Genomic DNA, 144,179 nt, shown 5'->3' with positions numbered 1-144,179 from the left:
CCCCCCTCCATCTTAATCCCCTTGTGCCATTATTTTCAGATATGGCAAAAGGGGATCAGAGGAAGGGGGAATAATGGCACAAGGCGATTAAGATGGAAGGGGAGAGGGATAATGGTGGAGGGGGGGTAATAAAGCACAAGGCATTACATTTTAATGCCTTTTGCTTTATTACTCCCCATCCCCCCTCCGCCATTATCCCTCTCCCCCTCCATCCTAATGCTTCTTCCCATACATCCCCCCTCCGCTCCATACAGTCCCCCTCCGTCCCATACAGTCCACCCTCCGTCCCATACAGTCCACCCTCCGTCCCATACAGTCCCCCCTCCGTCCCATACAGTTGTTTACCTGGCGTCCTGCGGTCCCATTGCCTGCTCCTTCACAAGATGTTCGGCAGGGCCGCACTGACATGTGACGTCCCCCTGCGCTGTGCGGCAACTCCTCGCAACGTCAGGGGAGGCCACACATCTCCCTTGCAACCACGCAGCTCACTTACTTAGCTATGCGCTATGCGCTGACAAATATTGGCCAATGCATGGCCGGTATTTGTCAGTGCTTTCGCGTACCCCCTGACAGCCCCTGGCGTACCCTAAGGGGTACGCGTACCCCAGATTGAGAACCCAGGCTCTAGATCGTCCTCACTAAATAGTGAAGCTGATTCTCCACAATATACTTCTGTTGGGGAGGGAGCAGCATAGGACAGAGGCAATGGAAAGATAAGAACTGCTCCTGGGCCATGCCAACTGAGGGTTGTGTCTGAGGAACCCACCGACTGTTGACTGTGGGTGTCAGGTGTCACTTGTGATGAAGTGGATGACCGTGTTAACCAATCGATGACAGCAGATGGGTTGCTGGTCGAGACACGACCGCTAGCTAGTACTGGGAGCTCAGGCCTCTCGCTGCAACTCCTGCTGCCACTCGCCCCTAGTCTGCTGCGACCTCTGACTGATGAATGTAGGCTTCTGCCACTCCTCTGTGCACGTCCTGGCACTTCTCTGCCTGACATACTTAGTGCGTATATGAGGGGAGTACTATACGCTGCACTAAGCTTAAAACAGTATTTGTCTACACCACAAGCAGATGTGTACTTTTGCCTGGACTTTCACAGTATATAGGCCCTTAAGACTTTAACAGGAACAAAATAGCACACCACTTAGATGTACATATGTGGTATGCACTTATGAGGGGAGGACAATGCGCTCCAGTATCTTTACAACAGTATTTGTCTACAACACCAGAGGGTGTGTAATTTTGTCTGGCCTTTCACAGTATTCAGACTCTTAAGACTTTAACAAGAACAAAATAGTACACCACTTAAATGTACATATGTGGTATGCACTTATGAGGGGAGGACAATGTGCTTCATTACGCTTAAAACAGTATTTATCTACAACACCTGCATGTGTGTACTTTTGGCTGGCCTTTCACAGTATCTAGGCCCCTAAGACTTCAACAGGAACAAAATAGTACACCACATAGATGTACGTAAGTGGTATGCACTTATGAGGGGAGGACAATGTGCTCCAGTATGCTTAAAACAATATTTGTCTACAACACCAGAAGGTGTGTACTTTTGACTGGCCTTTCATAGTATATAGGCCCTTAAGACTTTAACAGGAAGAAAATGATACACCACTTAGATGGACGTATGTGGTATGCACTTATGAGGGGAGGACAATGTGCTCTAGTTCCCTTAAAACAGTATTTGTCTACAACACCAGCAGCTGTGTACTTCTGGCTGGCCTTTCACAGTATCTAGGCACTTAAGACTTTAAACAATAACAAAACAGAAACAAAATTTCTTTAAACAGAAGCAAAATAGTACACCACTTAGATGTTCATATGTGGTATGTACTTATGAAGGGAGGACAATGTGCTCCAGTATGCTTAAAACAGTATTTGTCTACAACGCCCGCAGGTATATACTTTCTCCTGGCCTGACAATATGTTACACCACTTAGGTGTATGCTTTTAGTGCTCTGCTCACCCTGACTGGATGGCTACTATTAGCTTTTCAGTTGTTATACACACCAGTGCTGCAGCACACATTCACTGTGTACTACACCCAAAATTGCACTTTCTCTCTCAATCTCTTCCCTATCAGTGCTTCTAGGATGGATTTGGGCTTGAGGTGAATCACTGCTGTAAAAATGCTTTTCTGTGCAACACACACTGCTCTCTGTCCATCTCTCTCTGCAATAGCACACTGATGCAACTGGGATGTGAATCACTGCTGTAAAAATGCTTTTCTGTGCAACACACACTTCTTTCTGTTCCTCTCTCTTTCTCTGCAATAAAAGGCTGAAGTGACTGGCCTCAAGATTAGTGTTGCTCACGAATATTCGCAATTCGAATATTATTCGCGAATATCGCATATTCGCGAATTCGCGAATTTCGCGAATATAGCGCTATATATTCGTAATTACGAATATTCGTTTTTTTTTTTTTTTTTTTTTTTTTTCTTCACAGTACACATCACAGTGATCATCCCTCTCTGCTTCCAGCTTGTGTGGTGTAAAGAAGGCTCTAATACTACTGTGTGAGACTGGCGCGCGAAAATTCGCATATGCGAAAATTAACACATGCGAATTTTCACATATGCGAATTTTCGCGTATGTTAATTTTGTATATACTAATATGCACAAATGATAGTTTTCGCATACGCGAATGTTCGCATATGCGAAAATAAAACGGGAATATAACGAATATGCGAATATTCGTGAATATATGACGAATATTCGTCCATATATTCGCGAATATTCGCGAATTCGAATATGGCCTATGCCGCTCAACACTACTCAAGATGACTGTTGATTTCATAGGGCTATGACATCGCAGGGGTGGCTGGCTGCTGATAGGCTGCATGCTGCATGTGATTCTGGATCATCCCACCGACCCTTGTTCTCACCTTCCCAGGATTCCTTGCCCCATGTCCTCACATGTGGATCCGCCATTTTAGATTCCCTGGAGCCTGGACCGCACTAAATGGAGTTTAAGTAAACAATTCACGCAATCGAATCAAATTTTCCCTGAAATTCGTAACGAATTTGGATTCATCAGAAATGATTTGCTCCTCCATAACCATTATATTTCAACAGAAAAAATGTTGCGGCCCCAAAAAAAAGGGTGGCAAATCGCTGCGCCCTGAACCCCTAATAGGGCCCGGGTTATACAAAAAAATGGTTAGCGGACACTTGAGGACCTGTTAGGGTTTCGGGGGGGGGGGGGAGGATATTTTTTTTTTTACACCTTCACCTACCTTTCCCTCACTTTATCTGTCCCTGCACTAAGGGTGGCAGGAGGCCAATTTCCTGCCCTGAGGGACACAGATCTACACAGAGGGGGGCGGGGGGTCCCTGTCACTGTCTCAGCTCTGCCAGCCCACCGATCTCGGGACATTAACCCCTCCTCTGCCGGCTGCTATTGGTCGGATGATCGTCCAGCAACAGAAGGTGATTGGCGGGGTATAGTACACCACAGATCACCTTCTAATTCCCGGTCATCAGGTCACTTGTCATCCGTATGACCGGAATCACCACAGATCGCTGGTGTGAATTCACCGGTGATCTGCGGCAATCGCCGACATTGGGGGGTCTCAGGACCCCTCCAGGCGTTGTCACGGGATGCTTGCTGAATGATTTCAGATGCCATCCTGGTCCGGTCCCCACCTGGCAAGCGGAGGGGCCTGGAATTCCCACGGGCTCACAGGTATGCCCTGGGACCTTAAGTCCCAGGGAGTCAGGGCATACCTGTACGCCCTGTGTCCTTAAGTTGTTAAATTAAATTTGTGTTGGGCCATTTATATCTTTATAACATAACTTTTGTAATAATAAGGGACCTCATATGAATGTTGTTTCAAATAAAGTTAATTATTTTTATTTTTTTTGTTTTTTGCTATTTGTTGCCACTCCTTTTTACTGCTTTAAAGGCTCTCTTTATCATAACCTGTACAACACTGCTACTGGAAAAAAAAAATACATATTGATATTATGAAACTAAATGATATATTATGGAATTACTCGTTTTTGCTCTAGTAGTCACCTTTTACCTATCAATCATGTTAGCAGTGACAAACACAATTACATCCAAGTGCTAATAGAACAGAAGGGCAGAAATTCCCGACCCTACAATCTTAGGTTGATCTAAGTATTTGATGTCTCATTGAATTAGTATTGTAGTGTGAAAGACAAAGCTTGAACTAATGGAAATTGGTTTGGACATGCAATACTGCTGATTGGGCCAGTATAATTAAAATAATAATCTCACAGCTAATAACAGGAGCACGAGATAAATAACCATACAATAACTGCCCATGCCCTTATAGATTTTGCTGCAGTCAGCATGTTGTTTACTTAATCTCCTGAAGGGCTCCCAATGTACCAATATATTCCATCATGCTGTAAATTGTTGACATTAAAGGAAATAGAGTCACCCGTATTTTTTAATAATTAAAATCAGATACTGAGATATATTCTTCTTCTTCTTGTTTTATTAGAATTTGTTGGTTTTTGACCTTATTGGAGTTTTTTTATTGTTATATTTTCTAAACATAATTCTAGGGGTAGCTATTTTGTCTGAGCTGTTGTTTACAGTGTTTACAGATATGACTTCTATGGGAGAGTGTTCTTGGCATTCACTGTGACCTGTGCATATATCATTCTGTAGGGGAGGGAGAGGAGGTAAGCTATGACCATCACCTTTTGAGGATAGTGGATTCTGTGTTTACTATATTAAAAGGGTTACTCTGGTTAAAAACATCTTTTCCCCTATTCAAATGGCTGGGATTCCGTGTTTGTGATGCCATGCCCCCTCCATTCATGTCTATGGGAGGGGGTGTGACAGCTAGTACATACCCATCGCACCTCCTCCCATACACATAAATGGAGGGGGCGTGGGGGCTGTAGTCGCCAGTCATCCGGCGCGGAGAGGAGTTTGCTCTGTGCATGGATGACTGTGGTACCGCGCCGGAGATCGCAGGGTCCCTAGCGGTGATACCCCCGCGGACAGACATCTTATTTCCTATCCTTCTGATAGGGGATAAGATGTTTTTCGCCAGAATACCCCTTTAAGGATTATCTGTCACTGTAATCTGACTTGTAATGATAATGAGATGACTATTGATAAGGAATTTTAAGGAACAGGAAGTGACAGCTTATTATTTACTAAAACCACAAGGGTTTAGGATGTTTTTTTTAATATTGATATTGATGCGGTAAAAGAAAGTTTAACATGAAAACACAATGACAAAAAATGAATTAATCTTACAAATAATTATGATAGAAAAAAAATTGACTGAGACAAAAACTGCAAAATTTGCACATAGCAACCATTCACAGCTCAGGTTTCAATTCTCAGAATGCTCTGGTAAAACAAAAGTTGAACTGTGATTGGTTGCTATGGGCAACTTAGACAAATTTTGTCTTAGACAGTTTTAGTTAATCAGGGCCAAAGTATATACAGCACATGTGTAGGTCTTTTTGTCCCTATGGTTCAAAATGCAAAAGTTTTGTGTATATCCTTTCAGCCATTCATTACTCATGTCTTTCTGTCTTTTTTTATTGCTGTCCCATGGATGGCAGAAAAGGGCGCAAATGGAAAACAGAAAAGATTTGATGGCAAGATCAGTGTACACACAGGGCTGCTGAATATTCTCACAGCTACTGCTGTGTAGCATATCAATTTATAGCAAGCTGACAAGGAATAGCAGGATAAGAACAGGACTAGTGGATGACATGTTGATTATGTTTTATCAATGTTATGGAGTCTTATAACAAGTATAAAGATTGCTCCTCATCAGACAGGTAGCTGACCCAAGGTGAATAATTGGGCTTTCTAAGCAGATAATAAGAGTAATCCAAACTTGCGTAGTTAGCCATGCACATGCTGACACATGCAAGTGCATTTTTCAAGAGTATTTGAAGGTGTTATCCAGATACAGAAAAACAGATATGTTTTTTCCAAAACAGCACCACAGCTATCCTAAGGTTGTGTGTGGAATAGCAGCTCAGTTCCATTAAAGTGAATAGAGCCAAGTTGTAATAACACACACTACCTGAGGACAGGTGTGGTGCTGTTTTTGGAATAAATTTGCTCTGTTTTTCTATTCCTAGATAACCCCTTTAACATGTTAAGTTAAAGGGGTACTCGGGGGAACTAAACCCATAGCCCATCCTTTCCCTTTCACCAACTTATGTATTTGTCTAAATATCATCATCCATTAGTTATATAGAACAGTCTCCCTCTTTCAGCTGTCACTTACATGCAGTGAGTGAGAGAAAAACGTCATTCTCCACCTTGAGATCCCTCCCTTCAAGACAACACTACCTGATGATTTCTGTCTGGTCTAAAGCTCTGGCTGTACAGCCACACCTCCCCGCCCCTTCCAATCCATGTGTGAGGAGCTTGTGAGCAGTGAGAGGAAAGCAGTAAAGATTCTCAGTCACAACTGAGCACATAGCTGCTGTTTTTCCGCTGAAGATCTAATCACTGACTGCTGCCATTCAGAGCACAGCATGATGTATTGCTGGGGGAAGAATTATCTGAAAGAAAAGACCAGTACAGTGTGTGTGAGCTGCAGTGTAAGCATGCACACAAATAGTGAAAACAGTTGGCTGGCAGCTATTACACAGAGCTGCACTGACTTCTGGGTGTTGTAGTATGTGCTGCATAAAGGAAAAAGTATTTAGGAGATCTCTGGGGCCAAAGGAGCTGCCAAAACCACATGGGTAACTACAGGGGACACAGAACAGGTATTGTGTTGGCTTTGGGGCATTTTTAATTTTCTTAACTTCCCTGGAGTACCTCTTTAATCATAACCTATAAGCACCCATGTTAACCCATATAAGTTTTTGTCATGAAGCTTTTTCAAATACATGACAACACCAGCCAAGTCTGACAACATACAATCCACTTCCCAATGCCTAACCCCGTAACAACTGGGCTGTTTTTTTCCTCTTTGCCTTCCAGGAGCCAAAACTTTTGTTATTTATCCATAGACAGAGATGTATCATTTTATGATAAAGTGTCATAACAAAAAATAATTGTTGGATGAAATAGAAAACAAAATTATACATTTTGAGGGATCAGGGTTTTTTTAACAAGATTTTTTTTTAGAATTCTCCCTTACAACTGTCTCGTGGACAATAGGAAACTGTAGTCTGGAGCTGACTCATTGAATTCTGTGAGATAGTATTCTGAACATGGTATGTGTAACGGGTCACATATAGTGGTGGATCCTCTGGTCCTGTGTGGATGATGATGTGGGCTATGCCAGGGAGCGGAGTCTAAGGTGCCATTGGTTCTCACCACAGCTTGTCAAAAAGCGGGATGGTCTTGCTGCAGCAGGCGGCACCCAGGTCGCTACCCCGGCACAAAAGGAAACTGGCAAGACAAGGTCAGAGCAGGAGGCACAGGTGGAGGGTCAGGTAACGGAACAAGGATCAGGAACATGGATATCAGGAACACAGGAACAAAGTATGCTTTCACTAGGGCACAAGGCAACAAAGATCCGGCAGGGATAAAAGGGAGGAGCAAGTATTTAAAGACAAGGTGCAGGTAAAGACACTTAATTAAATGAGTGCTGGCCCATTAAATGTAAGAGCTCTGGTGCGCGCACGCCCTAGGAGGCGGGGGCACACGCGCTGGGGTTGCGGGAAATGAAAGACCAGGGAGGTGAGTGACGGCTGCGATTCGCATGCTGGCAAGTCCCGCAATGCAAATCTTAGCCGCGCCGGCAGCGGGGACATGACAAGAGAGCGCTCAAGGCCTGCAGATGTTACAGTACCCCCACCCCTTTGGTCTCCCCCTCTTCTTTGGAACTCAGAAAGTTCTACACTACATGAGACCAAGGGGCTTCTGGAATGGGCAAAGGCTGTAAAGGAATTGCAGGTTTCTGTCATGGAGTCTTCCATCTTCTAAGGTGACCAACTGGCAAAGAAGAATGTCCCCAATTCAAGACTTTACAGCTGAGTTTAACATGAACTGAAGTTTTCACAGGAGGAACAATATGCCTTGGCGTGGAGTCCAATCCTGCAACATCGGAGGATCTGGAAAGAGCGTCATCTCTGAAACTTTTATTAGCAGGCCTAAGAAGGAGGCACAAGACAGTGATCTTGGAAATATTGTCCCCTACAAGTGATTTCACCAGATTTGCATTCTAGTTGTGGAGAATGACGTTGAAGACAAGGAAGACCAAGAAGAAGCTCCGAAGTACAATGTGGTAGCAAATAAAACTCCATTTTTTCCTTATGCAAATCCCCTACTTGCATGACGAGGGGTTCAGTGCACAATTGCACCTTACAGTTCAGATTTTGTCCATTAACAGAAGAAATGAAGAAGGGCTTGACAAGACGTGTCACTGGAATACTGTGCTTATGGACCTTGGTGGCACCAATGAAGTTGACAGCAGAACCGGAATCCAAAAAAGCAGAAGCGATGAAAGAAGTTTTGGCAGAAGGAAAAACTTGAACCGGAGTGGTCAAGCAAGGAGAGGTAATGTTTACATCTAGGGATGCCACTCCTACTTGTTGAAGATGAGAGCGTTCTCCCTGACGTGGAGGACGTATAGAACAGTCTTTGAGAAAGTGCTCCGGACTGGCACAATATAGGCACAAATTCTCATTGCGTTAACTTCTATTAAAAAATCTTAATCCTTCCAGTACTTATTAGCTGCTGAATGCTACAGAGGAAATTATTTTCTTTTTGGAACACTGATAACATCACGACCACAGTGCTCTCTGCTGACATCTCTGTCCATTTTAGCAACCGTGCATAGCAGATGTATGTTAAGGGCAGCATGGTGGCTTAGTGGCTAGCACTGCTGCCTTGCAGTGCTGGGGCCTTGGGTTCAAATCCCACTAAGGAAAACATTAAATAAATCAAGACATTATTATTATATTAACGTCAGCAGAGAGCAGTTTGTTCGTGATGTCATCAGAGAGCATTCCAAAAAGAAAAGAATTTCCTCTGTAGTATTCAGCAGCTAATAAATACAGGAAGGATTAAGATTTTTTAATAGAAGTAATTTACAAATATGTTTATATGTTTACTTTCTGGCACCAGTTGATTTAAAAAAGAAAAAAAAATGTTTTTCCACCAGAGTACCCCTTTAAGTGAAAACGGCCCACTTCCATAGACTCTTTGGCAGGAGGCAAAAAGACAGTAGGGGTGGATGTTGGAACACGGGTGCAAGACGAGGTAATCGCCGTGTTGGGGCAGGTTCTTTTTCCAAAGGAAGTTCTTCCTGCCTCTCGGCAAAACGTACATCCTTTCGAGTGGCTAAATGGATACGTTCGCTCAGGTTAGTTGGATAATTTCGTGCTGTGAGAGCATCCTTGATTCGAGAGGAAAGTCCTTTTTTAAAGGTAGCACACAATGCCTCGTCGTTCCAAGCAAGTTCAGAGGCAAGAGTGCGGAACTAAACCGTTTTGTCGCTAACGGAGGAGTTCCCTTGGCAGAGGTTCAGAAGAACAGTCTCAGCAGATGAGGTTTGCGCAGGTTTTTCTAATGCATTGCGGAATTCCGCAAGGAAGGCCGACAGGTTTAAGGAAACCGGATCTCTGCAAGAGGAGTAGCCCAGACTAAAGCTTTTCCAGATAGTAGACTGACCACAAATGCCACTTTAGCACGCTCTGTCGGGAACAGATCCGCCATGAGTTCTAGATGGATAGAACAATGAGTCACAAAGCCTCTACACAGCTTGGGATCTCCGTCAAACTTAGAAGGCAAGGACAAACAAAGCTTGGTTCCGGGAGAAGCTGCACACACAGGAGGAGGCTCAGGAATAGGTGGCTGCTGCTGTTGCTGTTGTTGCTGCAGAGCGGCAAGAAGCTGTTGCCCCATGGCTGAGAGTTGATTCATTTGTTGCACCTGATAGGCTAACTGCTGCAACTGCTGATACACGATGGTGGAAAGATTTGAGACATCTGGCAAAGGCACCCCAGCAGGATCCATGGCCGGATCTTACTGTAACGGGTCACGGCAGGTGGTGGATCCTCTGGGCCTGTGTGGTGATGATGTGAGCCATGCCAGGGAGCGGAGTCTAAGGTGTAGATTGTTTTCACCAGAGCCTGCCGCAAAGTGGGAGGGTCTTGCTGCGGCAGACAGCACCCAGGTCACTACCCCCGGCACAACTCGTCGACAAAGGTTGCTAGGATGTGGCGTGGCACAAAAGGAAACTAGCAAGACGAGGTCAAGGTGGCAGTAGGTCAGAGTAGGTGGCACAGGTGCAGGGTCAGGTAATGGAACAAGGATCAGGAACACGGATATCAGAAACACAGGAACACAGTATGCTTTCACTAGGGCACAAGGCAACAAAGATCCGGCAGGGATACAAGGGAGGAGCAAGTACTTAAAGACAAGGTGCAGGTGAAGACACTTAATTAAATGAGTACTGGCCCTTTAAATGTAAGAGCTCTGGCACGTGAGCTCCCTAGGAGGCGGGGGCACACGCACTGAGGAACAGAAAGACCAGGGAGGTGAGTGACTGGCTGGGATTCGCATGCGAATACGAGCCCCTCCGGCAGTGGGGACATGACAAGAGAGTGCTCATGGCCAGCGTGTCTGGCCGGAGCGCAGATGTTACATTATGGATCTGTGCAGAGGTCAATGTACAGGGAGCTGAGGGGAGGTGGGCTGTGATTACAAATCCTATCCGGGATGGTACATAGATCTTTGTTTTAATGGTGATCTCTAGAGAATAGGAAGTTTTAAATTATCATTAGGCTTCATAGCCAAAGTGAAAACTGCAAAAAGTAATTTTTTTGTTTGCTTTTGTTTGTTTCTCTGTTTTATTTATTTTCTTTTTTTTTTTTTTTATAAATAGGTAGTGACATTGAAAATGTTAACACCAGCATTCTTTCAAAACATTTTTAACATTTAACCTCAATTAAAATAATACCTCTGATGATGTTCTAATGACATATTCTCTTTTAAGAGGTTTATCCTATATACACGTGCATGGAAGTAAATGATATATCCCTAGTGTTGTGATAATTCTATGCAATTACTGCTGAGCAATTGCAAGTGTATGATCAGAGACTAGAAAAATGGAAAATGTATGTTCAGAAAAATGTGTTGGATTTTTCTTGTTGGTTTCTATTATATATATTTAGCCTGGCTTTCTGAATTGATACAAACATTCTGATCATTATCTCCTACAAATTGCTATTCATATTTTACTACCTTAAATTGAGATACTTAAGGTTTCCAGTAATTTACATTATTTCACTTCATTAAGGCTTTGGAGTCTGCATCTAGTTTATTGCCAGTTTACACTTTTCGGCTAGCCCTGCTGAGCCAGCACACAGTACGTGTATAGTATATGGCCTTAAAATATTGCAGAATGAAGCTTACACATTAGTATGATAACCAGTTCAAGAGTGACCGTTTCAGCCCATGCATTTGCCATTTTGCTACATAGGTAGAATATAAAATGTCTCTATTAACTTGGTTAATAAAATTATTTACTGTTCTGTAATTGAGAGTTTCTACTTGGTTTGTTAATATAGTAGTGTATTTATAGTCGTATACCTCTCACACTTATAATAATAAAATCACCAGACCTGATGAATTAACACAACATAACCACTTGTTTTTTTGGGATCCAATGATCTTGTCTCTTTGTGTCTAAATAACAATAGTTTAACAGTATCAGATTGTGTGTTGATGTGTTGAAATTGTGTTTATTATTTAAATGGGCACTGTCAGATACAAAAACTTTTGATATGTTGTAAAGCATGCAAAACCAATAGGGATTGCAATTGCTTTCATTAGAAAATTTTCAGTATTTCATACTTTCATTCCATCATCTATGTCATGGACACACTTCCTTGATTGACAGCTGTGAGTGCAGGGCTCACAGCTGGAGGAAAAATCCTCCCACTGTCAGCTTGTGTCCCACTATTGTCAATGAGGACAAGCTGGGAGTTGTAGTTTTTCTAATTCTAGGGGAGATGCGAGCAGACAGCATATGGAGGGAGGGGGTGGAGACCTGCACAGTGAGGCCACACCCCCTCCATTTGAGAGGAATGAAGACTAGTGAGCTAAATTAAAAGTGTAATAAAAAAATGAAGGTGTTAGACACAAAAATTAGATGTACCTGGTCAGGATTAGGTACTTAGTGATATATTAAAAAAATGTTTTTTTGTAGTATCTGACGGGTACGTTTTAAGTACTATCCTTGATAATTTTGTTATTCAACTAATTTTGTTTAGTTTAACCCCCACCCCCTGTGCCATTTTAATTCCCCACACTCCTCTTCTTGCTCTGTTCTACTTTCTGTTTCCCACCTTCCTGTGTCCCTCCTAGGGGCTTTTGCATGCTTAGAGGTAGGATTTCGGCAGGCCCACTGTCCTCTGTGCTGCACTGATGAGTGAGGTCCTTCAGTATGACAGCATTGGTCCTGTGGGATCCCAATCCCAATGCAAGGCTCTAACTGGAATGCATCACCTATATTCCCAATACACCCTTGATTAATGTAAAGGGCTCTCTATGCCAATCAAGGAAGGGGTGGGGGGTAAGGGCAAGTGGGGAGTAGTGCCAGATTGTGGCACTTTAACAGCTTAGCATTACCTCTTGGATGTTATGGTCATGGCAGGTGGTTGATTCTCTGGGCCTGTGTGGATGATGACATGAGCCGTGCCAGGGGGCGGAGTCTAAGGTACCGCAGGTTTTCACCAGAGCCTGCCGCAAAGCGGGATGGCCTTGCTGCAGCAGGCGGCACCCAGGTCACTACCCCTGGCACGACTCGTCCACACAGGTAGCTAGGAGGTGGCATGGCACAGAAGGAGACTGGCAGGATGTGGCAAGATGGCAGTAGGTCAGGGCAGGAACACAGGTGCAGGGTAGGAAGGTAGCAAGGAACAGGTACACAGTAACAGAGACACAGAACTTTCACAATGGCAATAGACAACTAAAGATCCGTCCAGGAACCAAGGGAGGAGCTGATATTTAAGGACCAGAGTGCAGGTGTAGACACTTGACTAAATGAGCTCTGGCCCTTTAAGAGCGAGAGCTCCAGCACACTCGTCCTAGGGCACGCGCACTGGGGCTGCGAGGACAGAGAGGTGAGTGACGAGCTGGGATTCACATGCGGGCGCGTCCCGCGATGCGAATCCCAGCTCCGCCGGCAGCGGGGACATGATGGAAAGCTCATGGCCAGCGTGTCTGGCCGGAGCGCGGATGTTACACTGCACACTTTACTGAGGAATAAAACATTATTTTATAGGTATTTTATAGGTTTTCCGACCACCGTTCCAGTTGCTTTTATACCCTAACAGCTATTCAATGGTGTATGCAGCAAATACAGTTAACATATTCCCTTTAACACAAGTTTTCAGATGTGTGACTGAAGTTTGGTTCTTAAAGATTCTAGTTGTTGACTGTTATCTGTACTATAAAACAGAGGCGGCTGTAGACTCCACACTAGGACAACATATTACTCCTGCTGTTATTATTTAAAAAAAAACACTATACAGAGACCAATGACTTCACTTTTTAAGGGACAAATAATTGCACTGCAACATGACCACTACCATTACCACCATAGAGTGATGGGATAATACTACCATACTGATGCTGAATAAAGCCACTATATACAGACCAGTATCACCAAAAACACCACTATACAAGAGACAAATAATTCCACTACAACAGGACTACACATTACCCCCACATAGTGATGGGATAATATTACTAAACTGACACCAGTATCATCAATAACATCACACAACTATACTCAGACCAGTATAACCAACAACATCACTATACAAGGGTCAAATAATTATACCACACTATGACTACACATTACCCCCCAAATTGTAACAGTATAATACTAGCATACTTATACTGAATAAACCACTTTACACAGATGTTAGTGGCCTCAGCTCTACACAGGCTCTGCAGACCATATAAGTGATTACATACAGTAACATTAGGTGACTCGCTGGTGATGTCTTTTCTGATCTGTGTCAGTCAATTTCCTTTTTTTAGGCTGGGTTCACACCACGTTTTGTTAACTACGGTTCCCGTATACGGCTGGGAGGAGGGGGGCGGGGCTTAATCGCGGTGCCCGCACTCAGCCGTATTCGGGAACCGTATTAAATGCATGTCTATGAGCCGACCGGAGTGAACTGCAGCCTCCGGTCGGATTCGTTTTTGGCCATATGTTGTTTCCCGACTGCAGGCAAAAGCGTGGTCGACCGCGTTTTTGCCTGTGGTAGGGAAACCGCATACGGACGAAAACGAAGCCGACCGGAGGCTGCGGTTCACTCCGGTCGGCTCATAGGCATGCATTAAATACAGTTCCCGAATACGGCTGAGTGCGGGCGCCGCGATTAAGCCCCACCACCCCTCCTCCCAGCCGTATACGGGAACCGTAGTTAACAAAACGTGGTGTGAACCCAGCCTTATCCATCCGGCCCAGACCGTCATGATCATTTCTTCCAGCCACAAGTCATCTCCACAGAACCTTCCAGACAAACGTTAAAGACTCTGCACTTTTCCAGCACTTATAGCACTCTATACAGTAACAATAACCCCATGGGTGTCCCACACAGTAGAAAGGGTAGATAAGTTGGTTGGGGAAGAGTAGGTAGGTAGTAGTGATGAGCAGCATTGCCCATATTCGGATTTGTGATATTTCATGAATATATAGACGAATATTCATTTTATATTCGCGAATTTCGCGTATTCGTTATATTCAAATATTCGCATATGTGAATATCTGCATATGCGAATATTCGCATATCCATGTATTGGAGGGAGAAAACAGTGAGGGGGTGGACAACTTTATCATTGGTTGCTAGAGGTGTTGTTAATAACCTCTGAAAAGTGTATTTGCATCATTCTTATTGGCCCACAAGTGAAAAGAAGGAATATGCTAAAATTCACATATGCGTGTATGCGGAAAAAAACAAATATTTGCAAATTTGCGATATTTGCAATTAAAATTTGAAATGTGAATATTCGCGCCCAACACTAGTAGGGCCCCATTAGGTCGCTCAAGTGGGTAGACAGCTACCCCTGTAGTGGCAGCCCCTGTGCTGATTTTAATGCACCCCCAGCTCGTCTTGGCATCTAGATGAATAGGGGCACGGGAGGAGTGGGGGAGGGGGTTTAGGTGGGAGACCTGGGGTTAGGGGCTGGAAGCGAGATAGATAGATATGAGATAGATAGACAGATAGACGGACAGATAGATATGAGATAGATAGACAATGGGTTTGGTACTTTAAGACCGCTGAGAAAGGATGCTGATTATACTTGCATACTTGAATGTATAGCCCAGACTCCAGTGCTTAATATGGCGCTGCCGACACCCAGGATTGCAATACGCAGGGGCAGAACTAGCGTGCCTCTGAAGAATGGTTTGCCCTCATCCAAGATGGTACAGAATGTCAAAATCACTCAGTGGGCATGCACGAGCTTGCATTGCCAGTTCCGCCTGAACCAGAAGGATCTGTACACCCGCAAAAACGCCAAGACCTGCTTGTGTTTCTTTTTCTTATCTTATTTTTTCTTATTGTATGCACTGTGTGTTGTATCACATGTTTTATTTTTACAGTAAGGCTGGTCTCCGAAATGTATGCCATACTGAGTACCCCTGCTGTAATCTTCTGTCACTGTATTTATTTACATATGATAATTAAGTTGACACCCAACAGGATGTGATGTCACTATTTTTACCCTATTTAAGTTATTTTCTTTTGGAATTGTATTGCTTGATGAATGCCATGAGAGCTGGCCAAAACATCGCTGTAACACTTTGGTGATTTAATAAAGCCACTTCTTTAGACAGGAGTGCTGCTGTGTATCCATGTGCTGTATGAAGAGGGGCTTGTGACCAGAGCCTAACCACCGCCTGCACCCACCTACTTCTCCACTTGCTAGACGTAGATAGATATGAGATAAATAGACAGACAGACAGACAGATATGAGATAGAAAGATATGAGATAGATAGATGATAGATAGATATGAGATAAATAGATAGATTTGTAGTTGTAGTTTTGCAACAGCTGGATGCACCATGGTTGAGAAATAATGAGATGGAGGTTCATAGGCACTATCTCATTGTTTCTTAACCAGGGTGCCTCCAGCTGTGGCAAAACTACAACTCCCAGCATGCCCACGTTGTACTTACTCTAATGGGTGGCTCCAGCAGTCAGCATGGGAAGTCTTTTTTCCCGTGGCTGCTGTCAGGGTCTGTGGTGGAGCAGGAAATACAAAGCATGTGCTCCTGCTCCACCAATAGTGTGAGGGGCAGGGGAGGGGCGCCCCTCCTGGCTCTCCTCCTGTCAGAGTCACTGCAGCAGCCCCTGCGCTCATCTTAAAGGACCCATGGTAGGTTTCATAAAAGAAAAAGAAAAGTGTCGGCAGCAGCGGACCCCTCTAATGCTTCAGTCCGTCAGTTAAACAGCGGTCTCCTGTTTCTGTGCTGGGGCTGCAGAATGGCCATGCATTCATTGAACGTATGGCCACTCTGTTAGGAGGTTGAATTAGGCAGCTGCGAGGCCCTCCTCCAGTGTGAGGCCTTAGGCGGCCACCTAATTTGCCTAATACAAGAGCCACCTCTGCCATTAAAGTTTCTTTTACAGTCAGTCCACTCCATACTGGAAATGGTTCCTTACATTTATAAAGGCCTAGAGTTTTTAGAAACATACTTTCTTTGCATCCCAGGTAAGCATTGTTATAAATGTAAGTGATAAATTCCTTTTAACAGGAAAAAATATATAACTGATGTGTAGAAAACATAAGTTGTGGGCTATTCAAATCAGAACTGGGCACAAAGAAGGAAATTTATCAAAACCTGTCCAGAGGAAAAGTTGCTGAGTTGCCCATAGCAACCAATCGGATAACTTCTTTCCTTTTAACCCCTTCCCGACCTATGACATACCAGCATCCCGCAGCGCCCGGTAAAATGGTGGCTATCACTGATAGCCAGCCATCTTACCATGCAACCACAGGGGGTTTCATCCGCCACCCCCCCCTCCCCAACGATTGCTGCTATCAGCTAGTCAAATCTGACTAGCTGATAGCAGCGTTTCGCTATGAGAATACTTAGCAGCGCGGTGTGTGAGTCCCGATCACGGGGATCGGGACACCCACCGCTCTGCTAAGTGTCCCTTACCCATCCTCCGGCGTCACTTACCCGGCCATGCGGTGTCCCGAGCGGTCCCGGCGCAAGCGGCGTCCTCCAGGCGGTCCCGGCGGTGGTGCGTCCCAGCGGTGAGTTTCCAGCAGCAGAGCGGCATCTTCATTGGCAGCAGTGAGATCGCCGTAAAGCGATCTCACCTCTGCCTCTGGAAGTTTCAAAACTGCAACTCCCAGCGTGCCCAGACAGCCTTTGGCTTTCTGTGCATGCTGGGAGTTGTAGTTTTGCAACATCTAGAGGTCCACAGTTTGGAGACCACTGTATAATGGTCTCCAATCTGTGCTCTTCCAGATGTTGCAAAACTACAAATCTCAGCATGCTCAGTCTGTCCAGGCATGCTGGGAGTTGTAGTTCTGTAACATCTGGAAGAGCACAGATTGGAGACCATTATACAGTGGTCTCCAAACTGTGGACCTCCAGATGTTGCAAAACTACAACTCCTAGCATACCAGACTGGCCAAGCATGCTGGAAGTTGTAGTTCGGCAACATCTGATCCTTCAGATATTGCCGAACTACAACTTCCAGCATGCTTGGGCAGTCTGGGCATGCTGGGAGTTGTAGTTTTGCAACAACTGGAGGTACACTAGTTGGGAAACATTGTCCGTTTCCTAACTTAGTGATTCCCAACCCGTGTGCCTCCAGCTGTTGCAAAACTATAACTCCCAGCATGCACTGACAGACCATGCATGCTGGGAGTTGTAGTTTTGCAACAGCTGGAGGCACACTGGTTTGGAAACACTAAGTTAAGTAATAAACTTTCAAGTTTTTTGCAACCATTGTGCCTTCAGCTGTTGCATAACTACAAACCTAAGCATGCACGGACAGCCAAAGGGCATTCTGGGAGTTGTAGCAGTATGCCTCTTGCTGTTGCATAACTACAAGTCCCAGCATGCCCTTCTGCTGTCACTGCATGCTGAGATTTGTAGTTTTTGCAACAGCTGAAGGCACACTGGTTGAGAAACACCAGTTTGTTATCTAACTCCGTGTTTCGCAACCAGAGTGCCTCCAGCTGGTTACATAGTTACATAGTTACATAGTTAGTATGGTTGAAAAAAGACATACGTCCATCAAGTCCAACCAGGGGATTGAAGGGAAGGATGTAAGGGGATAAGGGGAAGAGATGTAGTTTTATAATTCTGCATAAGCTTTAATGTTATTTTGTTCCAGGAATGTATCTAACCCTGTTTTAAAGCTGTTAATTGTTCCTGCTGTGACCAGTTCCTGAGGTAGACCGTTCCATAAATTCACAGTCCTCACGGTAAAGAATGCGTGCCGCCCCTTTAGACTAAACCTTTTCTTCTCCAGACGGAGGGAGTGCCCCCTCGTCCTTTGGGGGGGTTTAACCTGGAACAGTTTTTCTCCATATTTTTTGTATGGGCCATTAATATACTTATATACGTTTATCATATCCCCCCTTAAACGTCTCTTCTCAAGACTAAACAATTGTAACTCCTTTAATCGCTCCTCATAGCTAAGATGTTCCATGCCCCATATTAGTTTAGTCGCGCGTCTCTGCACCCTTTCCAACTCTGCAGTGTCCCTTTTATGAACAGGCGACCAAAACTGAACAGCATATTCCAGGTGAGGCCGTACCAATGCTTTATAAAGGGGGAGTATTATGTCCCTGTCCCTTGAGTCCATGCCTCTTTTGATACATGACAATATCCTGCTGGCTTTGGAAGCAGCAGCCTGACAATGCATGCTATTTTGTAGTCTGTGATCTACAAGTACACCCAGATCCTTCTCTACCAGTGACTCTGCCAGTTTAATGCCCCCTAAGACATACGACGCATGCAGGTTATTAGTACCCAGATGCATAACTTTACATTTATCCACATTGAACCTCATTTGCCAAGTGGATGCCCAGACACTTAGTCTATCCAAGTCATCTTGTAACTTATGCACATCCTCTATAGACTGTACCGTGCTACAAAGCTTGGTGTCATCTGCAAAGATAGAAACAGAGCTGTTAATACCATCCTCTATATCATTGATAAATAAATTAAACAGCAGCGGGCCCAGTACTGAACCTTGGGGTACACCACTAATAACCGGGGACCAATCAGAGTACGAATCATTTACCACCACTCTCTGGGTACGATCCATGAGCCAGTGTTCAATCCAGTTACAAACTAAAGTTTCCAAGCCCAAGGACCTTAACTTACCTGTCAGACGTCTGTGAGGGACAGTATCAAACGCTTTGGCAAAATCCAGAAACACTATATCCACAGCCATTCCTCTGTCAAGGCTTCTACTCACCTCTTCATAAAAGCAAATTAGATTGGTTTGACAACTTCTATCCCTAGTAAACCCATGCTGGCTATCACTTATAATACTATTATCCCCTATGTATTCCTGTATGTAATCCCTTATAAGTCCTTCAAACAATTTACCCACAATGCACGTTAGACTTACCGGTCTATAATTGCCTGGCGAAGACCTAGAGCCCTTCTTGAAGATTGGTACCACATTAGCCTTGCGCCAGTCCCTTGGCACAATACCAGACACCAGAGAATCTCTAAATATCATGAACAAGGGTACAGATATTACTGAACTTACCTCTCTAAGAACTCTTGGGTGTAGTCCATCAGGCCCTGGAGATTTGCTTACATTTACTTTACTTAACTTACCTTGTACCATCTCTACATTAAGCCAGTTCAATACATTATATGATGTGTTACCAGCACTGACCTGGCCAATGTCAGCTCCTTCTTCCATAGTATATACAGAACTAAAGAACCCATTCAGTAGCTCCGCCTTCTCTTGATCGCCCGTGACAACCTCCCCATTATCATTATTAAGGGGTCCTACATGCTCTGTCCTTGGTTTTTTTGTATTTATATATCTAAAAAAATATTTAGGATTAGTTTTGCTTTCTTCGGCCACCTTTCTCTCATTTTGAATTTTTGCTGTTTTTATTACATTTTTACAGATTTTATTAAGCTCCTTGTACTGTTTAAATGTTATAGCTGACCCATCAGATTTGTATTTTTTGAAGGCTATTTTTTTGTTGTTTATTGCTCTTTTAACATCATGTGTCAGCCATGTAGGATTTAGTTTTAATCGTTTATATTTGTTCCCCTTTGGTATATATTTAGCTGTATAGTTATTTAGAGTTGATTTAAAGATGTCCCATTTACCTTCTGTATCAGTATTTGAGAACACCTCCCCCCAGTCTATGTCCTGTAGTGCAGCCCTCAACCCAGGGAAGTTTGCCTTTTTAAAGTTATATGTTTTTGCTTTCCCCGTCTGTCTTTATTTTCTACATTTTAAGTCAAAAGTAACTATATTGTGGTCGCTATTACCAAGGTTTTCCCTCACAGTTACATTACCAACCAGCTCTGCGTTGTTGGAAATGATCAGATCCAACAAGGCATCACTTCTTGTTGGGTCCTCCACAAACTGGCCCATAAAATTATCCTGCAATAAATTTAGGAATTTTCTCCCCTTTGTAGTTTTAGCCAACCCCCGGCCCCAATCTATATCTGGATAGTTAAAATCTCCCATTATTACCACTGTACCTGCCCGGGCGGCCCTCTCTATTTGTTTATACAGCCGACCTTCTATCTCTTCAGTGATATTAGGGGGTCTGTAGATTACACCAAATATTATTTTTTCAGTATTTCCCTCCTTTTGTAATTCTACCCACAGTGATTCCACCTCCTCAGAATCATCACACACTATGGCATCGTTCACATTGACTTTCATACCACTTCTTACATACAGACAGACTCCACCACCTTTTCTGTTCATTCTATCCTTGCGAAACAATGTAAACCCCTGCAGATTAACAGCCCAGTCATGCGAGGAGTCCAGCCATGTCTCAGTGACCCCAACTATATCAATATGTTCCTCCAGTATCAAGGCCTCAAGCTCCCCCATTTTATTTGCTAGGCTTCTGGCATTTGTGAACATACACTTTACATTTCCATTAAGTTTTACACATATAGTCTCACTAATGGGATTTTCAGAGTTATTGGGGTTAATGTCATTTTTTGACTTATAAGGGCTAATTGTACTATTTAAGTTATTGGGGCTAATGGTATTTTTTGAGTTATTGGGTCTAACGTTATTATTTAAGTTATTGGGGCTAATGGGATTTTTTGCGTTATTGCGTCTAACGTTGTTATTTAAGTTATTGGGGCTAACGGTATTTTTTGAGTTAATGGGGCTTATTGTAGTTATTGAGTTATTGGGGCTAATGGAATTTTTTGAATTATTGGGATTACAATTTTTCGGGCTACATTTATTTTTACAGCTGGTTTGTAACGCATGAATCTCCTTGTACACTGCTCTTAACCTCCCCCCACAGGACTCCTCTCCACCCGCCATTATGTCCTGACCCCTCTCTAACCTATCCATCCCACTGTCTGCTTTCTTTGCTTTATTATCCTCCCCCCACTCACCTAGTTTAAATACTCAGCCACCCCTTCTAGGATTCTCTCCCCCAGCACAGCAGACCCCCTTCCATTCAGGTGCAAATTATCCGTAGAATAGAGTTTGTACCCCAATGAAAAGTCAGCCCAGTGCTCTAAAAACCCAAACCCTTCCCCCTCACACCACGACTTAAGCCATGCATTTAACTCCCTAAGCTCCCGCTGTCTTTCCTGCGATGCGCATGGCACAGGAAGTATTCCAGAGAACACAACCTTAGAGGTCCTTCCCTTCAGCTTGGCACCTAGTTCCTTGTAATTATTCTTCAAGGACCTCCACCTACCATGTATTCTGTCGTTGGTTCCCACATGGACCACGACAGCTGGGTCATCCCCAGCCCCCCCTAGTAATTTGTTCACCCTTTCCACCACATGCCGAACCCTGGCACCAGGGAGACAGCAAACCATTCGGTTGAGGTGGTCTTGGCGACAAATTATTCTATCCGTCTTCCTGATTATAGAGTCCCCTACCACAACTAACTGTCTTGGCCTACCTGCGTTACCATCCCCCACACTACTAGTTGAGCTGTTCCCCCGGCTGTTAGGGAGAACAGTATCCACTAGGGTTGCCATCTCTGATACTGAGGCCCTCGCATCATCGCCCAACTTGGCAATTTTACTTGGGAGATCAGAAGCAGAAGTGACCTTCCTTTTCCTTGCCCCCTTTCCAGTCCCTCTAACTACATTAACCCAGCTCCCTACTTGGGCCTCCTGGCTAGTTTCTCCAACCTCCATTTCTACCCCACTAACTGCTTGCTCTGTAAGATTGTCAATCGCCCTCAATGTTGCATTTTGCTCCTCTAGATCTCTAATACGAGCTTCCAGGTGGGCAACATGCTCACATTTGTCACAGCGGTATTCAGCTGGTTTATTTTCACAAGAGGTAAAAGGGAAAAAAGACCCTCGAAATTTGTAATGCAATTTCTCCCGTGTACGGAGATACCCCATATGTGGGTGCAAAGTGCTCTGGGGGCGCACAACAAAGCTCAGAAGGGAGAGTGCACCATGTACATTTGAGGTGATTTGCACAGGGGTGGCTGATTGTTACAGCGGTTCTGACATAAACGCAAAACAATAAATATCTATATGTGACCCCATTTTGGAAACTACACCCCTCATGGAATTTAATAAGGGGTGCAGTGAGCATTTACACCCCACAGGTGTCTGACAGATTTTTGGAACAGTGGTCTGTGAAAATGAAAAATAAAATTTTTCATTTGCACAGTCCACTGTTTCAAATATCTGTCAAACGCCAGTGGGGTGTAAATGCTCACTGCACCCCTTATTTAATTCCATGAGGGGTGTAGTTTCCAAAATGGGGTCACATGTGGGGGGGGGGGGGTCCACTGTTCTGGCACCATAGAGGCTTCCTAAATGGGACATGCCCCCCAAAAACCCTTTCAGAAAAACTCACTCTCCAAAATCCCATTGTCGCTCCTTCTGTTCTGAGCCTTCTACTGCGCCCGCTGAACACTTTACATACACACATGAGGTATTTCCTTACTCAAGAGAAATTGGGTTACAAATTTTAGGGTGATTTCTCTCCTTTTACCCCTTGTAAAAATTCAAAAATTGGGTCTACAAGAACATGCGAGTGTAAAAAATGAAGATTTTGAATTTTCTCCTTCACTTTGCTGCTATTCCTGTGAAACATCTAAAGGGTTAAAACACTTACTGAATGTCATTTTGAATACTTTGGGGGGGGGTGCAGTTTTTATAATAGGGTCATTTATGGGGTATTTCTAATATGAAGACCCTTAAAATCCACTTCCAACCTGAACTGGTCCCTGAAAAAGTACGATTTTGAAAATCTTGAGAAAAATTGGAAAATTGCTGCTGAACTTTGAAGCCCTCTGGTGTCTTCCAAAAGTAAAAACACATCAATTTTTTTATGCAAACACAAAGAAGATATATTTTATATGTGAATCAATATGTCATTTATTTGGAATATCCATTTTCCTTAAAAGCAGAGAGTTTCAAAGTTAGAAAAATGCTAAATTTTCAAAGTTTTCATGAAATTTTTTGATTTTTTACCAAGAAAGTACGCAAATATCAGTGAAATTTTACCAATAACATAAAGTAGAATATGTCTCGAAAAAACAATCTCAGAATCAGAATGAAAACTAACTAAAAGCATTCCAGAGTTATTAATGTTTAAAGTAACAGTGTTCAGATGTTCAAAAAATGCCCAGGTCCTGAAGGTGAAAATGGGCTGGGTTGTGAAGGGGTTAAATTTTAAAGATTAAAGGTTAAAATTAAAGAAGCAATCTGATTGGTTGCTATGGGCAACTCAGCAATTTTTCCTCTGCATTGATTTTGATAAATCTCCCCCAAAATGTCTAACTAATAGAAATTGACTGTTATTCAAGGCACAAAATGAGATAACTGAAAAAATCACGACATGTATTTAAAATAAAGGGTTGTTCAAATTAGACTTTAGATACATTTAACGGAAAAAAATGTATAACTGATGTGTAGATAAAATAAATTGTTGGTTAGTCTGGGTGCAAAAGGGACCTGTTTAAAAATGAAATGACTAATGTGTAATTGATATGATTTGTTGATTTTTCTATTAATTTGCTATGACAAAACCCAATGAAGAATAATGATGCTAAATGTTTATTATTGTGCATCAACCCAGACTTACTCCAGTACAACATGTACTATCAGCAATAACAGACTGTTGGAAAAGGTCAAGGTGGTAAAAATGTCTGGTATCAGTCTAGCTAGCTTTACAAATAATAATCTTGAACCTGCAGAGAAATGTGAGCTAAATATTTAGTTTCATAATTCTTTATTGGGTTTTGTAGTAGATTTCTTGTGGTAAATCTCTTTGCCCTCTTTGATGGTAACATGGCTGCCCGGTTTCTTTCCCTTCTCATTTATGGTGTTCTGTCTCATCTTTTCCAATGTGCATCCTGTCTCCATAAAGGTGGGATACTGGGCTAGACAAAGATGGTCAGTATATGTGCCTTTATTTTATTAAGGGAAAATGCTAGGAAGATCCAGGGGTAAATGAAGGGTGTGAAGGGTTCAAGTCAAGCTAACTATAAAATCTATCACTGGAGATGGGGGCAGTGGATACAATGATAGAACTACAATAATAAATTACTGTTCCTCTTGCTCTTCATTATACAGTTGTGCCCTTCCTTACCTCTCCACATGGTGCACTATATCCCAATGTTTTGTTGCAAGATGACTAGTTTAGAAAAAAATATATGATTTTGCAATGTTGTGTCAGCTGACATTTGATGTGTGTCTATGAGTGGCCTCCTGTGATTGTGATGTGAATTGAAGAGAAAAATAAGTACCATGGTGGTGCATCCTGACTCCATTACACCCCTCTTCTACAAAGTCCTACTGTAACTCCTTTACACAGATGACAGTAAATGTAAAAATAACATACCAGTGCCGCAGACAGTAGTGAAAGTGTCAGTTTTAAAATCCCTATTTTCTGAGCTGTATAAGTGTCCAGAAGGTGGGGCCAAGCTGCCTAATAGGGTTTCCAAAGAAACAGAAAAGGTATTACGTGCTCCACTTCCACCCTGGTCAACTATAGAATCCTGAAATTCAGTGCATAGTAATAGATAACATTTAAATAAACTCTTTACTTTCCTTCCCAAAGAGATAAAAGAAATAGTATTAATAGAATTCTCCTCCACTGCAACTAAAAATCGGCAAGGATAAAATATTGTTTATAATGTGATAAGCATTTCTCTTAAAAGGTGCTGCTTACTTTGCTTAAGTAATGTTCAAAGAAATCCAACTAAACATTAAATCCATATTGCTTTTTTTTTTTAATATGAAGAAGTCTTAATATTCATAGCTGCTTTGTTTACTCCTTGTTTTCAACACCTTCTGTTTCATCAAGCAATACTTCTAATAATTGCTTAAGGACCCCAAACTTTAGCAAATGTTGGTTCCTTTTTAAAAAGCTTGCTAACCCAGTGAACTCAAAAATACAGGAACAAAGAACAACTTCTGATGAATTTTTGATTTTCCTTCATGACAAAGGAATGTCTGCAATTCAAAGCGATAGCTTAAAGTGATATTATAAAAAAGGTTCTCGTTTCAATAACTACTCTCTTTTAATGTGCGAGAGAACATTTGTCTGGGCTTTTTTGATTAGATGACTAGAATTTTCTTGATCTAAAGACTGTAAGGGAGTTTTTATTCCTTCAATTTGAATATGCTGTTGTATCTATTTGCTGCACTGTGCTACTGAAAAGCAGTAATGCCTAAAGGCGGCACCTGTATCTGCAGGTCAATGCCATTCTCCTTCAGATAGCTGCTGTGCCACTGCTGGTTGTTACTTTATTAGATATAATTAGGTACGCTGTCACTTCTGTAGGTGACAGGAGGAACGTATTAAGGAGAATGCATGTATCTTCACTTTTCTTGGACACATCTTACAAAAAAGTAAAGTTATTGCTGTAGGCAAAACCACATTGTGGAACATACATTACCTTTAGTTTGTTATTTCTAAAGCAACTGTGCTTCTAAACCTGACACCGTTTCTAAAGAATCAAGAATAGAAGCACAGCATTATTGGTTGCAAGCTATTCACTTTTTACATTAGAAGCACAAGCTAAACATTTTTGCCATTGTGGTCTACTTTTTAACTGCGTATCTCATTTTTGAGCAATACTTTGAATGAACAGTCAAGTGGGCTTTTTAGAGACAACATGCTAGTAAAATATTTGTTATTAAACCAAAATCTTGTAATTTCTTCAATTAAACAAGATTTCTTTTGTTTTCTACTTCTTGTTTTCCATAGTACCAACATATTCCGGAGTGCTGTTCACCAGTTCAAACTTCCAGACAATTTTATGGGAGGCAAGTTGCTCTGTTAGCCAGAGAAAAACCCACAAAAAACAGAGGGAAAATACACAAAATTTATGCCTCTGCTTCCAATGATCAGATTTTTTTATTTTTTTTTAAGTTTATTCAAGAGGTTTTCCTTCAAGGTACTTTTATTTGTAAATGTGGCCAAGCTGGACTAAAAGAATAATAAAAAATAAAAAAGTAGTATTAACCAGCCCTAATTTCCTTTCACTGCCGTTCTAATGGTGCCTAGTGCCCACTGCTCATTGCTTCCTGTTCTCCTCTTGACACAAGGAAGTGCCAATCACTGCCTTCATCAGTGACCCACCTCAGCCAGTGATTGGCTGAAGGGACATTTCCTTGTGTGAAGAGGTGAGCAGGAATTTGTAAGCTACATGGGCTAGGCACTGTTGGAAAGGCAGCGGTGGGGAGTACGCCTTCATTTTATTTAGCCCAGCATGGGGACATTTAAAAGGAAAAATAATTCACTGGACATCCCATTTTTTATTTACACTTATATTAAGAAGAAAAATATCTTTAAATTTTTGTAGCAACAGGAGAATACAGCAGCACACTGCTAGCACAAATATATAGATAAAACATGAGTATATAGATAAAACATGAGTATATAGATAGAACATGAAAAGCTATACAGCTGTAGTGCAATAAACGAAAATATGAATCTATGAAATTATGAGGTACTTAGCTTGCGAATTTGGCGGCCAAATAGCATGGACCATCCCACCACGGTAAGTGCTAGCAGTGTGCTGCTGTATTCTCCTGTTGCTGTATATTTAGCCCAGCAGCCTGCACCTGTGAGCCAGGTCTATACAATAGTTTGGAATCAAATAGTGCTGGCCAACTTCTTCTTTGATTGTATTACACATACGGGGGAGTGGCTACCTCCATGTTGGCTCCTGCACCCCACCCACCTCTATTAGGTGTATATAAGGTGCCTTGGATGTTTCAGACCTTGCAATGCCTGTTGAACTGTTCACACAGAGGCATATTCATAGTGTAGGGTCCGTCCAAGAATGAGGTCACCTTACTGTGGTGGGACGGTCCACGGTATTTGGTCGCCAAATTTGCAAGCTAAGTGCCTCATAATTTCATAGATTCATATTTTCATTTATTGCACTACAGCTGTATAGCTTTTCATGTTCTATCTATATACTCATGTTTTATCTATATACTCATGTTTTATCTATATCTTTGTGCTAGCAGTGTGCTGCTGTATTCTCCTGTTGCTGTATATTTAGCCCAGCAGCCTGCATCTGTGAGCCAGGTCTATACAATAGTTTGGAATCAAATAGTGCTGGCCAACTTATTCTTTGGTTGTATTAAACTTTTTGTAGTGTTTTATAAATTCACATTACTCTTCCTTAGACTTTCCCCACCAAATGTATCTGTGTAACTGTTAAAGTTGAGTCATCGGAATCATTGCACTTCCTAAGGTTTTGTTAAATATCTATTTTAGGATCTGATTAAATCAAGTTCAGATTATATCTAACACTCCCTAAAGTTCTGTTCACACAAAGTTTTTTAATTGCAATCATTGAATAGTAACAGATCATGAATTAGAGAACAATTATAAGGGGAAGACTGCAGAAAACGTCTCCATTTTTCAGATCCGTTTCTGGCTTTGTAATTAATTTCAATATAAAATGTGAACATGTCTGCGTCGACTTCTGTTGGCTACAAATTTGGCAAATAGTGTCCTATCTTGGTAGACTTTTTATACATCTGGGGAATACATGCAACAGAACTGTTAAAACGGGCAAAGCAAACATAAAGTCCAAATGAAATGTGAACAATATCTTACAATAAGCTCCTGAAGGTTTGTACCATTATGCAGCATTGTGAGAGTGATTATTTAAGGTTAATAAATCACCATGAAATGTGGAACCCAAAGCTGCCATGTAAATGAATATCACAATGTTATGAATTACAGTTAAGATAGTTGATTTTATATTATGCTAAACACCAAGCAAGAATTATAAGTGAAACCCAAATAAGTTTAGGAGTTTCTGTATACATTAAAAAGATATAACAATGCTAACAATGCTTAAGGGGAAATCATTTGTGTTTTGCTAATTGAATTGTAGCAACACGGTTTATTGTTTATGAAGAGAGCCTCGAGTGTTTGTTGTTGTTGAAATATTGTACCCAGGGGAGTACTGGAGATGTCATCACTTTATTAGAGTAAATTGCTTAAAAATATTAGCCAGTTTAATATTAGCATATCGAAGCCATGAATAAATCTGTTTTACCATCACACTCCCTCTTCTGTGAAAAATGACTCAATGTAGTTTAAACTGCTTTAACCACAGCCACGGTTAATATGTTACATAATAAACTGCTGCAATTGATATGAATACTGGTATATCGCTATGCTGCATAGCTGCAAATTGTATATTATCTATGTGTTTTATTAAGGTTAAAAGTAATACAATTATTATTATTTTTTTTATAATACTTTTACCAAATAAATTCTTATAAAAATGTTTGTTTTTTTTCCCGCCTGGTTTAGGTTTTTGCAATACAGTTCCCGTATCCTCAAAACTGGACTAAACTGTATCAAAACGTGTGTACAAATTTTAACCCGTATATGGTTAGACGGTTTGAAAAATGATCTCTGGTTGCATCCGTTTTTTAAGAAAAGACCATATACGTTTTTAACTTTTCACTCCATTATAAATAAACTTTCACTTGTGTGATTGAAATTCCAAGAAAAAAACTGCAAAGTCAAAAACCGTATGGTGCAAACTGGATGGAACCGTATGCACATACGTTTCTGTACGGTTCCCATTGACTCCCATGAAAAAAAAAAAAAAAAAAACTTATAAGGTTTAATACGGTTTTTCACCAGGAACAAAATCCATGGTAGGCTACAGTTTTGGGTATGGGCAAAAAAAAACTGACAAAACCGTACAATACCGTGGCATATGGTTTTCAATGAAGAGTCAATGCATACAGTTTTCAATACGGTTCCATATAGTTTTCACATTGAAAACGTATATGGGAACTGTATTGCAAAAGCGTGCTGTGAATGCACCCTTAGATACAGTTTGTACATTGATCAGTCATAGCATTAAAATCAATGAATGATTAGGTAAATAACATTGATTATATTATCACAATTGCTATTGTCAAGGGGTGAGATCAGTGAGTCAGTTTCTGAAGTTAATGTGATAGAAATGGACAATATGTGATTGCTAGATGACAAGTGCAGAGCCTCTCCAAAATTACAGATCTTGTGGGGTGTTCCATGTATGCAGTGGTTAGTACCTTCCAAAAAGTAGGGAAGAAAAAAAGTAAATCAAGTGAACCTGCCATAAGTTTAGGGGCATCCAAGGTTCACTGATGCATGTGGGAAGCAAGGGCTAGTCCTGACAGATCTGATTCCACAGTGGAGCTACAGATGTAATTCAGATTGTTGTGGTACTTCAACTCACTTCCAAAGTGCACATTCCTCCTAAATTAGTGCAGCGGGCCAGTGTCTCCCAAATTTGGCCCACTATTTTACTGTACACTGGATAGTGTTCTGTACATATGCTGCATAATAAAGCACTGTAGTGACAGTATATTGCCTGACATCAAGAAATCAACCCCGGTATCCAGAGGCCCAGCCCACTGGTTACAAATGGCCACTGCCTTCAGTCACACCGCCTATCAATTCTGAGATAACAGCAATGTGGGATGAAGGTGGTGCAGCAGGAGACAGTGGTGTGACACTGTTGTACCAGACATCAAGAGGCCCTGCCACTGCCTGAATCCTTTGCCATGGTTCAGCAGTAGGACAGAGTGGCAGCAGTGTGGCTTACTTCCTACAGATACTAGAGATAAGCGAATTTTAGAAAAATTAGATTTGGTGAATTTTCCCAAAAAAATTGGTTTGGTCCGATTTTATTTGCGGCGAATCTCTATTAAAAATGCCTATTTCTGGGCTACAGAGAGCCTCAATGGGGGTGTAGAACACTTTGTCGTAACACGCATAGGGAGTGTGCTGTTTTAGTGAAATAATACTGTAATTCAGTATGACATGCAGATTATAGGCATCACTATTAGAATCACTGCAGCAGGGCGTCTGAATGTGGCAGAAGGGTGGGAGAGGTGGCGTCACAATTGAAGAGATTAAAGAGATTTTTTAATGTCATTTTTATTTTATTTTAATTTATTTAAATGTTTTTAAATCCTTTTTTGAGGACCCATTCTGGTGAGCATCAAATTGGCAGTCTGCCGAGAGGCGAGCTACCACCTGTTCAAGACCCTGCCTATCAGCGACCCCGCCCATCCCCCTACGCAAAATTTATACTACAAACAGTATAAGGCTCCAAAAACAATTGTGTAGCTTTGGCTGGCCTTTCATAGTAACTAGGCCCAAATGAGTTTTTCAGGAAAAAAAAAACATACACCATGTAGGTGTACGTACAGTTTACACTTATGAGAGGTGGACAATACGCTCCGCGTAAAACTGCAGTAGGCTACAGAAACAAGGGTGAAGCTTTGGCTGGCCTTTCACAATAACTAGGTTCAAATTAGGTTTACAGGACAAAAAAATGTATACCACCTATGTACGCACAGGTTACACTTATGAAAGGACAATATGCTCCATTACAAAACCTATATTAGGCACTCACTGTAATCAAGTGACTTTGGCTTTTCGTGCTCACCCTAACTGGCCCCTATTAGCTTTAGAGTTGTTGTACACTCAACTGCAGCAGTGCAGAATTGCTGTGTAGTAGAGCCCAGTACAGTATTATTAAGCACTAATAGAAGGTGACAATGGCTTTTAGTGCTCAGCCTAATTGGCCCTTATAAGCTTTAGAGTTGCTTTACACCACTGCAGCAGTACAGAATCGATGTGTAGTAGAGTCCAGTACAGTATTATTATGCACTAATAACAGGTGACAATGCCTTTTAGTACTTAGCCTAACTGGTCTCTATAAGCTTTAGAGTTGCTGTACACCACTGCAGCAGTACAGAATCACTGTGTAGTAGAGCCCAGTACAGTATTATTAGGCACTAATAGCAGGTGACTATGGCTTTTAGTGCTCACCCCAACTGGCCGCTATAAGCTTTAGAGTTGCTGCACATCACTGCAGCAGTACCGAATTGCTGTGTAGTAGAGCCCAGTACAGTATTATGCCCTAATAGCAGGTGACAATGGCTTTTAGTGCTTAGCCTAACCGGCCCCTATAAGCTTTAGAGTTGCTGAACACCCCACTGCAGCAGTAGAGTCGCTGTGTATTACACCCAAAAGTTTACTTTCTCTCTCTCTCCCTTCCCTTTCAGTGTTTTTCTGCAGTGATTTTGGCTGGTGCTGAACCGCTGCTGTCAAGCAGTTTTTCTGTGCAACACACCCACTGCCCCATCTATGAAATGCTCTCTTTGAAATAAGATGCTGGAATGGCTGGCCGCAAGATGACTGCCGATTATATTGGGTTGGGACATCACAGGGGTGGCTGGCTGCTGAAAGGCTGCATGTGATTCAGGGTCATCCCGCCTACCCGTCTTCCTGCCTTCCCAGAGCTCTTTTCTCCATATCCTCAAATGTGGATCCACCATTTTACAGTAGATGCCCTGGAGCCTGGACCGCACTAAATTGAGTTTAATGAAGTGATTCGTGCGATCGAATCGCGGCAATATTTGGATTAGTTGCAAAGCAAATTTTTACTGAAACAAATTCGGATTCGTCAGATTCGATTTGCTCATTCTTAACAGATACCATATACTGTAGTACTCTTCCATCACACCTTACAGTACAGCCAACAGCCCAGAAAGTTGGCAGCCACTACATCTGTACTGTAGCACAAATTGCTCAGAATTAATTCTGGCTTTGAAAGAAAAGTGTCAGAACAGATAGTCCCTCTTGTGTGCTTTATGGCAAAAAAAGCTTATTGTTGCTGTCAAAACATACAGTTAATTACGTCTCTTTTTGCCTTTGAAAATACCTAGCCATAAACTGGTCAGAATGCCCATACTGACCCCTGTATACAGCTGAAAATGCAAAAGATAGACACATGAGCATTACAACTGGACCATAAATCAATGGTGGACGTGGATGGCCACGTGAGTGTGTGTCACTTACCCTGGAAAGAGTTGACACCAGGATGCACTATGGGCAATGTTCTGATGGTAAACCTTCGGTCCTGAAATTCAAATGCAAAGCCCAAATAAAGAAGAATACAAAATGAAAAACAGTAAATGTGAAAGGGGTGCACAATAATAATAATATTAACCTCTTCAGGATGCAGGGTGAACCTGTATGCCCTGGGACGGCTTCTGTGCTATGACGGTGGGTCACGAGCTGACCCCGCATCATAGCGGGGTGTTCCCGGCAGCTATCAACGGCCGGGACCCGTGTCTAATGCCGGACATCACCGATCTCGGCGATGCCCTGCATTTACCCCTTAGACGGGGCGTTCAAAGTTGATCGCCACGTCTAAAATGAAAAAAGAAAGCATTCCCGGCAGCTCAGTCGCCCTGCCACGGAGTCCTGATCAGCTTAGAGGATGGCAGGAGGGCCCTTACCTGCCTCCTTGCCGTCCGATCTCTTCTGCGATGCACAGATACCTCTGATCAATGCTATGCTATGGCATAGCATTGAACAGTGTATGCAATCAGAAGATTGCATGTAATAGTCCCCTATGGGGACAAAAAAATTGTGTAAGAAAGTAAAGCAAAAAGTTAATAAATGTGAATTAACCCCTTCCCTACTAAAAGTTTGAATCAACCCCCTTTTTCCAAATTCCATATAAAAAAATATGTAAACATAATAAAAATAAACATATGTGGTATTGCCGCATGCATAAATGTCAGAAATATAATGTTAATTAAACTGCATGGTCAATGGCACATACGTAAAAAAAAATTGTAAAGTCCAAAATTGCGTATTTTTGGTAATTTTGTATACCCTAAAAAAAAGTATAAAAAGTGATGAAAAAGTCCCATCAAAACAAAAACTGCAGACCACGGCGCAAAAAAAGAGTCCTTATGTAGCCCCGTATGTGGAAAAATTGAAAAGTTATAGGGGTCAGAAGATGACAATTGTAAACATAAAAATTTTGGTTTTCATGCGTAAACAAAGAAGAAGGATCGCACTTACCAGGAATTCAACTCTTTATTCTGTCACCAGTACACCAGGCGAAAACATGAGTGGAGGCGGGGGGGACAGGAGCTCTGGAACAAGTTGTTTCACGCCTGTTTGGCGCTTCCTCAAGCCGGTGAATGACTTCCGTCTCCGGGCGACACCTAAAATAGGCGTCACATCCGGAGACGTCACTCATCACGTGGTACATGTAAACAGAGGATATCATGTGACTCCCGAACGTAAGTCCTGGCTCCGCTCATAAAACAAGCTAAAATATACATTAAACATCAATTTGTAGACCATCACAGAATCATATAAAAACATAAATGATCTACACTAGCATTGAATAATAGCAAAATATTACTAATAATGATACATTATAACAAAGGTGCTAATTCTAACCGGTCATTGAAGCCCAAACTACCCGTAGCTTCCAATTTAAGGATCCAGTGAGCCTCGCGACGTAAAAGGTAAGTCTGACGATCGCCACCTCCTGGGAGATCTCTTACTCTTTCTATACCCGCAAACTTAAGGACACTTTGATCCTTTTGGTGGGATTCTTCCATGTGGGCAACTAACTTGGGGACACCAACTCCGGTCCGTATAGAACGTAGGTGTTCACGGAATCTCACATGGAGGGGTCGAATGGTTTTGCCCACATAGAAGAAGCCACAGGCTTCTTTGTTATAATGTATCATTATTTGTAATATTTTGCTATTATTCAATGCTAGTGTAGATCATTTATGTTTTTATATGATTCTGTGATGGTCTACAAATTGATGTTTAATGTATATTTTAGCTTGTTTTATGAGCGGAGCCAGGACTTACGTTCGGGAGTCACATGATATCCTCTGTTTACATGTACCACGTGATGAGTGACGTCTCCGGATGTGACGCCTATTTTAGGTGTCGTCCGGAGACGGAAGTCATTCACCGGCTTGAGGAAGCGCCAAACAGGCGTGAAACAACTTGTTCCGGAGCTCTTGTCCCCCCTGCCTCCACTCATATTTTCGCCTGGTGTACTGGTGACAGAATAAAGAGTTGAATTCCTGGTGAGTGCGATCCTTCTTCTTTGTTTACGCATGAACTCTCTTCTTCTTGTATATGGAGACACACCGCTACAGGCAACCCTCTAGCTAGCCCCGCAGCCCCTTTGGATGCTATAAGTGCCAGTAGCCCATTATTCTGGTAGTGCCGGATCCGTGTTCTTCTCACATTGAATAAAAATTTTGGTTCATGTAGTTATAATTTTTTTAAAGTCATACAATAAAACCTACATAAATTTTACCGAAAAGTGCACTGCATAAAAATGAAAGCTGCCAAAAATTACAAATTGTTTTTTTTTTTTTTTCAGTTTTGTCCCACAAAAAAGTTTTTTTTGTTTCGCCATAGATTTTGTGGTGAAATGACTTATGTCATTACAAAGTAAAATTGGTAGCGCATAAAACAAGCCCTCAAAAGGTCTGTAGGTGGAAAACTGAAAGCATTATGATGTTTAGTAGGTGAGGAGGAAAAAACGAAAGTGCAAAAACTGAAAAACCCTGAGTCCTTAAAGGGTTAATGATATTAATAATAATAAAAAAAACAATAGATACAAAGCCCATAAATAATGCATATGAACAAGAAGTGCTTACTGAATAATATATAGACAGGCCTAGATAGCTACCTAGCGATATACTTGGCAACTAGGCGTCCAGGCTAATATATTGTGATGACATAATCCAGTGAGGAAATATCTGCATGCAGGGCATTTGTAATGTTCTTTGTGTAAAGTATGCAGCCACTATGCAGTTTAGTTTTTGGGAATTTGAAAAGAATGAAACAAGGAATAAAGAAAAACTAGGCCAGTTTTATTGCAGACCCTAAAGCACATACTCTTGATCTAGATCACATAAATCTGGCTTTAACATCTGTTTACTGTAGCTTTTTATCGATTAATTTTATTAGAACAAGGTAAGTGGGAACTCACATTTATTATGATAATGATGATAAAATGATTTGCTCATATGGCACCCACATATTACATAACTTTGTACAACAGGGGGAAAAACAACGAGGAGGTGACGTAATATTGCCAATGACATTCCCTGACATTATATTATAATACATTACTGAGAAATGTGTTTCTGTGGATTCAAAGAGCCATAACTTTTTATTTTGTTTCTCAATATAGCTGTGAGTGGGCTGCTATCATATTTTTAATAGAAGCATTTTGAATACAACTAAATTATTGTTTTATAATATTTTTGGAGGGGGGTCATTTAAAATAGAGGGGGTCATTGGTAGAGTTAAAATAATGTGTTAACTTAAAATTTCACGTTGTGACAATTGGGACCGGTTGCCTTTGCCCATCTACACCCTACCTTTCAGAGTGCCAATCGAGTGACAGAGGGGGCCAATTATCTTCATTACTGCCTTAATTCCATGATCGATAGAGATATCATGGCATCTAAAGGGTTAAACAGTCAGGATTGTCTCTAATCTTGACCATTGCTGTTGGATGTTGTCTGCCTATGCTCATGCCATCCACCGAATGCCCCTTTGAAGTAGCTAATTGCAAAAATGGAAATGCAGTCATGTTCATACAGGTTCCAGGTCCTTTGACAGGAGAACCTGCATCAGAATTAATCTAAATCAAATCCTCCTAAAATTAATATCAGGAGATTTGCTCAACACTAATAGAGAAGCCCCCAACCCTTAAAAAAATTTAAATGTTACTTTATTGTATCTCCTGAAGAGCTGTAAAGATGTGTAGTAGTGACAGTAAAAATTTCTTTCAGAAATAATCTTTTATCTAGACCATATTTACAGGGGAAGATATTAAAGAGTACCTGTCATGATTTTATAATCTTCCCAGCCCCCCTCAATGCAAGTGGGAGGGGGCATGATGGCTGTCATGCACCCTCCCATATATTTGCATTGAGGGGGCGGGGTGTAACATCATGAGGGGGCTGGCTATGATGTCACAAGCTCTCGACGCTGGCTCCAGCGTTCAGAACAATTTGTCCCAAATGCTGAGAAGCGGAGTACCCCTTTAAGGAGTCCAACCTTCCCAGTCCAGGTTTTCGGTTTGGTTCAAGTCAACACAGGTGCTGAAGCTGATTATTGCTGCGCTCAGGTGTTGCTTAGACACCACTGAAAGGAATCTGGAGTACTGCTAGTAGCTTGAATCCTGAAATTTGCATCCTCAAAGGGACACTTGTGTGAGTAACACATTGGATGTGTTTTTGGTAGAGTGACTGGTATAGTTACAGAATACTGTTAAGTGAGCACTTTCACAGCTATCAACAGTTGCACGCACAATGATTGACCATCAGGGATCACATTGATGTCGATCATTAACCTCTTAAGCAGACCGGCAACCTCACAATGTGACTACAGGGGTAAAAACAGTTTCCATGCCAGCTGGAGCCATCTTGAATTTCCTTGTTTTCGGCAGAAAACTGCACTATTTTCAGGAATTTGGCAGCTGATTTCATCATAGGTGCAATTTTGAAAATAACGTACACTTTAGTAATTGTTTATATAAAACATGGATTCACGCTTTCAGCATACTTTTTTGTTAACAAATTTTTGTTTCAGTAGTACAATAATACAAAAACTATGTAAATATGGGTATCACTGTAATATTAATTAACAGAATAAAGAGAACATGTCAGTTTTAACGTTAAGTGCAATGGGGGAGATTTATCAAAACCTGTCCAGAGGAAGAGTTGCTGAGTTGCCCATAGCAACCAATCAGATTGCTTCTTTCATTTCCACAGGTCTGATTGATTGCCATGGGAAACTCAGCAACTTTTCCTCTTGACAGGTTTTGGTAAATCTCCCCCAATGAGTAAAGAGGAACCCTTAAATAATGGTGGCTTTGCAAAATTTGATTGGTGCCCCTTAAAATAAGCACTAAGATGGCTCTGTGGATGAAACAATAAAAGAGTTATGTCTCTTTAAAGGGGTACTCCGCCCCTGGCATCTCATCCCCTATCCAAAGAATAGGGGATAAGGTGCCAGATCGCCGGGGTCCCGCTGCTGGGGACCCCGGGGATCACCGCTGCGGCACCCCGCCATCATTACTGCACATAGCGAGTTCGCTCTGTGCGTAATGACGGGCGATACAGGGGTCGGAACAGCATGGTGTCATGGCTCCACCCCTCATGACATCACGGCCCGTCCCCTTAATGCAAGTCTTTGGCAGGGGGCGTGACAACCACCACGCCCCCTCCCATAGACTTGTATTGACGGGGGCGGGTTGTGACGTCACGAGGGGCGGAGCCGTGACGTAACGATGCTCCGGCCCCTGTATTGCCCGTCATTACGTGCAGAGCGATCTCGCTCTGCGCAATAATGATAGCGGGGTGCTACAGCAGCGATCGCCGGGGTCCCCAGCAGAGGGACCCCGGCGATCTGACATCTTATCCCCTATCCTTTGGATAGGGGATAAGATGTCTAGGGGCGGAGTACCCCTTTAAAGGTGAGGAGGAGGAAACAAAAACGCTACGTGAGAACATACCCTTAGTGTTATTACAAGTTGCACTTATTATCCATTATTTTTATCTAGATAAGTGTGACAATCATGACTCATTTTATGACATTTTCTGTGATTTATGGGTAGAAAATAAATGGAAACAAGGGAAAAATAACAATGCAACTTGTAAACTCTATATACTGTAGGTTAATTGCAGGTGTTATAGTCCTATATAATATCTACAAGCGAATGCTGTCTTGAGCTGACGCAGAATAAATCTACTGCTTCCATGGTTGTTTTTGCATAAATATATTTAATTTTGTACTTTAAATACATCATGAGGCTTCTTTGAAAATGTTTTGGAGATTACTGGATGTCTCCAGTTGTGTGCCATCTTTAGCTTAGTTACATTTCATCATGTATCAACAACATCTTAAAGTTATCATTTCCAGAAGTTTAAACAGTTTCCACAATGCCTCCAATGTGACAATTGTGCTCAGTGTCCTCTCCAGGGCTGTGCTGAACTTCCTGCTTACAATTACTTTGGCGCTAGACGCAGCGTTGCTTTTAGATGTGTCAGTTGTCATCCAAGACTAATGATAGATTTTGGTTCCAGACTCGACTTCCATTATTAATGATTAGCATTGTATCACCTAAGGCTAAGCCACTGTTGCCTTGTATTTACAAGCCTTTGGCATCTAACTGTATCTATGCTGACTTATACAGCATTTGAGGAAAAAAAAAAGAAAAGAAAAAAAACACTTCTCCTACTTTTTCCCTGAAGAAAAATACTTGGATGAGGATCCCGCAAGATTATCCCGAATGATATTTGACTGCATTGTACTGCCATAAATAAAAGTATATTCCGTTTTGTTCTGTGCTGCATGGAGATTAATGCATCAGTTGCTGGATATGGTAGAGATTTAGACATGGGTTAATTAAACATTTACATATATGTATGCAACAATATATTGTATGCTACAATAATATGCACTTTAATCAGAAACTGTAGGTGTTGTGTGTTTGCTTCTTCCATGTTAATTGGCACCACGCTGGCTTGTAGCCTAGGTATTTGGCTAGATTGAGCAGAATAGACATGGTGTTTTAAATATTTTAATTAGGACCAGCAGTTCCCGGCTCAGTCATTTTTCATTGGATTGTTTTTCATGCATGAATAAATTAGCTAGCACGGAGGTGTTCTGCAGAAAGTAGTTGCCCTCTAGTCATAAAATGAGTCCTGCTCATTAATACTTTAATGAAATTAGCTGTGAGCAAAATATTATTCCTTTTAACTATGCTCTAATTTCTTAATTTTAATTAGGCACATAATTGCAATATGCTGGAATTATCGTAATGCAAGGAATGCTGCCGTTCTGTCATTGAGTATGCGAGCGGATCTCGGTTATCCTGCTGTCGGTACACATCACTATATAAACTGCTCAATGTTTTCCTTTCTTTCTGCACCTCAACACAGGACCTTTGTCGATAGTAAAAAAGATGTCATGGTAGACAGAAATCATGTATCTCTAAAATACATATAACCTGATCTGATCTGTGGCTGATGCAAATATACTTGTATATACATTACCATAAAGTCAGTTATAGTCACATGATCGTACAGTCAATATCAGGCAATAAATGGAACCATAGCATGCATAAACTTGGAACTCTGATGAGCTACTGGCAGCTGTGTAGTGCGAGTTACCCTGCTGTGTGTGCAATTAAACAGTGTACCAAGGGTGGCAGCATTTGTGAATAAAGCTACTGTATTTACTGTATATTGAGTTAAAATATATAATTTTTTTAGACCCTGGAGTCACAGACATGGACAAACTTATTTTATTTGCCAGTATCAACATTACAAGAACTCTACTATGAAAATTGAATTGATATAAGAGAAAAAAATTCAGCAAAGTCATATTACAATAAAAATTACAATGAACAAACTACAAACCATGTTACCCTAGGATAAGGTCAAAGCATCTATTACAATCTGCTTCTCTTTAGGGAGTGCAGTGTTACGGTCTATTAGGGCAAGTGTTGCAGTTCTTTATCCTGTTCCCACCCCTTTGTATTATACTTGCCTGTCCCTGTTTGCTAGGGGAAATGTTGTGGAGAGCACTAGAGGAAAATGATGAGGGTTATGCTGATTATAGTAGTCCCTGATGTACTAACCCAAAGTTCCTCTGTAACCACCTTGTCAATAAAGCAGTTCCCGTACACAAAGGGCAGGAGACCTTAGAACACTAGAATTCTGCAAACTACTGAAACATTTGGTGCAATTACAATACTACAGTTACTTTGGTATAGCATGGCAAGTTACATCTTGTTAGCCAGAAAAATTTATATTTGGTCACTGTCCCTTTATTTAATGCTTTAAAAGTAGATGTTTGTTTATGGTCTCTGTTTCTCTAGTTCTCAGTCCAAAATAACTGAAACTACTGTAGAGAATCTTCACAGGTTTGTTTACTGTGCTGCAAAGTGCAAAAGATAGACTTTCACTAGACCTTGGTGTATGCATTACATTGAGTCCAAAATACAATTACAAATCTCTCCAGTACCTGATACACATTTTGAGGGGAATTCATCAAGTTATTTAGAAACATTTTTTTAAATCTAAAATTGTCGCACAAAAATTCTCAGTCACTTCCCATGCAAATTTTGTGAGACTTTTGCTTTTATCATATTTGAAAGTTAACCACCAACTTTTCTGTTCTAAAATAGTACACATACTAGACAATAATTGATGAATTCCCATCTTTATGCTTAAAGCAAACTTTTAGACTTTCAGCCACCCGACAGCTTTCTTAGATGGTAGCTGGCGCAGACACTCTGGGAGCCTACAATGACATTAATAATTTGTTGCTGGCTTTGTAAAGTTTAGGAAAATGTAAGTGTCTGATTGCAGGGGGTCTGACTGCTAGGATCCTCCGGGATCTCCTGCAGCCAGGACCTGCAGCTAATGCCGAACACTGGTGATCGGGCCAATGTCTGACATTAACTCTTTAGATGCCACACTCAAAGTTGATTGCGGCATCGAAAATGCCAAAAAATCAATGCCGGCAGCTCATTGGAGCTGATCGGGATCATTGTGGAGAAATCACGATGTCCCGATCAGCTGAGAGGACGGCGGGAGGGCTCTTACCTACCCCCCGCTGTCCGATTAGGCTTCTTCTGCTACAGGAAGCTTCAACAGGCTGGAGCAGCAGAGCACCAATAACTGATTGATGCTATGCTATTGCATAGCATTGAACAGTGTAGAAAATCTTATGATTGTTTGTAATGCAGTAGTCCCCTGTGGGGACAAAAAAATTGTGTAAACATTTTTTATAAATGTGATTAAACCCCTTTCCCTTATAAAAGTTTGAATCACCTCCCATTTCCCATGAATTTTTTTTTTAAATATGTGGTATCGCCGCAGGCGTAAATGTACGAACTATAAAAATATGTAATTAATTAATTAAACTGCAAGGTCAATGGCTTATGCCTAAAAAAAAAAAAAACTAAAATCCAGATCTGTGCATTTTTGGTCACTTTGTATACCCTAAAAAATGTATAAAAAGCAATCAAAAAGTCCCATCAAAACACAAATGGTACAGATGAAAACTACAGACCATGGCGCAAAAAATGAGCCCTAATATAGCCCGTATATGGAAAAATAAAAAAAAAAGTTATAGGGGTCAGAAGAGGACATTTTTAAACATGCTAAGTTTCATACAAAAAGGTTATACTCTTAAAAAAAAGTAAAACAAAATAAAACCTATATAAGTTTGGTATAATTTTCATTGTATGGACCTACAGAATAAAGATAAGGTAACATTTTTACCGAAAAGAATCAGAAGCCCACAAATTTGCCCCACAAATATTTTTTTTTGTTTCGCCATAGATTTTGTGGTGAAATAATTGATGTCATTACAAAGTACAATTGGTGGCACAAAAAAAGCCCTCTAATAGGTCTGCAGGTGGAAAATTTTAAGTGTTATGATTTTTAGAATGTGAGGTGAAAAAAAAACAAAAGTGCAAAAAAACAAAAAAACAAAAAAAAAAAATGTGTCCTAAAAGTACACCCTACAGGGCACTTACAGTGCAGCTAAAAGTAAATATACCAACCAAATTGTTTAAGGCATTGACGTTTATTTGATTTGTTAAAAAGTCCACTCTTTGGTTTTAAATCGTTACTAGTCATTAGTAACATCATTTAAAAAGAGAATGCCAGTCAGTGTAGTAATGTGCCCTAACACATGTATGCATAATAATATGTATGTTTTTATATGTAAAGTACCTTTTCATCTATGAATTACTATGCTCACTCTGCTTGTAAACCTACTAAAAGCTGGGGGCATTTCTTCAGAACCATGACAAACTTTCTTCTTTCCTTCCCCTCCTTCTCCTCCTCCCCTGTCATGAGGTCTGCACAAACATTTTTACATTTGCAATGCTTTGTGCCCAAAGTGCATGCTTTTTATAACTCTAATGCAGCCATGTGAACCTACATGGTGCAAATACTATAGGGAAAAGTTGGGAAAATTTTCTGACCAGCTTTTTCAAGGTGGAAATTTCCAGCCATTTATCCACAGGATTTTCTGTGAATTTAATAGTAAATTGGTTGGGTAGTGAAACCACACCCTTTTTTGTGCTGACCACGCCTATTTTGTGATTTTGGTATTTTGTGCATCTCTACTTAACTCTTTTGCAAACAGACAGTAAACAGTGATCTATGCAGAGAAAAATAATATGCTTCATTTCTGACGGTACCTGACTGTTCTGAGTACCCCTGTTGGTGGGGGGTTCTGGGGTAATAATGTGGGGTTAGCGTTAGGATTGACCTTTTTATGAACTAATGATAAGCCCCAGCTTAGCACAGGATGCTATCTATCAATTTCAATATAACACCCCCACACCCCTTGTGAGATATTTTATTAACCCCTCTATGACCAAGGACGTATACTTACGTCCTTGGACGGCTCCCGCGATATAACGCGGGGTCACGCGGTGACCCCGCGTCATATCGGATCCGTCCCGGCATGTATCTGAAGCCGGGGCTAATAGCGCGCGGCAGCGATCGCAGTGCTGCGTGCTATTAACCCTTTAGACATGGCGTTCAAAGTTGAACGCCGCATCTAAAACGAAAGTGAAAGCTGCCCGGCTGCTCAGTGGAGCTGATCGGGACCACCGCAATGAAAATGGTGAAATGGCGGAGGTCCTCTTACCTTCCTCCTGTACCTTCGGCGATTGATTGCTCCAAGCCTGAGATGCAGGCTTGAGCAATCGTCTGCCGATAACACTAATCACTGCAAAGCTATGGCTTTGCAGCGAATAGTGCTTGCAATCAGTGTATGCAATGTTATAGCCCCCTATAGGAGCTGTAACACTGCAAAAAAAAAAAAAAAAGTTAAAAAAAAGTTAATAAATGTGATTTGTGATCGGGGCTCCATACGTGTACTAGTGACAGGAAAGATTGCCTACATACCTATACAAGATCTTACCCTAGCATAGCGGTCTGAGTTGTGCCATAACCGCGCAATGAGGGCACGCCTATAGAGGGCATGCACTATAGTGAAGGAATAAGATAAGGGAGGGTTGGGAGGGTTCCACAAATGACATGTGCTCCGCCCCTGTAGGAGAGGGGGAAGTTATATACACACGCCCCCACCTGTTCCCAATAAGCCCCACCTGGAAGTGTAGGGAGCGATAATTACTTCCGCCCCTCGCACAAACACAGCCCATCAGGCTTTCTACTTGTGATCGGGGCTCCATACGTGTACTAGTGACAGGAAAGATTGCCTACATACCTATACAAGATCTTACCCTAGCATAGCGGTCTGAGTTGTGCCATAACCGCGCAATGAGGGCACGCCTATAGAGGGCAAAAAGCAACCATGCTAGGATGAATACAATTCCTGAAATAAAACATCCTACATCCAGCATCAATCTTCACATACCTGAAGTAGACTATACCTAATGTGCTGAAAGAGTAGCCCTGACCAACTAGTGACTACTAGAGGTGGTAACCATACCTTTGAAACCGTGGTAGTAACGTCCATCTGTAAAGAATCAACCTGAGAATAACCTTCCCTGCCAAATACTAACTGAACTATACCTATCACCATCCCTACTTGTGACATTACTTCAAATGGACACGGAAAGGCTAACTTCATGGCAGGTCTGACAAGCACCAATCCCCTGCTATTTAAGAGGCAAAAACTAAACTGACAGGTAAATGACAAGAAATACCTATCTACCTGATAGATCGTGTGGGTCATGTCGCATGACAAGGTTCACGAAGGCACCTTACCTGATTGAGACTGTAACAGACATACCTAACTAGCCACTGTACTGACCCAACTGGACTTGGAAGTGATGACCCATTGCAGATGACAGCTCCCTGCGAGAGCAACGTATCTGTAGACGTGACCAGTGTTTAGATGAACCATCATGTCTGTAGACCTGACAGGTCTTTGTGACACCGTCGTGCCTGAACCCGTCACAGGTCCCCGCGGAACCATCGAGCCTGTAGACATGACAGGTCTTTGTGAAATCATTGTGCCTGTAAACGTCACAGGTCTTTGTAAACCACTTTTTTTTTTTTTTTCAAATACGTAAGTGTGAAATGCCATATTGAGATTGTATACTATCTGAAACGTGTCAGATTACCTACATAACCATGTAAAATCAATTGCTCTGAAATGAGACAGCAGCAACCATGATTCAATCCCCGATCCTAAAGAAATGAGTCATGAAACTGTGTATTAAATGCAGAATATATCTGCAACTAAATGCTGGCCCTCCTTAAAAGAGAACGTGCAATTATGCCAGATAGTTGAATCTGTGTACTATAACGAAATTATAACGTCATCGAGAAATACAACAGACGAGGTTGTATCTGACCTGAAAACGTGTCAGGTCATAACAAATATAACACACGACAAAATTGCTCTGAAAACGAGTCAGTAGCAACTGGCATTACCCCTTTTAACCTGAAGAGGAGTCAGGCAACAGGGTAACATCATGAGTATTCATGACAAGATACCTGTATGAAGCTGGCGTGTTGTTCTGAAGGCGTGTCAGTAACAAAAATGACCAATTGTGTCCAATACCCTAAGCAAAGGATCTACCTCCCCTGTGTGCACCACATGAAACATGTTAACCGTATGTGCGGCATAACCTGCTAACAGTATACCCAACTACAAGTCGCTACTCAATATGTTATTGCTCTGAGACATGTCTAACAATAACCTATGTGGTGCATCCCCCCCTGCAGACGTAGGAGGTTTAAGAATATGTGCTCGATATATCTGCAATGAATGTAAGCACCATATGAATACTGTAATCGTGTCTTGTAAATATATGTACAGCCAGAGGTGCAACTGCTATTCAACACTAGGAACGAATGCACATAACCTACCTGCATACAACTATGGTAGTATGCAACAAATGCTGTGTACTGGTGCATGTATCATACACAAGCTGGGAGCGTAAGTACCGTGAAAACATAAGGAACGTTATGAATTTATGCTCTAACATCATTATGAGTACCTCATACATGCCTAGAAAATAAAGTGTAAACATATATCTAAAAAAGATAGACAACGTGCAACTATGCCGGATAGTTGAATATGTCTACTATAAGTAACTGATAACGTGGTCATGAAATACCACGGAGGAGGCTGTATCTGTCCTGAGAACGTCTCAGGTCGTGACAATGAACCACAATGTAATTGCTCTGAAAATTTGTCGGTAGCAACTGACATTAACTCCTTAAGCTGAAGGAGTCAGGCAAATAGGGCAACATCCTAACAAAGCTGTATAACCTTTCCGTATAAACATTATGCACGAATATGCAGTATGAAAGCTATGAGCATGAGTACAGTAAAGCTACGGGAGCATATGTGTAGTGTAGACTCTAAGGATGGAAATGCAGAAAAACTATTACCCATGTGCAGTACAACAAAATAAAGCTATGAACGTCACCAGACTATGAGCGTAACGTGCAACTATGCCAGAGAGTTGAATCTGTGTACTATAACGAAATAACATAATCGAGAAATACAACAGACGAGGTTGTATCTGACCTGAAAACGTGTCAGGTCATAACAAATACACAAACGACAAAATTGCTCTGAATACGAGTCAGTAGCAACCGACATTACCCCTTAACCTGAAGAGGAGTCAGGCAACAGGTTAACATTGTGACTATTCCTGAAATTGGTTGCTCTGAATGTGAGTCAGTAACAACCGCGATTCAACCCCTGAAGGAACGAGTCAGGTGACCGGGTATTGCACAGCCGATTAGTGCCACTAAAATGATGACCACCCTTGAACGAGTACCTGTGCCGGATAGTTGAATATGTGTTCTATAACTAACTGATAACTTAGTCGTGAAATACAACAGAGGAGGTTGTATCTGACCTGAGAACTTGCAGGACATGACAATAAACAACAATGCGATTGCTCTGAACAAGTCAGTAGCAACCGACATTGACCCCTTAACCCCTTAAGGACGCAGGACGTAAATGTACGTCCTGGTGAGGTGGTACTTAACGCACCAGGACGTACATTTACGTCCTAAGCATAACCGCGGGCATCGGAGCGATGCCCGTGTCATGCGCGGCTGATCCCGGCTGCTAATCGCAGCCAGGGACCCGCCGGCAATGGCCGACGCCCGCGATCTCGCGGGCGTCCGCCATTAACCCCTCAGGTGCCGGGATCAATACAGATCCCGGCATCTGCGGGAGTTCGCGATTAAAATGAACGATCGGATCGCCCGCAGCGCTGCTGCGGGGATCCGATCATTCATAACGCCGCACGGAGGTCCCCTCACCTTCCTCCGTGCGGCTCCCGGCGTCTCCTGCTCTGGTCTGTGATCGAGCAGACCAGAGCAGGAGATGACCGATAATACTGATCTGTTCTATGTCCTATACATAGAACAGATCAGTATTAGCAATCATGGTATTGCTATGAATAGTCCCCTATGGGGACTATTCAAGTGTAAAAAAAAATGTAAAAAAATGTAAAAGTAAAAGTAAAAAAAAAGTGAAAAATCCCCTCCCCCAATAAAAAAGTAAAACGTCCGTTTTTTCCTATTTTACCCCCAAAAAGCGTAAAAAACATTTTTTATAGACATATTTGGTATCGCCGCGTGCGTAAATGTCCGAACTATTAAAATAAAATGTTAATGATCCCGTACGGTGAACGGCGTGAACGAAAAAAATTTTAAAAAGTCCAAAATTCCTACTTTTTTAATACATTTTATTAAAAAAAAAATTATAAAAAATGTATTAAAAGTTTTTTATATACAAATGTGGTATAAAAAAAAAGTACAGATCATGGCGCATAAAATGAGCCCCCATACCGCCGCTTATACGGAAAAATAAAAAAGTTATAGGTCATCAAAATAAAGGGATTATAAACGTACTAATTTGGTTAAAAAGTTTGTGATTTTTTTAAGCGCAACAATAATATAAAAGTATATAATAATGGGTATCATTTTAATCGTATTGACCCTCAGAATAAAGAACACACGTCATTTTTACCAGAAATTGTACGGCGTGAAAACAAAACCTTCCAAAATTAGCAAAATTGCGTTTTTCGTTTTAATTTCCCCACAAAAATAGTGTTTTTTGGTTGCGCCATACATTTTATGATATAATGAGTGATGTCATTACAAAGGACAACTGGTCACGCAAAAAATAAGCCCTCATACTAGTCTGTGGATGAAAATATAAAAGAGTTATGATTTTTAGAAGGCGAGGAGGAAAAAATGAAAACGTAAAAATTAAATTGTCTGAGTCCTTAAGGCCAAAATGGGCTGAGTCCTTAAGGGGTTAACCTGAAGAGGAGTCAGGCAATAGGGCTACATCCTGACAAACCTGAGTGAACTTTCCGTATAAAAGACTATGCACGAATACACAGAATGAATGCTATAAACATAGGTACAGTAAAAGCTACGGGAGCATGTGTGTAGTGTAGACGCTATGCATGAACATGCAGAATAAATACCATTACCCATGTACAGTAAACGCTATGGATGTTAGTGCAGATAACATAACAGAATGAATGCTATATGTACGCAGAATAAGTACTACAACGTGTCAGCATTATAATTACTACCATCGTATGTACAGAATGAATGCTACGAATGTCCGTGTAGTGTATTGCTACAATTCTATGTGCAATATACATTACGTGAACATGTCTGTGGTATGAATACAACGAGCGTGTATGTGGTATAAATGCTATGAGCGTATAGTGATATGATACTATGAGCAGTATAATGCTATGAGTATACTTGCGATATCAATGCTAAGAGCGTATGTGCCTGATGTAGGCCATGTGTATGTGCAGTATAAACGCTACAAGTACATGTGCAGTATAAGCGTCGAGCATATGTGCTACGAATTAATATGTGGTATGACGCTATGAGGTACGAGTACTATGAGCAGTATAATGCTGTGAATATGCTATGAGCGCGTGGCCACAACTGCCCGAAACAGCATGTCACTATGTGTGAGAACCATAGGAAACCTGCGTGTATGAATGCGGTGAACATGTGAACAACAAAACCATGACCGTGTAACCAATATAACTGCCATGAGTGTATGAACCCTGCATGTATGAATGCGGTGAACGTGTGAACAACAAAACAATGACCGTGTAACCAATATAACTGCCATGAGCGTATGAACCCTGCGTGTATGAATGCGATGAACATGTGAACAACTAAACCATAATCGTGTGACCGATGTAACTGCCATGAGCGTATGAAACCTGCGTGTATGAATGCGGTGAACGCGTGAACAACAAAACCATGACCGTGTAACCCATATAACTGCCATGAGGGTATGAACCCTGCGTGTATGAATGCGATGAACGTGTGAACAACAAAACCATAACCGTGTGACCAATGTAACTGCCATGAGCGTATAAAACCTGCGTGTATGAATGCGGTGAACGTGTGAACAACAAAACCATGACCGTGCAACCAATACAACCGCCATGAGCGTATGAACCGTATGAACCCTGCGGTGAACATGTGAACAACTTAAGAACCGTGAGAGTGTGACCACTATAACTGCCATGAGTGTATGAACCGTATAATTGCTATAGGCAGTATACTGCCGTAACCAGTATGAAATACCATTAACATATGAACCGAATGATACTTTGAGCGTATGAACCAGTGATAATTACGAGGTGTTTGATTGCCATGAACGTAACATGGTAGAAAGAACGTAAGACCGTGAACATGCCAAGAATATGTGAACAGCATTAATGCCAAGTTTGTGGACCGTGTAAAACACCAGTGAGTGAGAGAATAACCATGAGGTGAACAGCATAAACGAGTTTGCCCAGTATAAATGCTGTGAATGTATCGTCAGTAAGTATATGTACCGTATATAATGATATTAGCACATGAAACTGTATACATACTAAGCGCGTACGAGCAGTGTGCCATAAGCGTATGAATTAACCACGAGAGTAGGGACAATAAGAAACTCATGGAGTTATCAAACCGTGAAGATGCTCTACTCGTGTGCACCTTGTACCAGTAATGCGTGTATGCCCATAATAAACCAAGCGTATGAACCGTATGGATACCATGATCGTGCAAATAACACTGTATACTATGATTTATTTGGATGTAGCCTATGTTATATCTCTACAGAGCATTGCACCCTACTATATTGAAACAAGACAGTCTACAGAGCACTGTATCACCACACACAGCATATGCTTCCCTGTAACGTGATCCTCTGCAGAGTATTGCACCACACCAAACAGTAAATGCCACCCTGTGTTGCAACGAGACCCTTCGCAGAGTACTGCACCACACTGGACATGCTAACTGTAACGACCCTCTGCAGAGCATTGCACTATGCCCTATATAATATGTTGTATTGAAACCATCCCATCTGCAGAGCATTGCACTAACTGTATAAAGTTTGTTTATAATGAGACCATCTGCAGAGTATAGCACTATACTGTATATAGTATATATTATATTGTAACAAGACCATCTGCAGAGCATAGCACCATAGCTGTATATCATGAATACTATATTGTAATGAGACCATCTGCAGAGCATTGCACCTTAACTATATATCATGTATACTATATTGTAATGAGACCATCTGCAGAGCATTGCACCTTAACTGTATATCATGTATACTATATTGTAACGAGACCATCTGCAGATTATTGCACCATAACTGTATATCATGTATACTATATTGTAACGAGACCATCTGCAGAGCACTGCACTATACCGTTATACAGTACATGTTATATTGTAACGAGACCCTTTGCAGAGCATTACACTGTACCGTATACTGCAAGGGCACTGTATACCCCGCAGAGCACCGCACCACACAGCAAAAGTTATATTGAAACGACTCTTTGCAGAGCATTGCACCACACTGTATACAGCAAACTTTATATTGAAACAACCCTCTGCAGAGCATTACACTATACTTTAGATTAACGATAGCAGACAAGCTGACAGGACCGCCTAACGAGGACTGGGCAGCTGCCGCAACCTGTCCCAAGGGCATAGACAATTGTAGTTGTGTGGGTGGCGGGCGGTCCACATGTCGCCATGAGGCAGCTAGTGGGCTGCGCGAAATGCTGAGGCCGCACCACCCCCAGCACCGATTTAACTCACCTGCTTGCCGCTCCTGGCCCCCACTACCGCTGCGGGCAGAGCCAGCCAGAACCATACCTGCCCAATATTACCTTATAATCAGAGTGAGACAGCATCCCCAGATAAGACAGCCAGCGGAGCTGCCAGGATGCCGCGCCTGCACCACCCCAGACCCATGATCAGCGAGGCCTCCGCACCGTGAGCAGCAGCTCTGAAGATTTTTGTGGGAGATTCAAACACCAGCCTGCCACAGGAAGCAGAGATTCCACAAACGACATGTGCTCCGCCCCTGTAGGAGAGGGGGAAGTTATATACACACGCCCCCACCTGTTCCCAATAAGCCCCACCTGGAAGTGTAGGGAGCGATAATTACTTCCGCCCCTCGCACAAACACAGCCCATCAGGCTTTATACTTAACCTTTTCCTTAATAAAAGTTCAAATAACCCCCCTTTTCCCATAAAAAAACACCATGTAAATAAAAATAAATATAAACATATGTGGTATCGCCGCGTGCGTAAATGTCCAAACTATAAAAATACATAATTAATTAAACCACTCGATCAATGGCGTACGCGCAAAAAAAATAAAAAAGTTATAGGGGTCAGAAAATGATAATTTTAAACGTATACATTTCCGTGCATGTAGTTATGATTTTTTCCAGAAGTATGACAAAATCAAACCAATATACGTAGGGTATCATTTTAATCGTATGGACCTACAGAATAAAGATAAGGTGTCATTTTTACAGAAAAATGTGTAGAAATGGAAGCCCCCAAAAGTTACCAAATGGCGTTTTTTCTTCAATTTCGTTGCGCAATGATTTTTTTTTGGGTAAAATGACTGATGTCACTGCAAAGTAGAATTGGTGGCGCAAAAGATAAGCCATCATATGGCCATCAAAAGGTGAGGAGGAAAAAACGAAAGTGCAAAAACCGAAAAAGCCTGCATCATTAACCCCTTAAAGACTCAGTGTTTTTCCATTTTTGCATTTTCATTTTTCCTCATCACCTTCTAAAAATCATAATGCTTTCAATGTTGCACCTAAAAATCCATATGATGGCTTATCTTTTGCGCCACCAATTCTACTTTGCAGTGACATTAGTCATTTTACCAAAAAATTCACAGCGAAATGGAAAAAAAAAATCATTTTGCGACAAAATTGAAGAAAAAAATTCATTTTGTAACTTTTGGGGGATTCTGTTTCTACGCAGTACATTTTTTGGTAAAAATAACACCTTATCTTTATTCTGTAAGTCCATACGGTTAAAACGATACCCTACTTATATAGATTGGATATTGTCGTACTTCGGAAAAAAATCATAACTACATGCAGGAAAATTTATATGTTAAGCATTCTCATCTTCTAACCCCTATAACTTTTTTTTTTTCCGTGTACGGGCCGGTATGAGTACTCATTTGTTGCGCCGTGTTTTGAAGTTTTTATCGGTAGAATTTTTGTATTGATCGGACTTTTTGATCGCTTTTTATTCATTTTTTCATGATATAAAAAGGGACCAAAAATACACTATTTTGGACTTTGGAATTTTTTTGTGCGCACGCCATTGACCGTGCAATTTAATTAACAATATATTCGTATAGTTCGGACATTTTCGCACTTGGTGATACCACATATGTTTATTTTTATTTACACAGTTTTTTTTATGGGAAAAGGGGGGTGATTCAAACTTTTAATAGGGAAGGGGTTAAATGACCTTTGTTAACTTTTTTTTCACTTTTTTTTGCAGTGTTATAGCTCCCATAGGGACCTATAACACTGCACACACTGATCTCCTATGCTGATCCCTGCAAAGCCATAATATTGCACGGATCAGTCAGATAGGGGCTTGATTGCTCAAGCCTGTAGCTCAGACTTGGAGCAATCAATCGACGATCGGACGCCACGGAGAGAGATAAGGAGACCTCTGCCTGCGTCCCAGCTGATCGGAACATCGCGATTTTATCGCGATGTCCCGATCAGCCCGACTGAGCTGCCAGGAACCATTTACTTTCGATTTCAGATGCGGCGGTCAACTTTGATCGCCGAATCTGTGGGGTTAACAGTGTGCAGCACAACGATCGGTGCCGCATGCTGATAGCCCAGGGTCCTGGCTATCATTAGCAACCGGGACCGACCCGGTGTGATGCGGGGTCACGGTGTGACCCCATTTTTCACACCTGGCTTAGGGCGTAAACAAAAGAAAAAAAAGGTAAAGAAAAAAACGCTGGCCAACATCATAGTCCTCTGCATACTGGTATACTGGTATATGAAAGATAAAAAAGGTAACACTAAAAAATTGTTAGTACATTTTGTGAGAATTTGTAGGTTAAGTATCTAGAACCGGACACAGTATTCTAGATGTGGTCTTACTGAGTGCTGTATATCACGATCACAATCTTCCTTTTCCCACTGGTTATACCTCTGGCTGTGCAGTCAAACAGTCAACTTGCTCCCTGTACAACCTTAACTGTGTTAAGGATTGATCTTTTTAAATACCTTCTCCCCACTTTGACCTCCAAAAATTCCTGAAATACATTGTATGGACATACAGTATTATAGAATTTCATTTTTAGTGTATGCAGTTTTAATAATGACAACAAATAGCCTGTAATTATTTGTTCTCTTTAAAATACAATATGGTAATTACATATTTAGAAATTGATCATTTTGGTGATATAAGAATTGTTAGTATAACCTCTAAGCATGTCAAACATAAAATACTGTATAAATATGACTGCTAATGAAATAAACATACTTTTAAACTTATGTATCTACGATGAAAGGAGAATTCAATAAAGATTTGGTTCTTATCTAATAGCCCTTTAAAACCACAGGGCTATATGAAGTTCAGTGTCTTGTAGTTGAGTAACAGTTGTGGCAGATAATATGCTTATTAAGAATCAATTACAGTTTCTTCTTATTCAGTTGCATGGAACAATGCTTGAGGGACATGCAAGATTGTGCTCTTAAACCATTAATTTCTCCTGATTATCATACTGCTTTCCTCATGCTAATTGCTAAGTCCTCGGGGACCTCACTAACATGAGATACAACCTAGGATACACAAAAAAAATCTAAAGTCAGCAATAGGGGTTCTTTTAAGAGCTTTTATACACAGTTTTATGGACACATTAAGAAATAACTGGAGTCCATTATATATCAGGTAGAGTGATACATTTAAATGGGATTTGATATATACGACATTCACAGTTGGCGACAGAGCTAATAGGGAATGAACTGCCTTCTGCTAATGAGATTCCTTTCTAGGCTTTGGTGTACATATAGAAAATCTTGAAACAATCCAAAAGTAATGTGAAAACAATCCAAAGGCAAGTTGGGTTATGGAACAGAAGATCAGCAAGAGTCAGGCACATGTTCTACTAAATAATCTAATAAATCAGTGATTAGTTGGCAGAAAAGGACTGAAATATGTTTGTGTACTTGTAAGTTATTGTTGAGTGAGGAATAGATCAAATTTTCAGAATACAAATTTCTGTAAACTATGCATTATCTATAGACAAAACCGAAGTGACAGCGTGAGGACTTTCATTTAGAAAAGTTTTGGGTGTTCTTAAAAGGTTCAATGGTCTCTGTGATATGCAGTCAAAAAACAATTAAGTACATGCTTCCCCTTCATATCCACTTCTCTAGAAGATGGTATCTATTGCAAATTTGGCCCCAGCTGCTGTCAAGTGCAATGGAAAGAAATTAAAATGAATATGTAATTTTAAATCGAATGCTAAGCACCTTTTCTCCTGATTAAAGGAGTGTAGTGAAACATAATTTATCCCCTATCCAAAGGATAGGGGATAAGTTATAGATTGTGGGGCTCCACCCACTGGAACCCCCCGTAATCTCCTTAATGGGGCCCTGGCAGTCTGCTGGAAGGTAGCATGCCGGCCCCTGCACGGAGCGGCGGCCAACATGCCCCCTCCATGTATCCTATAGAGATCTTATTGATTTGACAGATGTAACTATAACCCCACTCTTTAGGGAAACAGACCTTACAGGACCTTACAGACAGTTTTACTCAGTTTGCAGAAAACATTCCACAGTGCTCTCTGTTGACACCTCTGTCCATGTCAGGAATTGTCCAGAGTACAAGCAAATGCCTATACCAAACCTCTCCTGCTCTGGACAGTTCCAGATACGGACATAATTGTCACCAGAGAGCACTGTGGTCAGATTGAAAAGAACTCCAGAAAGAAAAGAACTTCCTGTGGAGCATACAGCAACTGATAAGTACTGGAAGGATTAAGATTTTTAAATGGAAGTAATTTACAAATTTGTTTCAACTTTTTGGCTCCAGTTGATTTTAAAAAAAAATGTGATTTCCACTGGAGTACCCTTTAAAATCACTATGTTTATTGTATAGCTCCTATGAGCTATACAGCTGCAGTACCTTGCCCAGGTGTCATAGTACGCTGCTCCTACTCATACTTCATCAAAGCATTGGGGATACTTCTCAGCTCCTTACCAAGGTCAACCAAATTCTCCTTGCTCTGTTTCTTGTACAAGGTCATCATATTAAAAGATAGGAAAGAAAAACATATAGGGCCTTATTTACTAAAAGTGTTCGGCTTTTACTAGTGGGAAATGTTGTTTCAGACTCGTAGGATTCCTCTTTATGTATTATGGGGAAGTCACAGATTTACAAGTTGGGAACATTTTTCTGACCAGCTTTTTCTAGGTAGAAATTTCCAGCCATTTAGTCACAGGATTTTCTGTGAATTCAATAGTAAATAGATTGGGTTGTGAAACCACGCACCCCTTTTTTGGCTTTCCACAATGCAATGTCATATTTGTCAGATTTTCTTGGTGCACAGTGTTGCAGACTGGCGCAGATATGTTGCAGAATAACGCCAGAATAACCAAAAAAAAAAAACTATTCGGGTTTAGCATAGTAAACGAGGGCCACCAAGTTTAATTAGCCCACTTTGACCTTAAGGACCAGGCCAATTTTATTTTTGCGTTTTCGTCGTTTTTCGTTTTTCCTCCGCCTTCCAAAATCCATAACTCTTTTATATTTCCATCTAGAGACCCATATAAGGGCTTGTTTTTTGCGTGACTAATTATACTTTGCAATGAAACCTCTCATTTTACCAAAAAATGTACGGCGAATCCAAAGAACTTTTTGGGGGGGAGGAAATTTAAATGAAAACTACACTTTTGCACATTTTGGAGGGTTTAGTTTTCACACTGTACACTTTACGGTAAAAATTACATGTGTTCTTTATTCTGTGGGTCAATATGATTAAAATGATACCCATGGCTAGATACTTTTCTATTTTTGTTTCACTTAAAAAGAGTCTCAAACTTTTTGTACAAAATTAGTAATATAAAATCATCCTATTTTGACCACCTATAACTTTTTCATTTTTCCCATATATGGGGTGGTATGAGGGTGCCTTTTTTGCTCTGTCATCTGTACTTTTTATTGATACCACATTTGCAAAACTTTTTATTTGGAATAAAATGTGCCCAAAAAGCTGAATTTTTTACCTTTTTTTAATTTTTGCGTTTACGCCATTCACCACACGGGATCATTAACATTATATTTTGATAGCTTGGACATTTATGCATGTGGTGATTCCAAATATTTTTATTAAAAAAACATACGCTTTTTGGGGGTAAAATGGAAAAATGGACAATTACCGTTTTTATTGGGGGAGGGGATTTTTCACTTTTTTTACTCTTTATTTTCACATTTTTCTACTTTTCTCACTTTTTATGTGGATAGGGGACTATCAATAGCAATCAGTTGATTGCTAATACAGTTCAGTGCTATGCATAGGTCATACTGTAGCACTGCTCAGTATTATCGGCTATCTTCTGCTCTGGGCTGCTCGATCTCAGACCAGAGCAGAAGACACGAGGAGACGGACGGAGGCAGGTGAGAGGACCTCTGGCCACCATTACAGATGATCGGATCCCTGATGCTCGTGGTCATAAACAGGATGTAAATGTCCCTCCTGGTGCGCTAAGTACCTCCGCACCAGGACGCACCTTTACCATGGGCTATTTGCAGCACGACACAAGTGCTGATCTCATAGATTGACATTCATTTAAAGAACCTATTAGATGGCTCGACTATCTTGCAGGCAGAGTTACACAAACAATAGATGGATCCCATGTGCAGTCCTTCACTTTCATCATTGTCAGCCATATGCCCCTTGTTTACACATGGGCAATATGTGGACGACTAACAATGATATTTTTTTATCAATGAGTCAGATTGATTATAATAATATAGTTCCTCTAGTGGTGTGAAGATGCAGCTTTTAATTCAGAGGCAAGAATGGATTTAAGAAGAGAAATCTCAGGCAGGATTCACATGGTGTAAAGAAGAAGCAGAAAATACATGATGTATTTCAAAGTAGAAATGCTTTAGAAATATGCACGTTTAACACACTGTGTGAGGTTTATTTATTTATTTATTTTTTCTTTTATTTGAAAGCATCTTTGAGAAGTTTATTTGAAGGGTATTTCATGTGAAATATTAAGATTTTGAATCATTGGGTGCATCACGCCTAATACACACAAAAATGGATATGTTATTTATTTATTGATATATTTATTCATTTATTTGATGACACTTTAAGGCACTTAACAATGTCCCATACAAATAATAGCAAGTATTTCCATTTGAAATCAATGGGACATGGTTTGTAAGCATACCCTTATATATTTAGTAGTATCAATGTTGCTCTTCCTATTTCCAAAATGATATTATTAGTCTATCTACAATATACAAACACGTTGTGTGTATTTCAGTTGAAGACGGGAAGCCATTAAAACAAGAAAAGGATACTTTGTGACAGTGAGGATTTTAATCCCCGAGGATTTGTCTTGCGAATCTTAATTATGATTAATAGCGTGCGCTCTTCTATCTCTTTACTCGTGTTGGAGATTTTTTCTTCTCAATAGAATTTTGAAGGGACACAAATGCAGCTATTCAAGGTTGTTATGTTGTTAAGCTTCCATCATAGCTCTAGAGCAGAGGTTTTGGTCAGGGAGCCCCCAAACAAATACCTCCACAGACATTGCAAAAACTCAGTTGGATAAGCACAGACTTTAACCCTTAGAAGACACAGGGTGGTTAGGGTTCGCACACTTCATACCTGGTAAGTCATAGCTGTTAGTAGCAGCCAGGACATACAGCTAGTGGCATCGTCCATTAACTTTATTAGCTTGGTGCAATAAGCTCTTTTTCAGTAAATCCATGGGAGAACCCAGGAGCCCTTATTGATGTACAGTCATTTTCTACAGTGTCTATGCCGATAACAGAAAATCAAACCAAAATATGGAGAATCCTTTTTAAGGTGTAAAATGTAAAAAATTGTGCATATGCACCGAACATGCCGAGTTGTACAATATTTTAAAATTTTAGTATTCATCTCTAGCCAGATCCAGGAAGTTTTCAGCGCTAGAAGAGCTCATTCACATTACTTGTTACACAACATCTTATTCCTAAACTATATTCATTGTTTCTCTAAAGAGCCATGTTACTTTTGTCTTTATGTGTTAGTATGTAATATTAATAAAACTATTATTATCATGCTTATTATTAATAATAATAATAATAATAATAATAATAAATATGTAATCATTTGTAGCTGTACAGTGTACAGTTTTTCATGATCATACAGCATTACACATACAAAAACCTGCAATACAAAACCATCCCCATATGATGCTGTTCAATAGCTTGAGGGAAGAGGACAGATGTTTCATGGTGAGACATCTGGTTCAGAATTTAAGATGAAAAATACAAATAATATATGCAATGCTAACTAATCACAAGGCATACATTTGAACATATGCTTCAGAAAGTACTTGTACATGTCTAAACCCTCTTATATTGGTTTAGACATTATGGTAACGTCCGGTGTAGGTGTAGAGATAAGCATGTCATCATAATAATATAATCATTTTAATCTACTCAATAAGATTTCAGAATGACACAGAGACCAGTTCTCTTTTTAATAAACAATTTACAATCAAATGTGCACACATATATATATATATATATATATATATATATCTCAATGTGTGTATGTGTTTGTGTACGTTCCAGCATCACGTCTAAACTACTAAAGATATTAACATGAAACTTGGCACACATGTTACTTATATGTCAACAAAAAACATAGGATAGGTGATTTAACCCTTACTCACCCCCATTTGCCAGGGTTGGGGTTTTTGTTTAAAGTCCCATACAAGTCTATGGGAAATATATGTGACTGCATAACTTCTAAACAGCTGGAGATATTTCCATAATGCTTGGTCACATGTTACTTATATGTCCACTTAAAATATAGGATAGTTAATTTAACCCTTAACTACCCACATGTGATAGGGTCAGGGTTTTTGTTTAAAGTCCCATGCAAATCAATGGGAAATGTATGTTCCCACATAACTTCCGTACGACTGGAGATATTTCAATAATACCTGGTACACATATTACTTATATGTCAAATAAAAAGATATGATAGTTAAATTAACCCTTACCTACACCCTTACATAAAAGATGAGTTTTTGTTTCAAGTCACATTTGAGTATATGGGACTTCCAGTACCTTACTCCACAAGCTCCGCTCTGCATCTCCTGGTGAATGTGTCAATCCGGCTTGCAAGCTACACCCCATCTTACAAAGACACCCCCACATTTTAAGCCCCACCCCTTTTATTATCTACCCTTTTTGTGCATTGGTCTGGCTTGCAAAGCACGCCCAGTCCCACAAAGCCACATCCCTTTCTATTTTCATCTTACAATATCTTCATCACAAATCAGTCTCACCTGAGGACAGGATATGAGGATGGGACATAAGGACGGGATATGAGGATGGGATATAAGGATGGTATATGAGGTTGGGTTATGAAGACGGGATGATAGGATGGGATGTGAGGGCAGAATATGAGGCCGGGATAGGAGGTCGAGATATGAGGTCGAGATAGGAGGACGGGAAATGAGGTTGAGATAGGAGGTCAGAATATGAGGATGGGATATGAGGATAGGATATGAGGTGGAGATATGAGGATGGAATATGAGGATGGGATAGGAGGTCAGGATAGGAGGTCGAGATAGAAGGATGGGATATGAGGTCGAGATAGGAGGTCGGCATATGAGGACGGGATAGGAGGACGGGATAGGAGGTCAGGATATGAGGTCAAGATATGATGACGGGATATGAGGATGGATATGAGGTCGGGATATGAGGACGGGATATGAGGACGGGATATGAAGACAGGATATGAAGTTGGGATATGACAACAATATATGAGGACGGGATATGAAGTCAGAAGCATCCTCTTTTGTTGATTTTCCTCCCCAACGAGGATTAGGAAGGAAAAAACTGGCAATGCTGGGTGCTCAGCTAGTAACATATTTAAAATGGAGACCACACTCAAAAGGATATTGATAAAAAAATATATAAATTAAAAGGCTGGGTGCAAAAATGAGGGGACATGATCAAATCCTTAAATTAAAGTGTTTTATAAAGATCAAGAGGAATAGGTTTTTAAAAAGCAACTTAAGGAAGAAGTACAAAGGGCACAATCTTAGTTTGGGGATGGGAGGTCAGAAGCAATGTCAGAAAGAATTACACATGGGCGAGCCGAACCCAGCAAACCAAGTCTTGCTCAGAACTTTGAGGTGGGCTCCCAGGCCAGTGAGGACACAGCACAAGGGTGGGTTTAAAACATTGATAAAGCCACATTGCAGATGAGAGAGTAAGCAAGAATTACTGATACCAGAAAGCATTCGCAAATCCAAAAGAATTTTAAAGCAAGTTGAGCATTTTTCAGTGGGCTGACCTCAAACAGTGATTTCCTGTCACCTGCAGTGCTGTGTACAGTTGGTGTACTACAAACCCCAGCCAGCTGTTACGCCGAGCGCTCCGGGTCCCCGCTCCTCCCCGGAGTGCTCACAGCGTTCTCTTATTCACAGCGCCCCAGTCAGACCTGCCGACCGGGTGCACTGCGATAATGTTCCCAGCCGGGATGCAATTCGCGAAGCGGGACGCGCCCGCTCGCGATGCGCATCCCGATTCCCTTACCAGACCCGTTCCCCGTCTGTGCTGTCCCGGCGCGCGGGGCCCCGCTCCTTAGGGCGCGCGCGTGCCGGGTCTTTGCGATTTAAAGGGCCGGTGCACCACTGATTGGCGCATGAGGTTTTAATCAGTACCTTCACCTGTGCACTTCCCTACTTATACCTCACTTCCCCTGCACTCCCTCGCCGGATCTTGTTGCCATTGTGCCAGTGAAAGCGTTTCCTTGTGTGTTCCTAACCAGTGTTCCAGATCTTCTGCCGTTGCCCCTGACTACGATCCTTGCTGCCTGCCCTGACCTTCTGCTACGTCCGACCTTGCTCTTGTCTACTCCCTTGTACCGCGCTTATCTCAGCAGTCAGAGAGGTTGAGCCGTTGCCGGTGGATACGACCTGGTTGCTACCGCCGCTGCAAGACCATCCCGCTTTGCGGCGGGCTCTGGTGAATACCAGTAGCAACTTAGAACCGGTCCACCGACACGATCCACGCCAATCCCTCTCTGGCACAGAGGATCCACCTCCAGCCAGCCGAATCGTGACACCAGCAGTGAACAAACCAATAAAAGTGATCCCATTACAAGCAGAACAAAGCATTGTTCAGTGGGATAACCTCAGAAAGTATCCTGCTGCCCAGGCTCCTTACATGGAAATGTGCTCAGTTTATTTCTGGCCGAGGTGGGATATTGCTGCAATTTGACTCACCATCCCCAGGAAGAAGACAAGCACCGGAACACTGGGTTTCCGATATCGGCACATTGGGGGAACGTAGAAAGGTGAGTTAATTTATTTATTTTTTTTTAGTTTTTGCAGCCTGGGCACAAAGCTAAAGGAAAAATTTTAACTACAGTTCTTCTTTAAGGGTTATTTCATTGCTGATTCGTGAAGAACTTGTTAGACACGAACGAAACTTTTCAAAACTTCACCCAACTCTGGTAAATAAATAAATAAATAAATATATATATTAAAATATACCTAATAAAAACTTATTATTTTATGCATAAATACATTTTTATATGTTATAAATCAAAGCTCACATAATGGTTTTCTGCATAGAAAAAAGGAAAGCATACATTAAGCATTCATTACCTTAAATATTCTACAAAATGAACATTTCTCAATAGAAATTAAATAAAATACCATATAAAAATGCATGATGCAACAATAAAGTAAAGTATTCATCATTTTCCAAATAATTTCTACAAACTCGACAAATGCGACAAAGAGAACAGAAGACTAACACAATTCTTCATTGCTGTTTTATGCTGTCAAGCAAGACCAAAAATACTGTATAACCTGTGTAACACAAGAATAAAGACCTTTTAATTAACTAATTTCTCTACAATTGGTGCCTTTTACTTCCCTTTAAAACTGCTCCTTCTTCACATTTATTTAATTGGCAATAATACGTCAGAATCCCTACACAACAATGTTGAATGACTCGATTAATTCCCATTAACTAGACATAGAAGTAGTGCTTTAGTGTCTACCCAGTCAATCATTCCCAATGAAAAGGATATTCCCTCTGAGTTTAGAGATATTGATCTAGTCACAGCTTTCTCTCTGATTATCCACTTGGGAGGGTAATGCTAAGTGGGGGCAAATCAAATGTCTTTAATCTGATATTAGTGAAAGGACATTACTGACTAACTGAAGAAAACTACTGCTGAATACTGGGAACTGGGAATTCAACTCCTATATTTCTGAGCACAATTATTTTTTTTGTGTGTTATGGTTCCTGTACTAAAGGTATATATTCTAAAGCTCTTTCTCTGGAAGTTCATTGCTGGTTTCTTCCTAGCATTGTAATACAAACACACACACACACACACATATTAGACCAGAATATTGCAAATAAGTTATACCCGGGAAAAATAATAAATACATAAATAAATAAAAGTGACTTTCAAGTTTTCATTGTTACCCAAAGTACTTGTGAGCATTTTTTGTACCTTTAGGCTAAGTTTACATTCTTTTTGAATACACTTCTGGCTTTGGCACAAAAAAAGCAATGGCAGTTTTCTAAAAACTGCCAGAGAAAAAACCAAGTGGAAATTTAGCCTTTGAATGTTGAATGTTATCAGTAAAAATGTTATCAGTAAACTGTCTTGAGTTTTCCCATTTAATTTGGAGATGTAAAATCACCTTATTTCTTCAGGCAATGTTTATAAAAAACATTTTTTACTGAGAGATTCCATTCAATTCTACCCAGCCTGAGGTGAGTGAATGTTAGGGTCCCATCCAATATGAGGCCACCTCCACGTGGTGGATGGGGGGACACATTTTGATCAAAAAGTGCACTAAGAACCTCCATTTTGTTGACCAAGTGTGCTGCTGCCATTTTCTATTTTTTACATGTTTTGTACTTGCCACAGCAGCCTGCACCCATGTATTGGGTTTAGGTGCTGGCTACATTTTTTGTTTTTTTTGTTTTTGCTGTGCAATTTGGGGGGAGTGGCTCCCTATGTAGCCGTGCATCCCCTCCCCTATATTCACAGGAGGTGGTTTTAGGTTGTTAGTGGATCCAGCATGTCACCCAGCCTGAGGTGAGTGAATGTTAGGGTCTCATCCGATATGAGGCCACCTCCACGTGGTGGATGGGGGGACATGTTTTGATCAAAAAGTGTGCAAAGAGCCTCCATTTTGTTGACCAAGAGTGCTGCTGCCATTTTCTATTTTTTACATGTTTTGTACTTGCCACAGCCGCATGCACCCATGTATTGAGTTTAGTAGCTGGCTACATCTTAGTTTTTTTTAGTTTTTGCTGTGCAATTTGCGGGAGTGGCTCCATCTGTAGCCATGCATCCCCTCCCCTATTTTCACAGGAGGTGGTTTTAGGTTGTTAGTGGATCCAGCATGTCACCCAGCCTGAAGTGAGTGAATGTTAGGGTTCCATCCGATATGAGGCCACCTCTGCGTTGGGGGGACACGTTTTGATCAAAAAGTGCGCTAAGAGCCTCCATTTTGTTGACCAAGTGTGCTGCTGCCATTTTCTTTTTTTTACATGTTTTGTACTTGCCACAGCAGCATGCACCCGTGTATTGGGTTTAGGTGCTGGCTACATTTTTGTTTTTGCTGTATAAATAAATAAAAGTAACTTTCTAGTTTTCACTGTTACCCAAAGTACTTGTGAGCATTTTTTGTACATTTAGGCTAAGTTTCCATTCTTTTTGAATACTCTTTTTGCTTTGGCTCAAAAACTGCAGTGGCAGTTTTCTAAAAACTGCCAGAGAAAAAAACTAGTGGAAATTTAGCCTTATACTGATTGAATGTTATCAGTAAACAAAGGTCGGACTGTCTTAAGTTTTCCCATTTAATTTGGAGATGTAAAATACACCTTATTTTTTCAGGCAATATTTATAAAAGTTTTTGTTACTGAGAGATTCCATTCAATTCTACTTGCACTAGAATAATGTGAAGAACCTGAAGTTTAGTACCCTTGACCTCACGTCTATGATATCAAAGATATCCTATGACCTAGGGGGTCTTGTTTTTCCTTGAGGAGAACATTATGAATATGTGTGGAGACTTCTATTCATGATACACTGAAAAGCAGCACTCTAATGCCACCTTTTTGATTTATGCTTTCCCTTAACCCCTTAACGACCATGGACGTGAATGTATATCCTGGTGTGGAGGTACTTTGCGCACCAGGACATACATTTACGTCCTGTACATGACCGTGAGCTTCTTAGCGGTGCTCGCGTCATGCACTGCAGGTCCTGGCTGCTATTACTAAGCTGGGGCTTAGCGATTTTCTTCAATTTTGTCGCACAATGAATTTTTTTTCCATTTTGCCGTGGATATTTTGGTAAAATGACTAATGTCACTGCAAAGTAGAATTGGTGGTGCAAAAAAAAAGCCATGATATGGAAATTTAGGTGCAAAATTGAAAGTATTATGATCTTTAGAAGGTGATGAGGAAAAACCTTAAGGGGTTAAGGTCAAAATGGGGGTTAAAGTCAGTGTTTCCTTTCATTCAGGAGTCTTAGAACATTATATGTTAAGCTAAAAATTTCTCCAGAAGGAAAGGTGACCCATCTGAAGACAACTGTTTGGGGATTATTTTCGCTTGTCAGTAAAGAGCAGGGTGCTGGCTGGCTGTAGAAAAGCCTATCATCATGCAGTTAAAGGGGTACTCTGCTGCCCAGTGTTTGGAACAAACTGTTCCGAATGCTGGAGCCGGGAGCTCGTGACATCATAGCCCAGCCCCCTCAATGCAAGTCATGGGGGGGCATGACGACTGTCACAGGGGGGCTGTGACATCAACAGCTCCCGGCCCCGGCTACAGCGTTCGGAACAGTTAGTTCCAAACGCTGAGCAGCGGAGTACCCCTTTAAGCTTGAATGACCTAAAAGTCTTCCCATGACAATCTCCAAGTAAGGCATTACCCCTATGGTCTCATAATTTATCTTTTTGAGAAATGTTATAAGAATATTGAGGGAATAAATAAAAACTGTCTGACCAGAGCAACCATCCAGAGATACATTTCCATCTCACAGGAACACATTTGGGCTAGGTTTCCACGCATGTTTTTTTCTGGCATTTTCTGGAAAACTGGCACTGTGGTTTTTGAGTCAATGTCAGAATTGAATGCAATAGAAATAAGCAGTTTAAAGGGGGTTCTCCCTTGTTTATACTGTTTTTTGTTATTATGTTTGTGTGTTATGTGTGTATAAGTATGTGTTTTTTTATGTGTGTTGTGATTATGTATATATGTATTTTCTTACCTTTTGTGAAGATCCAGAAGCTGGCCCCTTTTTCTTCCAGTGGCTTGCTGTGTACCTCGGCCTCCGCCATGTTGTGTTTGGTAAGTGGGATGTCGGGGGGTGTGTTCTTGCTTCTGTCCTTCCTATCTTCTGATGTCCAAGGCGAATCTTTTCTTCCTGTTTCTTCCGAATCTGCGGTCTCTTCCGGCGCCTGTGCAGGTAGTTTTTTTTTTTTTTACCAATAAAGTTTTTTTTGTCTAATTGACAAACTGTCTGCGCTTGCGCGAAGCTACGCTATTAGCGTAGACCTAACGTATGCTACGCTGTTAGCGTAGCACTTGCGTACTCGCGCATGCACAGTTTGTCAATTAGACATAAAAAGCTTTATTGGTAAAAAAAAAAAAAATACCTGCGCCGGAAGTGGCCGCAGATTCCTCGCTGAGCCACGGAAGAAACAGGAAGAAAAGATTCGCCTCGGACATCAGAAGATAGGAAGGATAGAAGCAAGAACACCCCCCCCCCCCCGACATCCCACTTACCGAACACAACATGGCGGAGGCCGAGGTACACAGCAAGCCACTGGAAGAAAAAGGGGCCAGCTTCCGGATCTTCACAAAAGGTAAAAAAATACATATGTACATAATCACAACACACATAAAAAAACATACTTATACACACATAACACACAAACATAATAACAAAAAACAGTATAAACAAGGAGAACCCCTTTAAGTCCTACCTTTATATTTCCATTTCAATACACTTCAGGGTTTGGCTAAAAAAACTTTAGTGGAAGTTTTCCAAAAAACACCATAAGAAAACCTGTGCGGAAACCTAGCCTAATTTTCCCACTTTGATTTCTGTAAATTTCAAACATATTCTAAGAATATTTGGAGTCTCAATAAAGTTGGCATATTATTTTTTTCATTCTCAAAAGGGATCTAATGAACTCTTTTTTTTATCAAGATTCTAAAATTATCAAGAAAAAATTGTCATCATAGAGAAAGTGATGTCAATATAACATCTACCAAATGTATTTGGACATTTAGAGGTTAATTTTCCCCACAGAGAACATGCCTACTACACATTCAGAATCAAAGACAACTGGGATTTACATTTAGCTTGAGGCTGTACCCTGAGGCTTCTAAAGATAGACATTAGTGCTGCTATTGCTGCAACTGATCTGTGCGGTAATGCAGCTCTCTCTGTAGTGTTTACCCTCGATTGCATTTAAACCTGAAAGAAGAAAATGGGGGACTTTATGAAACCCTACTTTGCGGGAGCCATATTGTCAAATAAACCATTCACTTTTACTTAACATATTTTACTAGTAAGTCACACATACAGTTTAAATTTTCCATCTACAGGGCCATGTGAGGGCTTGCTTTATGAAGGACTAATTATACTTTGTAATGATATCACTTATTTTACCACAAATGCTATCCAAAAAATAAAATAAAATATTTTGAGGGTAAAATAAAAAAATTCAATTTTTTCTCATTTGGGGGGTAAAAATGTAGTTCAATACAATTACAATGATACCTAATTTAGATAAGTTTTGTTTTATTTTCCTACCTTTAATTTCTTCCATTTGTTTTTTGTTTTTATTTACACCTAAACAAACGCCAGCAAAAACGCCAGAAAAACTGCCACAGCTTTTTCCTGCATTTTCGCAGTTTTCCTGGCGTTTTTCTGGTGTTTTTCCTGGTGTGTGGAAATAGCCAGTTTTGTCCCCTGTGGTCTTCAGGTACCACTCTGTGGGTCAGATGCTGAGCAGATGGTCCACAGAGTGTAAGGAGATGAGTGATGTATAGAATCACTACTCACCTCCCCCGGCCGTATAGTATACAGGGAGGCATAGTGTACCAGTGTACACTATACAGGAGCTGGGAATCCTATCACCAGACTGACAGGACTCCCTGCTCCTATAGCCCCTTTGGGCGGTATACAGAATATACAGCTATCTATTGATAGCTGTATATAGTGTATACAGAAGATGAGGTCCACTTACCTGCCTCGCTCCATGTCTCTGCCGGGTCATTGTAGCTCTGCCTCCTAATGCTGATATCATTAGGGGGCGGAGATAGAGACGGAAGCCAGACTAGTAAGGGTGTGAGGCTCTGTTCACATTGTCCATTTTGTATAATGTGAACAAACCCTTCTGGCAGTGTCCTCCCTGATGGAGACTCCAGCTGTTGCTAAACTACAATTCCCAGCATGCCCAGACCGCCAAAGGCTGTCTGGGCATGCTGGGATTTGTAGTTTTGCAACAATTGTCAGCTCTCTGTTTGGGAAGACATTGCATTATGAGCGCTCTCCCCAGCAGAGAGTGCCATGAATCTCCTAACTAATTTTTTTGTGTTTCTTTTTTCTTCTAGTTTCAGATCCGTGTATGCAGAGGATTACGGCGGATTCAGAGGGCTACTGCGGATGAACTGGATTTTTTTTTCTTTTAATAAAATGGTTAACAAGGGCTGTGGGGGAGTGTTTTCTAAAATCAAATAGTTTTTCCAATGTGTCATGTTTTTTTATTCTTTTTTTTATTGAATTGTCAAGTTTAGTAGTGGAAGCTGTCTAATAGACAGAATCCATTACTAAGCCGGGGCTTAGTGTTAGCCCCAAAAACAGCTAGTGCTAACCCCCAATTATTACCCCGGTACTCACCGCCACAGGGGTGTCGGGAAGAGCCGGTGCCAAAAACAGGCTCGGAGCGTTAAAAAGGCAGTAACAAGCTGGCATTATTTAGGCTGGAGAGGGCCAGTAACAATGGTCCTCACACACCCTGGTAATGTCAGGCTGTTGCTGCTTGGTTGGAATCTGGCTCAGAATGAAGATACGGGGAACCTTATGTGTTTTTTTTTTGTATTTATTTATTTTAAAAAGAAACGCATAGGTTTCCCTGTATATTTATTCTCAGCCAGATACCAACCAAGCAGCAACAGCCTGTCATTACCAGGGTGGGCGAGGACCATTGTTACTGGCCCTCCCCAGCCTAAATAATGCCAGCCTGTTACTGCATAGGCCCAGGAGTGCCATTTTTGATGCTCCGGGTCTGTTGGTACATTCTCTTCCCGGCACCCCTGTGGTAGTGGGTACTGGGGTAATAATTGGGGGTTAGCGCTAGTTGTTTTGGGGGCTAATGCTAAGCTCCAGCTTAGTAATGGATTCTGTCTATTAGACAACTTCCACAACTAAGCCTGAAAATTCAATTAAAAAAAAACACAACACATTAGAAAAATTATTTTATTTTAAAAAATACCCCCCTTGTTAGCCATTTTATTAAAAGAAAAAAATCCAGTTCATCCGCAGTAATCCTCAGAATCCGCTGTAATCCTCTGCATACATGGATCTGAAATGAGAAGAAAAAAGAAACACAAAAAATTGGTTGGGGCTGGGGAGAGCACCCATAATGCAATGTCTTCCCAACAGGTAGCCTCCAATTGTTGCAAAACTACAACTCCCATCAAGCCCAGACAGCATGCTGGGAGTTGTACTTTAGCAACAGCTGGAGTCTCCATGTCTGGGAAGACACTGCCAAATGGGTCTGTTCACATTTTACAAAATATACAATGTGAAAGGAGCCTCACACCCTTACCAGCCCGGCTCCTGTCCGAAGCTCCACCCCTAATGACATCATCACTAGGGGGCGGAGCTACACAGACCCAGCTGGGACTGGAGGGAGGTATGCAGACTTCGTCTTCTGTATACACTATATACAGCTATCTATAGATAGCTGTATATAGTGTATACCGCCCAAAGAGTTAACCTCCACTGTCCAGCAGTGTAAGTCAACTCTTTCCTTGCTGGGCTGGTGCATAGTGCACAGCACAGCAAATGGTTAAGTGAGCCAGCAATGTGTATACTGTATACACATTGCAGGCTCACTGTAAGTTCTTGCTGGGCAGTAGATATATAACCAGATCGCAGAGAGTGTCACTCCTGACACCATCTGTGATCCTCCTGTATAATGTATAGATGCAGCCGGCCGCTCTTCTATGGTCCCATGCACTTACGTATATATACACCGATTCATATTTCCCACAGAGGTTGTGATTGTCTGGAACAATGTGGCCAATCACAGCTCTCTGCGGGAAATATGAATAGGTGTATATATACGGCAGTGCAGTGGACCATAGAAGAGTGGCCGGCCGCATCTATACATTATACAGGAGGATCGCAACGGACCCGGGGCGATCTAACTACTGTATCTTTTTTATTTATTTTTTATGGTACCCTACGAAATTTTATTAAAAAAGATATCTCCAACACTTTTTTGGATCGCTAAAGTCCCAAAAAAAAGAATAAAAATCGCCTGCAAAAACACCTAAAATAAAACCCACATGGTGTTTTTCTTGGTGTTTTTTTGTACTCCCATAGACTTCTATGGGAGAAAAATGCCACGATTTCAGGGGGAAAAAACGCCATAGGCTCAAGATGCTGTGATTTTGTAAAACTGCCAAGGAGCTGAAAAACGCCAAAAAAGAGATAAAAAATCCCAGAAGGATTAAAAAAACATCAAACTAAAAAATGCTGAGTAGAAAAAGAATTTAGCGATTTCCCATTGATTTACAGCTAACATCTGGCCGCATCGTTTTTTGGCCAAAAAAACGCCAAATGACAGAATTGGCATTTTTCTTGGCGTTTCCCCCCCCCCCCCCCAAAAAAAAGTGGAATTCCAGCCTAAGAGGGCTTACTCTTTGTGTCATGATCGTTAGTTTCTATTGGTACAATTTTTGTTTAGATGGGATTTTTTTTTAATCTTTTTTTTTCTTTTATTCTGATATATGAAGCAAATGATATTAGCAATACTGGCGTTTGGTATTTTTTTGCGTTTACATTATTAACCATGTGGTTTCATCAGCATTAAAATGTAAGAATTTTGACATGCTGATTATCAGCTTCCTTTGTCTATCCCCTTTTAAGAATTGACCACTCATTTTAATGGTATTGAGATCTGAGGAGTTTCTTGGGTGTGGACCCAAATTTTAAAGCTTTGTTTACTGAGCCTCTAGGTTATCACTTTTGGTGCTCCATCATGCAGGAAAAGCATTGTTCATCATCAAATTGTTCCTGAATTGTGGAGAGAAGTTGATCTTGGAGGATGTTTAGTTACCATTCATTATTCATGGCAGTGTTCTTATGCAAAATTGTGAATGAGCCCACTCCCTTGGATGAAAAGCAACCTCACACATGACACAGGCCTCATGAAAGCACTTACCTTTTCTTCTCTAGACAATCTTTCTTTCAGATGTCCCAAACAGTATGAAGGGGCTTTATCTGAGAAAATTGTTTTTATTTGTAATGTCCGTTTATTTGTTTTTGCATTTTTCCATTTAGGTGTGTATTCACACACTAGTTTGTTCAGAGCAGTTGGCTATTCCACCTGGATTGGGAATAGTTTATGCTTTGAGCGAATAGGAACTAGGGTGTGTCTATTTTAAGCCATACTTCTCTGCAGTCTGTGCTGGGTATTTTAGTTAAAACCATGTCTATGTGTGCAATGCATGGTCATGTCTGCTTGCACCTTGTATTTATCATATGATATTATCTGAGTTTAAGCCATGGTTAAATAGTCTTGTTTATTGTAGATTTTAGTCTGTGTTATATCAGTCAGTTTTAGTATTTTGTCTGTTCAGCTTTGTCAGTGTTCACACTGTTTGAGTCTTGCTTGTGACCTGTGCTCTGTATTTTATATTCCTGTTTGGTATCCTGGTTCTGTGTCCCAGTGTGAACAGGTTCTTATATTTATATCCTGTTTGGATGATCCTATACTTTGTGCTTGTACCTGCTTGTGAGAGTTCTTAGAAACTTACCTGTTGAGTTTAGTGGTTTAGCACAGTTCTTCCGCTATCCCCTTCATCTCAGGATTCTGCTGTATACTCCTATCATGCCTAGTCTTGTTCATTTTATCATGTCTGCCGTTAATCTGATATCTGGTTTAGTGAACTGTTTGTTAATTCACTATATTCTGTTCTGTTTGTGAGTTTATATTCTGCCCGTTTAGTATTTATATTGTCTAGTAGGTTTCTGTTTCTGGCCTGTGACTATGTTTATTATTTTTACGCCACTGCACTTTAGCGCAGGAAGGGACCGGCTCCCAGTTGTCGACTCAGCGTTTAGGGTGAGTGGGCAAGTAGGCAGGGAGAGATCTTTTAGGGTCAGTTTAGGGATCACTCTCCCTGTCCCCCTAGTTGGTCCCTGACATTATTATTATTATTATTTACCCCTCCAGGATGAAGGGCGTATGGATATGCCCTGGTCTCTTTACCAGGGTTTAAAGCATGCTTCAAACCAGGTGGGTTCTAGTTGCTATGAGCAGCCAGGACCCAGAGTTAAGGCCGGGCATTTACTCTTCAGATTCCGCTATCAAAGTTTATCACGGCTAGAGATGGGCGAATAAAAGCTGATGAAGTCGAATTTGTTCCAAATGTCATTAAAATTTAGATTCTGAACGATTCAGAGTTTCATTGCGCTTCGTGGTAACGAATCGCTTCATTCACTATCTTTTGTGCGGGTCGGGGGGCTAAAATGGTGGCTACATGTGTGAGGACATGAGGCAAGGAAGTCTGGGAAGGTGGGTAGGCGGGACAACCCTGAATCACATGGAAGCATGCAGCCTATCAGCAGCCAGCCCTGTGATGTCAAAGCCCTATTTATTTGGCAGCCATTGCCGAAGACTGGCATTTCCTGTTTTGCTGAGAGAGCAGAAACTGTGTGTGCGCACTAATCACCATTACTGACAATACAGATCTTTAGGCTAGGTTCTGACTACGGAATCTCCGGGCAGAAAATTTCTGCCCGGAGATTCAGAGTACGGCCAGCGCTGATTGAATCAGTCGGCGCTAGGACCATGTGGACACTGCAGTCTCCAATAGACTGCAATGTGTTCCGCACAGATTTCCGCCTGAAGAAAGAGCAACGCCATTCTTCAGGCGGAAATTTCCAAGCGGATTTTCCGTTCACAAATTCTGCTTCACAAATTCCGAAGTGTGAATTTGTGAACGGAAACCCATTCACTACACTGTACATTTTAGCAAGCAGAATTTACACCTGCAATTTCAAAGCAGAATTGCAGGCGGAAATTCCGTAGTCTGAACCTAGCCTTACCGCGGCGAATCCATTCACCACAAGTCTGCATTCCTTCTGGCTAGAGAGAGAGCAGACACTGTGTGGTCACTAATCAATGTTACTGACAATACAGATCAGCACAGGGGAAATCCATTGACCTCAAGCCCGCATCATAGTCTGCCAATTGAGATCATCACAGGAAGCACTCCCCATTCAAAGACTACAAGCAACCATTGTGACGCCATATGGTCTCCTGACCCTGCTGCCACATCCAGATGCTGTCATTGTGCCGCTCTGCGGCAGTGATTCTAATAGCGACACCTGCAATCTGCATGTCATACTTAATAACAGTAATATTTCACTACTCCAGCACACTCCTTATGCGTGTTACGGCAAGGCAAAGTGTTCTACGCCCCTACTGAGGCTCTCTGTAGCCCGTAAATAGCCATTTTTAATACTGAATCGCCGAATTTATTCAGATTGAACCAAATTTTTTGGGAAAGTTCAGCGAATTGGACTATTCAAATTTTTGAAAAATTCACCCATCTCTAATTCTGGCATCTAAAAAGCAGGGTTAACAGTTGCAGTTAGCTCAGGGAAGCTGATCGGGACATTTGCTACGAAATTGCGGGTCCTAATAAGCTGAGTGGATGGTGCTTCTTCGCCATCCGATCAGTGCTCTGAGGCTCTGGCCAATGAATTAACCCCTTCCCTAATAAAAGTTTTAATAACCCCATTTTTTAAATAAAATAATGTAATAAAAAATAAACATAACCATATGTGATAACGCCGCATGCATAAATGCTTGAACTATTAAAATATAAGGTTGGTTAAACTGCATGGTCAGTTTGATTGGTTTACGTTTGCATAAAAAAAACACCAAAGTCCAAAACTGTGCATTTTTGATCACTATATATATAATATATATATACACATATACATACACAGTCATGGACGTAATTGTTGGCACCCCTTAAATTTTTCAAGAAAATTAAGTATTTCTCACATAAAAGGATTGCAGCAACACATGTTTAGCTATCCACATGTTTATTTCCTTGGTGTGCATTGGAAATAAACCAAAAAAGGGAGGTAAAAACCCAAATTGGACATAATGTCATACCAGACTCCAAAAATGGGCTGGACAAAATTATTGTCACCCTTTCAAAATTGTAGAAAAATAAGATTGTTTCAAGCATGTGATGCTCCTTTAAACTCACCTGGGGAAAGTAACAGGTTTGGGCAATATAAAAATCACACCTGAAAGCAGATGAAAAGGAGAGAAGTTCACTTAGTCTTTGCATTGTGTGTCTGTGTGTGCCACACTAAGCATGGTCAACAGAATGAGGATAAGAGAACTTTCTGAGGACTTGAGAACCAAAATTGTGGAAAATGATCACCAATCTAAAGGCTACAAGTCCATCTCTAGAGATCTAGATTTGCCATTGTCCACAGTGTGCAACATTATTAAGAAGTTTGAAACCCATGGCACTGTAGCTAATCTCCCTGGGTGTGGACGGAAGAGAAAAATTGATGAAAGGTGTCAATGCAGGATAGTCCGGATGGTGGATAAGCAGCCCCAAACAAGTTCCAAAGATATTAAAGCTGTCCTGCAGGCACAGGGAGCATCAGTGTCAGCGCGATCTATCCGTCGACATTTAAATGAAATGAAACGCTATGGCAGGACACCCAGGAAGACCCTACTGCTGACACAGAGACATAAAAAAGCAGGACTACATTTTGCCAAAATGAACTTGAGTAAGCTTAAATCCTCCTGGGAAATTGTCTTGTGGACAGATGAGAACAAGATAGAGCTTTTTGGTAAAGCACATCATTCTACTGTTTACCGAAAATGGAATAAGGCCTACAAAGGAAAGAACACAGTACCTAAAGTGAAATATGGTGGAGGTTCAATGATGTATTGGGGTTGTTTTGCTGCCTTTGGCACTGTGTGCCTTAAATGTGTGCAAGGCATCATGAAATCTAAGGATTACCAATGGATTTTGGGTCGCACTGTACAGTCCAGTGTCAGAGAGCTGGGTTTGCGTCCGAGATCTTGGGTCTTCCAATAGGACAGAGACCCCAAACATACATCAAAAAGCACCCAGAAATGGATGGCAACAAAGCGCTGGAGAGTTCTGAAGTGGCCAGCAATGAGTCCTGACCTAAATCCCATTGAACATCTGTGGAGAGATCTTAAAATTGCTGTTGGGAAAAGTCACCCTTCCAATAAGAGAGACCTGGAGCAGTTTGCAAAGGAAGAGTGGTCCAACATTCCGGCTGAGAGGTGTAAGAAACTTATTGATGGTTATAGGAAGCGACTGATTTCAGTTATTTTTTCCAAAGGGTGTGCAACCAAATATTAAGTTAAGGGTTCCAATAATTTTGTCTGGCCCATTATTAGAGTTGTGTGTGACATTATGTCCAATTTGCTTTTTTTCCTCCCTTTTTAAGTTTATTTTCAATGCACACAAAGGGAATAAACATGTGTATAGCAAAAGATTTGTTACTACAATCCTTTTCTGTGAGAAATACTTAATTTTCTTGAAAAATTTCAGGTGTGGCCATATTTACGGCCATATATATATATATATATATATATATATATATATATATATATATATGAGAAGAGGAGCACCGTGCAGCAGGATTCAATATCTGTATGGGTACGCGCTTCAGGAGCAGACCTACTCTCAATGTAATAATCCAAAAATGAAGTAGAAGAGGCACTCCAATGTAGAACATCAAGCTTGAGAAAGGCTTTATTGATAAGCCGAAACGTCACTGTACACAGATGAGTGAATAAACCACGTTGATGTTCTACATTGGAATGCCGCTTCTACTTCATTTTTGGATTATATATATATATATATATATATATATATATATATATAGTGAAAGGGACAGTATCAAATGTCACTTGGCAGCCTGGGCTTCACAAGTAGAGACAGGGACACTGTAGGTAAAGTCTAAGTTCAGGCTGTGCCTGGGTTTATTTTAAGTGTCAACACAACAACACAGCCTTAACACCAGGCCAAACATACAAAATAAATACCTGCTCGGCTGAGCTCTGACTAAACAAGGTACGACCCTAACTATACTAGAGACACACTAGGTGCCCCCGAACGTTAAACAAAACAGTATAACATGGCCTCTTACATCATGGTTCTTAGCATTCCAGCAGCACCACACCGGCCTGCAGACCCAGGTTTATGGAGCCTGCAATCAGCCTCACCTGGTATGTGGGAGTGACCTCCCACCCGGCACTTGGTCACTCCAGGAAAAACCGACCCGGATTAAGCGGGTTGGATCCGCTATACTACAACTAGAATGTGCCAGTAACATAGTATCACTGACACACATAACTTCGGTTTTCCTTCACCGAAACCCAGGCATTTCGGTGACACATATCTGTCCACAAGCTGCCTAAAGCAGCATAGAAGAGCATCCTAGGAGAAATATACATTCCCTCAATAACTCTGCCTGTCACTGTCTCACATACCCTCCCCCTCTGTTCAAGCCTGTGGGATTGGACATTTTTAGCCATCAAACAATGAACTCTTGAAAGTGCGTCGACATTGCCCTGTAGTTTTCCTGCCCTGTGTTCCACTGAAAAGCTAATATTTTGCAGTGTCAGGAACCATCTCGTGACCCTGGCGTTTCTTTCTTTGGCTTGAGACATCCAAGTTAGCCGAGAGTGGTCTGTGATTAACCTAAAGTGACGACCCAGTAAATAGTACTTGAGGGACTCAAGGGCCCATTTGATGGCCAAACACTCCCGCTCAACAACACTATATTTCCTCTCTGCAGGTGTAAGCTTCCTACTTAAGTACGTGACTGGATGCTCTTCTCCACCTACCTCCTGGGTAAGTACTGCACCTAGTCCCACGTCAGACGCACCTGTCTGTACAATAAACTCTTTTTTAAAGTTAGGGGTGATCAGGACTGGCTCTTTACAAAGGGTTAATTTTAACACCTGGAATGCTCTTTCCGCCTCTGGGTTCCAGGAGACAATGACAGACTTACTGTTCTTTGTCAAATCTGTAAGAGGTGCTGCTATACTTGCTAAGTTTGGGATGAAGCGACGATGATAACCCCCAATACCTAGAAAGGCCATCACCTGTCTTTTTGTTGTGGGTTGTGGCCAGCCCTGTATAGCCTCAACTTTATTGACCTGATGCTTTATGATGCCCCTACCTATTATATACCCCAGGTACCGGGCTTCTTCCAGACCTAAAGCACATTTCCTAGGGTTGGCTGTCAGCCCTGCTTCTCTAAGAGAATTAAGTACAGCCTGTGCCTTCGCTAGATGGCTATCCCAGTCCTCACTAAAGATAATGATGTCATCTAGGTACGCTGATGCATAGTGACGATGGGGCTTGAGGATAATATCCATCAACCTTTGAAAGGTGGCAGGAGCCCCATGCAAACCAAATGGTAGGCAGACATATTGGAACAGTCCATCTGGCGTAGCAAAAGCTGTCTTTTTTTTGGCCCTATCGGTTAGGGGAACCTGCCAGTAGCCTTTAATCAGGTCAAGGGTAGAGAAATATCTGGCATGACCGAGTCTCTCAATTAGTTCATCTACCCTCAGCATTGGGTATGCGTCAAACTTTGATACCTCCTTCAGCTTCCGGAAATCATTACAGAAGCGTAATGAGCCATCCGGTTTTGGGATGAGCACAATAGGACTTGACCATTCACTCTTTGACTCTTCAATCACTCCGAGGTCCAACAGTTTCTTAACTTCCTCTGATATAGCTAGTCTACGAGCTTCTGGGACCCGGTAAGGTTTCAAATTGACCTTTGTCCCTGGCTCAGTCAAAATGTCATGCTTTATGACGTTGGTACGCCCTGGCAATTCAGAGAACACATCAGTATTTCTCTGTATGAACTCCAGGGTCTCCTGTTTCTGCGACTTTGACAGGGACTCAGACACATACACATCTGGGGCCTTACTATGGGGTATGCTCACTGCAGTCAGGGTCTCCCTGTCCTTCCACGGCTTAATTAAGTTGACGTGGTACAACTGGTCCGGCTTACGTTTATCTGGTTAGTACACCTTGTAATTCACATTTCCCACCTTTTCAATGATTTCATAAGGCCCTTGCCACTTGGCCAGGAATTTACTTTCTACAGTAGGTACCAAAACTAATACCCGATCACCTGGGTTGAAGCTTCTTATTTTGGTTGACCTATTATACACTCTGCTTTGAGCTCCCTGAATATGGGCATAACTGCAGAAATCCTATCTTGCATCTGAGAAATGTGTTCGATCACACTCCTATGGGGTGTGGACTCTTGCTCCCAGGTTTCTTTGGCAATGTCAAGGAGACCCCGTGGACGTCTACCATAAACTAGCTCAAAGGGAGAAAAACCTGTGGATGACTGGGGAACTTTGCGGACTGAAAACATTAAATAAGGCAAAAGACAATTCCAGTCCTTCCCAACCACCTTTTTAACATGCTCTTTAGCATCTTATTAAATCTCTCCACAAGACCATCAGTTTGGGGGTGATATACTGATGTATGCAAATGTTTGATGTTAAGCAACTTACATAACTCCCTTGTGACCTTGGACATAAAGGGGGTCCCTTGATCAGTAAGGATCTCTTTTGGTATGCCAGTACGGGAAAACATATGGAACAGTTCTTTGGCAATAAGTTTGGAGGAGGTATTTCGTAAAGGTATGGCCTCAGGGTAACGCGTGGCATAGTCTACCACCACCAATATATACTGATGGCCCCTGGCAGACTTCACTATTGGGCCAACGAGGTCCATTGCGATCCTCTCAAATGGTACCTCTATGATGGGCAATGGTATCAGGGGACTTCTGTAATGGGGCATAGGAGCTGTTAGCTGACACTTGGGGCAGGACTCACAATACCGCTTTACATCAACATGTACACCTGGCCAGAAAAACCTTTGAAGGATGTGCTCCTTTGTCTTTTCGGTCCCTAAGTGACCTCCTAACACATGGTTGTGGGCAAGGTCTAAGACCATTCTACGAGAAGGCTGTGGCACTACTAGCTGTTCCACTATCTCCCCACGGACCTTGTCAACCTGATACAATAACTCCTGATTTACTGCCATGTGAGGAAACACTGTATCAGCCCCGGGATATTGAGGTTCTCCATTCACAACCTTAACATTTTCCCTAGCTTTCACTAAGGTGGAATCTCTGAGCTGGGCAGTCCTAAATTTATCCCGTGAGACCCCCAGTTCAGGCATAGGAACCACCTCTTCCTGTTCCTCAGTTTCACCTGCAAGAACTGCTAGGGTAAAATTATCACTATTTTCCTGAGTCACCCCTACTGTCTGAACTATAGCATCGGGGTCAAACGGTTCTGGATCAACAACAGGGTGTGCAATACCTACATTATTATTTTTCATAGTACATGAAGCCTTGGTTTGCCACAAGTCCCAAAACAGAGGAAAGTCTCTTCCAGGATTTCTGTGTGCATTAGGGACCTCACAATACACACCTCATGAGAGGCGAGTCCACATGGAGTCTCTAGCTTTGCTAGGGCAGTGGGGTATGCCTTGGTGTCCCCATGGATGCACAGAACCCCTATAACATGTCCGGTGAATGATGTAGGGTCTACCAGGCTGGCGTGCACCAGTGTGACCAAGCTCCCAGAGTCCAGTAGAACCTCTGCAGGATGGTCATTCACTTTGATATGACACATTTGTTGTTCAGTTTCTAATACAGTCCCTGCCGAGCAAACCGGGCGTGCAAACAAAGACCTCCGCATTGCTGAGTCACACTCCATTGGCTCGATGGTAAGGGGACAGTTTGCTGCAATATGTCATTTTCTGCATGGATGACTGTACAGCAGCACAAGTGATGGGAGGCGTGCTTGGCGGCCTCTGCACACTTTGCGCCACAGCCAGGACTTGCTCTTGGAGTTGCTTGTTAATGTGCTGCTGCTCCCTTAATGCAAGCTGGTTAGCCTCTATCAGCAGGGCATTGTTTCTGCCTGGGCACGCATGCCTCCTCATGTACCTTCTGCTGGTTTGCTCTCATCAGCTGGAGGTTACTGTTAGCTTGGATAAGCTGTTTCAAAAGTTCATCCATCCTGGCTGTCTCAGATTGCTGCGCAGCTGCAGCTTTTATCCAGGACATAGATTTTCAACACTTTTTCCAAGCGGCCGTTGTCCTTAGCAATGGTTGCTGCAAATGTCCATTAACCCGTTTATTTCTCTCTAAGAATCTCTTTGCCCGCATCCGACACCATATGTGAAAGGGCATATTGTAGTCAGTGATACACAGTGACTAATGCATCAAAATAGAGACCCCCTACTTAGTTAGTTTGGAGGATTTCTTAATTATTGCAATGCTGATATGAAGACTGATATGTGCTGTCCCTACACTTCCTATCAATCCCTCAAAGTGTAGTGCAATCATGTCCCTATAAGCACCGTCCCCTCACTGTGTGGCATGTAACTGGGGCACTCGTCCTAATAAGGACGACCCCCATGCCTCAGGACCTTGTCCCTATCCTATAACAGTCCTATTAAACAGTGTACACAGGATAAAGTGCTAATGTGCTTGTGCTTAATGCGCAAAAGATACCATAAAGGAATGCCTTCAGGAGAATTATTTAAATGAACAAAATAACCTGATCTCCATTTTCGCTCAGCTCATCAGGGTGACAGTCTAGGTCACAGTGTCCCGGCAGGGTGGAGTGGCAGTGGCAACCATTCTCACCCTTGGCGGTCTTTTTATACTTTCTAAACACTCCCTCTGATTACACTTACCTCCACGTCATGAGATCAGCACCTCCGGCAGGTGTATGGAATCCCAGGCTTCTCGCTCTGAGTGACGTCACTGGGGTTTCGGCCGCAGCTTACTGCGCCTCCCCTCAGCGGCCTCTGGCCAATAGCCTCCTTCGGACCGAGTTGTGGATAGTCGCCCAAAGAGTCTCTAATATCCTCATCCGCTAAGAGTATATCCCAATATTTTTGTAATATAGACCTGACTTCTGTATGCCTGCTGTCAAAGGTCCCTATTACACGGATGACTTCGTCATTCGCCTTTTGTGTTTGTTTCGGGACCAAGAGGTCCCTCCTTCTACGCAAGATAGAATTATCAAAGGCACTCCTTAACACATAATCCGGATACCCTCTTTCTTGGAAGCGTGACCTCAAATCTTGTGCCTGCCTCATAAATTCAGTAGTGCCTGAACAGTTGCGCCTCAGGCGCAAATATTGTCCCCTGGGAATACCCTTTCTCAGGGCCAGGGGTGGGAACTTTCCCATCTTAGCAGCCCATTAGTGGAGGTCGGCTTCCTGTATACTGTTGTCTCAATGTTCCCATCCTTTCCTTTCAAAATCAGGACATCTAGGAAGGGAAGTTTTGTAGGGTTCCATTCGCATGTAAATCTCAAATTCAGGTCATTCTGATTTAACATATTTACAAATTCCACAAACTCTCCCCCAGTTCCACACCATAAAATGAAAATGCATAGCCACATGGACAGATGTTTATGCCATGGGCTAAGTTCCTCCCCAAATACCACTCTTTCCTCCCACCAGCCCAGGAGCAAGTTGGCATACGTTGGGGCACAGGGGTTCCCCATCGCGGTGCCCCTGAGCTGGTGGAGGAAGTGGCCATTGAAGAGGAAATAGCTGTGCATCAATGAGAACTCTAACAGTTCCATGACAAGTTCATTGTGGGGATCCAGATGAATATCCCTGGTGGACAAATATGATCTCACTGCCTGCAGGCCTAGCTCGTGTTTTATGCAGCTATACAGGGCCTCCACATCGATGGACGTGAAGATGGTACCTGCGTCCATCGATATGCTATCTAGTTTCAATAGGGGGTCCGCAGTGTCACGTATATACGAGGGGAGTGTAAGGACGAATGGGCATAAGACCTTGTCCAGATATACCCCAACGTTCTGAGTCAAACTCCCCACTCCCGAAACAATAGGTCTTCCTTTTAGGGGTGATAATCCTTTATGTACCCTCGGGAGTGAGTAAAGCGTTGGGATTGTGGAATATTCTGGACACAGAAATGACGCCTCATTTTCGTCCACCAATTTATTTTCCAGAGCCCTGGAAACAATTGAGCAGATTATGCCGATTATATAGGGCTGTGCCATCTCAGGGGTGGCTGGCTGCTGGTAGGCGGCATGCTGCATGTGTTTCAGGGTTATCCTGCTAACCCTTGTTCCCACCTTCCCAGGATTCCTTGCCCCATGTCCTCACATGTGGATCCGCCATTTTAGATGCCCTGGAGCCTGGACCGCACTAAATGGAGTTTATTGAAGTGATTTGCGTGATTGACTAATGGCGATATTCGCATTCGTTACAAATTAAATTCTTTCTGAAATTCGTAAAGAATTTGGATTTGTCAGATTTGATTCGCTCATCCCTAATCAACAGTTATGATTTTATATACTATATTTATTATTTTTTCCAATTTAAACAAATGTTATGTTATAAATAATGGTATAACCTGATAGATGTATGGCATATTTATCTGTTTGTTTAATTTTAGCTATACTTTGAGTTTACACCCTCTTTAAATTCTCCTACTTTAGAAAGCTACTATTTATAATGGCAAATCAATTAGGAAGAACCTTGGGAATGTGCCATTTACAGTAACATCAAACAGAGCATTCTTTGTTTTAACCTACAGGCTTTTACTTCAAGCGTGGTTTATTATTTCTACCTCATGGCCTTCTAAAGATTTACTCTATAAACCAATAGACCCAGACTAGCAGCAAAATATAAGCAAAACAAATATGTCAGAGTAATGATGCCTGGAGTTTTCTCTATCAAAAGAAAGCAAGTTTATTAATACCTTATTGCAACAAGATGGATCTTATTATCATCTGGGGTCATTTAGAATCTTATTAGGTATTCTGACATTGAGTGAATAATCCTGTGATAAATTCTTGGCCATGTCCTTCACAGTTGTCATAGCAGGATCATAAACAGCATTTATAACAATCTAGCCTCGGGAAAAGGCTTCTAGTGATCTGTTTAGCATGCAAAGAATATTCAGATGGGTTGTGTTTTGCGTGGACTACCAGCCTACTGAGAGATGGCCAAGTTAAATGTAGCGTGGCCTTCCTTGACTATTATCTATTGAGAAACAATGTGTCAGGGACACAGGGATTTAGATGCTCTTCTTGAAGGTTTCAATGTGGTCAGCCAAACATAAAGGAAATCACTAAAGAATGATATGCTTAAGAAAAACATTGTATTGAAATGTATATGAGCCATAATGGCTCTATTTTCTGTGCTAAAAAATCTGTTTGTCAATGAATATGTTCCTTATTCTTTGTTTTGAACAAATATATCTGCACAACAAAATCTGTCTTTTAACTGTATGATAGATTGTTTTGTTACTATTTTTTTATGTTCCACCACGTTTTGCAACTGAAAAACATTTTTTTAACTATGACTTTAATCAGAAAAGTCACTTATATTAGGAACAATGATACAAGAAAGGGGATGGTAGACACTTGACTATACCTAGATACTCTAGGTATGATCTTAAAAGACAGGGTTAATTCAACAGAAAAGTGGAGGCGTTCTACACTAAAACAATGGAACAATAGGCCAAAGGAGTAACAAAACGCAACAAGAGAAGAAAAAAAAGGAAAAGGGCATTCCGTAGTCCATCAGCATTTTCTGTAAATAGGTAATGTCTCTCTGCATCAGCACTTTAATGTCATAGGCGTGCGCAGCCTATTGCATTAGGGTGTGCACCCTAAAACACAAACTCACTCCGCGCACGCGTGCGTGTGTTTATGTATATATATATATATATATATATATATATATATATATATACATACATGCATATACACACACACTCTTGCTTGCATAGTGTAGGAGGATTGGATCCAGGGCTGGTTTTAGGCTTAGCATGGCCCTGGGCAAAATCAGAAGTGGGGTCCCAAAAGTTGTAATAGTGCACTAATCAGATTAGCACATTTTGTGTCACTTCAAATACCATAAAAAATATCTAAAAAGCAAAAAAAAAAAAAAAATGGTACCGATAAAAACTACAAATCACTGCGCTAAAAACTACAAATCACTGCGCTAAAAATGATCAGAATAGTACAATTTTATATTTTTGTATAGTTCCCCCACATTAGGTTGGCAGTATAAATCTCCCACATTAGGATGGAAATATATTTCCCCCACATTAGGTTGGCAGTATAGTTCCCCCACATTAGGTTAGTAGTACTGTTCCCCCACATTAGGTTGGCAGTATAGTCCCCCCACATTAGGTTAGTAGTACAGTTCCCCCACATTAGGTTGGCAGTATAGTTCCCCCACATTAGGTTAGTAGTACAGTTCCCCCACATTAGGTTGGCAGTATAGTTCCCCCACATTAGGTGCAGTATAGTTCCCCCACATTAGGTGCAGTATAGTTATAATTGTATGGAGGAGGGAAAGTCTAGACTTTACCATGAGGCTTACAGGACTAATTCTACCCCTGATCTTATATTTGCCAAGGGGTTCAATGGGCGGAGCCAAAGGGTTGTCAAAATTAGGTTTTGCCTAGAGTGTCAAAAATCCATGCACCAGCCCTGACTAGACCTCCCACTTGTGTGTTTGTTTGCTGGTGTTTATAGGGATGCATTTCATGTGGATTTGAAAAAAAATTTGTAAGTTGAATCGTAAAACTCATGTTTTTCTTTACTTGGCAAACAGAAGAACGTTTTTACTATAAGATGGTGGCACAGAGGGGGGAATATTCCAAATTGATTTTTTTTTTGCGCCAGATTGGTTGAAAAAGTTATGCGGCACCCAGCAAGCTTGGAGCAGCATGCACATTGTAGTTTTGGGTCTGCAGCTGACCCAAAACTAGGACTCCCAGCATGTTGCACCATAATCTAAATTGTACTCCTATATAGTGCAAGATGTGTGGAGTTGTAGTTTTGGTCATCATAGATTGTATCAGGGCATGCTGGGAATTGTAGTTGGTAACTGCACCTCCCAGCATTGCATTCCTTCAAGGAATGCAATGCTGGGATTTGCAGCTACCAAATACAATTCCCAGCATGCCCTGATACAATATATGGTGACCACAACTACAACTCCCATTATGTTGCACTATACTATAATATAGGTTATATGGTGCTACATGCTGGGGGGAGCTGTAGTTTCGGTTCAGCTGCCGAGATATAGGCTGGAATCTGGATCAAGGAAATTTCTTGATCCAGATTCCAGCCTATATCTCTGCAGCTGAACCGAAACTACAGCTCCCCCCAGCATGTAGCTCAATATAACCTATATTATAGTATAGTGCAACATAATGGGAGTTGTAGTTTTGGGTCAGCTGCAAAACCATAGACTGTATCAGGCTGATGCAGCCTATGGTTTTGCCGCTGACCCAAAACTAATTTTGGGACAGCTGCAGAGCAGACCGAGATTGTATCAGGGCATGCTGGGAGTTGCAGTTAATACTAACTGTAATGCCCAGCATACCCTGATACTATCAGGGCATGCTGGGCGTTACAGTAGTAACTGCAACTCCCAGTATGCCCTGACCACACCACACATGCCCAGGCTCACAGCTCAGGACTACATTCCCACCATGTATGATTGTAACTGTTTATTATATGTAGCCTACATACAGGGCTGGCATCAGAAATTTTGGGGCCCCTTACATAGCTTGTAGTCTAACTCCCCCCCCCCTCCCCTGCTCCCCGTGGCAAACACTAGATTTTATCTTAGTATCTGGCTTAGAAACATAAAATAATATCGCCACTCTGTATTAATTTTGGAGTAAATACTGTAAGGAAATAAAAGCCACTATACGCAGGCCAGTATCACTAATAACACCACAATACAAGGGACATATAATTCCCCCACACCATAATAACTACCATTACCACTGACTAATACTCCTATATTGTTATTGAATAAAAACCACTATACAAATACCAATATCCCCCATACAGTGACCATACAGAAATGGATACCAGCTGTACACAGGGGCTGCAGACCATAAAAGTCATTATAGTTACATACTCCCAGGGACGTCTTCTCTGATCAGTGTTGTTCACTTTTCTCTTTCTTCTCCATCTGTCCTGGGTCATCGAGAAGATTTCTCCCGATTACAACTCGTCTTCACCGAATCTGCCAGACAAACATTTTAGGCTCCTCGCTACAGCAAAGTCCTCACCTATATAGAAACCTCCTATATGTATTACCCTGCCCCAGATAGTATTAGATCCCTCTGTGCAGCTGTATAGTATTAGGCCCCAACATTGTCCCTATAGATTAGCAGGCCCAAACATTGCCCCCATAGGGTATTATGCCCCTCATATTGCCCCCATAGTATTTTATGCCCCTCACATTGCCCTTCACTGTACATTATGCCCCTCATTGTGCCCCCATTGTATATTATCCCCCTCATATTGCCCCCATTGTATATTATCCCCTCTCATTTTGTCCCCATTGTATATTATGCTGCTCATAATGCTCCACCTTTCTATATTACCCCTTGATATTGCTCCTCTCTCTATATTACCCCCATCATATTGCTCCCCAGGGTGGTAGCTTGAAACCACAGGGCTTTGATGCAAAACATTTCCCTGGATAGTGTGGTAGGTAGCTAACCAGTTAGGTAGGTAGGAAGGAAGACAGCCAGGTAGGTATGCAGTTAGGTTGCCAGGTAGTTAGGTAGAGAAATAGCCAGGTACCCAAATAAGTAGGTTGCTAGGTTGGCAGGTAGTTTGGTAGAATGATAGCAAGGTAGGTGGTCAGGTAGAAAAAACAGGTAGGTATAGCCAGGTAGGTAGATAGATTGCCAGGTAGGTATGAAGACATGTAGGTAGGTAGTTAGCTAGGTTGCCAGGTAGGTAGGTAGGTAGCCAGTTAGTGTCCTAGGTTGCCCGGTAGGTAGCTAGGTAGGAAGACAGTAAGACAGGTAGATACGTAGGTGGGAATACACTCAGGTAGGTAGGCAGCAGGTGGTGGAATAAATCTCTCAAAAAGTAGCATGGGTAATACAGTGTTTCTCAACCAGGGTGTCTCCAGCTGTTGCAAAACTACAACTCCCAGTATGCCCGGACAGCCAAACGCTGTCCAGGCACGCTGGGAGTTGTAGTTTTGATACAGCTGGAGATACCCTGGTTGGGAAACACTGCTCTTTGTTTGTGAAATACTGAATTGGCTAGAACAGTGTTTCCCAATCAGTGCGTCTCCAGCTGTTGCAAAACTACAACTCCCAGCATGCCCTGACAGCCTTTGGGCATGCTGGGTCTTGTAATTTTGCAACAGCTGGAGGCACACTGGTTGGGAAACACTGGTCTAATTTGCTTTTATGAAGAGGTGAGTAGAAGCCTTGACAGAGGAATGGCTGTGGATATAGTGTTTCTGGATTTTGCTAAAGCGTTTGATACTGTCCCTCATAGATGTCTGACAGGTAAGTTAAGGTCTTTGGGTTTGGAAATTTTAGTTTGTAACTGGATTGAACACTGGCTCATGAATCGTACCCAGAGAGTGGTGGTCAATGATTCGTACTCTGATTGGTCCCCGGTTATTAGTGGTGTACCCCAAGGTTCAGTACTGGGCCCGCTGCTGTTTAATTTATTTATCAATGATATAGAGGATGGTATTAACAGCTCTGTTTCTATCTTTGCAGATGACACCAAGCTTTGTAGCACAGTACAGTCTATAGAGGATGTGCATAAGTTACAAGATGACTTGGATAGACTAAGTGTCGGGGCATCCACTTGGCAAATGAGGTTCAATGTGGATAAATGTAAAGTTATGCATCTGGGTACTAATAACCTGCATGCGTCGTATGTCTTAGGGGGGATTAAACTGGCAGAGTCACTAGTAGAGAAGGATCTGGGTGACTTGTAGATCACAGACTACAGAATAGCATGCAATGTCAGGCTGCTGCTTCCAAGGCCGGCAGGATATTGTCATGTATAAAAAGAGGCATGGACTCAAGGGACAGGGACATAATACTCCCCCTTTATAAAGCATTGGTACGGCCTCACCTGGAATATGCTGTTCAGTTTTGGGCACCAGTCCATAAAAGGGACACTGTGGAGCTGGAAAGGGTGCAGAGACGCGCGACTAAACTAATATGGGGCATGGAACATCTTAGTTATGAGGAGCGATTAAAGGAGTTACAATTGTTTAGTCTTGAGAAGAGACGTTTAACCCCTTAAGGACCCAGCCATTTTACACCTTAGGACCCGGCCATTTTTTGCACATCTGACCACTGTCACTTTAAACATTAATAACTCTGGAATGCTTTTAGTTATCATTCTGATTCCGAGATTGTTTTTTCGTGACATATTCTACTTTAACTTAGTGGTAAAATTTTTTGGTAACTTGCATCCTTTCTTGGTGAAAAATCCCAAAAATTGATGAAAAATTTGAAAATTTTGCATTTTTCTAACTTTGAAGCTCTCTGCTTGTAATGAAAATGGATATTCCAAGTATTATTTTATTTTATTCACATATACAATATGTCTACTTTATATTTGCATCATAAAGTTGACATGTTTTTACTTTTGGAAGACACCAGAGGGCTTCAAAGTTCAGCAGCAATTTTCCAATTTTTCACAAAATTTCCAAAATCACAATTTTTCAGGGACCTGTTCAGGTTTGAAGTGGATTTGAAGGGTCTTCATCTTAGAAATACCCCACAAATGACCCCATTATAAAAACTGCACCCCCCAAAATATTCAAAATGACATTCAGACAGCATTTTAACCCTTTAGGTGTTTCACAGGAATAGCAGCAAAGTGAAGGAGAAAATTCACAATTTCCATTTTTTACACTCGCATGTTCTTGTAGACCCAATTTTTGAATTTTTACAAGGGGTAAAAGGAGAAAATGTATACTTATATTTGTAGCCCAATTTCTCTCAACTAAGCACATACCTCATATGTCTATGTAAAGTGTTCGGCGGGCGCAGTAGAGGGCTCAGAAGGGAAGAAGCGACAAGGGGATTTTGGAGCGTATGTTTTTCTGAAATGGTTTTTGGGGGGCATGTTGCATTTAGGAAGCCCCTATGGTGCCAGAACAGCAAAAAAAAAACACATGGCATACTATTTTGGAAACTAGACCACTTGAGGAACGTAACATAGAATAAAGTGAGCCTTAATACCCCACAGGTGTTTCACGACTTTTGCATATGTAAAAAAAAAAAAAAAAAAAAAATTTCAATAAAATGTGTGCTTCCCCCCAAATTTCACATTTTTGCAATGGTTAATGGCAGAAAATAGCCCCCAAAATTTGTAACCCCATCTCTTCTGAGTATGGAGGTACCCCATAAGTTGACATGAAGTGCACTATGGGCGAACTACAATGCTCAGAAGAGAAGGAGTCATATTTGGCTTTTTGAGAGCACATTTTGCTCGTGGGCATGTCGCATTTAGGAAGCCCCTATGGTGCCAGGACAGCAAAAAATACCCACATGGCATACCATTTTGGAAACTAGACCCCTTGAGGAACGTAACAAGGAATAGAGTGAGCCTTAATACCCCACAGGGGTTTCACGACTTTTGCATACGTAAAAAAAAATAAAAAATTTTCACTAAAATGTGTTTCCCCCCCAAATTTCACATTTTTACAAGGGTTAATAGCAGAAAATACCCCCCAAAATTTGTAACCCCATCTCTTCCGAGTATGGAGGTTCCCCATAAGTTGACCTGAAGCGCACTACGGGCAAACTACAATGCTCAGAAGAGAAGGAGTCATATTTGGCTTTTTGAGAGCAAATTTTGCTCAGGGGGCATGTCGCATTTAGGAAGCCCCTATGGTGCCAGGACAGCAAAATAACACCCACATGGCATACCATTTTGGGAACTAGACCCCTTGAGGAACGTAACAAGGGGTACAGTGAGCATTTACCCCCCACTGGTGTCTGTCAGATCTTTGGAACAGTGGGCTGTACAAAATGTTTAATTTGCGCAGCCCACTGTTCCAAAGATCTGTCAGACACCAGTGGTGTGTAAATTCTCACTGCACCCCTCATTACATTCCGTGAGGGGTGTAGTTTCCGAAATGGGGTCACATGTGGGTTTTTTTTTTTTTTTGCGTTTGTCAAAACCGCTGTAACAATCAGCCACCCCTGTGCAAATCACCTCAAATGTACATGGCACACTCTCCCTTCTGAGCCTTGTTGTGCGCCCCCAGAGCACTTTGCACCCACATATGGGGTATCTCCGTAGTCGGAAGAAGTTGCATTACAAATTTTGGGGGGCTTTTTTCCCTTTTACCTCTTGTCAAAATGAAAAGTATAGGACAAAACCAGCATGTTAGTGTAAAAAAATTATTTTTTTACACTAACATGCTGGTGTAGACCACAATTTCACCTTTTCACAAGGGGTGAAAGGAGAAAAAGCCCCCCAAAATTTGTTAGGCAATTTCTGCCGAGTACGGCGATACCCCATATGTGACCCTAAACTGTTGCCTTGAAATACGACAGGGCTCCAAAGTGAGAGCACCATGCGCATTTGAGGCCTGAATTAGGGATTTGCATAGGGGTGGACATAGTGGTATTCTACGCCAGTGATTCCCAAACAGGGTGCCTCCAGCTGTTGCAAAACTCCCAGCATGCTTGGACAGTCAACGGCTGTCCGGCAATACTGGGAGTTGTTGTTTTGCAACAGCTGGAGGCTCCATTTTGAAAACAGTGGCGTACCAGACGTTTTTCATTTTTATTGGGGAGGGGAGGGGGGCTGTGTAGGGGTATGTGTATATGTAGTGTTTTTTACTTTTTATTTTATTTTGTGTTAGTGTAGTGTTTTTAGGGTACAGTCACACGGGCGGGGGGGTTACAGCGATTTTCCCGCTGCGAGTTTGAGCTGCCGCGCAAAATTAGCTGCATCGCAAACTGCAGCCTGATACTCGCTGTAAGCCCCCTGCCCATGTGAATGTACCCTGTACATTCACAAGGGGGGGACCTCCAGCTGTTGCAAAACTACAACTCCCAGCAGGCACAGTCTATCAGTGCATGCTGGTAGCTATAGTTTTGCGACAGCTGGAGGCACACGGGTTGGGAAACACTGAGTTAGGAAACAGACAATATTTCCCAACCAGTGTGCCTCCAGTTGTTGCAAAACTACAACTCCCAAACATTCTCAGGCATGCTGGGAGTAGTAGTTCGGCAACATCTTTAGAGCCAGATGTTGCCGAACTACAACTCCCAGCATGCTTGGAGTTGTAGTTTGCAACATCTGGAGGACTACAGTTTGCAGACCACTAATACAGTGGTTCCTAATCTGTGCCCTTCCAGATGTTGCAAAACTACAACTCACAGTATGCCAAAACTGTCCAGGCATGCTGGGAGTTGTAGTTCTGCAACATCTGAAGGGCCAGATGTTACAGAACTACAACCCCCAGCATGCCTGGACAGTAAGGGCATGCTGAGAATGTGTAGTTTTGCAACATCTGGAAGGACACAGTGGTCTCCAAACTGTGGACCTCCAGATGTTGCAAAACTGCAACTCCCAGCATGCCCAGGCGCCAAGGGCTGTCTGGGCATGCTGGGAGTTGTAGTTTACAGGTTCCTATTACAGCAATGCATGTCGCTTTACGGCGACGTGCATTGCTGTAAAGGGCCCGACCGCGGCTGAAGATCTACTCACCTGTCGCCGCCGCCGCCATCTTCATCGCCGGGATCCGGGTCTTCAGGGACGAGGTAAGTACCGGGGCCGGGCCCCAGCACTCCCCCGTCCCCCGCCGCGTCCTCCGGTCTTCCTCCCGTCCTCTCCGGACTTTCATGGGCCGGGCAGGACGGGAGGAAGTAACCGCCCCCCCTCCTGCGATTGGTCGGTTAACTAACCGACAGATCGCAGGGAATAGGAGGAGGTGGCAGGCTTGCCACCTCGCTCCTATACGTTAGCATGGTCCTGGCTGTCTGTGACAGCCGGGATCATGCGAAATTACCGGGCGGTCGGGTCTCAGAGACCCGATCAGCCCGGTATCGCCGCAGATCGCAAGGGCGATTTCCCTTGCGATTTGCGGCGATCGCCGACATGGGGGGCATACATGGCCCCCCTCGGCGTTTGCCCTGGATCCCTGCTGAAGGATTTCAGCAGGGATCCGCTTCCGATCTCCGCCGGGTGAGCGGCGGAGACCAGGAAAAGACATGACGTATGCATACGTCATGGGTCCTTAAGACCCAGGGTGTGAAGACGTATGCATACGTCATGGGTCCTGAAGAGGTTAAGGGGGGATATGATAAATGTATATAAGTATATTAATGGCCTATACAAAAAATATGGAGAAAAACTGTTCCAGGTTAAGCCCCCTCAAAGGACGAGTGGGCACTCCCTCCGTCTGGAGAAGAAAAAGTTTAGTCTCAAGGGGCGACACACCTTCTTTACCATAAGAACTGTGAATTTATGGAACAGTCTACCTCAGGAACTTGTCACAGCAGGAACGATTAATAAATTTAAGACAGGGTTAGATACATTCCTGGAACAAAATAACATTAATGCTTATGCATAAATACAAAATCCCATCCCTTCCCCAATATCCCACCACACCCCTACCCTTCAATTCCCTGGTTGAACTTGATGGACGTATGTCTTTTTTCGACCGTACTAACTATGCAACTATGTAATGTGTATGCTGAATATGCTAGCACAGTGTTTCCCAACCAGTGTGCCTCCAGCTGTTGCAAAATGACACCAAAGGCTGTCAGGGCATGCTGGGATTTGTAGTTTTGCAACAGCTGGATGCACACTGGTTGGGAAACACTGGTGTAACATGATGTGTATGCTGAAGAGGCTAGGACAGTGTTTCCCAACCAGTGTGCCTCCAGCTGTTGCAAATCTACAACTCCCAGCATGCCCGGACAACCTTTGGGGAGCGTAGTTTTGCAAGGGAGTGTAGTTTTGCAACAGCTGGAAGCACACTGGTGTAACATGATGTACATACGTACAAAAAAAAAAAAAAGATGCACACCATGTCCCGCGCAGCGATCTTCAACAGCCGGGTCGCGTCCTATCTTCTCCATAGGGCAGGCGCCCATGATTGATGTCATCGGCGCCTGCATCGGGGCAGAGGTCATGGCCTGCTCTGAACTGTATACAGCTCAGAGCGGAAGTTGGACAGCAGCAGTGTGAAAAGTGCTTTTTTTTTTTTTTTTTACCGGCGAGTGGGAGAGCGATGGGGAGGGGGACCTCCTGCCGGCCACTGCAGATTTAAAGAGGCAGTGGCTTCCAGCCCCGGAGGTATGTGTGGCTGCTGCATTCTGACTAATTGGCTGACTGTATGTAGTCAGTCAATCAGTCAGCATGCAGTGTACAGTGCGGGCCCCCCAGCAGGGGGGGGGATTGGTTGGCGTTGGTGATGTCGGCGATGTCCGGTGGGGCTGGGGATTAGTATTGAGAAGAAAAAAAAAGTCCTGCAGCAGCGGCACACCCTGTGCGCATGCCTATGTTTAATGTCCATATTAGTGTTTGCTTTTTCATATTATGGTATAATACGTCATATGTTTTTTTCAATCTATTTGTAGAGGCCACATGGTTAATGTTGATTGATATTTATAATTGAGCACCCTATTGCTTTTTATTGTATTTTCCATAGGGGTGAATGTAGTAGGCCCTATTTATCCTCCAATGAATTTCTTAATTTTTTTTCAAGTGTGTTTAATGTCCTTTTCCTGTGTACTTAATAAACTTATATCGTTTTGTGGTATGCAGGGGTATATGTTTGCCATTTCTTCTTTTCTTTGTACATGTTTCCCCATTAATAGGGCATATCTCCCCAGTAGGCAGATGAAGTCCCCCACTAGGCAGGTGTGTCATACTATTTTTCAGGAAGTCTCTTCAATAGGCAGGAAGTTGGTTCCCATAGTGGGCCGGTAGCCTCCACTATTACTTCTATTAAAAAATATTTGTCCTTCCAGTACTTATTAGCAGCTGTATGCTACAGAGGAAATTATTTTCTTTTTGAATGTCTTTTTTGTGTTGTCCACAGTGCTCTCTGCTGACACTTGATGCCTGTATCAGGAACTGTCCAGAGCAGGAGAAAATCCCCATAGCAAACCTATGCTGCTCTGGACAGTTCCTGACACGAACAGAGGTGTCAGCAGAGAGCACTGTGGACAAGACAAAAAAGAAGAATTTCCTCTGTAGCATACAGCTGCTAATAAGTACTGAAAGGATTACAATTTTTAAAAAGAAGTCATTTACAAATCTGTTTACCTTTCTGGCATAAGTTAATTAAAAAAAAAAAAGTTTTCCACGGGAGTACCCCTTTAAGTCCCCTCAATAGGCAAGTTGTCTCCATAGTAGCCTAGTAAACTCTCCCCATTAGGCATGTTGCCCCCAGAATAGCCAGGTAGCTCCCCCCCCCAGATAGGTAGGTAGTTCTTGGTAATAAAACAAAAAAATCATACTTACCTCCTCGGCCTAAAGCTATCTGCAGCTTACACCAACAGCTTAAAGGGGTACTCCGGTGAAAACCTTTTTTTTCTTTTAAATCAACTGGTGGCAGAAAGTTAAACATATTTGTAAATTTCTTCTATTAAAAAATCTTAATCCTTCCGGTACTTATTAGCTGCTGAATGCTACAGAGGAAATTCCTTTCTTTTTGGAACACTGATGACATCACGAGCACAGTGCTCTCTGCTGACATATCTGTCCATTTTAGCAACCATGCATAGCAGATGTATGTTAAGGGCAGCATGGTGGCTCAGTGGTTAGCACTGCTGCCTTGCAGTGCTGGGGACTTGGGTTCAAATCCCACTAAGGACAACAATAAATAAAGCGTTATTATTATTATAATAACGTCAGCAGAGAGAACTGTGCTCGTGATGTCATCAAAGAGCATTCCAAAAAGAAAAGAATTTCCTCTGTAGTATTCAGCAGCTAATAAGTAGAGGAAGTAATTTACAAATATGTTTAACTTTCTGCCACCAGTTGATTTAAAAGAAAAAAGGTTTTCACCGGAGTTCCCCTTTAATTGTGCTCACTGGCCTTGGGATCTGTATTAAGTGTCCTGGATTTCATATTGGCAAGATGATTATAAAATGTGTGGTTTGGGTTTTAGGGCCATTGGGTCCCTGACCAAGCCCCCCTGTCTTCCAGGCCCCATATAAGTGACACATCATTCCTTTATGGTAGGTACTTCCACTGCTCACATGACCAAATGCTCACAATGCATCTTGCCTTGATAGTAAAGATCCTATTTAGCAAATACAAATATAAGTTGCATTACTTCCTAAGAACAATCATTATTAAAGTCTTAGTGCAAACTTGATGGGATTGCTTCAATTACTGCAAATTTATATGGTCTAAAATCGTAACTATCATATGAGTATTTGTAAGGAAATCCAAGCAATCAGGTATTATCATGATACAATCCCTATAAAGGTTTGAATATTTCACATATATTTATATCATGTAATTGAAGAGATCAAACCAGTGGAGTTTCGAGCTGCATGTCCCAGTTTTTATAGAAAAAAAAAACACAATCGTCTCCAAACATAAATTTAGAAAGTATTGTGCTTATTTAATAAAGGTTGTTGTCTGTATATTGAGACAAAATACATTTATCTTCTTACAGAGAATATAGGGTAAATCAAATGTGTGCTGTAGAAAAGCAATCCTTTGCTTTTTTAGAAACCAAGCTACTGTATAAAGCTTTGCTTTTTCTGACATTTTTCCCTCTGGCCGTAGTTCTTTTTCATCAATCATTGCATGCAAATGTGTGCTTTCAAACATCCCGTAGCCTACAACTTGTCAAGAACACATCCTCATCAAAAGCATCTTTAGAAAACTATGAGATTGACAGCCTGGGCTCCATTTCAGAGTACTTGGGTGTATTTTTCCTTTCATGTATTTTCTGTTTAAGGAGAAGCTGGAAAAAAAATACAATTTTGCTTTAAGTCTGTTCTAGTTTTAAAAAGTGACTCTTTTTAACTTTACCAAGTGTCTAGTAACATTCAAAAAAAAAGTTGTGTGAAGGGTTAATTTTGCTACAGATACTTTTTCAATACAAAATAAGAGAGCTAGGGAAAAGTTATGCCTCATTCACTAGGAGCAGACTGGTACAAAAGAAGTGCAACAGAGAACCACTGAAATAAAAAGAAAACTACAAATAAACTAAGATAAATTCTCACATTCTTTTCATGCTGTTTATTTATCATGATACCCTTTTGTTTCTTACATTAAGAGATTATAGGCACTGTAAATTGCACTTGTATTCTACTTATTGCCCCTAGAGAGCAGTGGTGAGCAAGAGAGCCATCTAAAATGGCGGATCCACATGTCAGTACATGGGGCAAGGAACGCTGGGAAGGTGGGAAGGCAAGGCGGGATGGGAAGTAGGCGGGATGACCCCGAATCACATGTAGGATGCAGCCTATCATCAGCCAGCCACTCCGGTGATGTCACAGCCCTATATATTTGGCAGCCATTTTGCGGCTCATCATATCATTCATTACACTGCATAGACATAGGACGGACATCGGACATCTGTGTGAGTGTTACACAGAAAAGCTCTTTCAAGCAGCGTTTCACATCCTAGTCTCATCAGCGTTCTTGTGGACAGAGAGCAGGGCTTTTTTTCACTGAAAAGGATTTTTTTCTGCAGCCATTAACCTTCCAGTCACTTTCTTCAGCATTGTACAACAGAGAGGGGCTGATAGCTGTGTGTTGCCTCATACATTTCAACAAGCTGCCTCAACTTCATAAACATTAGCAGAGGAGGCAGGAATAATTTTTCAGCGCAATTCTGTGTCTTTGTTCCACAACAAATCATCTGCTGGATATACTAGTCTGTAGACGGTATAATACCCAGCAGTCCATTCCTAATAGTCTTTGACAGAGTGCAATTTTGTTTTAGTAGACAGCTTTTTTGCTTTTATTTTAAGCATACTGTTTTGCATTTTTCTGCCATCATAAGTGCATACTACATATGTACATCTGAGTAGTGTACTATTTTGTACCTGTTAATCTGTCAAGGACCTAGATACTGTGAAAGTCCAGGCAAAAGTAATCACCGGCTGGTGTTTTACTACAATAGGTTTTTTTTTAGTGTACAGTAGCGCATTTTTCTGCCCTCATAAGTGCATACCACATACCTACGTCTAAGTGGTGTACTATTTTGTGCCTGTTAATCTGTCAAGGGCCTACATACTGTGAAACGACAGCCAAAAGTAATCACCGGCTGGTGTTTTACTCAAATAATTTTTTAGGCATACAGTAGCGCATTTTTCTGCCCTCATAAATGCATACCACATACCTACATCTAAGTAGTGTACTATTTTGTACCTGTTAATCTGTCAAGGGCCTGCATACCGTAAAAGTACAGCCAAAAGTAATCACTGGCTGGTGTTTTACTCCAATACGTTTATTAAGCGTACTGTAGCACATTTTTCTGCCCTCATAAGTGCATACCACATACATACATCTAAGTAGTGTACTATTGTATACCTGTTAATTTTTCAAGGGCCTAGATACTGTGAAAGTTCAGGCAAAAGTAATCACTGACTGGTGTTTTACTCAAATAATTTTTAAGCGTACTGTAGTGCATTTTTTCTGCCCTCATAAGTGCCTACCACATATGTACATCTAAGTAGTGTACTATTTTGTGCCTGTTAATCTGTCAAGGGCCTACATACTGTGAAAGGACAACCAAAAGTAATCACAGGCTAGTGTTTTACTCAAATAATTTTTGAAGCGTACAGTAGCACATTTTTCTGCCCTCATAAGTCTATACCACATACCTACATCTAAGTAGTGTACTATTTTGTACCTGTTAATCTGTCAAGGGCCTACATACTGTGAAAGTCCAAGCGATAGTACTCACTGGCTGGTGTTTTTACTTAGAGACTTTTTTAAGTGTACTGTAGCACATTTTTCTGCCCTCATTAGTGAATACCACATACCTACATCTAAATACAGGGTGGGCCATTTATATGGATACACCTTAATAAAATGGGAATGGTTGGTGATATTAACTTCCTGTTTGTGGCACATTCGTATATGTGAGGGGGGAAACTTTTCAAGATGGGTGGTGACCATGGTGGCCATTTTGAAGTCGGCCATTTTGAATCCAACTTTTGTTTTTTTAATAGGAAGAGGGTCATGTGACACATCATATATTTACATATTTTCTGGCCACTTATAAAATGTTTTCAATATGCTGCCCATTGTGTTGGATTGTCAATGCAACCCTCTTCTACCACTCTTCACACACTGATAGCAACACTGCAGGAGAAATGCTAGCACAGGCTTGCAGTATCCGTAGTTTCAGGTGTTGCACATCTTGTATCTTCACAGCATAGACAATTGCCTTCTGATGACCCCAAAGATAAAAGTATAAGGGGGTCAGATCGGGAGACCTTGGGGGCCATTCAACTGGCCCACGATGACCAATCCACTTTCCAGGAAACTGGTAATCTAGGAATGCTCGGACCTGACACCCATAATGTGGTGGTGCACCATCTTGCTGTAAAAACTCAGAGAATGTGCCAGCTTCAGTGCATAAAGAGGGAAACACATCATCATGTAGCAATTTTGCATATCCAATGGCCTTGAGGTTTCCATTGATGAAGAATGGCCCCACTATCTTTGTACCCCATATACCACACCATACCATACATTTTTGTGTTCCAACAGTCTTGGAGGGCTCTATCCAATGTGGGTTAGTGTCAGACCAATAGCGGTGGTTTTGTTCATTAACTTCACCTTTCACATAAAAGTTTGCCTCATCACTGAACAAAATCTTCTGCGTAAACTGAGTGTCCTGTTCCAATTTTTGTTTTGCCCATTCTGCAGCACCTGAAACTACGGATACTGAAAGCCTGTGCTAGCATTTCTCCTGCGGTGTTGCTATCAGTGTGTGAAGAGTGGGAGAAGAGGGTTGCATTGACAATCCAACACAATGGGCAGCACATTGAACACATTTTATAAGTGGTCAAAAACTTGTAAATGACTCATTAAAAAATAAAGTTACGTTAAAACCAAGCACATCATTGTTTTTCATGTGAAATTCCCAATAAGTTTGATGTCACACGACCTTCTTCGTATTGAAAAAACAAAAGTTGGATTCAAAATGGCCAACTTCAAAATGGCCGCCATGGTCACCAACCATCTTGAAAAGTTTCCCCCTTCACATATACTAATGTGCCACGAACAGGAAGTTAATATCACCAACCATTCCCATTTTATTAAGGTGTATTCATATAAATGGCCCACCCTGTAGTGAACTATTTTGTACCTGTTAATCTATCAAGAGCGTAGATACTGTGAAAGTCAAAGCAAAAGTAATCGCTGGCTGGTGTTTTACTCCAATACGTTTTTTTTAAGCGTACTGTGCCGCATTTTTCTGCCCTCATAAGTGCATACCACATACGTACATCTAAGTAGTGTACTATGTTGTACCTGTTAATCTCTCAAGGGCCTAGATACTGTGAAAGTCCAGGCAAAAGTAATCACCAACCGATGTTTTACTCCAATACATGTTTTAAGCATACTGTAGTGCATTTTTCTGCCCTCTTTGTTCCGCAACAAATGGTCTGCTGATTATACTAGTCTGTAGACGATATAATACATATCCAGCAGTCCATTCCTAATAGTCTGTGAGAGTGCAATTTTGGGTTTATTACACATTTACTGTGTGCTGCAGCACTGTTGTATACTGTTGTTGTTGTGGGGAACACCAACCCCCCCCCCCCAAACTTTTTCAAAGGGCATTTTTTTAAAACTAACTATTTCATTTTTTAATCGCTGCTCAACAGATGATAAGGGTGCTGAATTCATTTTTCACTTAAATGGGCACTGTCAGATACAAAAACTTTTGATATGTTGTAAAGAATGCAAAACCAATAGGTTTTGCAATAGCTTTCATTAGAAAATTTTCAGTATTTCATACTGAAAAAAGCAAGTCAAACAACTCCCCCCCCCCCCCCCCCCCCCCCGCGCCTGCTTGGACACATACTAGTCCTGCTGTGTCCATGCATCAACACCTATGTCATGGACCCACTTCCTTGATTGACAACTGTGAACACAGGGCTCACTGCTGAAGATAAAATCCTCCCACTGTCAGCTTGTGTCCTGCTACTGTCCCCCTACTGTACAGCTTCTGTCAGTGAGGACAAGCTGGGAGTTGTAGTTTGGCTAATGCTAGGGGAGATGTGAGCAGACAGCATACTGAGGGAGGGGGTGGAGACCTGCACAGTGAGGCCACGCCCCTCCCTTTGAGAGGAATTCAGACTAGTGAACTAAATTAAAAGTGTAATAAAAAAAAAATAAAGGTGCTAGACACATAAAAATTATATGTACATGGTCAGAATTAGGTACTGAGGGATATATTTAAAAAAAATGTGTTGGATCTGATGGGTACGCTTTAAGAGCTGAAAAGTGTCAATTCAGTTTTGTAATACAAGACAGCAAACACATAACAGTTATTTAAATCACAAAATCTTTCAATTATAAAGAACAATTACAAAACACAATCATATTTTATGACTCCTAACAAACAAATATATAAAATAGTTATAGACACTTTAAGCAAGTGCCCTGAGGAAAACTCTTGTATAAAAATGGAAAAATATATAAAAATAAGTATTTTGCTTATAAAAATGAAATACTGGCGAGACTTGTTAACTTTAGATAATATAATGCAAAAACATACAAAAAAGTTAGCACAGTTAAGAAATGTGTCAAAAATTACAAATGTCATTGGAATAAGTAGCACAACTGCATGTAGTCAACTGCAAATTTTTGGAATTAAAAATTCAGATATTGAATCCAGAGAACATTGTCTTGTTTCATCTTTTAACTTGTTTCATCTTTCATGGTGTTTTCTTCATTATTGCCAAGAACTCCACGGCCAGTCTGTATTTCCATTAGGACTATAAGAGTATGGATTTGGCACTGTATTCTGATTTGAAGAAGAGAATGGATCTTGTCCATTGAAATCAGAGTAAGGCTGGTTTGCATTATAGCAATTTGGCACTGCAAATGCAGATGACTGGTTATAAGGATTGGTTGACTGTATATTGTAGGAAACATGTGGGTATCCTTGAGTTACTCTCCCAGCATTATTACCATGTTGATACCAGTAATAAAAGGAATATTGCCAAGGACTAGCAGAAACAGGGAACAGTGGATACTGACCACCAGCTGTTGGAATTGACTGACTATCCCAGGTGGTGGATTTACCATTTTGAAGTTCCTCAGTTCCAGTAGGCTTCAAGTCGTTCATTCTTTGTTGTGGTTCTTCAGTTGCAGAATTAAAGGGGTACTCCGCCCCTAGACATCTTATCCCCTATCCAAAGGATAGGGGATAAGATGTCAGATCACCGCGGTCCCGCTGCTGGGGAGCCCTGGGATCCCCGTTGCTGCACTGCGCTATCATTACAGCACAGAGCGAGTTCGCTCTGCACGTAATGACATGCAATACAGGGGCCGGAGCATCGTTACGTCACGGCTCCGCCCCTATTGACATCACTGCCCGCCCCTCGTGATGTCACGGCCCGCCCCTTTCAATAAAAGTCTATGGGAGGGGGCATGGCAGTCGTCAAGCCCCCTCCCATAGACTTTCATTAAGGGGACAGGCCGTGATGTCACGAGGGGCGGAGCCATGATGTCACGCTGCTCCATCCCCCGTATCGCCCGTCATTACGCACAGAGCGAACTCGCTCTGTGCTGTAATGATAGCAGGGTGACGCAGCGGGGATCCCGGGGCTCCCCAGCAGCGGGACCGTGGCGATCTGACATCTTATCCCCTATCCTTTGGATAGGGGATAAGATGTCTAGGGGCGGAGTACCCCTTTAAGTTCATGTTTTCCTGTTCCTCCAATGAGCTAATGTCACTTGAACACACAATACTCATCTTGTCATCTAATGAAGGATCCTTTTCTTCAGAGAACGCATGTATAATTTTCTTATTTTGAATGTCATGTGGTATTCATGTGGAATGTCATGACATTTTCTGATTATAAAGGAATTTAGGAATCTGGGACTCAAGTAAAGATTTGTATTTTTAAGCGTACTGTAGCACATTTTCCTGCCCTCATAAGTGCATACCTACATCTAAGTAGTGTACTATTTTGTGCCTGTTAATCTGTCAAGGGTCTGTATACTGTGAAAGGACAGCCAATAGTAGTGTTGAGCGGCATAGGCCATATTCGAATTAGCGATATTTCGCGAATCTATGGACAAATATTCGTCATATATTCGCTAAATTCGCATATGCAAAATATTCGCGTTTTATTTTCACATATGCGAAAATTAGCATATACAAAAATTTGCATATATGAAAATTTGCACATGCGAAAATATGCATATGCAAATTTTCACATATGGAAAAATTAGAGCCCACACAAGCTGAAAGCAGAGAGGGATGATCACTGTGATGTGTACTGTGAAAAAAAAAATAAAAAAATATTCGTAATTGCGAATACATAGTGCTATATTCGTGAAAAAAATTCGCATTGTGAATATTTGCGAGCAACACTAGCCAATAGTACACACCTGCTGCTGTTCTAGACAAATACTGTTTTAAGTGTAGTGAAGCGCATTGTACTTGCCTCAAATATGCAATAAGTATGGGCAGAGTAGTGCCAGGATGTGCACAGGGCAGTGGCAGAGGCCTAAATTCATCAGGCGCATGCAGAGGTCACAGCAGAGTAGGGGGAGTTGCAGCTAGAGTTCTGAGCTCTGGGTGTCAGCTAGCAGTCGTGTCTCGACCAGCAACCCAGCATCTGTGATTGATCGGTTCACTCGGTCATCCATTTCATCCCAAGTAACATCCGACACCCCCAGTCAACAGTCGGTGGGTTCCTCAGACTCAACCCTCAGGTGGCATGGCTCTCATGCTGCTGCTGCCACCTCAAGGCTCTCTCATTGTGCTGCCATGTGACATGTGACTCCTTGTTAAATTTGGTCCTGTGTACCCACATGCTGGGGCGCGGGACACTAAAACTTGGGAGTTAAAATTTTGATTTCCAAATACTCAATTTCAATTAAAAAATCTTAAATTTTAATTAAAAAATCTAAAATGTCAATGGTCTCCTCATGCTTCTGCCACCTCCAGGCTGTGCAATTCAGCCACTATATGGTCTCCTCATGCTTCAGCCTACTCCAGGCTGTGTCATTCAGCCACTATATGGTCTCCTCATACTGATGCCACCTCAGGCTCTGTCATTGTGCCGCCATGTGACATGCGACTCCTTGTTAAATTTGGTCTTTTATACCCATACGCCGAGGCCCAGGGCACTAAAACTTGGGAGTTAAAATTTCAATTTCAAAATCCTCAATTTCAAAATGTAAAATTTCTATTTAAATGTTTTTAATTTCAATGGTCTCCTCATGCTTCAGCCACCTCCAGGCTGTGTCCTTCAGCCAATTTATGGTTTACTGATGCTGCTGGGCCTGGGCCTAAACATTTTTGTAGTAGCACTAGCTACCAAAATCTTTCAATTTAAATTTCAAATTTCATACTTTAATCTTAGGGATTGTGAAGCCCTAGTGTCTACTCATATTGCTGCCAACTCCAGGCTGTGCCATTCAGACACTATATGGTCTTCTCATGCTTCAGTCAACTCCAGACTGTGCCATTCAGACACTATATGGTCTCCCCATGCTGCCACAAACTCCAGGCAGCCATTCAGCCACTATATGGTTTTATACTGATGCCATCTGCTGTCTCTGTCATTGTGCCGCCATGTGACATGTGACTTGTTAAATTTGTTTTTTTGTACCCACATGACGGGGCCAGGGCACGAAAACTTGGGAGCTAAAATTTCAATTTCAAAATCTTCAATTTCAATTTAAAATCTTAAATTTCTATTTTAAAAAAATCTTAAATGTCAATGGTCTCTTCTGCTTATGCCAACTCCAGGCTGTGCCATTCAGACACTATATGGTATCCTCATGCTTCTGCGACCTCCAGGCTGTGTCATTCATCCAATATATGTTTTACTGATGCTTCAGCTACCTCCAGGCTGTGTCATTCATCCAATATATGGTTTACCGATGCTTCAGCCAGCTCCAGTCTGTATCATTCAGCAACTACATGGTTTAGTGATGCTGCTGGGCCTAGGACATTACCTATATATGTTCATGATAGCACTAGGCACCATACATCTTCAATGGAAATTTCAAAATTCATCATTCAATCTTAGGGGTTGTGAAGCCCTTTTGTGTACTCATGCTGCTGCCAGCTCCAGGCTGTGTCATTCAGCAACTGCATGGTCTCCTAATACTGATACCACCTCCAGGCTCTGTCATTGTGCCGCCATGTGACATATGACTCCTTGTTAGATTTGGTCCTTTGTACCACCCGACGGGGCCTGGGACACTAAAACTTGGTAGTTAAAATTTCAATCTCAAAATCCTCAATTTCAGTTTAAAAATCTTACATTTCAATAAAAAAATCTTAAATTTCAATGGTTTCCTCATGCTTCTGGGAAATGAGAACTCGATATGCTTAAAACATAACATTTATTGTAGACTATTAAAATAAATACCAAATAGTAACCTCAAATAAATATAGGTGTGAAGGTGATGGTTACAGTGCTCTAGTTACTAGAGTCCACAAGGACCCTATGGTAGCTATATGGATCGTGAGCTCTCAATATGGTCCTGTGGTGACCACTGTTCAGGCACATATAGCACCAACAATTTGTTGCTCACAATAGTACCCCCACAACACCCAATGCATTTCTGTCACACTGTTATTTGTGACTTCTTCAGGGGAGAAACCGCTGGGGGGGGTGAGCCATAAAGAATAATAAAGATTGATAAAGAGGTATCTTGTTTATAATATCTTTATGTAAGTAGAGCTTTGTATTAGCGTTAGTTATACCCCCAGTAAACTCATGCAAAGTAATAAATGAAACTGTGCAAGCGTCACAGGGGACCGATCTTGGTCACACCTAGCCTAATGCACCTAGTTTGTCAGGTGCCTGGTGCCAATATCCGGACAGTCGCCGACCTGTGAAGAAAAAGAATATAGGCACAGAATAATGGGTCTGGTAGCCACACCTGTAGTAGGACAAATTTTAACCCATATTGAAGATAAAATACCTGTGCAATGGAGGAAAAGCAAAAATAAGGACAGGTGCCCTTGTTGGCACGTCTCTGAAAGGCGGAATATGCCCGCCGCTGTTGCTTCCACACCTGTATAGAAAACGTATATATCACTGTTGTAGCTGTACCTGGGAAGTGATAGAATAAGCATACGTCCGGGGACCAAGGGACCAGGTTATTAAAACACTGGGCCCTCCGATCAACCCTTTACTTACAGTTTCGTTGGGGGTATATTGATCCGCTCTACCCTGCTGCAATAGCAGACAGGGGAGCATATTAACTCCGGCCGCTATATAGTCAGCAGCCGGGTGGCGTCTGACATCATGCACCTGCGCCCGCCATTGTCTGAACGGCACAGGACAGTGGCGTCACGGCTGTGGAAGCCGCTTCCCCAGCGCCGCCGTGAGGGAGCGTCCCCGCTGCCATGGTAACCCGGCAGCCAGGGAAAACCCACTATACCACGCATGTGCCGACTGTTAGAGCTGCGTACATAACGGAATAAAGGTGTTTGCATGGCTGTATTAGTAGAGGTGATCCACAGATTTTGTGCTCCAAACCTGACAGTTTTAGGGTAACAGAAAGCTTACATACTTGAGAAATGGTGATAAATTCTAAAAATAAGGGCTATATGTATCGCTGCAAATCAAGATGTAATATTAGATAACGATGAGCAAATATATATATATATATATATATATATATATATATATATATATATAATATAGTATCCTAGGAGTATGCCGCGGATTTCCCAGATGATGACCCGCGGCATATAGGTGGTACACCCAATCCTAGTATTAGCAGAGATACTGAAAAAAGACAATGAAATATTGAAAAAATGAATAATTAAAGAAAAGAAGGGGGGGAGGTATGCGCTCTTATACGGAGAATTAGTTCTAGCCCTAACCTGCCTCAACAAATCGGGGTTGGGGAGGGAGGGGGGGGGGGAAAGATAACAGAGAGGGGGGCCATACCCTAATTGCCCCTAGAAGAAACCCTTAATCTATGCCCTAATCCTATGTGGGGTGGCTGCTCTAAAAAGTGCGGTCCCACACTGGAACCTAGCCTGCCATACCCTATAGATCCCTAGTATTAAGGCGGGCTCCTACCTCCTGAAGAGATCCCACGATCCTCCCTAACTACCTCATTGCCAGTCCAATTGTCCCTAAGCGCACCTCCCCCATTTCCTCTCCCCTGTTGATAATAGCCTGTCCTGTTTCTAATCCAGGAAACAGGCAAAATTAAACTGCTTGTTTAATACCCTCGGGGCTCGGCTGTCCAGATTGTAAATCCAGCGGCACTCCCTCTGTAGTAGTGACCTGTCCAGGTCACCCCCCCCCCCCCCCTCGGAGAGGGTTGTACTTTTTCTAACCCACAGAAGAACAAACCGCTAGTACTCCCCTGATGGACGGTGTTAATATGCCTGGTGAGGGGTTTGTCACTGTTATGCCTGATGTCTCCCAGATGTTCTAGGACCCGTTTCTTGAGTTCCCTAATGGTCTTACCCACATAAAAGGAGGGGCAGCTACACCTAGCCAGGTAAATGACTGCTCTAGTATTGCAGTTAATAAAATCCTGGATGATATATATTTTTCCGGTGTGTTCATTAGAGACACTGTTAGTGGTCGGCATGTGTTTACATGCTTTACACATACCACATTTGTAGCTGCCCTTTGGTTATCTACGATCCAGCCGGGTGCCTCTGCCCTCCCTGCAAGGAGCCAAGTGACTGTGTGTGAGTATGTCCCCAATATTCCTCCCTCTTCTGTAAGTTATCTGAGGGTATGGGCCCACAGCCTCCTTGAGGTCCTCGTCCATAAGGAGGATGGACCAATGTTTCTGTAAGACCGATCTTACTTGGGGCGCTGCTTTGTCAAATGTACCAATCACTCTTATTGTGTATGGGGACTCGTCCCTTACCTGAGCTGTAAGTAGTCTTTCTCTCTCTGTCCCAAGAGCATGTTTATAAGCTTGGGTCAAGGTATAGCCTGGGTAGCCACGGGCTAGGAACCGTTGTTGTAAAGTCCTAGCTTGGTTTTTATACTCCGTCGTTGTTGAGCAGTTCCTCCTGAGGCGGAGATACTGCCCCCTCGGGATCTCCCTTTTCAGGGGGGCCGGGTGGCAGCTCTCCCACCTCAGGAGATTGTTAGTGGCTGTCTGTTTTCTATATACCATTGTCTGAAGATTCCCAGTGCTATCTTTGGAGATAAGGACGTCCAAAAAGGGAAGGGAAGTGTCATGGAGTTCATGTGTAAAGCGGAGTCCTATAGAGTTCACATTTAGTTGTCCAACAAATTCTGTGAACTCCTGTCTAGTGCCAGACCACAGGACTAGCACCTCATCAATATATCTAGACCAGAGTGTTGTATATACTTCAAATCTCTCACATTCACCCGTGAAGGTGGTGGTCGCCTTCCACCAGCCCAGGAGCAAGTTAGCATATGTGGGGGCACAAGGGCTCTCCATTGCTGTGCCCCTGAGCTGGTGGAAGAACCTGCCATTAAAGAGAAAGTAGTTCCTGGTCAAGACATATTCCAAGCTTTTAAGGACAAATTCACTGTGTCTTTGATACTGACTACCACGGTGAGATAGATAGTATTTGACTGCATTTAAACCTGACTCATGTGGGATCGAGGAATAGACTGCCTCTAAATCGATGCTCCCCAATAACGTGTGAGGCTCTACTGTCACCCCATCCAGCTTACTCAGCAGGTCCATAGTGTCTCTGATATAGGAAGGCAAGGATGTAACAAATTCTCTCAGCACCTTGTCAATATAGGTGCCTAATCGGTGAGAGAGACTCCCTATACCAGAGACAATTGGACGACCCTTGAGGGGTGTGGTACCCTTGTGCACCTTTGGAAGCGAATAAAAGGTCGGTATGATGGGGGCTCTTGGTATGAGGTAATTATATTCCTCCTCACTTAAGATATCATCCTCCTTTGCCTCCAAAAGTAGTATCAATTCGTCGGTGTATCTGCTGGTGGGGTTACCGGGCATCACTTCATAGGTATTACTATCTAATAGGAGAGCCTCACACATTTCAATGTATTTGTTCCTGTCCATCACCACCACATTCCCCCCTTTATCTGATGGTTTAATGACTATCATGTTGCATTCCTGCAACTGTCTTAGGGCCTCTTGTTCGACCCTTGTTAAGTTTCGGGTGGAATGTGGTGGGGACGGTTCCATAAAAGCTAAGTCACGTAATACCAAGTCCAGGAAAATCTCCACTGCCGAGACATCACTTGCCGGGGGCATTTTGTAGCTTTTGTTTTTGCAGTCCGTGAAGGGCCCGCTGCCTGCATCTCTTGTACTACTGTCTAACAACGTTGCCAGATCCCTAATTGCCGGTAGGTCGGCTGTGGAGATCCCCAAGCCCTGACACTCCTGACATTCCCTTTGTTTGTGGAATTTATGCCAGGAAAATTTACGTGAAAAGAGGTGCAGGTCTTTTGTCCATATGAAGGGATCAAATCAAGTAGTGGGTATAAATGATAATCCCTTCTGCAAGACCTGCACCTCCTGCTCACTCAGAGTCCTAGAGGATAAATTAATGAAGTCTGTAGAGAGTCTATCTTTTCCCTCTCCGGGCCCCTCGAGGTGATTTGGGGGCCTCTACTAAAAAACTCGATGAGGATAAGCTAGAGGAAGAGGAGAAGGGTTGTTGATCCCCACATTCTTGTCCCTCTTGTCTAGTTTGACTTCTAGTTTGGGAATGGGGGCCTGGGGCCCTATTATAGTTGCGGTAATTACCCCTACATCCCCTTCCTCTATTGGCCTTTCCTCCCCTTCTTCCTCTATCCGGGCCCGAGTGGTCCGTATCTGAAGAGGACAAATCAGTTTCCAGGTCCCTGGTCGTGACTGTCCTCTCCAAGACTGCGTAGGTCTTGTTATCCCTGAATTCTAGTAGATCTCGCTGGAACTGGGCGTGTTTGCACTCTTTCAGGTTATATTGGTATCTCTCAATGTTGCTTTTTAGCTGTGTCTCTAAGGTGGCAAAATCCGGATCCTCCTTAAATCTTAAAGCTATCTCTTTGTTCTGTGAGTTTTTGTTTGAGTGTTTCTAGATTGTATTTTCTCCTCCTCTAGAAGGATCTGAAGAAAACATATCGAGGTGCCTGTGGCCTCTGCCTCCCACTTCTTCAGAACCGGAGGGGTTCGCAGTCTCGCGGTGGGAAGCACAGGTATGCGTAGCCCCCTCGGTACAATTTTATTTTTAATGTAATACTCAAAGGACTGTACTTCCCACCACGAATATGTGTGTTTTCTGTAACAATTAGTAAGTTCCTTGAAGGCAGCCTTCAAGGTTGGGGTGTATTTAAGTTGGGTAAATGTACCCTCAGAAAAGACCTCCCTTGCCTCCTGTAGCCAACTATCAGTGTTTAGGCCTTCTGTTACAAAACCCGCCATGCCACCATGTATATTCAACAAAAAATATAGTAGGACTAATGTGGTATACTGGTCGTCCTGACCCAAAATATCAAGGCAATTAACTGGGAAATGAGAACTTGATATGCTTAAAACGTAACATTTATTGTAGACTATTAAAATAAATGGCAAATAGTAACCTCAAATAAATATCGGTGTGAAGGTGATGGTTACAGTGCTCTAGTTACTAGAGTCCGCAAGGACCCTATGGTAGCTGCCAACTCCAGGCTGTGCCATTCAAACACTATATGGTCTCCTCATGCTTCAGCCACCTCCTGACTGTGTCATTCAGCCAATATATGGTTTACTGATGCTGCTGGGCCTGGGCCTAACATTTTTTATGGTAGCACTAGCTACTATAAATCTTCAATTTAAATTTCAAAATTCATCTTTTAATCTTAGGGATTGTGAAGCCCTAGTGTCTACTCATGCTGCTGCCAGTCCCAGGCTGTGTCATTCAGCAACTTTATGGTCTCCTCATGCTGCCAACACCTCCACGGTGTGTCATTCCGCAACTATATGGTCTCCTCATGCTACCAACACCTACACGCTGTCATTCAGCCACTATATGGTCTCCTCATGCTGCCAACACTGCCTCGCTGTGTCATTCAGCCACTATATGGTCTCCTCATGCTTCAGCCACATTCAAGCTTTCAGCCAACATTTAGCCAATATATGGTCTCCTCACGCTGCCAACACTTCCACGCTGTGTCATTCAGCCACTATATGGTCTCCTCATGCTGCCATCACCTTCACACTGTGTCATTCAGCCACTATATGGTCTCCTCATGCTTCAGCCACATTCAAGCTTTGTCAATCAGCCACTATATGGTCTCCTCATGCTGCCCACACCTCCACGCTGTGTCATTCAGCCACTATATGGTCTCCTCATACTGATGCCACCTCCAGGCTCTGTCATTGTGCCTCCCTGCGACAGTGATTCTAAAATTGATGCCTTTAATCTACATGTTATACTGAAAACAGTATTATTTCACTACCCCAGGACACTCCATATGTGGGTTAAAACAAAGCAAAGTGTTCTACACGCCTATTGAGGCTCTCAGTAGTCCAGAAATAGCAATTTTTTTATATAGTTTAACTGCGAATAAATTTGAATCGAACAGAATTTATTCGAAAAATTTGGTGAATCGCCCGAAACAACTTCGTTCATCTCTACATATAAGTATTTTGGGGGTGACACATGAGCACTGCTGAAAGGGTAGGGCATATACCAGTGAATCCTCTAATGGGCCCAAGTTTTGACATAGTATTCTGTCCCACAGGTCTAGCAGATGGTCCAGTATTATTCCATACATACTTTGGGGTAATAAATAAGAAGACAAATCAAAAGGAACCTATATTCATTCACCAGCTTACTTCCAGTACCTCTTATGCATTTTAATACCAGCAACAGGCAATTGCCAACAAAATGAATAACTTTTGTACCTTTTTTTATATTTTATAAAGTACAGAAAATCTGCTAGTGCAGTGTGTTATCAAACAAGCTGTTAGTTATGACAGATGTCATCTGTTTACCTATAGCCATACATGTTGCCATAATTTTGACATTTACTTCAAAAGTATTTGCATATATTCCTAGGTAACATAACAGTGTTAGGCTGCATTCACACTGCGGTTGGAGCGTACGGCTGCCGGATCTGGCTGGGGGATGGGAAAACCGTGCGCTCCCGTACCCCAGCCGGACCGGCGCCAAACTCCATTGACTTTAATGAGCCAACCGGAGTCAAACAGTGACTCCGGTCAGCTCATTTCTGTCCCGCATCTGGTTTTGAAACCAGTTGGTAAGGTCAGTTGTATGCTTTATGCACAATGTAAAGTACAAAATGGTCATTTTTATAGGCAAAATAAGTTCAGTCCCTGTACTATACTTCTCCCCTATTGATCTGGTCACTTCCTGGTTTCTTCTCTGAACTGTGGTGAGTAATGTTGCACATGCTTTCCCACAATCCCCAAATGTATGCTTGTGTAGTGGGGACTGCTGATACCTCAACAACTGAGGCCATAAATTGAACAGTATTCACGTTCATCCTAGAACGTGCACAAAAGTGACACAAAACCCTCTATGCATGGCTTTTTCATAATTTGTTTAAAAATCAACTGTCACAAATAGATTTTGCAGTGACAGAACAGATGCAGAACAGTGTGCTACAATTATTACGTGTGATCCTACTCCTATCTGTGTTGTCCACTGCTCAGTGTCTCCTCACAGAGTTCTTCCCCTGACATCTGTTATTAAAATGCATGCTAAAATATCTGCATTGGCTTTTCTTTAGGCTTTGAAATCGAACCTATACTGCCTCCTTATTAACTAGGAGCGCTGTTTAAAATGTATTTAGGATTCCCTGACATTGTGGGATGACAAAGTTCAAGTTCTAGCCATACCATATGGTGAACGCAAACAAGTATTACAACCGTTTTTTAAAACAAAGCTGACACATAGAAGATTAGTAAGTATATTTCTCTTAAACAGTACATTTTCAGCAATGCTTGTACATTGGAAATAGGTTAAATTTACATTATGCATGATATGTTAATGGAAAACCCTTTCAATACCACATTTCTCAGTGTCAGTGCACAGCTTATCTAAATGGTGATGGGTGATTCCATAGTTGACAAATTGATTTAGAAGGGCCCAGGGAATATGACCGTCTGTTCCTGTTGGTTAATAAAAGTGCGGCCTTTTTAAGGTTCACAGTCACTTTCTCTCTTGATAACCATGGTAAAGAGTGGGGAACCAACAAGATTTTGGCATTCTTTCACTAAGATTCAAGGGTAAGTTGATAAAGGGAACCTTAAGTGAATATGATCCCGCTTGGCACTTTCCTAGTGTTCACATGGTGGAATTTCCATGCAGAATCCTGCAGAAAAATTCAGCTTACCAATTCTGCTACATAAAGTTAACATTATGGGGAATGCAATTTCCTCTATCCCATTCACATGGCAGATTTTTCACTGCAGAAATTCTGCATTTCAGTTTTTGCAAAAAGAAGGAACATGTCAATTGTTTTTGGGGAACAATTGCAAAAAATCTGCTGCAAGCTTGGCACAATGGAATCTGAGCGGAAATTCTACCGTATGAACATAACATCACAATTTCAAATTGGCTCCAATGTTCATCATCTAAATTGTTAAAAGCTGTGCTCAATAGTGAGCAGGGCATTTAAACACTAAGTGCAGGTAATCCCTGGTATCTAGTGGTCCCATCTTCCCCCACCACGGGGAGAGGATGGGTTGCTGGGTACTTTGGCATCTTCCCCGGCTCTGTGAGTGATTAAGGCTGAGAAAGGCTTAGAAATCAAGTAAAGATAATGCAATAGCATTATATTGATCTATGTAAGCCATCTACTGATGGCTTATGATAGGCCAAAAAATGAGTAGAAAAAATCTTTAAAAACATTTTTTTTTTTTTTTTATTTCCGACCCATAATAAAACTTTAAATTGTCCCCTTTTACCATGTTTCAATTAAAGCACTGTAAATAAATAAAAAAAAAAAAAACATATGTAGTATCATCAGTTACGTAATTGTCTGACCTATTAAATAATGATGCTCCTGATCCTGCAGAGTGAAAGACATAAATGAGAACAAAATCTGAATGACAAAGTTGCTGATTTTTGGTCACATCCCATGCCAGAAAAAATTGTATAAAAAGTGATTAAAAAAAAGTTTCAATTGACCGCCGCGTCTGAAAGTGAAAGTAAAAGCTTCCCGGCAGCTCAGTCGGGCTGATCGGGACATCGCGATAAAATCGCGATGTCCCGATCAGCTAGGACACGAGCGGAGGTCCCTTTACCTGTCTCCGCTGCGTCTGATCTGGGTTTGATTGCTCCAAGCCTGAGCTACAGGCTTGAGCAATCGAGCCCCTATCTTGCTGATCCGTGCAAAGCTATGGCTTTGCAGTGATCAGCATAAGAGATCAGTGTGTGCAGTGTTATAGGTCCCTATGGGAGCTATAGCACTGCAAAAAAAAAGTGAAAAAAAAGTTAACAAAGGTCATTTAACCCCTTCCCTAATAAAAGTTTGAATCACCCCCCTTTTCCCATAAAAAAAAAAAACTGTGTAAATAAAAATAAACATATGTGGTATCACCGCGTTCGGAAATGTCCGAACTATAAAAATATATTGTTAATGAAATCGCACGGTCAATGGCGTACGGGCAAAAAAATTCCAAAGTCCAAAATAGCGTATTTTTGGTCACTTTTTATATCAGGAAAAAATGAATAAAAAGCGATCAAAAAGTTTGGTTCAATATATTACAGATAAAAACCTCAAAACACGGTGCAAAAAATTCGTTCTCATACCGGCCCATACTTGAAAAAATAAAAAAGTTATAGGGGTCAGAAGATGAGAATTTTTAACTTATAAATTTTCCTGTATGTAGTTATGATTTTATTTTTAGAAGTAATACAAAATCAAACCTATATAATTAGGGTATCATTTTAATCGTATGGACCTACAGAATAAAGATAAGGTGTTATTTTTACCGAAAAATGCACTGCGTAGAAACGGAAGCCCCCAAAACTTACAAAATTAATTTTTTTCTTCAATTTTGTTGCACAATGATTTTTTTTTTCTGTTTCGCCGTGGATTTTTGGGTAAAATCACTAATGTCACTGCAAAGTAGAATTGGTGGCACAAAAAATAAGCCATAATATGGAATTTTATTTGCACAATTGAAAGCGTTATGATATTTAGAAGGTGATGAGGAAAAAAAGAAAATTCAAAAACGGAAAAACCCTGCGTCCTTAAGGGGTTAAGGCAAAATGCTGAAAAATATCAGTGGAAACATAGGTTCAGGATTTTGTTAAAAAACATAAAAAATTGCAATGCTTCTTAATATGGCATTTGAGAAGTTTAAAAGTTAAGTAATCATCCTTATTTATTTCTGCGATAAATCTAAAACAGATTTAATCCTGAGACATTCATCTTAGAAATTGTCTACTGCTCTTTGGAAAATAGCTTCCCACTTCACTGTCAGCTATTAGATGTTCAATTTATTAGGAAGATGAGGTATTGTATATATATATATATATTTTTTTTTTAACAGGTTCTTGTCTGAGGTGTGGAGATGATAACAACAGGCTTAAGAGTCTGTAAAAACCGTCTTCTAAGACATAATAGTTTATTATGTCCATAAAACATTTTAGTGCAAAATAAATCTCTGTCCTATTCAAATCCTAAATGCACCAAAATAGAATGCCATAGATGCAAGAATATATATATATATATATATATATATATATATATATATATTATTATTTTTTTTTTAAATATATATTTTATCATAATTTGTGCACTAGGTGACAGCCTTGCACACATGATTGCCTTTTCCTGGTTAGTTAGTCTGTCAAGGTCAGGGTCCTTTTGGCCTTTTTCAGTCTAGAAAAGGAAAGACGCAGATGCAGTAAAAGTCCAGCATATAGTGTTGTCTCTAACACATAACCAGAGGTTCATCATGAAGTATAGTCTGTAGATATTACAGTTCAATAATTACCTCTTTGAGCCATTGGGTGTACATTCAATGTGTGTGTGGGGTGTATACAGTATGTCAGGAGCTCAGCCTGCTCTGTACTCGGCAGCTGCTGTCTGTTTTCAACAGCTAACTCTTGTGGTCACTGACCAGTATTTGAGTTAGCTCCAATCCTGGTCATTTAACCATCCTACTGTCATGGTCAATGATGACTGTGGCATCTAGGTGGTTTGAAGGCGGTTGCTTTCAGCTTACAATCGCCAACCTTGAATTCCACCATTCCCACCTGTGCAATGCAATTGTAGGGTTCTGATCAGTTGTCATGGCAACACGAGGACGAATGTAGAATTTTTAGCTGCCTTGACTCTTTTACATACTGTATGACTTTACATACTGCCGTAGCCCCTTAACCCCTTAAGGATGGAGCAATTTCTCATTTATGGTTTTCATTTTTTTCCTCTCAGCTTTTAATAGTAATAAGCCCTTCAATTTTTTACCTACAGATCAAAATTGAAAAAAAACAAACAAACACAAGTTGGCAACTTCTGGGAAGTTTAGATTGCACACAGTTGACTAACAATATAATCATAATGATAGAAAATGTATAGATGTTTTGTTTTCTATAACTACTTTTGTAAATCATAATTTTTTGTGAGAAAAAGGACAATGGTTGCAAATAGCCCTATTGTTACGCCGAGCGCTCCGGGTCCCTGCTCCTCCCCAGAGCGCTCGCGGCGTTCATCTCCGTGCAGCACCCGGTCAGACCCGCTGACCGGGAGCGCTGCACTAGTGTCACCGGCGGGAATGCGATCCGCGTAGCGGGACGCGCCCGCCCGCGGCTCGCATCCCAATATCCTCACCTGCCCCGTCCTCCGTCTGCTCAGTCCCGGCGCGCGTGGCCCGGCTCCCTAGGGCGCGCGCGTGCCGGCTCTCTGAGATTTAAAGGGCCAGTGCGCCATTGATTGGCGCCTGGCCCAATCAGTACCTGCACCTGTGCCTTCCTTATTTAAACCCATTTCCCCTTCCTGTCATCGCCGGATCTTGTTGCCTAGTGCCAGTGAAAGCATTTGTGTGTTCCCAAGCCAGTGTTTCCAGACCCTCTGCTGTTGCCCCTGACTACGACCCTTGCTGCCTGCCCTGACCTTCTGCTACGTCCGACCTTGCTCTTGCCTTGTCCCTTGTACCACGCCTGTCTCAGCTGTCAGCTGGGGTTGAGTCGCTATCAGGTGGAACAACCTGGGGGTTACCTGCCGCTGCAAGTCCATTCCGCTTTGCGGCGGGCTCTGGTGAAAACCAGTAACCCCTTAGACTCCGTTCCCCTGGTACGGCCCACGTCATCACCCCACTGACATAGAGGATCCACCACCAGTGTCCTCGCTGCATACCTATCCGGATCCTGACAGTAGATCCGGCCATGGATCCCGCTGAGGTTCCGCTGCCTAGTGTCGCTGACCTAACCACGGTGGTCGCCCAGCAATCCCAACAGATCGCGCAACAAGGACAGCAGCTGACTCATCTGACCGTCATGCTGCAACAACTTTTGCCACAGCTTAAGCAATCATCTCCTCCACCAGCTCCTGCATCTCCTCTGTGGCCGCTCCCAGCCTCCGCCAGTCTCTACCGGACAAGTTTGATGGGGACTTCAAACAGTGCCGTGGTTTCCTGTCCCAGTGTTCCCTACACTTGGAGATGATGTCGGACCAATTCCCCACTGAATGGTCTAAGGTGGCTTTCGTGGTCAGTCTTCTGTCTGGAAAGGCCTTGTCATGGGCCACACCGCTCTGGGATCGCAACGATCCTGCCACTGCTACTATCCAGTCCTTCTTCGCTGAAGTTCATAGTGTCTTTGAGGAGCCAGCCGGGGCCTCCTCAGCAGAGACTGCTTTGCTGAACTTTGTCCTAGGGAGTTCTTCAGTAGGCGAATATGCCATCCAGTTTCGTACCCTCGCATCAGAGCTATCCTGGAACAATGAGGCCCTCTGCGCGACCTTCAAGAAAGGCTTATCCAGCAACATCAAAGATGTACTGGCCGCACGAGAAGTTCCTGCTAACCTGTCTGAACTTATCCATTTGACCACCCGCATCGACATGCGTTTCTCTGAAAGACGCCAGGAGCTTCGACAGGAAAAGGATCTTGTTCGCACCAGGCGATTTCTCTCCCCGGCTCCTCTCTTCCCAAGTCCTTTGCAATCTGTTCCTGTGCCTTCCGCCGAGGAGGCTATGCAAGTGGATTGGTCTCCCCTGACCCTACAAGAGAGGACTCGCCGCCGTTACGAGAATCTGTGCCTGTACTGTGCTAGTACCGAACACTTCCTAAAAGACTGTCCTATCCGCCCTCCGCGTCAGCAGAGACGCACTCCGTTACCTCACAAAGGTGAGACGACTCTTGGTGTGAATTCTGCTTCTCCACGTCTCACTGTGCCTGTACAGATTTCTCCTTCTGCCAACTCCTCCTTCTCTGCTGTGGCCTTCTTTGACTCCGGTTCTGCTGGAAATTTTATTTTGGCCTCTTTTGTTAATAGGTTCAGCATCCCAGTGACCAGTCTGGTCAAGCCGCTCTACATTTCTTCTGTCAACGGAGAAAAATTGGACTGCACTGTGCGTTACCGCACAGAACCCCTGCTTATGAGCATTGGACTGCATCATGAAAAAATTGAATTTCTAGTTCTGCCCAACTGCACCTATGAAGTCCTCCTCGGTCTGCCATTGCTCCAACGTCATTCTCCTAATCTTGACTGGACCACCGGGGAGATCAAAAGTTGGGGTCCATTTTGTCTCAAATGATGCCTCACGTCTGCTTCCACTTGCCAAACCCCTGTGGCTCCACCTATACCGGGTCTTCCCAAGGCCTACCAGGACTTTGCTGACATTTTCTGCAAAAAACAAGCAGAGATCTTGCCGCCTCATAGGCCTTATGAATGCCCCATTGACCTCCTTCCTGGTACCACTCCACCCCGGGGCAGGATCTACCCTGGGCTGAATTCTCATACAATTTCAAAAATTCTGAATCCTCTGCCAAATCCCCGTTTTTTGGGGTGTACGGCCATCACCTTCTGCCCCCCCTCCCCATTCCCACTTCTTCTGGACTGCCTGCTGTAGATGAAGTTACCCGGGACTTCTCTGTTATCTGGAAGGAGACTCAAAAGTCGCTCCTACTGGCCTCGTCTCGTATGAAGAGACATGCTGATAAGAAGAGAAGAATTCCTCCTGTCTTCGCCCCTGGGGACAAAGTGTGGCTCTCTGCCAAATATATCCGCTTTCGTGTTCCCACCTACAAGCTGGGCCCATGTTACCTTGGACCTTTTAAAATCAAGAGTCAAATCAATCCTGTCTCCTACAAACTTCTTCTCCCTCCTTCTCTTCGTATTCCTAACTCCTTTCACGTTTCCCTTCTCAAACCTCTCGTTCTTAACTGCTTTTCCCCCCAAGGTCACCGCTCCTGCTCCAGTCTCTGGCTCCTCTGATGTTTTCCCGATAAAGGAAATCCTCACCTCCAAGGTAGAATTGTGGCCCCGAAGAGAGGTCTTGGGAGCCCGAGTATAATATCCTCGACAAAGAGCTCATCCATAGGTTCCTAGGCTCCAAGAAGAGGGGGAGACCAAAAGGGGTGGGGGGTACTGTTACGCCGAGCGCTCCGGGTCCCTGCTCCTCCCCGGAGCGCTCGCGGCGTTCATCTCCGTGCAGCGTCCCGGTCAGACACGCTGACCGGGAGCGCTGCACTAGTGTCACCGGCGGGATTGCGATCCGCGTAGCGGGATGCACCTGCCCGCGGCTCGCATCCCAATCTCCTCACCTGCCCCGTCCTCCGTCTGCTCAGTCCAGGCGGGCGCGGCCCCGCTCCCTAGGGTGCGCGCGCGCCGGCTCTCTCTCATCGATTGGCGCCTGGCCCAAACAGTACCTGCACCTCTGCATTCCTTATTTAAACCCACTTCCCCTTCCTGTCATCGCAGGATCTTGTTGCCTAGTGCCAGTGAAGGCGTTTTGTGTGTTCCCGAGCCAGTGTTTCCAGACCCTCTGCTGTTGCCCCTGACTATGACCCTTGCTGCCTGCCCTGACCTTCTGCTACGTCCGACCTTGCTCTTGCCTTGTCCCTTGTACCGCGCCTGTCTCAGCTGTCAGCTGGGGTTGAGTCGCTATCGGGTGCAACGACCTGGGGGTTACCTGCCACTGCAAGTCCATCCCGCTTTGCGGCGGGCTCTGGTGAAAACCAGCAACCCCTTAGACTCCGTTCCCCTGGTACGGCCCACTTCATCACCCCACTGACATAGAGGATCCAGCACCAGTGTCCTCGCTGCATACCTATCCGGATCCTGACACCTATTCATATCCCTATAACTTGTTTATTTATACATATATAGGGGCTCAGTTTTTGTCGTTTGATCTGTAGTTTTTCTTGGTATTGTGTTTGTTTAGATGGGATTTTTTGATAGCTTGATTAAAAAAATAGTGAATAAAACGTTAAGATTATTAGTCCCCATGGGGGACTATTACAAGCAATGTTTTGATTGCTAACACTGTTCAATGTGATACCATGGCTGTTAGACTCACTAAAGTCGTATGGAACTCGGGAGGTAGTCGATCCGCTGGACCGCAGTAGTCTGGAACATGAGAGGTAGTTGATCCGCTTGACCTGTGTGGCAGATGACATGGGCCGTGCTAGGGAGCGGAGTCTAAGGTGCCGCTGGTATTCACCAGAGCCTGCAGCAAAGCGGGATGGTCTTGCTGCGGCAGGCAGCACCCAGGTCGCTACCCCTGGCACAACTCGACCACACAGGTGGCTGAGGTGAAGCGAGGCACAGAAGGGATGAGACAGGACATAGTCAGGATAGCAGGAGGTCAGGGCAGGCGGCACAGGAGCGTAGTCAGGAACATAGCAGTGGGTCAATAGGAAGGTGGCAAGGAACACGGTCAGGTCATGGAATGCAAGGTCAGGAACACAAGAAGACAGGGGTAACCAAAGTTTTTAGGAGACTGGATTGATTTTTTGTAAGACTTCAAACGGACCTAGGAATCGAGGACCTAACTTGTAGCTGGGAATTTTGAAACAAATGTACTTAGAAGATAACCAAACTTTATCACTGGGAGAGAAGGATGGAGGAGGTCTTCTTTTCTTATCAGCCTGGGGTTTCATGCGAGATGAGGCCAGGGACAAAGAATGCAGAATCTGTCGCCAAATGGAAGAGAAGTCACAGACAAATTCATCTACAGATGGGACACCAGAAGAAACTGGAACTGGAAGATGAGACCGGAGATGATGACCATAAACAGTAAAAAACGGAAAGGTCCTCGTGGACTCGAAATTCTTATGATTATAGGAAAATTAGGCCAGGGAAGAAGATCAACCCAGTCATCCTGACGAGCAGAAACAAAATGGTGAAGATAGGTCTTCAAAATCTGATTTACGCTCTTCACTTGACCGTTAGACTGAGGGTGGTAGGAAGAGGAGAAGCCCAGATGGATATCAAGAGGGGTACAGAGAGCTCGCCAGAACATGGACACAAACTGAACTCCAAGACGATATGTTCTGGTAGGCCATGTAGACGGAAAATATATTGTAAGAAATGCTTCACCAACTGTGGAGCAGATGGAAGACCAGGAAGTGGAATGAAATGAGCAATTTTGGAAAACCCATCAACTACGACCCAGATGACCGTGTTATTATGAGATGGTGGAAGATCGGTAATAAAATCCATTGCGATGTGAGTCCATGAAGTCTCTGGAATGGGCAATGGCTGTAAGAGTCCCGCAGGTTTTTGTCGAGCAGTTTTGTCATGTGCACAGGTGACACAGGAACGGACAAATTCGGAGACATCGCGTTCCAGATACGGCCACCAATAGTGCCGTGAGATTAGAAATAAAGTCTTACGTACTCTGGGATGACCTGCCAATAAAGAAGAATGACCCCATTTCAGGACTATGAGTCTCAATCTGGCTGGTACAAAGGATTTACAAGGGGGTACTTGCAGAAGATCGTCAGGAGCTGCAAAAATTAGACGGTCTGGTGGAATAATATGGCTAGGCCTGGAGTCCAAGCCCACAATGTCAGAGGATCTGGAAAGGGCATCAGCCCTGATATTCTTGTTAGCTGGACGGAAATGAATGAAGAAATTAAATCTGGAAAAGAAGACTAAATTTCTCAAATAAGCATTTCTCCCGTTTGACGTTGTGATGAATCCTCGGTAGGCACTGAAGTACGAGACGCACATGTGAATGATGCTCCTCTAAGTTGGAAGAGAAGATCAATATGTCATGAAGATACACGACAACACAGGTGTAGAGAAGATCTCAGAAGATATCATTGACAAATTCCTGAAAAACAGCTGGAGCATTGCAAAGTCCGAAAGGCATCACAAGATACTCAAAATGTCCATCACGGGTCTTAAAGGCCATTTTCCATTAGTCCCCCTCACGGATTCTAATCAGATGATAAGATCCCTGTAAATCCAATTTAGAGAAGACCTTTACTCCCTGGAGACGTTCAAAAAGAGATCAGTGGAAGGGGATAACGATTTTTGACTGTGATTTTGTTGAGACCCCTATAATCGAAACATGGACAGAGAGAACCATCGTTCTTGCCCACAAAGAAGAATCCTGCACCAGCAGGAGAGGAGGACTTTTAGATAAATCCTTTTTGGAGGTTCTCCTGGATATAGTTTTCCATGGCTACGGGACTGACAAAGGATAGATTCTACCACGTGGGGGCATAGTCCCAGGCTATAAATCAATGGGGCAGTCATAAAGACCATATGGAGGTAAAGTCTCTGCCTGCTTTACGCAGAAAACATCTAAATAATCTTGATGAAGGGGCAGGTAGACCTGGCATAGGAGGGAAGGAAGAAACAACTTTAGGCTGGACTGGCACAAGACAAAGACACAAGCATAAATCATGAGGACGGCTTGCATGCAGTAACTTTTTTTCTGGAGTCCAGTGAATGGGACCGCAACACCTGCCATTTGATACAGCACCTCTTACAGTTTATTTTGACACATAATTTTTTTACTTTCAAGGATATATTTTATTTACAAAAGCGTGGCACTGCCATGGGGGCAGCCTGTGCCATCCAATGCCAACCTCTTCCTGGGGTACTGAGAGAGGGAGGTGTTAATTAGTGGTGGGGCGTAGGGTGTCGAACATGTGCAGTGCTGGTTACACTATATTGATGATGTGTTGTTCATCTGGTAGGGGTCACGGTCTCAGTTGGATGGTTTTATGGATAGTCTGAATAACAATGGAATGAATATTAAGTTGACTTCTAAGTGTAGTGCCCAATCCATTGATTTTTTAGATATTCAGTTGACTAGACATCCAGACATATCTGTCAACTGATGTCTTTAGAAAAAGTGCTTCAACAAATGCACTTTTGCATGCTAAGACAGCACACCCAGGAGCAACAATCAGGGCGGTCCCAATAGGACAATTTTTAAGGATGCAGAGGATCTGTTCTACATATACATTATTTGAGGCCCAATGCAATGATCTTAAGGAGAGGTTTATACAAAGGGGATATAGGAAGAAGTATATCGAGAAAGCTTAAAAGAGGGCAAAATCGACCCCTAGATAGGAATTGTTGAAAGCAACAAAACCAACAAAATTGTTGTCCAACAAAACCAGGTTCATCTCATCGTATAATTGCTAATGGCATAAAATGAGAGATGCCCTTTAGAAGCATTGGGCAATTCTAAAATCAGACCCACAAATAGCACCTTATGTGACAGACAGAGTACTGATGACGGCCAGACGGGGCAAGAATTTTAAGAAGATACTGGTTAAAACCCACTATATGCCTAGGGGTCCCCGTACTGCCTGTTATCCATGTGGTGATTGCATAGCCTGTGCTAATATAATACGCACATCCAACTTTACAAATGCAACAGGCGACCGGATTTACCAGATTAGACAGTTTGTATCTTGCCGCAGTTGCAATGTGATACATTATGCCACTCGCGACTGCGGCAAGATATATATATTGGTTTGACATCTAGAGAACTTAGAATCAGGACACATGAACATATAAAGGGATATTCTGGCATCTAGAGATACAATAGATGTCAACACACTCAAGACAATCGCAAAACATTTTAAACTTGCACACAGTGGAGATCCAAAAGTATTTAAAGTACGAGGAATTGAACGTATTCATGCTGGCATTAGGAAAATCTTGGCCAAGAAAGAATGCTGTTGGATTGTGACATTGGGGACAATGTCACCGGCTGGCCTTAATGAGCAATTAAGTTTCACTGCGTTTCTATAAGGGTTACTTTCACCTGTATTTGATTTTAACTATGTTTTGTGTATATTTTCTTGAGTTTTCTATGGGTTTGAGTACCTACATGTATGTCTTGCCCTGGTGACTGACTTATTGGGATTCATGGAAGTGTCGTCTGGAATCCATCATTGGACTGTCCCTATGATCTGGAAGAAAATTTACCTACATTGGAAAGAAAAAATATTATGTATAATATGGAGTATGTGGCTCTGCAGCAGTATGATTTGTTATAATGCTTTGTGATCCTTTCCTCCCCTTCGGAGGGATGATATATTATTTGCACCTGTGAAATTTAAGCTGATAATTCACATTTTGCATTATTTTACTGTGCCACTGCATGTTTGTTTATTTATTTTTGTACACTATAATTTTTTATTTTATAAGGTTTTGCACAGGTTATTATGGGCACAGTATTCATAATCAGGATGTCATATGAAACAGGATGTATAGTGAAACAGTTTTTAAATATATGATAGTCACTTTTAATTGATATAATTGAGGTTAATATAACACTATGAGGAGCTATTCCTATGATTTAGGGGTAGACACACTATTCACTTAATCCCCTTAGTTAGAGAAGGAAAGGGAACTATGGTTTCATGTTAATTTATTTGAAAAAAATGTTTTATACATTATTTTATTTCACTATTCAATTATTGATATGTTCACTAATAATCATGTTGATAACTAATAATCATGGACAGAATGGAGCCACTATCTCGTTCTCTTATTCTAAGGGATAGCATGTAGATGAGGATACAGTTTAACATCAGGAACAGTGCGCATGTGCGCTGTGACCACTGGTGGGTGCTGCATCTCATCTCGCGTCTATTGATCGCTGCCATGCGTTCCACATCATGATCTGATGTGGATATGCCTGACGGCATGATGTAACGGGAAATCACAGACAAATTCCCTTTATAAGGCAGACACACACGGAACATGGTGTCCCCATGAGGAAGGAGAGAAAGCACGCTCGGGTTGTTAGCAGAGCACATCTTGTCATAGCATGGGTGAGTTTCAGTGATTCTATATGAGCTTGTATCTTATGCACTTTATTAATTCATGGGTGATGGTTGGGCAGAGCCTATTATGGTTATAAAAGTTTTATTGACCACAGTCTCTTTGCTGCTATATTTGTGATATGTTTACATTGTGCTCATATATAACAATAGTTACCATGGTAGCATAATTACAATTACTGTTACAGTCACCTTGTGCTTCTTGTATACCCTCACACCGCTATTATAGTACTTTGCACATACATTTGACTATTTTGTAATTTTGTGTGTTCTCCTAGCTATTGTTAGTCTGTATCTTTTATTGAGCACCAATTATGTATGTCTTATGCTATTGACATTAATTAAGATATTGTTTTTTATCTTCTGATATTGGTTATCAACTGATGGTTTTTCTGGGTGTACCACAAATTCTTATTGCGTCTACGGGATCTTTCCAGCTGCGTTAAGCGAGTACGATCCACTTGCATAGCCTCTTCTGCAAGACGCAAAGAAGACTGTAGAGGTGGACATTGGAACATGGGTGCCAAGCGAGGATAGTGCAGTGTTCGGGCAGGTTCTCTTTCAGTATGAAGTTCTTCCTGCCTCGCGGCAAAACGCACATCAATATGTGTGGCTAAATGGATTAGTTAACACAGGTTAGTCGGAGGATCTCGTGCAGCAAGAGCATCCTTTATGCTGCTGGACAATCTTTTTTTAAATCACAGAACTAATAATAATTGTAAAGTGTAAACAAAACACTATCACCGAAAAAAACACTATAAAATGTAACTTTTTATGATAATTCTTAAAACTGTCCACAAGAAGGACCACCAAAAACACTTGTGATTCTCAAATAATAAAATGAGAGTGTGAGGAACCTCCGGGTCCCTATATATCTCTTACTATAGAAAAACGATATGGATCCATAAGTTTAGCCACAATGGGGGGGGGAACCACAAAAATGCTCATGTCGTTGGGAGACTTACATAAAAGAGTCCAGATAAGTACATAATACTAAAGAGTAGATATGGGGAAAATGTATATTGGAGGGGGGAGGGAGGGCCTAGGGGCTATAAACGGCCTTTGATATGTGGCCACTACCTCACTCACCCTGTTATCCCCTCCCTATCCTACCCCTAAACCTAGGCGGAATGATCTGTCCTTATAAGGATGGGCCCCATTCTGGAACCTACCCCTCCTATATGGCCCTTGCATATAGACAGCAGGGTGACTAACTATCTCACCAGAATACAACCTGTCTGATTACAGGGGTAGAAGAAGGAAAAATGACCTAATGCCTTTTACATAAAAATAATATGTGTACATTGGTAGATGGATAGGTGCCTATATGTATATATATACTGATGGATAATGAATATATCATAAGCGCATTTAAGATGGTACATATAAATAAATAAAGCTATAGATATATATGGAATAAATAAACACAATATTTCTCACTATCCATATATAGATATTGCTCATAGACAGTGAACAATATGTTACTGCCGTCTATATAAGATTTAAATGACAGCATAGATTTCACTTTCTATAGATGGTAAATTTCCATAAATATCAGATGTTAATGACTACAAAAATAAAGACAATCACCACATATTGTCCCACATACGTTCTGAGAACAAAGATCTATAAGTGATTACCATCACCAACTGAAATACTCAATATAACTTGCTTATCTCAACGCGTTGCCTGCCCCATTCGTCAGGAGACGATAGGGGGCATAGATGTACAAATGATGGCCTGTGCAAGGTGTGGATAGATACCTGATGCGGTGCGGCCATGTCAGGGGAAATAAAATGCGTTCATTTATATGGTGAAGGAAGTGAAGTAAGCCAATCAAATGGAGCTTACGTTAATGAATCATCTCCACCATCCAATCCAAATAGTCCGGCTGAGTCTACTGAATGCAAATCCCGGTACTTGCTGATGTGTGATGTCACTTCCGATGTTCGGCACATTGTTTATGCAGTAAAGACCTGTAGTTGTGTCCCAGTATCTAAGATACTGGTCACGTGTCAAATCACGTGACCGTGGTTGGCGCCACATCATTTCCGGTCCAGAACATTAGTGCAGCAAGTTTGCCCTCCATGCTTGCAATGAGCAGTGGAGCCATGGTTGGCACCACATCACTTCCGGTTTCGCTATGATAATGATACCAAACATTCAAAGTAACCGGAACTTTATTATATGTGCAAGAATGTTTATTCAAAACATCACGTGACTAAGACACAGATCACGTGCTTATTCACATGATCTGGCTGATATGTCATAACTTTCTTTCACAGCCGATTTCTTAGTCACATGACCATATGTGTCATAGTTACATAGTTACATAGTTAGTATGGTTGAAAAAAGACATACGTCCATCAAGTCCAACCAGGGTATTGAAGGGAAGGGTGTGAGGGGATAAGGGGAAGGGATGTAGTTTTATAATTCTGCATAAGCATTAATGTTATTTTGTTCCAGGAATGCTGTGGAATTCAGTTAAGAAGGCCGTAAGGTTAAAGGAAATCGGGTTACTGCAATCCCGGAGAGGAGTAGCCCAGGCCAGGGTCTTTACGGACAAGAGGCTGACCACAAACGCCACTTTCGCTTTTTCTGTCAGGAATTGGTCCGCCATGAGTTCCAGGTGCATGGAACACTGAGTCACATCATACTTCGTGGGAATGGGTAGATGAAGCTTTGATCCGGATGAAGCTGCAGAAACAGGTGGAGAGGAAGGAGCTGGTTGCTGCTGCTGTTGCATGGCCAGTAGTTGCTGCATCATGTTGGACAGTTGACTTAGTTGCTGCGCCTGACGGGCTAACTGCTGCGACTTACAGACCACAATGGAAGGAACATCCGAAACCTCAGCAGGATCCATGGCTGGATATAACTGTTAGACTCACCAAAGTCGACTGAAACTCGGGAGGAAGTAGATCTACTGGACTGCAGTAGTCTGGAACACAAGAGGTAGTAGATCTGCTGGACCTGTGTGGCAGATGATGCAGGCCATGCCAGGGAGCAGAGTCTAAGGTGCTGCTGGTTTTCACCAGAGCCAGCAGCAAAGGGGGATGATATTGCTGTGGCCGGCAGTACCCAGGTCGCAACCCCTGGCACGACTCGACCACACAGGTGGCTGAGGTATAGCAAGGCACAAAAAGGATGAGACAGGACATAGTCATGATAGAAAGAGGTCAGGGCAGGCGGCACAGGAGCGTAGTCAGGAACGTAGCACTAGGTCAATAGGCAGGCGGCAAGGAACACGGTCAGGTCACGGAATGCAAGGTCAGGAACACGAGAAGACAACCCAGGAAACGCTTTCTCATAGGCCCAGTGGCAAACAAAGATCCGGCAGAGGTATGTGGAAGGTGCAGAAATAATGCGACAGGTAAAACCCATGATTATGGGGGTACTTGCCCTTTAAATTTCAGGGTTCCGGTAGGGGCACGCGTGCCGGAGCTGAGAGATGGAGGCAGAAGGCGAAGGTGAGTGATGGGCTGGGACTCGCATGTGGGCGCGTCCCATGATGCAAATCCCAGCCCCGGCGGCAGGAGACATGAGAGGGGAGATGCACTCATGGCCGGAATGTCCGGCCGGAGCGCAGTGTGTAACAATGGTATAGCATTAATTGATGTTGTCGGCCATTTGCATATACAATTGTTTATTAGGCAGACTGTATAAGAAGATCTACAAATAGCTACTCTGCTGCCATCTTAGCTGATTGAGACCCCGAATGCACCAGCACATGTATTTTTAGATTTTAGATGCCATGATCAACTTTGATCGCACCATCTAAAAAGTTAATGCCAGACATCAGCATGATAGCAGCCGTAACTTACTAGGTTTGAAGAACGCTCAGCTTGTGAGTGCGCTTTGCACACTCGGAAAGCAACAAGAGTGTACGTGGATGCCCTGTTTTGTTAAGACATTGGTACATCATAGGAGCATTAAAAGTGTATGGTGTGGGCTTATGAACCAAGGGGAACTAAAAATTTTATTAAAATAATGTGTTAATATAATATTTTATATAAAAAATCCCATTAACTTAAAAAATCTAATCTTCCCCTTTGCAATTTTTTTTAAATAAAAAAACTCTAAACTTTAAACTGTGTAATCATTGCTTCATTTATCACGCACAGTGTAAACAAAAAAATGTCAGAATTGATGGGTTTTGCCCAACTTGTATCCCAGAAATCATGGGATAAAGCAGTCCCACCTACCCCAAAATGGTACTAATAAAAACTACAGATCACAGCTCTGTATGTCAGTAGGATTACAGTAATGCCAAATTTATTTGCTTTACTACTTTTTTAAATAAAAACCTTTAAAAAAAAATGCTTTATATCACACAGTTCTGACCCTTATTATTTTTTGCATCTGCAAAGCTCTGTGCATATGCACTTAGTGCATAAGTAGTTTAGTTCGGGTGAACAGCCTGTAAGTTTCCCTTTTGGGGGGGGGGGACTAAGCATAGCTAAATGGCAAACCATAGGGCTTCCATTAGGCCAAGACCACCATCTCAACTGCTCAAAGAGGTACTCCTTGTTACGCCGAGCGCTCCGGGTCCCTGCTCCTCCCCGGACCGCTCGCCGCGTTCTCCTCTCTGCAGCGCCCTGGTCAGACCCGCTGACTGGGAGCGCTGCACTGTCACTGCCGGCGGGGATGCGATCCGCGTAGCGGGACGCGCCCGCTGGCGGGTCGCATCCCAATCTACTCACCTGTCCCATTCCCCGGCTGTCACGTCCTGGCGTGCACGGCTCCGCTATCTAGGGTGCGCGCCGGCTCTCTAAGATTTAAAGGGCCAGTGCACCACTAATTGGTGCCTGGCCCAATCAGTGTAATTAGCTTCCATCTGCTCCAGGCTTATTTAAACCCACTACCCCTTCCTGCCCTTGCCGGATCTTCTTGCCTCAGTGCCAGTGAAAGCGTCTTTATATGTGCCTAGCCAGTGTTCCAGACCCTCTGCTGTTGCCCCTGACTACGATCCTTGCTGCCTGCCCTGACCTTCTGCTGCGTCCGACCTTGCTCTTGCCTTGTCCCTTGTACCGCACCTGTCTCAGCAGTCAGTGAGGTAGAGCCGCTACCGGTGGACACGACCTGGTTGCTACCGCCGCAGCAGGACCATCCCGCTTTGCGGCGGGCTCTGGTGAAAACCAATAGCAACTTAGAACCGGTCCTCCGGTACGGTCCACGCCAATCCCTCACTGACACAGAGGATCCACCACCAGCCTGCCGAATCCTGACACTCCTGTGGAAAACATCTTTTTTAAATCAACTGGTGCAAGAAAGTTAAACAGATTTGTAAGTTACTTCTATTTAAAACTCTTAATCCTTCCAGTACAGCTACTGTACCAGTCACGGGAAGTTCTTCTATAAATGTAATTTTTTTCTGATCAGAGTGCTCTCTGCTGACACCTCTGTCCATGTCAGGAACTGTCCAGGGCAGGAGCAAATCCCCATAGCAAACCTCTCCTGCTCTGGACAGTTTCTAACATTGACAGAGGTTTCAGCAGAGAGCACTGTGGTCAGACAGAAAAGAACAACTCAACTTCCTCTGTAGTATACAGCCGCTGATAAGTATTGGCAGGATTAAGATTTTTAAATAGAAGTAATTTACAAATCTGTTTAACTTTCTTGCACCAGTTGATTTAAAAATAAATGTTTTCCACCGGAGTACCCCTTTAATACCTTGTAATTACATTGCAGGTGGGCTGATTGGAACCCAGAGGGAACCGCTACCTGGTATTTAACCGCATAGGTGCTGCGGTCATTTTTGGCCATGATCTGTGTTATCTGTGATCCAGGCAGCTGATGGCAGGTGTCATTTGCAGTTAACAGCCAGCACAAGCTGTTTATGAAGCAGCCTCTGTTCCTGGCCCTGCTTCATATTCTCTGACCTACATTAGATGGGCATTTATGTTATGGGTTCGATGGGCATGTATGTCATGGACTTATTGATGCAGAGCTTTAACTTTCCTACAAAGACTTGGGGGAATAAGCATTAAAAAGTAGAACATTTTTAAACAAACACAGTTTTACATAAAAAGTTTATATCTTTTTACAACCTAACGCAGTGCTCAACCAGTAGGTGGGGCTTGTTGTGAAAGGGAGAATCTTCAGGGAAAGGAGGCATGGCCTTATATGAACATGCCCCTCCTAATAAATCTGGATAATCTAACACCACCCTCCCCCATAGATTAAAAATATAACTTATTTGCACCCACCACTAGAGGGAATGTTGGAGCTAGCTGCATACTATTATGCATTGAATCCAATAATAACACAGTATGCAGTAAGCTCCCAAAGCCGATATCTATTGCAATCATGGACAATGTGATACAAAACAAGAGATAAAACGTAAAAATATTAGTACAATTATTACAGCAAAATAGTTTTGAACATAATAGTATGAAGTGAACCCCTCGTGCATGAGCTTACAAGTGAACTATGATAATGAAATGAAAACAAACCAGTAATATTATAATCTAGATGAGCCAAATAGATGTAATATGTAATACTATGTTTCTAAAAAGAATCTCATGAAATTGTATTGTATTTTACATGTTGTTAACTATAGGTATAATTAAAAATAATGCATGCGAAGGGTGAGCAGGAAAGCTTCTATTAATCCCAGATACTGCATATATTCAGCGTTTTTTAATCAGCTGGGTAGACTTCCAAATAAATGTAATGGCTTTGAGAGAGCATTCAGATTTCAGACCATTTGCCATTATCAATTTGCCCTGGCCAAATGACTCAACTTCTTAATAGCATTTCATTCTGTACACTGCTTTTTATGTTGGAATACATTAACTGTGCATTTCTGCTTAGCCATGTGGGCTACTTATTAAGGAACATAAACAGCAAGAAATGTTAGCTGCTAGGAAAAACTTTAAAAGAGCATCACAACACAACTTTTAGGTGTAAATATAAGGATTTCAGGTTATTGAAGTTATTAACAGTTCTTTATTAATACTGCATTGTTTACATACTAATATGATCTTACGGTAAATGGTGAGAACAGGTGATCATATGACTGCCATAATGACTGCTTTTCTGTAGCATTTCTGCAGATAAATCCCCACTGAATTATTCCAATTTTGGATGAATTTGTCACAGATTTGCCGCCTCAGATTACATTGGGGTCCTTCAATGATGATGTCATGTACCTCCATGTCACTACTGCAGACCATCACAGGGATTTGACAGGTGAGTAACGGTTGTATGAGGTTTTGTTTTTTGCAGATTGACTTGTATGTTAAAGTATGACAATCTTTTGATACAAATACGTTAGCATTGAACGTTTATAAATTTTTATTTTATCAAAAATACAGAAAAAAAATCATTTTTTCTTACAGCATATCATCGTAAATGATAGTATAAATATTATACCAGTTGTTACACTTGTACAATAACATTTCAGTCTATATCATTTTATGTCCTGTGACTTTCATTTATATTTTATAAATAATGTATTGGAAAATATCTACAGTAAATGCTGGTGCCCTAATAAAACAAAACATGGTCAGATGGCTCTGTTACTTCATTAGACCATGGGCTGTCTGCAGTTGATTCGAAGAAAGGGAGGTTATGGCCTCAGATTCTTAATTTCATTTAACATTAATGTTGGAAGGTTAAACTACAGTGATCTAAGGTTTCTCTGATCCTCGCCATCATATTCAGGCTGCATCTGTATAGCGGAACTGTTGCCCTGACCCAAATCCATTTGCACAGTGGCTGCACCCACATGATCTGTCCATAACAACCAGGCTGTTTAGAATCGCTTTGACTGGTAAATTTTCTGATTGCAGATTTTTTTTTCATTTAGTTTTCTATGTATATTAGTGTTCACCACATGTTTTCAAATAACCTGTATTAATTTTACATGTCTTTTTTGCACTCACCTGTTGTCCATGTTGCACATTGTAGGGGAGAGGTGACCGTCCTTCCCCCCCAATCAGAGGTATTTAGGTCGGCATGTGGAAAGGCACACATGCCCCTGAAACGCGACTGTGTTTGTAAGGGCTTCATACCTGTGTGTTTTATCACTAGCAGCTTGAAAATAAAGCTGAATCCCCTTTACAAGTGCTGAATCATCTTTCGTTCATTGTATCCTGTATTGCACCGGGCTGAGTGCAGATCTGTGCACTCATTGTGGAGTGAAGTGAGCTGGACTTTGCGTTGTTCTTTACAAAGACATTCTGTTTTCCATACCTTTTAAAGGAGTATTCTGATATATGAAAACGTATTCCCTATCCTAGGGATAAAGATAGCGTCAGGCATGGCGGGGGGGTGGGGTCCCATCGGTCGGGACCCCAGCAGTCTGCAGGAAGGGGAACGTGTTCGACCACCGCACGTAGCAGCGTCACGCCCCACAATACATCTCTATGGGAGAGCTGGAGCTCTGTATTCGGCAATCTCCAGCTTTGCCATCGCTTGCATTAAGGGGGTGTGTCAGCCACCGCTTTGTGCCGTGGTCAACACACACTATTTGGTTGGAGAACTGGACCCCATACAGGAGATCACGGGGGGTCCCAGCTGTCACGATCTAAAACTTAGAATAGGGGACATGTTTTTATATCCTGGAGTACTCCTTTAATGGGAGCAGCATTTCAAGATATGCTCCACAGCAGTCGCATAGAACATAGGAACCTTTGGTTTGAAGCCAACTCATTCTCATTTATAGAAGAATGTTCTAGGCATGTTGGGGTCATTTATAAGACATTGCTTCCACACAGGTATATGTCAGGAAACTGTTAAAAATGTATACAAAGACATACAGTGATCAGAACCTAATTACAAGCAGGACTGGTCCAAACACACAGCACAAAAATCATACAATACCTTCTCATTGCATAAACACTTCCTTTATTTTAATTTTAACACACCCACAAATCCTATACCACCTATGCTGTCTCAGAACCTAGAGCCCTGGATTGGCTCTACTCACAATGAAATGCTTTCATATGTACTATTCATCTACTGAATGGGATTAATATGTTTACTAGGGATGAGGGAATCGAATCTGATGAATCAGAATTCATTACGAATTTCAGGAAAAATTTTGATTAGCAACAAATGCGAATATGGCCGTGATTAGATCATGCGAATAGCTTCATTAAACTCCATTAAGTGCGGTAAAGGCTCCAGGGCATCTAAAATGGCGGATCCACATGTGAGGACATGGGGTAGGGAATCCTAGGAAGGCAGGTTGGCAGGATGACCTTTAATCGCATGCAGCCTATCAGCAACCAGCCACTCCTGTGTTGTCACAGCCCTATATAATCGGCAGCCATCTTGCGGCTGTCACGATTCCGGCTGACTGGTAGTGGATCCTCTGTGTCAGCGAGGGATTGGCGGGGACCGTGCTAGTGGACCGGTTCTAAGAGGCTACTGGTTTTCACCAGAGCCCGCCGCAAAGCGGGATGGTCTTGCTGCGGCAGTAGCAACCAGGTCGTATCCACTAGCAACGGCTCTACCTCGCTGACTGCTGAGAAGGCGTGGGACAGAAGGACTAGGCAGAGGCAAGGTCAGACGTAGCAGAAGGTCGGGGGCAGGCGGCAAGGTTCGTAGTCAGGATGGGTAGCAGAAGTTCAGGTACACAGGCTTTGGACACACTAAACGCTTTCACTGGCACAAGGCAACAAGATCCGGCCAGGGAGTGCAAGGGAGGAGACTAGATAAAGGCAGGGAGCAGGTGGGAGCCAATTAAGCTAATTGGGCCAGGCACCAATCATTGGTGCACTGGCCCTTTAAGTCTCAGAGAGCTGGCGCGCGCGCGCCCTAGAGAGCGGAGCCGCGCGCGCCAGCACAAGACAGCAGGGGACCGGGACGGGTAAGTGACCTGGGATGCGATTCGCGAGCGGGCGCGTCCCGCTGTGCGAATCGCATCCCCAACGGCCAAAACAGTGCAGCGCTCCCGGTCAGCGGGACTGACCGGGGCGCTGCAGGGAGAAAGACGCCGTGAGCGCTCCGGGGAGGAGCGGGGACCCGGAGCGCTAGGCGTAACAGTACCCCCCCCCTTAGGTCTCCCCTTCTCTTTGTCCGGTAACTGCCTCCCCTGGGATGAGGACACCGGGAAAGAATGAAGGGTTTCCTCAACGGCAGGCAGTACAGCAGGAGTGGGAATGGGGAGGGAGGGCAGAGGGCGAGGCCTGGCACGGGGCAGTGTGACACCAGGACGGGGGCCATGGGGAGGCACAGAGGCTTGCCTGATGGGACTGGGAGGGGGGGAGAGGCACTTCCTGTGGCAGGCAGAGTCCCAGTTCCTGATCTCCCCGGTGGTCCAATCAATGGTGGGGGAATGAAGCCGGAGCCAAGGCAGACCGAGGAGGACCTCAGAGGTACAGTTGGGGAGAATGAAGAACTCAATCCTTTCGTGGTGGGGTCCGATAGACATCAGGAGGGGTTCTGTGCGGTAACGCACGGTGCAGTCCAATCTGGCTCCGTTGACCGCGGAAATGTAGAGCGGTTTGACGAGACGGGTCACCGGGATGCTGAATCTATTAACAAAGGACTCCAACATAAAATTCCCGGAGGCACCAGAGTCCAAGCAGGCCACGGCTGAGAGGGAGGAGTTGGTTGTAGAAAAAATCCGCACGGGCACCGTGAGACGTGGAGAAGAAGCCTTAGAACCAAAAGATGCAACACCCACGTGAGCTGGGTGCGTGCGTGCGTTTCCCAGGCGTGGAGGACGGATAGGGCAATCCACCAAGAAATGTTCAGTACTGGCACAGTACAGACAAAGATTTTCTTCTCTACGGCGATTCCTCTCTTCCTGGGTCAGGCGAGACCGATCCACTTGCATGGCCTCCTCGGCGGGAGGCCCAGGCGAAGACTGCAAAGGATGCTGTGGGAGAGGTGCCCAGAGATCTAAGTCTTTTTCCTGGCGGAGCTCTTGGTGTCGTTCAGAAAAACGCATGTCAATGCGGGTAGCCAAATGGATGAGTTCTTGGAGGTTGGCAGGAATCTCTCGTGCGGCCAGCACATCCTTGATGCGACTGGATAGGCCTTTTTTAAAGGTCGCGCAGAGAGCCTCATTATTCCAGGATAGTTCAGAAGCAAAAGTACGGAATTGTATGGCGTACTCGCCAACGGAAGAATTACCCTGGACCAGGTTCAGCAAGGCAGTCTCAGCAGAAGAGGCTCGGGCAGGTTCCTCAAAGACACTTCGGACTTCAGCAAAGAAGGACTGGACTGTGGCTGTGGCAGGATCATTGCGGTCCCAGAGCGGTGTGGCCCAAGACAAGGCCTTTCCTGAAAGAAGGCTCACTACGAACGCCACCTTAGACCGTTCTGTAGGAAACAAGTCTGACAACATCTCCATATGCAGGGAACACTGAGACAAAAATCCACGGCAGAGTCTGGAGTCCCCATCAAATTTGTCCGGCAGGGACAAGCGGAGGTTAGGAGCGGCCACTCGCTGCGGAGGAGGTGCAGGAGCTGGCGGAGGAGATGGTTGCTGCTGTAGCAGAGGCAGAATTTGCTGTAACATGGCGGTCAACTGCGACAGCTGCTGTCCTTGTTGGGCAATCTGCTGCGATTGCTGAGCGACCACCGTGGGAAGATCAGCGAGACTTGGCAGCGGCACCTCAGCGGGATCCATGGCCGGATCTACTGTCACGATTCCGGCTGACTGGTAGTGGATCCTCTGTGTCAGCGAGGGATTGGCGGGGACCGTGCTAGTGGACCGGTTCTAAGAGGCTACTGGTTTTCACCAGAGCCCGCCGCAAAGCGGGATGGTCTTGCTGCGGCAGTAGCAACCAGGTCGTATCCACTAGCAACGGCTCTACCTCGCTGACTGCTGAGAAGGCGTGGGACAGAAGGACTAGGCAGAGGCAAGGTCAGACGTAGCAGAAGGTCGGGGGCAGGCGGCAAGGTTCGTAGTCAGGATGGGTAGCAGAAGTTCAGGTACACAGGCTTTGGACACACTAAACGCTTTCACTGGCACAAGGCAACAAGATCCGGCCAGGGAGTGCAAGGGAGGAGACTAGATAAAGGCAGGGAGCAGGTGGGAGCCAATTAAGCTAATTGGGCCAGGCACCAATCATTGGTGCACTGGCCCTTTAAGTCTCAGAGAGCTGGCGCGCGCGCGCCCTAGAGAGCGGAGCCGCGCGCGCCAGCACAAGACAGCAGGGGACCGGGACGGGTAAGTGACCTGGGATGCGATTCGCGAGCGGGCGCGTCCCGCTGTGCGAATCGCATCCCCAACGGCCAAAACAGTGCAGCGCTCCCGGTCAGCGGGACTGACCGGGGCGCTGCAGGGAGAAAGACGCCGTGAGCGCTCCGGGGAGGAGCGGGGACCCGGAGCGCTAGGCGTAACAGCGGCCAATCACTTCAGCCTTTTATTGCAGAGAGAGAGACAGACAGCAGTGTGTGTTGCACAGAAAAGCATTTTTACAGCAGCGATTAACCTCCCAGTCGCATCAGCGTTCTATTACAGAGAGGGACAAAGAGCAGTGTGTTGCACAGAAAAGCTTTTTTATAGCAGCCATTCCCCTCAGGCCCAAATCCAGCCTAGAAGCAATTATTGGGAAGGGAGTGAGATTGAGAGAGTGCAATTTTGGGTGTAGTACACAGCGACTGTGTGCTGCAGCACTGGTGTGTACAACAACTGAAAAGCTAATAGTAGCCAGCCAGTTAGGGTGAGCAGAGCAATAACAGCATATTGTCCTCTATTAATAGTAACCTGCGCACACATCTAAGTGGTGTACCATTTTGGTCCTGATAAAGTCTAAAGGGCCTAGATACTGTGAAAGGCCAGCCAAAAGTACACACCTGCTGGTGTTGTAGACAAATACTGTTTTAAGCGTACTGGAGAGTATGGTCCTCCCCACATAAGTGCATATCACATACGTACATATAAGTGGTGTACAATTTTGTTCCTGATAAAGTCTTAAGGACCTAGATACTGTGAAAAGCCGGCCAAAAGTACACACCTGCCAGTGTTGTAGACAAATACTGTTTTAAGCGTACTGAAGTGCAATGTCCTCCCCTCATTAGTGCATACCAAATACATACATCTAAGTGGAGTACCTTTTGTTCCTGTTAAAGTCTTAAGGGCCTAGATACTGTGAAAGGCCAGCTAAAAGTACACACCTGCTGGTATTATAGAAAAATACTGTTTTAAGTGTACTGGAGCCCATTGTTCTTCCCTCATAAGTGCATACCAAATACGTACACCTAAGTGGTGTACCATTTTGTTCCTGTTAAATTCTTAACAACCTAGATACTGTAAAAGGCCAGCCAAAAGTGTACACCTGCTGGTGTTGTAGACAAATACTGTTTTAAGCGTACTGGAACGCATTGTCCTCCCCTCATAAGTGCATACCACATACGTACATATAAATGGTTTACCATTTTGTTCCTGTTAAAGTCTTAAGGGCCTAGATACTGTGAAAGGCCAGCCAAAAGTACACATCTGCTGGTGTTGTAGATAAATACTGTTTTAAGCATAGTGGAGCGCATTGTCCTGTCATAAGTGCATACCACATACGTACATCTGAGGGGTGTACTATTTTGTTCTTGTTAAAGTCTTAAGGGCCTAGATACTGTGAAAAGCCAGCCAAAACTACACACCTGCTGGTGTTGTGGACAAATACTGAATTAAACGTGCTGGAGTGCATTGTCCTCCCCTCATAAGTGCATACCACATACATACATCTAAGTGGTGTACCATTTTGTTCCTGTTAAAGTCTTAAGGACCTACATGCTGTGAAAGGCCAGCCAAAAATACACACCTGCTGATGTTGTAGACAAATACTGCTTTAAGCGAAGTGGAGCGTATTGTACTCCCTTCATATACACACTAAGTATGTCAGGCAGAGAAGTACCAGGACGTGCACAGAGGAGTGACAGAGGTGTAAATGCAGAGCAGAGGTCGCAGCAGACTAGGGGCTAGTGGCAGCAGGAGTCGAAACGAGAGGCCTGAGCTCCCAGTATCAGCTAGTGGCCGTGTCTTGACTAGCAACCCATCTGCCATCATCAATTGGTTAACACGGTCATCCACTTCTTCATCTGACACCCCTAGTCAACAGTCGGTGAGACTTTTAAATACATAAAGAGAATCAACACGGTAAAGGAGGAAAGCATATTTAAAAGAAGAAAAACTACCACAAGAGGACATAGTTTTAAATTAGAGGGGCAAAGGTTTAAAAGTAACATCAGGAAGTCTTAATTTACTGAGAGAGTAGTGGATGCATGGAATAGCCTTCCTGCAGAAAAGGTCACTGCAAATACAGTGAAGGAGTTTAAACATGCATGGGATAAGTATAAGGCTATCCTTCATATAAGATAGGGCCAGGGACTATTCATAGGATTCAGATTATTGGGCAGACTATATGGGCCAAATGGTTCTTATCTGCCGACACATTCTATGTTTCTATGGTTCCTCAGACACAACCCTCTGTTGGCCTGGTCCGGGAGCAGTCCCTGTCCTCCCATTGCCTCTGTCCTATGCTATTCCCTCTCCCACAGAAATATCTTATGCTGTGGTTTCAGCTCCACAATATAGTGAGGACGATCTACTGGAGAACAGTCAGCAGCTACTGCCCAGCCAAGAAGTGGAGGAGACATCCGCTGCTTCCTCAGCTAGACGGGCAAGTAGTGATGAGGAGAGGGGCGTGGGAGGTGGTGTTGCGAGCATTCAGGCTCCTGAAGCAGACACTTTAGAGGAACCTTAGGAGGATATCAGTGATGTGTAGACACAACTTGATGATGATGAAGTCGATCGCACTTGGGAGCCGGGTGCAAAAGGGGCTTCATCATCATCAGGAGAAGAGGGTTGCAGATAGCCCGTTAGGCAGCAGCTGAGCCGGCAACGCAGTAGCATGGTTGGCAGTCAGCATAGAGGCAGAAGTGGAAAATCTGGAGCCAAACATTCCCGGGGTAGACCACCTGCTTCGCGGCAGCCAACCTTCCCGAGAGGTAGTGGATCAAGGGTTCGGCGGCAGTAGCAGTCGATCAGTGCGGACTATTGGTGGGAAAATCAGCTACTCGGCGATGTGGCAATTTTTCATCAAGCATCCGGAGGATGTTAACCTGACCACATGCAAGATGTGTCAGCAGAAGGTGAAGCGTGGCCAGGGTCCCAATGTTGGCACCATGAAACACAATTACTCAAGAGCACTAGGCCTGGAGTACAGATATCCCTATATGTCAGGATTCCCTAAAACGTAACTTTTATTAATATGTATTAAAGGAAAACGGTGACGGTGATGTTTCACCGAAACATTTAGGGGAGGCATTAAATGTTTTTAGTGCATGCCATACATGCCCATTAATGTGGGACTGTACCTGGTCTCCCACTAATAGTATTCTAGTGAGTGGTGTTCCACCTGTCAACATGATATGAATAGGCATGAAGGGTATGTAATTTTAAACTCACTTTGAGCACCATTATTTTGCTTTGTTTTCCTTTAATACATATTAAGAAAAGTTAAGTTTTAGGGAATCCTGACATATAGGGATATCTGTACTCCAGGCCCAGGCCTAGTGCTCTGGAGTAATTGTGATTCATAGTTTATCAGATCCCTGGATTGCCCTTTGGGGTAATTGTGATTAATGTTGGCACCACAGGCCTGCGTCAACATATGCAGCATCACCATAAAGCGGCTTGGGAGAACCATGACTCCGATGTGGTGGGCCAGCCTGCTGCATCATCCAGTGGCATGCCGCTCCCTGTTTCAGCCAGCCAAGGCTCCACCACTTCAGCCGATTGGAGCTGTGTGTCATACCCATCTTCTGTCGCTCCAGATGCTCCTCCTACTTTGAATCAGTCATTCCTTCAGCAATTCATCGGCGAAGCCAAGTCCAAGAGACAATATGTGCCCACTCATCCAACGGTTCAGAAGCTAAATGTGCTCCTGTCCAAGTTGCTGGTGCTGCAGTCACTCCTTTTTCAAGTAGTGGACTCTGCACCTTTCAGAAAACTGATGGTTTGTGCCGAGCAGAGGTAGAGAGTCCCAAGCCATCATTTCTTTGCAAAGAAGGCAGTACCAGCCCTGCACAATTTTGTGGAACAGAAGGTGGGCCAGTACTTGAGCCTATCAGTGTGTACTAAAGTGCACGGCAGCAACGACGTGTGGAGCTGTAACTAAGGTCAGGGACAATACATGTCCTTTATGGCCCACTGGGTGAATGTGGTTCCTGCACAGCCACAACAGCAACTTGGACAGGTCATGCCGCTTCGGCCTCCACGCTCTTAGGCCGTAGGTCCGTAGTGTGCAAATCCGCCTCCTCATCCTCCACCGTTTCTTCAGCCTCCACTGTATGGACAAGTCTCAGTGCCCCTCCAGCATACCATGTGTGCAGGGCACGGCGGTGTCACACTGTTCTTCACATGGTTTGCCTTGGCAAACTGAGTCATTCATCACGAAATCAAATCATGGCTTACTCCACAAAAACTGGAAATGGAAGCCATGGGGACCAACAACGGGAAGAACATCTTGTCTGCGCTTCAGGTAGCCTGAGATGGCACTCGTATTCGATCTGGTTGTCAAACGGTTCCTGAAGTGTTCCCCCCATCTGCAAGACATACTAACAATGGGAAGGAAACTTTGCATGCACTTCAGCCACTCGTACACTGCAAAGCACACCCTGCTTGATCTGTAGCGTCAGAACGGCATCCCTCCACCATAGTTTGATTTACAACGTTTCCACCCATTAAAATTCCACCCTCCATATGTTGGATCGACTATACGAACAGAGAAAAGCCATCACCGATTTCTTGATGATCCGAGCGGATAGGGGGACTCCCCTATGTAACTTCAATGTCAACGAGTGGAAGCTCATACGTGACACCTGACGTTTGCTCAGGCCCTTTGAGGAAGGATCGCCAGGATTATGGGATGAACAACGTCATTCCACTGCTTCTGCTTCATCTACTACAACACGTGTTGGAAGCGATGGCTGGTCACGGCAATGGAGACGTTTTGCCTACATCTTACGGCCACATGAGCCCTGTGGGGGCTGAACTGGAGGAGGAGGGGGATGGGCACAGTGGAGCACAGTTTAGGTTTCGCGAAATGGGTGGTTTTTCTCATTATCTGTCAGGAGAGGAGGAGCAGGAGCAGCTAGAGGAGCTAGAGGGTTATGAGGAAGGTGAGACAGAGGACCCAGACACACCATGGCATTATGCAGTGGAGATGGAGGCAGGGAATCCCTCCGAGTCACTTGCACAAATGGCATGATGCATGCTCACTTGCTTGCATAGTGACAACCGAATTGTTACCATTCGGCAGCGGGATAACTTCTGGCTTTCCACCTTATTGGACCCTCGCTACCAGCACAAAATGGGGACCTTTTTTACACCCACTGAGAGGGAGGACAAATTGACCTACTACAGAGACATCCTACATAGTCAGTTGGCCGATGCCAATCTGCGCCATCGTCCATCCTCTCGCAGGTCTGACTCGGGGGGCCCTCTGCGCTCACCTTCCACTGCCATGGCTGCTGGGGAGGGGTGGGGTGGCGGGAGCAGTACCAGCTCCATCAGCAGCAGCCTGAGTCTACAGTCGTTGATGAGTAGCCCGTGAAAAGCTGTCCTGCCCGGCCAGTAGTGTTCCATCAGAACGGGTGTTTAGTGTAGCGGGGGCCATAGTAACCCTAAGGAGAACTCGTCTGTCCACGAATGTGGAGAAACTGACCTTTGTGAACATAAATCAGGCATGGATCAGCCAGAAATTCCACGCACCAATGCCTGATTCATCAGAGTAGATTGACCATGGTGCCAAACCAGACTTCACAAATATAGATAGTGCAAAACACATTTATGGTGCTGCTCCCCAGTTACAGACATTCCTCCGCATTAGACCACAAGTAAGTATTGAGGATATGCATTACGTAAAACTTGACTTTTAATAATATTCTTAGGATAATTTATGTACCCAAATGTTTTTTTGAAATCAGACAAAAGGAAAGGTGTGCAAAAAACACCATGTGCCACCTACACCACCAAGTATTGATGTGATGCAAAGACCTCTAAAAGGTGGAAGGGAACAGTGCATGGTCCATTGTAACTGGTGGGCGTAAAAACTTCCCCTGTAATGCCCTACTCTCACATTATTAATTCCCTTCTTGCAAGTGTTACTCGCCCTAAAAAGGGCGGCCCAGACAGGAACCTCTCCCTATTTCCCCCTACAAACACTGCAATTTCCCAGGGTTTTTAGTTGGAAATAGAGAGAGTTTCGTCCTGTGTCTGGCCCCCCTTTTTAGGGTGAGTAACACTTGCCAAGAAGGGTATTCATAGGGCGAGATTAGGGCTTTACAGGGGCAGTTTTTACCCCCACCTGCTACAATGGACAATACGTTGTTCCCTTCTACCTTTTCGAGGAAAGTGTTATTCGTCTTTAAAAGGGTGGCCCCACACAGGATCCAATATCTTTTCCCAGCTAAAAACCCTGGGAAATGGCAGTGTTTGTAGGGAGGCATTCTTTTTAGGGCGAGTAACACGAAGGGGATTAATAATGTATAATAATGTATAAATAATACATTCGGCCACTATATGCTGCCGCCACCTCCAGGCTGTGTCATTCAGCCACAATATGTTCTCCTCATGCTGCAGCCAACTCCAGGCTGTGTCATTCAGGCATTATATGGTCTCTTCCTGCTGCTGCCACCTCCACGCTTTGTCATTCAGGCACTATATGGTCTCCTCATGCTTCTGCCACCTCCAGGCTGTGTCATTCAGCCACTATGTGGTCTCCTCATGCTGCCCCTAACTCCTGGCTGTGTCATTCAGCCACTATATGGTCTCCTCATGCTGCCGTAAACTCCAGCCTGTGTTATTAAGCCAATATATGCTGCCGCCAACTCTAGGCTGTGTCATTCAGCCACTATGTGTTCTTCTCATGCTGTTGACAACTCCAGGCTGTGTCATTCAGCCACTATATGATCTCCTCAGGCTGCCATCACCTCCACGCTGTGTCTTTCAGGCACTATATGGTCTCCTCATGCTGCCGCAAACTCCAGGATGTGTAATTAAGCCACTATATGCAGCTGCCAACTCCAGAATGTGCCATTCATCCACTATGTGGTCTCCTCATGCTGCTGCCAAATCCAGGCTGTGTCATTCAGCCATTATATATTCTCCTCATGCTGTCTCCACCTCCACGCTGTGTCATTCAGGCACTATATGGGCTCCTCATGCTGCCAACACCTCCACGCTGTGTCATTCAGCCACTATATGGTCTCCTCATACTGATGCCACCTCCAGACTCTGTCATTGTGCCGCTCTGCAACAGGGATTCTAATAGCGACACCTTTGATCTGCATGTCATACTGAATAACAGTATTATTTCACTAACCCAGCACACACCCTATGCGTGTTACAGCAAAAAAAAAAAAGTGTTCTACACCCCTATTGAGGCTCCTTGTAGGCTAGAAATAGCCGTTTTTAATAGCAATTCGACGCTAATCAATTTAGACCAAAAAAAATTTTTTATTCGACCGAACAACATTTTTCAAAAATTCTCTCATGTCTAATGCTGGATACACAAGTTAAAGTCTTATATGAAGGAGTGCAGTTTTCAATAATCACTTTTCGATTTCCCCTGTTTGGTGTTTTGATTCATTAAAATAAGTAGGTGACATTTTTCACATGTTAATTGGGGTTTTGCTGATTTTATCAGAATTTCTGCTGATGGGGCACAATGGCTATTTATTTATTTTTGCAATGAAGCTAGCTGTTCAGTGTAAGCTTAATGTACTGTAATGAATTTTAAGCATCTTTCTGCTCGGATTACAGTTAGATTTTTGCTCCTTCAATTTAATTTATTTTAATACTCTTTTCACTTTCAATAATTGATAGCTTTGCAGATAATAGGTAGCGTTTATACTTCCTGTAGATTTTCTTGAAATGTTTCAGTATAATGTTTCTGCACCTGATCAGGGGACACAGATATTTTTTATTTAGTGAAAGGGGTTATTCACCATAAAGTGATTTTAGTACTTACCTGCCAGACAGTAATGGACATGCTTAGGAAGGATCTGCGCTTGTCTTGGGGCTGGATTACTATTTTGTGATATTGCTATATAGTTATGGCTATCTGTGGTGTCCCAGCACCAAAGGCTATCCGCATCCCTGCTGTCTATATGTTGGACCCACTGCTCCATTGTCTGACCTGTTATAATGATATATATATATATATATATATATATATATATATATATATATATATATATATATATATATATATTGTGATATATTGTTATGTCATGATATGTATTACCATACCTAGCCCTTATGTGGTGTAGAGGGAAGGAGCTGTTCAGTCTAGAGGAGAGTGTAAGAGGAGTAAGGAGTGGATTGCTGAAATACAGAGGAGAAGCCTAGGGAGATGAAAACTACAAAAATTCCACAGCCACGCCACTCAGGAAAAACCCTGGTGCTCAGGTGAATATCACAGCCTGGCGGTAAGCAAAGTATTAGGGGAAAATCTTTACTTCAGTCATTCAAATTCAGTCTTTCAAGTAAGCGTGTGCTGCTAATAATCTGAAAGCTGCGTTCCACAGCAACTACAACTCCCAGCTAGTAATGAGCGGCATAGGTCATATTCAAATTTGCAATATTTC

This window comes from Hyla sarda, chromosome 4 (genome assembly GCF_029499605.1).
Source record: "Hyla sarda isolate aHylSar1 chromosome 4, aHylSar1.hap1, whole genome shotgun sequence".
In the NCBI taxonomy this organism is placed as follows: Eukaryota; Metazoa; Chordata; class Amphibia; order Anura; family Hylidae; genus Hyla; species Hyla sarda.
The sequence above is the reverse complement of the archived record's forward strand: the minus strand, read 5'-3'. Positions refer to the sequence as shown.